The 121,956-nt window shown below is 38.0% G+C and overlaps 1 protein-coding gene across 1 annotated transcript; it reads left to right on the top strand.

Annotated features, from left to right (window-relative positions):
• The first annotated feature begins 4,505 nt into the window (after positions 1-4,505).
• On the top strand, positions 4,506-83,613 carry LOC149795395 (steroid 17-alpha-hydroxylase/17,20 lyase-like). The gene is made up of 11 exons (XM_089965178.1): positions 4,506-4,675; positions 39,927-40,084; positions 40,970-41,044; positions 42,738-42,836; positions 43,622-43,715; positions 45,145-45,300; positions 61,299-61,513; positions 69,427-69,555; positions 77,955-78,059; positions 79,561-79,695; positions 81,843-83,613. Exons 2-11 carry the CDS (start codon positions 39,931-39,933, stop codon positions 82,187-82,189), a joined length of 1,509 nt encoding a protein of 502 aa, XP_089821304.1. The 5' UTR covers positions 4,506-4,675; positions 39,927-39,930; the 3' UTR covers positions 82,190-83,613.
• The last annotated feature ends 38,343 nt before the right edge of the window (positions 83,614-121,956 follow it).

Genomic DNA, 121,956 nt, shown 5'->3' with positions numbered 1-121,956 from the left:
GGACCGTTCGCCTTGCCTGTCTCGAGGAACTTGATACGTGAAACGTGGCTGACTCTTGGCAACTTCTTTATCGCACAATTTTTACCTATGGGATGTTTCTACATGTGGAAAACGGCGTGATAACTTGTATATATCTCTTGCAGACTGACCAGGAATGGACTCTCCAATTTTATATAAAATTACGCCAAAACCCTACGCCAAGTTGCAAGACATGAATATAATTTGAACACATGCGTTTATCGTCAAGGTTGAATTCCACACATTAAAATATGATTATTCTGCCAAAATAGGTAATGGATAGATTAGAAAAGCACATACAGAATTTACCTTTACAATCACGAAAGCATATTTGCAAGTATTTTGCATAAATTCAAGTGACACGCAAATGACAAACGATTGAAATATTTTGAAACTGTTGCTATTTGAATAGTATAAGTTGGCTACTTCTCGGAAAATGCTTTGAAAAAGACAAAACTCTAAGTGGATATTGAGCTAACGACACGATGCCAATATTTCTGCAATTTGCGTGGCACCAATTTACATTTTTGGACATTTTAGACGAGCACATTCTGAGTTTGTATAGATTGAAGTAAAATGCAAATAAATGTTTTATCTGAAATAGCATACATTATTTAGTCAGTGGTATCTAAATAATGTAAAAAGACTGATTACTTCAATAGTTTTTAAAATGGTCAGAATTGATAAACTGTGAGTACGTTACAAGACTTCCCATACTATGGCTTCTGTCATGTGCTACACCCAATTTAGTGGAAGGAAATAGTGACAGCTTTCAAAATTTTACAGGTACTTTTAAACAGTGTTGTGGTGCTAAATAAAGATGGCAAGGTCCAGTTTCGTAAATTGGTCCCTGGCGAATTTCTTATCTTAAGGCTATGGTGTGACTTTTCAGCTATTATTATTTACTATTTAAAGATATTGATATATTTGTTAACTAGGTGTTTCGGGCTTGTGTTGTTCTTGAAATTGATGTCAGACTTGCACACCTTCCATAGTTACTCTGCAGTATGTTGACAGTGAAATACCAATAGTCGGCTAGGAAGAAAAGCTAACCTCCCATAGCAGTAAACACATGGGTTTGGGGCAAGTAGAATATCCGAAAAACAGCTTGTATGACGACTATTTTCAGCTGTATCAGCCTGTTTAGTGCACGCTGTTTTGCAGAACTGTCATCTTAGAAAAGGGCTTGTGTTTGCACTGTGAGCATCACATGGTGTCAAAAATGACCTTCGGACATGAAAATTGTAGGTAGAAATTTGGGGTTGGGGTGTATAAACTTCTTCTGCTATGAACTGCCATTGACTTCTTTGGTCAAGTTGATTATATTCGTATGCTTTGTTTTAATACAGGTATCCAAAACAATGGACCTTTTTGACCTCACTTGTGTATTTGATTTTTTTAAAATGATTTCTTTTATATACTAGGTTGCTGATTGCGACATAAAATTTGTACATTAAAACAGGCCCCTGCCCCCTAAAGAAGTAATGGATCGCATATTACTCAGATGCGGGTAGGAGTGACAATGGCGAGCGCAAAAAATAAATAAATAAGGAAACGCGCAAAATGTTGTTGTTGTTGTTATTGTGGGGTTTGACGCCATTTTTCAGCACACGATAGGCTATGCATGGCGGCCAGTATTAATGGTGGAGGAAGAACTCGGGGAAAACCCCAGGAAGAACCACCGACCCACGAGAAGCTACTGGCAAGCTTTCTCACATACCCACATTGGCTGAATCCTAGACTCGAACCCACGCAGACAGAGGTGAGATGGCAGTGATCCGTAACGGAGAACGCTTTAGACCACTCGCAAAAATGTAAGGGAACGCCGTTCCCATTCGTTCCCACAGCACTACAACCCTGCTTTTAAAAGAACTGATTATCAGGCAATATGGTTCCTTTGAATTTTGGATGACATGCTCAGTGTGTGTGTGTGTGTGTGTGTGTGTGTGTGTGTGTGATTACATTTCTGGGCTTGTTTTACCCGCAGACTCTTTGTGGTACATTTATGAACAGAACCCGCAAAGACAGACGGCGAAAATTGTATATAATCAGTCTGTTACGAATAGTAATCAATAAACTTCTGTATCACAGACGACATTTATTGCCCTTTGTTTACTCTTAATACATACCAAAAAAGTGCAAAGGTCGTTGGATACATGACAGTAAGGATGTACTTGAAAGGAATCGTCTTGAATTAGACACTTGTAGATAAGAGGTGACTGATTTTGCCCAAGACATTGTGTGTGATTGATTAGGCCAAAGACATTGTGTGTGATTGATTAGGTCAAAGACATTGTGTGTGATTGATTAGGCCAAAGACATTGTGTGTGATTGATTAGGCCAAAAACATTGTGTGGGACTGATTAGGTCAAAGACATTGTGTGATTGATTAGGCCAAAGACATTGTGTGTGATTGATTAGACCAAAAACATTGTGTGGGACTGATTAGATCAAAAAAATTGTGTGTGATTGATTAGGCCAGAGACATTGTGTGTGATTGATTAGGCCAAAAACATTGTGTGGGACTGATTAGGTCAAAGACATTGTGTGTGATTGATTAGGCCAAAAACATTGTGTGGGACTGATTAGACCAAATACATTGTGTGAATGATAAAATAAAGAAATCACGAACTTATTTTTCTCAATGTAAATTTGTGTTCAAAGAAAAAAACTTCAACAGTTATTTTTGAAAAGTAAATTTGTTGCATCATGAAAAAATGAACTTCTGATGTTAAACCTATGGACAAACTAATGCTAAATTTCATTTAGACCACACACAACCCCCAAATATTAACCATATCGACTAACTAATGCTAAATTCCAGTTACACCACATACAACCCCCAAATATTAACCATATCGACTAACTAATGCTAAATTTCAGTTAGACCCCATACAGGCCCAGAAATGTTAAACCTATGGACTAATGGTGAAGTATTAAATTCCCATTAGACCTCACGCAACCCTGTATTTTGTTGTTTCGTTCTGGTTTTTGTTGGATGGGGTAGCAGTGAAGCTTCGCCAGCCTCTTTAAAGTGTTTTATCCTTTACTTTACGAAGAAGTAAGAGTCAAAATTAAAACAAAAGTAAAAAATATCAAGTTGATCAGCATTCTCCATATGTATCTACTTTCACTGGATTGATGATCCAAAAATGGTGTTGAAATCTATTTTTGTGGATCCCCCCTCTGTCCGTCTAAGCAAGGTGATCATAGGAAGATAGTGGGATAGTAAAGTTAATTTTATTTATAAAGGATTTGAATTCTGCTGTTATACTTTTCTTTTATATCCAACCCTGTATGGTCAGTATATGAGTGGATGATGGTCATCTCGTTTGAAAAATGTAACTATTGACACTAAGCAGTCGTTTTTTTGTGTGAATACATTAGATCTACGCCTAGCTAAGAAAGAGTTAGTATCGAGATTTCACGAAAGGATCGGAATCGCCTGTAGATGTGATCTATTGTATGTTATCGTTTTAAAATTTCGTTGTAATTAACGGAACAATATAGCAAAACATTAGGTCTCTGTTCACTCATTGAAAGTTGAGACCGGCATATCGGGATAGAATTGAACTTAAAAGGTGCCATATTTTTCAATTAGTTTTTAAAAAATATTAAACACTTTCGAGCTAAATACGTATGAAACATGTTATTTATTTGTTGCGCGGTGTGATTCTGACTTCAACGAGAAAAAAGAAAAATGAAACGAAAGTTTGAAAAATATGTTTATATAATTACACATTATTACCAAGCTTTTGTAACAGATGGACAGGTTAATATCGCTTCATGTGACACAGAAAATTAGAATCATAACACTACCACTGAACAACATACGTATTCGTGAGTTCTTCTTGTATGCCTTCACACTTAAATTTTGTTCAGTCATTTTTTAATTAATTTTTTTTATATTTCTATTATCAATTATAATTATGCATAAACAGTGAAATTTAATTCTTGAATGGCATTTGAACTAACAAAAACGTATTCTACACAACCCATCCTCAAATATATTTTATTGTCACCATGATTTGTATTTTGCATCGAATCGTTTACTGTTATTTCGTCTCTTATGTTACTTTTCATATTCAATGTTTGCATAAAATTCCCAATAAGGTATTCGATGCGTAAGAGAAATAAATTAACTTGAACAGATACTTCGGACCCTGCATTGAGATGAATGAACCCTAGAGCAATCACCTCTTCCGTCCGTCAATCTGTCAAACAATACGAGCCACCTGTGCTTTTACCTAGACCACTGAAAATGTGGAGAAAAGTGTAATCTTTCACGAGACTTAACAAACGTTTGCCAACACTGCCAACAAGAACGACAGCGTACAAGCCACCAAATATTTAATTTCTCCCTGCAAAGACTGATTCTAAAGTCATTTTTGTCAGAATCACGTTATTTTGCAAGCACTCTGTAGGAAATATATTTTCAGCGTGCATTATCCCTCGTGTGAAATGTTATTCGACTACAAACACATTACTGTCATTCTATATTTTGACCACAAACATACGCATGATGGCTGCATTATTTACTTGCGTATTAAGCACATTACGTTGTTGATGAATGTGCGTTGCTTGAGTGCTTAATTCATTAAGGATACATTTCCACAGAGGGGCACTAATTGTGGTATCGACGTCTGATAACGCATTGGTAAGGTTTGTTGTATATCAAGACAGGACTATTATTCGAGCATTACTAAGTGTACATATAACATTAGAGTTACCTATGCGCAAAAACGGTATTCACTGATGATATTTATACCACGTCACGAATATGGACGGGGCTTGTAGTTTTGACTATTCTTGCGTGTTTGTCCTTCGTTTCGCCCGCCACAACTTCGCTTACGCTTAGAGTCAAGGTCAGGAAATTCATATATCAGTATTACGCAAGAGAATGTGAGGTGGTTGGTATTCGTATTGTATAAGCGCATTTCTAGTCGAAAATCATAAAATCGTGTATCAACCAAATGTAGGTAGACGATCCAACTTAAGAGTAGTTATGTAATTGTAACATTTGTATGTCCTTAATATATGCAGACCTGTTCCTACGCGAATTAAACAGTATGTATAATCTGGAAGAACATTAGAAGGGCATACGGGATTTATTTACGTAGCTTTATTATTATGACTTTACAGGCCTACCAACACTCTGGATAAAAGCCGGATTATCCGGCTTTTTAGCTTCGTCATAGGATCATCGAATTTGTATTAAATATTATCGGATTTCATGCTCCCAAATTGTGGGTAAATAATTTTGCGTAGATTACACATTAGATTAGATATCGAGGTCGCGAGCGCTTAGCTAGAGGCAGGAAACCAAATTTAGCGTGGGCTAATGATGGTAAATTTGATGGGATTATTTTCAGCAACGACAGTAGTGAATGGGGCCACCCTAGGGACAATGGGACTTTAATGTTAAAACAGGGTATATCAATTCTGGGGACAATGGGAATTTAACATGTTGGACTTGTCTAGGGACAATGGGACTTTAACGTTAGAAACGGTATATCAATTCTGGGGACAATGGGACTTTAACATGGTGGGCTTTGTCTAGGGACAGTGGGACTTTAACATGGGTGGGACTATAGAGGGACAAAAGGTATTGGGACTGTCTAGGGACAATAGGAAAAATGCATTGCAGTAGAGATAATACAGACAGAGATAACACAGACAAGAGACTAACACTTATACAACATGAAACAAAATAATTTTTTTTTGGGGGGGGAGGCAAGAAAGCAATTTCTTTTCGAAGCCTATGAGGGGCCCTGAAAAGGGCCTTTGGGTTTATGTTAACATAATTTCGTTAACACAGAGGGCATGACATTGGTCTTCTTTTTCTCAAACGTTGTCTGACTTCTGGTCCGTAGATCATAACTCTCTTTAAACAGCCTTGTCTCTCCACATAAATTCTTCTTTTCCAAACGCTTGTATCCGTCATCCTGACAATGGTCCACGATGATCTGACATACATGGGTAAGTCCGTACGGAATAACGTTGACGATACGAGAATAGAGGATTCTGCAACGGTCCACATGTTTATGACGAGAATAGGTGAAGGAATGCAGCGAACTGCGGTTATTTATAGAGGAAGGAAGGATCGAAACGGATTGAGTTTGTTGACCAATCCAAACACGCGTTACAAAATTCAGTCACCACATGGAGTCATTCGTCCAATCCGAAGAGAGCAGTATGTGACGTCACATCCCCTATATAGAGGCACTAGCGTCTGTGCGCAGTCAGTCCATGCGACACCGTTTTCAATCATGACGGAAACTAAGAAGACGATGAATTGGGGTGCACCGATCGTGGAGACGAGAAGCGATGAAATGTCAGCGACTACCCAAGTTAACACGGACCTACTTCCAGAAGAGGCTAATTTTAATTGGGATTTTGTGGATTGTCTTACCTCGCAAGAATTTGTTCCGGTACCAGTACCTTTGAAAGTACCTTCTCCTTCTTTACCACTCACTGATCATTTCAAACAGAAAGAAGAATTGGAGAAATTTATACAGCAGCAAAAGGAAGCAGAACAAGCTTTTCTTCAACAACAGCGAGAAGAAGATGTTAGATGGAAACGACAGGAAGAAGAAGCAGCGAAGAAACAAGGTAGTGAAAGTCAAACGGCCACGGTGCTTTTAGACATTTTAGCAGAGTTAAGAAGTCTGAAACAAATTTATCATACTTATTTATTACGACCGAAGAGAACAAGACCTTTCCGAGCTAAACAACCCAACCCTGTGACTACGCCTGTCGTACCATCCCCAGTAATTTCTACCCAATCATCATCGACAGGAGGCAAACCAGAAGTAGGCCTTTGTCGTGGCAAAGGCTTAAGGCAGTTAAAGTTGATTTAAACAAATACCCAAAGGCCCTTTTCAGGGCCACCCATTTCTCTCGAAAAGAGATAGTATTTCAATTGACAACATCAATTAAAAATTTTAAAAAAAATTATTTTTTTTACCCCTATTGTATGTGTGAATGTATGAGTGCGCGAGTGCGTGAGGTTCTTATTCTAAAAATCAAAACCAAGAGACACTTACGTTTTATGCCTGGTCTTTTCTGGTCCAAATTTTATAATTCAATTCACAGCACAACATAACATTTTAAAAAGTTCATAAGCTTCTTTTGTGTCTGTCTTCACTCTGTTTTTTAAATTTCTTTACTTTCACAGTTGTTTCCTCCACTTCTTCCTCACTTTCTCCTCGTCTTCTTTTCTTCTCCTGTTTCTCAATTTGCACGTGTCTGGGTTCTTCCTTGGTGACTTCTTCTTCTTCCTGTCCATAACCCCTCTCTTCTTCTTCTTCTTGTTCCTGTTACTTAGGGCAATCTGAAGACCAATGTCCTTTTTCTTGACAATGATAACAGGTATCTTGACTTTTGTCTCTTCTAGCCCCTGTTTTGCTTTATTGACGGTCTGGGCACTCTGAAGAATAATGCCCTTTCTTCTTACAGATATAGCAAGTATCTTGACTTTTATCTCGAAAGAAGGGTGAGTAGTGCGTCGGCTTGTCTGACGAAAATTTTCTGATGACATATGGCAAAGCTCTGATCAAAAGTTCGATCTGTGTAGGCTTTTCCATCGTTCTCCTCGGTTTTAGAGTGAAATGAATAGTGGAAGAGCAAGACACACACCCTTTATATATACGCTGGTCTGCCATGGATATAAAGTGACCCATGGTGTTTAACATGTAGTCATTTGACTTTTTGCAGTCAAGATGAAACGATCAATTCGTGAAGAAAGGAGAAGAAAGTAAGAGGCAGAAACGTGATGTATCGCCTCCTACAATAGCTGAAGTATTGGAACAAATTCATGCCAGTGATTTTGAAGATGACATGAGTGAACGAGAATCAAGACCCAGCGATTCTACACCTAACCAAAGTTCACCACCCTTGGTAAGCCCAGAAAAGTACTATCACATTCGAGAGACGGAAAAGCGCTCCTCTAGAAAATTTAGAACCACAGCTTACACGTACACGGTGAAGTTTAAAGATTTCAAGTCCGACGTACCGTTGGAGAAAGCAGAAGGGTTCATCGCCGAGTTATGGGATTCTTTTTTAACCACAATGAAACATCAATGTCAAGCCCAAGACGACGATCGCCTGAGACTTTCCATTCATCATGACAGCTTGAAATCCCCGGTTTGGATCGAGTTTAGCAGCCCAGCAGAGCTGACGCCTTCCAAAGTCATCGACAAGATTCAACACGTGCAACAATCCAATGATCAGTTTCACATCACCGATGGTAAAGCGACACTGTCCATGACCCACGTCTCTCTTCCCCAAAGGGACTGGACGCAAAAAGGTCTTATTGGTGGACGACCTTCTCAGCACCAAAACAAGCCTCGTCCAAATTAACAACCCTCAAGACAAAATGTGTTTAGCCAGGGCCATCGTGGTGGGATGAACCTATGCCAACAAGAACGACACGGTAGAATGGAAAAGATACTGGGAGAACATTCGAAAATCGAACCGAGCCAAACAATGATGTAAAGCAGAACTCCTGTTACAACAATCGGGCCTGTCCAAAGACACCCCCTGGGGTATTCCTGAAATGCAAAAATTGCAAGATGCCCTAGCTCCACGCTACACCTTGAAAGTGCACCCTCAAGAAGTGCGCGGACCTCTGTTGTTCCGAGGCAAAGATTTTAAAGATGGAAAATACATTCACGTCTATGATCACGATGAACATTTCGATGCCATTACCACTATCACCGGATTCCTGGGATACAGATATTACTGTGAGAAATGTGACTATGGCTATAACAATTGAGAGCAACACAAACATTGTAGATCGAAAAGCTCAGGATGTTTGGCCTCTCAACCCTGTCTGGACAAAGGACGAGAACGAGTGCATTGTTCAGCTTGTCAGCGCACTTTTGTCAGCCCTGCCTGTTACCAACAACATCTAAAGACGCAAGGTTCACAGCAGAAATGTGCTTGTCAACTACTGAGGTTGTGCCCTACGTGTGGACAAGGCATACGTAGCAGCAGGGGGGCGAATCGGACAACTTTTTCGACAATATTTGATTGAGGTTTTAAAACGACAAATAGAGCCTTCCTTCGAAATCTCACTTTTCGAACAAAAAAAAAAATAAAGTCTCCGTTTGGCAAATGGAGACTTAGCGTTTTTTGCTCGAAAACGCTATATTTCGCGACAACGTTTTCCCGTGGTAATCATCGGGCGTCCCGCGTCGATGTCATCGCCCCCCCTGCTGCTATGATCTTACAAACAGAGTGATCACTAACTCCTCCTCTTGCAGATCAATTAGGTTATTTGACTGATCGGTAAGTCTGAAATTAATTCTCGTTAAAAACCGATTATGGCATCGCATATAGACCGGATTAATCGGATTCTCAACGATTAAAAATCCCGGAGGGGTTGTTGGTGAAAACGAATAAAGGATATACCCCTGTTGAGCTTGATCTGATTGCTTGGTATCCACCTGGTAACTCCCTTCGATAACATCACACACTAGATTGATCGCTATCACCGATGCGATATTTACGTTGTACGGGGCAATATGCCTACCACCATCTCCGTTATCGTGTCTGAGGATATAAGTTGATGGACCGAGAAAATCATTAAGAGACTTTCTTAGTTCTGTCGCGTTGTATCCTGGAAACTTGAAATCGGGTAAATCGGCTTCTGTGATATTATAATCGGTTAGGAATCGTTGTTTATTATCATCGCTGTTATCGGATATCATTTTAACGATTCGTTCATTGATATATTCCATGTCTGATATAAGTTGATTTAACACCTCAACGTGTTTTCGTTCTTTTGTTTCCCGTAGCTGTTCTAGTTGTAATTGGTAATAATGATTAATCTCGGCAAACATATCAGTGATATTCCTTAAACTAATTACGAATGTGTTGCGCAATTCAGGAGTTTCCCCATACTGAAAATACCATTGCATGTTATTCCTGTCTTGAAATAAAAACCAACTGGGTGATAACGTGCTTTTCATAATAGATAATTTATCTCGATACCCGGGATTAATTTCATGATACGATTGCTCATTCGTGTGCAAATCCGCGGAGATTTCATTAGGTGGATTCTTGGGCCATCCTAGTATGGTTCTTATTGAACTACCATAAATATCAACCATATACCCCGGTGTGCTTATTTCAATCGTCGACGATAACGTCGGTTCATGAACCGTAATAGCTATTTTTGATTCCTTTCCTGTGATCGATTTTATCCTGCGCTGAAATTCTCCATTGATTTGTTCTATTTGGTATGACCCAGTTGGTATTGTAACCTCATTCCAGTCTGGGGTCCCATCGGGCTTATTTGTCCATGCAAAAACCAGCGAGTTATTAGGTTGTTGTCCGTTAAATGCGTCCGCTCGGATATTAGGCCAACTGTGATATACTCGCAATTTTGCCAGCGCTATTTCCTTCACTGGAACCGGTGATGGAAAGTTCACACTGAATTCGGGTTTCGTTGACGTTATCGATATCATATTTGTTTGTACCGGAGTGGTATTCTCCGCGATCCGCTGAAGTAATTGAGACCCTTCGGGGTTCAGCGACATTATTATTATTCGTTGTCTTTAGTGTCTAATTTCAACAACCAGGTGGTTCCGGCTTCCAGTTGAAAATCATCGATTTTTGACATCGCGGAGCTATACAACTGAACCATCGTGGAAAATTCGACATCGGATATGAACAAATTATCTATCGCCAACGAGATCAACCTGGATAATTTCGAGTACGCGTCGGATACTATTTGATGTTTTACTGTATACTCGTCGAGTTTTTTCTGAAAACACGATGATATCTTTTTAGTGATTGCGTTGGCGACTCCAGCAATTGTTGTCATCGCGGAGATAGCGATTGGAACAGCGATCGGGGCTATCGTGGTTACCGTGGATAAAATAACACCGGTACCGGCTACCATACCCGATACCGAGTACACGACCGCGTCGATGGTGGTTATTTTTCGGCGGTATTTTTTTATTTTTGCGCGGTATTGTTCGGAAAGCGTTTTCAAATTCGCGGAGAATTCTTTTGCGGTATCGAATCGATATTGATGTGACGTCGGTGATACCTCTGATTCAATTACCCTGGTGGTCATTTTTATTTTAAAAGAGCTAGTGTTTTTAATTAATCAGATTCGCTACAAATTCCACATACCATGTGATGTTTGTCCTAAATAGATTGCTATCAACGGCCTTAATTATAAACCGTTCAATTGTATTCTTGTCGATGATTGTTGACACTGTATTGTTAAACCCGGATGAACTCGACGATGATATACTAAACTGCATCGCCGAAATCAATGTCAATCGATAAATGCCCTTAACAGTTGCGGTGATATCTACTGTATTCTGTGTAGGAGTCCAATCGAATGATCCATGCCGAATTGTGTATACTGTGTTGATGATGTTCTCATGAGGGATTTTTATTTTTTCGAATTGCTCTGCTACTCTCGGTAGTCCGTCTTTAATCGCTTCAACATCAGTTCTGATTGTTCCTATTTCCCGCCAATTCGCGTCTATATTATTCTTGTTCGCTGTAACCTTAGTAATGAGTGTATTTATTTCCCCTGTATGCGCGTCTACATCTTTTTTGTTCGCTGCAATATCAGTTTTGATCGTTCCTATTTCCCCTGTATGCGCGTCTATGTTTCTTTTGTTCGCTACAATATCAGTTTTGATTGTTTTTATTTCCCCTGTATGCGCGTCTATATTCCCTTTGTTCGCTTTAACCTCGGTTTTGAGCGTTACTATTTCCCCTGCATGCGCGTCTATATTCTCTTTAATCGCTTCAGCATCAGCTTTGATTGTTTTTATTTCCTGTCCATTCGCGTCTACATTTTTTTTGTTCGCTTCAACCTCGATTCTGAGCGTTACTATTTCCCCTGCATGCGCGTCTATATTCTCTTTGTTCGCTTCAACCTCGGTTTTGAGCGTTACTATTTCCTGTCCATACGCAGTGATATCATTTATAGTTGTTGTAATCTCATCCAGCTTGACATTTTTTTTACCAAAGAATTTATCAAAGTTGTTATCGATCCTGTTAACATTTTTTCGTAACGTGTAAAATTGGCCCGACAGCGTTGTAAAACCGTCTCGGATTAATGTTATCGTCGATACATGTTCACCCGGTTTGAGTCGTCCGTCGCTGGTATACAACGCGATAGTGTCCTCGGCGGCATCACGCCGTCGTGTTAAAACATCATCCAGCGACACATTACTGGATTTCAATTTACCCTGGCGGTCTTGAAATACAACTATTTCACCTGGGTCAACACTGGTTAAGTTCAACGTATCAGCGATTTCATCCTCGATTAGTTTTTTTATATCATCGGTGGCGGGCGTTTCCGTGGGCTTTTTCAGCGCCGAAACCGGTCGTCCCCAAATATCAATCATCGTTATTGTAAAAAAAAACGGCGTTTCTAATTAACCCGCCGGGCCTCTACGACCCCACTAGTGTATTCGTTTACAACTACATGAGGTGGTTTCCGCGATGATGAAATCGCCGCGAGTACGTTCAATACCTCACGGCCACATATCGGTGGGTCACTTAATCGCTGTGTTGGCAGCGTGGAATAAAACGCCCGGGCTGAACACGCCCGGATATACCGCATGAACTCTTTCGGCGGAGCTAACCCGTATGAATCAAAATAGACGATCGCACGCGGATCAATCGCGTACGCAACCCAATGAGTTCCCGCTCCGGAGGACCCATCGAGGTTAATTATGCCGGTTTCAATATTCCTTGGTGCCGCCGGTAATTGATCCCTCATAAAAACACCTCTGAAGTTTTTTATCGCTAACGCGTCGGCGGCGTCTATTAAATCAAAATTAGACATGGGAGTCATTAAACGGTTCCCGGTAGTCTTAGACCCTTTCCCGAGTACCATGAATACGGGGTTCCCGGTAGTCTTAGACCCTTTCCGGCTACGGGTCGTTTTTTTTTATAGCCTTTCCCGGTTGCCTTCTTCAATGCCATCCCCGCCGCGGTACCAACGGCTCCTAACGCCGCCGCCTTAGCCACTGCTGGGGCCGCCGCGGCAATCAATGCCGGAATCGCGGCTAACAGCGGAAATATCCCACCGGTCTTTTCCATGTTTTTAATCGCTGCGGCCGAGAAATCTATTTGAACACCCTTTTTATTCTTCATCGCATTATTGAAATGTTTTATTTGACGCGCCGTCAACGATATCTTATGATTACCACCTGCCATCTGTGACGGCTTCAGCGTTATTGTGGTCCCGCATTGTTTAGCCGACTTTGATCGTAATTTCTTGACTTGACCATCAGTCAACTCTACACTGACGACACTATACGACATTTTATTGTAAACGTGTTTGTGCTTTCAATTACATGTTTTCTACTGGCGCATCAACGATTCTCATTCGTCCACCAACGCCTTCCAACAGCATTGATTTATCGCTGAGAATGACAGCAACCGCTCTATAATCAGCACCAGCCGGGGCTATACGAGCTCGGAAGTGTATATCAACGACGGATTGTCTCGTTAAATCAAGATGCTCCAACGAAAAATAATAAATCGGATACAGGTTTTTAAAATCATATTGTGATATTTGCAAACCGGTGTCGACGTTTTGATCACGACCCATATATGACAGCAATCGATGGTACACACGTGCGATATGGTTGTTGTCGTAATTAAGCTGTATATCCTCGGATGGTTCCTGTTGTCCGTTTATTCTCAGCGAAACGTCCTTGACTCCTAATTGATCAAATATCATATGGCTGCGTTCTTGATTACCCAATCGTTCCCTATTCTGTAACGCAACAAATATATGACGCGGGGCTGAAACACCATGTTTTGATGCCAGGTGCCATGTAAACGTATCGGCGACGTTATCCTCTTTAGCATCAGTTGTTACCGCTAGCCAACTCAACAACGATTTCCCTCCCTGTTCCATAAATGCTAACAATCGTGCTTCCGTGGTAACTGATGGAGTCAGCACCGGCATCCACAATGCTATTTTAGTTAAAACAACCTTACCGTCAGCGACGCCAGTAGCATGCCATATTGCATTGTTATCATCGCCCCTTCGCGTTAACGCGATTGTATGCTTGGCCCCATAGATAACCCTCCCGACATTTCTGCAGAATCCAAATATGTGATGGAATGGAATCGCGCATGAAAACTTTCGGCGTGGTCCTTGCAACATTCCTACTCGTGCTGCGAATCCCATATTGTAATTACCGTTAAGACTTTTTATAATATTGAAATTAGCGCCTGGTGCCGCTCTGCGGTCTGGGTTATTTGCTTCAACCTGTGGGTCAACTGCGGTATCTCTTCCCACCATCACGTTGATGTACTGAAGATGATCAGCGATATTAGAGGAGTCCTTTGCGAACATCATAGATGGGCCCGCCGATTTTGTATAATCATCCGAGTATCTCGCTAACCCAATTATCGTTGTTGCAACATCAACCTCGCGTTCTATTGATTCAATTTCTCGCCCGTCAATAAGATATCTGGCGCTCTCAAATAACGCCATGATACCGTTGTTGACGAAACCAACTCGAACACGATTGTCATCTGCGTATGGTGCATTATCGGCAGCATTTGTCACGAGTTCTCCCTCGATTTCGATAAACGCTTCACATGGCAGAAAGTATCTACTGGTATCTTGGACTTGAAGTTCAATTCGCGATCGTAGGTTAGGTTGCGCTGCATAATAAGAATAAAATTGATAATCACGGACAGAATCGTCCCTGCGCACTGGGGCATCCATATCAAACGCGGGATCAGCGGTTCGCGCAAACATTTTATTATTTATCATGTTGATGTTTTCAATTGCAATTTTTTCGTCGTAAAGTTAAGACCACTCTCCCGCTATTGTGTTTATGGGCGCGTTGGTGGATGACTGAGCCGCCAACGACTCTAATTTTTCTTCCACGGCGTCATTTATTACTTTACTGACATTTGCAGGCATCACTGTCGTTGATGGCATCACCGGTGGTTTCTGTTTTTTTCTCCTCACCAACGACATTAGTTTGTCCCGCGCGGCTGAAAGCGCCTTTCCGGCAACATCAATACCCTTATCACGAATAACTTCAGTAGCCTTCATTCCTAATTGTTTGGCTAACGGCGCTACTTTTGGAGCCATTCTTGTAAACAACCCCGCAATGGTGCTACCAAGACCATCTCCATAGTACGCGCGGTAAACAGGCAATCGCGAGTTTACCACGTAGACGAGTACTGGTTTATCGTGGTTGTAGTGTATGATCATCTTTATTATAAAAACACCGGTTTTTCAATTGGTGATTGTGATCACCACCGCCGTGTGGAAAACCGGAATAAATTTCCTTGGGTTTTTTGGTCAGAATTAATCCACGAGTTCGTGTATAAGCGTTCGATACACACTGATGTCCATGATACCGCCCGTGAATAAACGCTTGCAAATATCAGCGGCCTCATTGATTATTTCCGGAGAGTTATTTCCGGCTCGTTTTCCTCCGATTAGTACCTCTAGCCGTGATATATCACTGAGAACACTGTTAGGACAGGTAACGCCGTAGGATTCTTTGCCAACAGAGTATCCTTTTCCTTTTTTTAGTTTTACCCTTTTTTCAACTTCCTCGTGGAATGCGTCGTAATCGGGATCACCACGATGTGATAATGCATTCTCGTGTTTACTCGCTAAATACACCATTCTTGTCCAGTCCTTTAACGTCCTTATATTTTTCTCGTAATCGCTATTGACATGCTCCTTATCTCGTATGCTCTTGGCAAAATTAGAGGCAGTAAAATCAATTAATTCTTCCCCGCTGCTGAAGCCTCTAATTTGATCTATTGTGCTCTTCTTGAGTACATTACGGGGTATATTTCCCCTTTTCTCTTTTTCTTCCGGTATTTCTTCCGGTATTTCTTCCGGTATTTCTTCTTCTGGTTCTCTTGCGGTAGCACCTAGTTCTTCTTCGTCGGCCATTGTAACATAAGGTTCTTGTGGTTCCGTTACAGCGAGTGGTGGTTGCCTCAAAGACCTTTTTGCTTGTTCGGTCTGAGCCGCTATCTTTTCAAGCACGCCAAGCAGTGACGCCTTTTTCTTTCTTTCTTCGTCGGGAATATCCCCGTATATCGCTGTTTTCACGTCTTTGGTTGCACTCGTTATCGGAGCGAAGAGTTGTTCGCTTCCAGCGGTAAAATCGGTTTGCATTTGCTGCCGCGTTTGAAGTTGCTCTCGGACCCTGTCTCGTAACGGTATGAACCTTTTAAGCGCCGCTAGCCGCTCTCTGGCTAGCCGAGTAGTAAGTGATTCGCCTACCATTATTGCAATTGCGAAGCAATTTCTAATTTCTCGTCTATAATCCTTCTAATGTTTTTGATCTTACTAGAAATCTCCCGGCGTCGTTCATAAACACGTCCGAGTTTTTTTCGTATTATTTCAACGGCAGTAAATAGTCCAATGAATGCATTTGCGTCATTGTGGTACAAGTTTTCATTAATCGTATGTTGTAATCGTTTTATAAAAAAGTACTCGCGGGCCAGGGTAAAACGCCCCCGTTTCGATTGTTCGTTAATAATCTCATAATCGGATAATATTTTTTCACTGTCGAGACCATCAGATAATTCAATTCCTTGATTTTTTAATTTTGAAATCTCGGCTAATATATTATTGATGTCTTCGATATTCATTATTCCTATAAAACATCTTGTTTTTAAATAAAAAAAAAATGACCCCCCGCGTATCAATCCCGAGGTGTGTTAACCGTAGAATACCGTTCGCACTGTCATGGCGACTTCGTCACTCGCTGATTTCTGTTATATATGAAAATCGAATTCTGTGCCCAGTCTTTTTTGAGATCGCTGAATTCTGTATTCCTTCTGCAACAAATCATATCGAGGCTCCACAAATGTCAAAGTATCTACTGGCTTCATTCATCGACTGAAAAGTTTTTTCTTCGTGAGTTGTTGTATCAAATGACTTTACGGGTTTTGCTTTTTTTGAGTATTTACCAGTTCCGCCTTTTTTGACATTCTGACTTTGCGAGATAGCTTGTAGGTTTATAAGAGAATTATCAGTCTTATTATTATTAATATGATCAATCACAAGCCCATTCTCGATTAATCCGTTAAATACTTCAAATACCATCCTATGAACATAATACTTCTTCTTTCCGGCACCAAATGTCAAATACCCCTGATTATTTTTCCATCCAACCGGCTTCTTCAGTCTGCGGTTCCTAACAATGCCGTCGCGAGATGCCTCGTAATTGACGAGCAAGGGGTGAGGTCTGAACTCTTGGTCCATTTATATAATAATACTACTTGTCTAATTTATTATTTGGTTTAATTATGAATCTTTCAACGTAGTCTTGGGGGGTTTTGATGACGAAGTCGGCGGTGGGGTCAATGACGGCGTTTTTAATTCGCTTGTCATAATAGCGTTTTAGTTCCCTGTATCGCTTTCCGCCACAATTGATACACAACTGCGATTTTCCTCTTACACCGACGTGGCAAACCAAGCACGGGAGGGGGCCAAGAGAACCATTACGAACGCTTTGTAAATGATACCCGCAGAATTCACCTCTACATGATTTATTGCACGGGGTTGTCGACCCAATCATCAACCATTTGCAGTGATTCATTATACTATATTCTTTCATTTAAATACTTGTTTTAATTATATGGATGAGTTCGAGAGATTAGCAGCAATTAAGCCCTGGAAAAATATTAAGTTCAATCTCGATAGAGTCCTCAAGGACACACCAAAAGCGTTAATAAACGATAGAACCCTGTTGAGTAAAATACGCGATTGTATCAATGAATTCAAGCGTGATGGTGCATCTCATAGTTGGTCAACATTTCGAATTGATGGCGTTGTTGATGCTACCATGAACGACAACCGCGCAGCAACGATAATATCACAACTTGACGGTAAAAAGTATTTCTTCAGAGTAAAATTCATTGTCCGGGTGGAATCAGGTGATTGGATCATACGTGATAAATTTGAACCAGTTCTCAGCGACAAGAAAACAGTCATTGTTAGCCGCGACTCCAAGCCGGGGCTGTTAACCGGAAATGACAGACCATACTATGAACGAGCGTATCCTGAAACAGCAGTTGTTTATGGAATATACCCGTTAAATAAGAAACCTGATATCGGAAAACTAGCGCCGATGAGACAGTCAACGGGGATAAATTGTGTAGCAGAACGAGTAATAGAGCATTTTACAAATGCATGTCGAGGAAACAAATTGACTGATTTACGACGTAGCAAAATCAACCAGTGGGAGGAGACAGTGCGCGAGCGAGGAGCAACCATCAGCGACATAGCGAGATTAGAAACATCGCTGAGATTTCCAATAACCGTTACAACGATAACCGGTGAAGTATTACACGAATCAAAGTACAAATCGAAGGGAGCCCCAATCAAAATTATTCATCATAACGAACACGCGTGGACGCCCGCGATCACAGTGTTTCCACGGGATAGAACGGTAAAGTATATCCCGGGGGAATTCCTGGGAGAGGATGGTTTTCTCGCGGAGAGGAAACTATTTGATGCTATTGCCTGCTTGTGTAAAAACGACCCTGTATCAGTGTGGTTACTTCGCAGCGCTGATACCTTTGATCAGTTTGTAAGACCAAACGGTGAATTATATCGCACTGAAGCATTTCACAACAAGATGAAAAAAAACCGCCATGGAATTTGAGGAGCATGATGAACAACTGCTAACAAATTGTTTTACGATTCCATCGGTTGCGGCTCATGTTGCAGCGAGGAAAAATGCGTGGAGTCCAACGCGCAAGGAATTTCTACCGGATGTACAATCCAGTTGTTTGGAATACTATCACGGTGGACTGTGGAACACTGAATACAACCGCGACGCTATGATCTCGGTTGATATGGTTGCCTGTTATCCAGCGAGTTTTCTCGGGTATGGATCCGCCGCTGAGTACTTTAGACGATTTGGACACCCCAGACATGAAATGACTCGTGTTGCTATTAATGGACCACTGCCTGATTTTGATTTAACCGGATTCGCTCGCATAGTATCATTTGAGTTCGCGGCAGGACTTCATCGCTGTTGTTATATTTGGATCGGTAGACACATGACTGAAAAGAAGTGGCTGCCAATAGCGCTGCTACGGTATATGATTGATTGTAGCATGCTTGTATCGTTGATTGTCAGCGACGCGATTATATCATATCGAGCGCAGACTGAAGTCTGGTTACCAGAACCGGAGCGTCTAGATAGCATAATTGACGAGTCCAAAAAACACATCGATGCCGACGAGGAATATATCGTCGAATGGTCCAGGAGGATATTTAACCAACGAAACCACGAGGCAAAAGATCTCGGTAGAAAAATAATTGGTAAGTTCACACAAGGTGGAAAAAACTGCGATTACAAACGATATTGCTCACGGCTGATTATAGATGACGCAGAATATGATTTCGTAATCAAGGACGCAGTGGCGAAAAATAGATACGTGAACTGTGAAACAGCTTTCTTGTCCAATGGAACAAGGTTGGGTACAGTTGTTACCTACAGCGATGGAGACAGCCCGGCATACCCGCATTTGAGGGCATCTATGCTGGGTTATGCCGCTATCAATTTATTCTCGATGATAAATAGATTTCCCAACACCGCGGTTAGAGTAGCCGTTGATTCGTTTTATATTAACGCAGCGTATAAGGAAAACGTAGCCGAGTTTACTAGTCCGGACGAGAGTTGGGGTACATGGAGAATTAAAAATGAAATACGACGCGATTATTCCCCGTCAGCAGATGTTACCGTTGAGAACAACTACTTACGCGGTGATAAATTATCGGAATGGTCTAATGCACCACCGTGTTCTGATCCAATTTGTAGACACAAGACGGTTTATTTAAGCGGCTGTGGCGGGTCAGGAAAGACGACTCGGGCAATTGAATTATTCCGAACGTGGGCAAGTATGATCGTGCTTACACTGACCCATAGACTAGCGCGAGAGATAAAACAACGAAATGTTGACGCCGTTACTTATCACAGTTTTTTTCGATACAGCGGCGGTGAGTGGACTCCTGATCGAATGGGGGAAAAATTTATTCCTGAGGTTATCATTTGGGATGAGATATGTACTGTTTCGTTAGATGTTTTACAAATGTTTCTTGAGTGGTTGCTGCGCGCGAATACAGCGGTAATCATGTGTGGCGACCATGGCCAACCACCACCATTTGTCGGCGAGGGCCCACATGATTGGTTGAGCGGGTTTGTGGACTATTATGAAGAAACCGATACTGATTACCGGGCACTTGATGAACAACTGCGCAAGGTTAAAAAATTAATCAGATTACAGCCGGATAGAATTCAGTGTGAAATAATCCGCGAGGTGATTCCGGAAACACCGTTAAATGAATTCTGGGAAACATGGAGACCAAACGATTTGATTGTAGCGAGTAGAAAGATAGTCAGAGACACACTTCAGCGGAGGTTGTTTACGTTGCATAAGGAAAGGTTTCCAACGCGTCCAGTGCCGTTATGTTATAGACCCGCGGATACACGGCGGCAGAACATTGAAGTTGAAATCCCGGCCCCGACAGCGTCGGGGACAAAAAAACAAATTCTCGTGCTGAATGATATTGTGCTCGTTGATATCAGCGTCGTCGAGGACGCGCTACATGCTGATAAATCCCCGTGGACGCTAGGATAGGCAACGACAATACATTCCTCGCAGGGACTAACCATCACGGACACAATTGTTTGGATGGTTGATAATCGCATCGAATGGTCGAATCTAGTCTATCTGCAGTGTCCCGAGTACGGAGGATAAATCAGCTTCGAAGAATTGTTGCTGACGAAGCCGGTGACTTTGTCACCGACGGAGTCAGTGACGAAGTCAGTGACGGAGTCACCATCGATGCAAGCGTCATCGATAGAAAACTCTCGGGTTACCGCCAACAGGATAAAAAAAAACAACAGCGTTTTGATATTGATGCCGAATTAATAATTGCGTTACGACAACAACAGAATAATCACTGCGCGAGTTGCAATTGTATAATGAGTTGGCGTTATTCGGATAAAGACGCTCGCCAATTTACCGTGGACAGTCTCGGTCATGTCAAAAACAATGTGAGATTGACCTGTCTTGAGTGCAATAGACGCAACGGCGCTAGTTAAGACCACGTGGGGGCAATTGAGTATCGTCAGGTATCACTTGTAGTTGCTCGCGTGTAAATCCGCGCTGAGGAGCAGTTGAATCCAGTCTATAGATCGGTGGTCTACCAGTTGATCGTGTTATCGTTGATATGTTATGTGTGGTAACACTCCAAATAGGATCAGTAGCTCTTTTTTTACCGCCTTCAAGCTCTCCTGGTTCATACAGATATCTAACAGTGACATCGCCAAGAATCGGCTTGGAAACGCTATCTATTTTTGATCCTTTGGGTATATACTCGTATTTAATCGCGTCGCTGGGCTTTATGTTGATTGCTCGGGTAATCTCGTTATTTAACGCGGAAATTACGCCTGGCAGCCTTTTGACCCATTCACGAGATCGTTTTTCTTGGATGAATTCCTTCGCGTATTGATATCCAAATAACCGTTCAGCAAGAGTCCGATTGAATCGTTCAACAATTGCCTGATCACGATGTAGCACAGTATGACTTCGTCGTACCGCGACGCTATGATGTTTCAGCGTTGATAAAACAGCGCCGCGAAATTCACTACCGGGATCAACTTGTAGTAGATTTGGCCAGCGCAGAGGACCTCTTCGATAAATTCTTTCAAACGCAGCGGCTACTTCAGTTGCTGACTTTGTTTTTAATGGCTCCGCTTGTTTGTATCGACTCGCAACATCAACTACGGTTAGCGCGTATTTGTAACCGTTGTCATGCGGCAAAAATAGTATATCAGCCTGATGAACTTCATTGGGTACGCTGACATCAAAGCGCGAGAAGTTGATTTGTTTAGGCGGTGGTAGATAGATTTGCCATATAGCCTGTTTGGATAACCAATTAGCCGCAGTGGCCCTCGTTACTTTTGCAGCGCTTGCGAGTTTACCAATTGCGGCCCTCCCCTTCCAGTATCCTCTCGGAGAATAATAGATGGATTCCATGTTGTTATTATAAACGCTAGCGTTTTCAATTACCAGCGCGAGAAGCTCCGCTTCCAATCATTAATTTACCTTTCATAGCCGATTTTACCAACCATGAGGCCAATTTTTCCTTGAAGGATTTATCAGGAATAGCATTTAGCGCGTGAATTAATTTTACGTCCGCGATATGACGCTGTTGCAGATCGCTACTTTTGTAAGCAACATCATGAGCATGACACGCCTTATCGATAGCGTTTATTGGATACTCACCGGGTTTGGGCTGATTTTGATCATCGAGTCTGATATCTAATCGTGTTCCGGGGCCACAGTAGCTATATCCTGGGAGGTGTTTTTCTCCTGGATACTTTGCCCACGGGGGTCCGGGGAGTTTTGATAACTTGGCTGCAATGTCACCTCCTCGCTTTTTTTTAAAACATCCCCGGGTTCAATAGAAATAAATCTAAATTTCTTTGTACCGCATTGTACACACTTACCAGTAAGGGCCGATCTGTTATTTCTTGTTGTAACGGTTGTCATATCATTTGTGCCAGTACGCACTCTACACTTTACACAATATAGATCCATAATTTATGTATAGAGACATGAATATAATTGATTTTTCGGCGACTAAAACAAGAGAACCAGTTAAGCATGTTGCAGCGTTACCAAACTCGATCCGGATGATTATCATCGGACCATCTGGATCCGGCAAGACGCAATTGTTACTTAATTTAATAATGAGATGGATGAAATGGGATAAGTTGTATTTAATCGCCCCTAGCGTGGATGATCAACGATGCTACGAGGTGTTGAAAGATTTCAACGAGAATGCATCAGCGATCGCTAAAAAAAATGTCATCGAGTTTATTACGGATATCAATGATGCACCGGGTATCGATGATATTGATGGCGACGTTAACAATCTAGTCGTGTACGATGATGTTATGTTAGACAATCAAAAAAACCCAGCTAGGATATTTTCCAGAGGCAGGCATAAAAACACTGACGTGATATATGTCACTCAACGATACACTCAGATTCCAAAAGTAATCAGAGACAACTGTAATATTCTTGCTGTATTCAACGGCGTTGATACACACACGCTACGAAATATTTGGCAGACATGGTGCGGCGGTGACATGGACTTTAATGTTTTTCGAAACTTTTTTAGTCATGCTCAGTCGACCCCACATGGATTTTTAACGATAAATTTACATGACCCTCGGACACGATATCGTATCGGACTTGACCAAATATTCGGTTAAATTGCAAGCAGCAGGGGGGGCGATGACATCGACGCGGGACGCCCGATGATTACCACGGGAAAACGTTGTCGCGAAATATAGCGTTTTCGAGCAAAAAACGCTAAGTCTCCATTTGCCAAACGGAGACTTTATTTTTTTTTTGTTCGAAAAGTGAGATTTCGAAGGAAGGCTCTATTTGTCGTTTTAAAACCTCAATCAAATTTTGTCGAAAAAGTTGTCCGATTCGCCCCCCCCCCCCCCCCCGCTGCTTACGTACCAATAGTGCCAAGGCACACGTATGGTCAGGAAAGAAAAAATGTCACATTTGTCACCAAATCGTGGACTTGGAACATCAATGCTATATTCATACATACCAACCCCAACCAGAGGAAGATGATGACCACAAGAAGAAAGGGAATTTCATCTTTTTCGATTTCGAATGCATGCAAGAGACTGGCATTCACATTCCTAATTTCTGCGTGGCTCATCGAGCGTACGAAAAATGCATCCAAGAACCTACCTTTAGTCATTGCCCTCACTGCAGAAAGATTCCTGGAGGACGTGAAAAAATCTTTCGAGGACCGAACATGCTAGCCGAATTAGCCCAGTGGATCTTAGACCCCATCGACAAGACTTGGAGCCAAGAGGATATCGAACATTATGGAGATTGTCATCGCCATACCACAGTGATGGCTCACAATTTCTCCGGATACGATGGACAGTTTCTTTTGAGATACTATACGGAACAAGGCGCCGCACGTCCTAAAGTGACTTTGAACGGAGCCAAAATCATTTCCATGCAAGTGGTACAAGTACAGTTTAAAGATTCGATGAGATATTTGGCCATGCCTTTGAGTCGAATGCCTAAAACGTTTGGAATGACAGAAATGGCCAAAGGCTACTTTCCACACTTTTTCAATACCGATGCCAATCAACATGCCGTTCTACCCCATTTGCCTGAGGCTAAAGACTACGACCTCGACAACATGCGTACCGAACAAAGAAAAGCTTTCTACGCTTGGTACCAGGCATATGCCTCTGACCCTTTCGACTTTCATGAAGAAATGTTAAAGTATTGTCGTTCCGACGTGGATATTTGACGGCGTTGCTGTGAAAAATTTCGAGAACTGTTCATGGAACACGGAGGGGTCGATCCTTTGAAAGAAGCCTGTACCATTGCCAAAGCGTGTTCTTTAGTGTATCGCCAAAGATTTATGCCCGAAAACACCCTGGCTGTCATTAGTCCTCAAACAACCATCTTTGTCAAACGTCAATACTCGGTCAAAGCCCTACGCTGGTCACATTACTTGTGCGACAAGGAAGACAAATGGATTCAGCACGCACTCAACGGAGGGGGCGAAAAGACCATCGGAACGTATTCGGTAGATGGCTGGGACTTAGAAAACCCCAAGACCCTATACGAGTTTAACGGTTGCTTATTTCACGGATGTCCTGTCTGCTACCCTGAACGTGGCACTAAAAATCAGTTTTTACAACGAACCATGGAAGACTTTTACCAGGCCACTTGTCAGCGACGCTTGAAGTTAGGACAGCAATGATACCAAGTGGTGGAAATATGGGAACACGAATACGATCATCGCTTGAAAACCGATCCCGAATTTAAACGCATCGTGGAAAGTTGCAAGTTGATGGACACCCTGAACCCGAGGGATAATTTGTACGGAGGACGGACAAATGCCATTTGTTTGCTGTACTACACCGACGAAGAGAAAGGAGAAGAAATCAAATACTTGGACGTGTGTTCGCTGTATCCTTACGTGTGCAAATATTGTCGCTTTCCTGCAGGGCATCCGCAATTGTTGACGGAACACATTCACCTGAACCACATTCGACAATACGAAGGCTTGATCAAGTGCAAAGTTTTGCCTCCCACCAACTTGCACCATCCCGTGCTACCTCACCATTGCCAAGGAAAACTGATGTTTCCCTTGTGCCGTACTTGTGCCGAAATGTGTAACCAAGACCAGCCTTGTCAGCACACCCAGGAAGAACGCGCCTTAACGGGAACGTGGGTTAGCGTGGAATTGTTCAAAGCTCTGGACATGGGATACCAACTGTTAGAAGTGTACGAAATTTACCACTTTCCCAAGACACAACAATACCGCAAGGGTGACCCAACTCAGAAAGGCATTTTCGCAGACTACGTGGATGCCTTTTTGAAACTGAAAAAAGAAGCCAGCGGCTATCCTTCATGGTGTCACACTCCCGAAGACCAAAAGACATTCAAAGAGAAATACAGGGAGCAGGAAGGTATCACTTTAGACCACATCGAGAAAAATGAAGGCAAGCGATCGTTTGCCAAAGTGATGTTAAATTGCTTGTGGGGCAAAATGGCACAACGACCGTGCTTACCCAAGAAAGAATATTTGACAGAACCTTCTTGTTACTTCCAGATGATTCACGACAAAAACCAAATGCATGAAACACGTGGACGTCGTTCGTGAGGATTTGATCTTAGTCAATTACGAAGAAGATCTGGACTTTGTACAAGCCGACGAATTTGGAAATGTCATCATTGCGGCTTATGTGACAGCCCAAGCTCGCTTAAAATTGTACGAAGCTTTAGAACTGTTAGGGGATCGTGTCCTGTACTTTGACACGGACAGTTGCATCTACATCCATCGCTCAGGTCAACGTCACCCTGACATCGAAGGAGACCGTTTAGGTGCCTGGACGGACGAGAACCCCGACGAGAAGATTTTGAGTTTCGCTAGTGGCGGTCGTAAAAATTACGGCTACGAATACCCGGACAAACAAGGAGAAGTGCACACGGAATGTAAAGTGAAAGCATTGACTCTCAATTATCGCACCAGTCGAGTGGTGAACTTTGGCGTATTGAAAGAAGCCTTGCAGTCTGGAGAGGATGAAAACTTTAAAGTGACCACCTACCAACCGAACAAGATTGTACGTTTACCCACTCACCAAATCGTTAGTCGCCCCTTGGAAAAAGTCTATCAAATCGTGTACCAGAAGCGAGTGAGGCTTCCCAACCACTTCAATTTGCCGTACGGTCACGTCGATATTGGTCAGCATCTAAAAAGGGACAATGTCCAAGATCGATAGTTCATCCGGATTTTCCTACTTGGGCGAAGGGATATAGTCAAGATTCAGCCTACCTGGAACATGCTTGATGGTCTCCGAATTGTCATTTCCTACCTTTACTGGGACCAAGTCATTGAAGTGACCTACCATGTCGTTTGAAAAACCAGACATTACCCGATATAGTGACTATAAGGACATTACACCCTGTCCCTAGGAAATCTTGGTTACCCAAAACATGTTGTACAGAGAATTGTTTCTATTCCACTTTGATCGTTTTGATGTGGATTTTATCGTTGTACTTAACCCTTTGGCTTTTATGTATTTTAGTCTTTCGTGGTTTATTTTTAAAACTTCAATAAACGTGTCGTGAGAAAGTATATAAACTCTTGTCTTGTCTGTCTTCGTGTCAAAAGTGACATTCCTAGCACTAAGGCTACCTCTGCTGTCTCTGCTCCCTCTTCCTTCACTTTCAAAGTCATCGACGAACACTTAGATCGTGCCAGTTGGGAGGCTTCGTATCTTCGTCATCCCTTTAACATGCTCATTGCTGGACCTAGCGGTTCAGGGAACACCGAATTTGTCAAACGTTTGATTGAAAATAAACATCATTTGATCGATCGTCCACCTCAACGAATCGTGTGGTGTTACAAAGAGTGGCAATCGGCGTACAGTCTTTTGCGAGAAAGTCAAGGCGATTCCATCGTGTTTGTGGCAGGCATTCCTAACGAAGACGACGGAATCGTGTCTGACCCCCGTCAAACCCATCTGGTAATTTTCGACGACATGTTAGGAGTAGACGAAGAAGAAATTAAACTATGGTTTACGCACAAAGGGTATCATCGTAATGCCAGTGTCATTTACATCATTCAAAATTTGTTTCAACAAAGTAAAGCCCATCGCACGATCAGTCTCAATGCTCAGTACGTGGTCTTGTTTAAAAGCCCTCGAGATAAATCGCAATTGCAAGTCTTGGCCAAACAGTTAGGAACGCCTTGGGCAACTCAGGCGTACCACGATGCCACTCAAACTCCACACGCCTATTAACTCGTCGATTTGAAACCCACTACCCCCGATTATTTGCGATTTCGTACCCATTTGTTTTACCACTGGTGTCAAGACGAAGGGCCTGTCCTGTACATGTCTCCGTCCTCGACTTAACCCAAAAAATCTACAAAAACTTCGGACACTTTTCGGCTGTCTCACACAGCGTCAACATGACGTCCCTTCAGTCTCATCTTTCCGTCAAAGTGATTCGTGCCTTGTATGGCATCAGTCGAGAAAAAATGGTTTACAGTGACAGCACGTCAAATACTGCAAGGCATCATTCAGATTCCTCATCAAAACAAACGCTTTTTTGATAGAAACAAAGTAGCCTTGACACAACTGGCCGATCCCCGTATCGACAATCAAACCAAAAAGCAAATCATTTTGAAACCAGGAGGGAGCGGTACTTTAGGAGGTGTCATCATTCGCTCCCTCTTAAGATGGGATCCTAATGCCCCCAAAGTTCTCCCCAAGAAAAAAGCCACTCTCAAAAAGCCAAACGAAGCCCGAAGAAGAAAAAGAGCAACGGTGGCAAGACCAGGTCACAACCCCAGAAAAAGAAAAGCCCACAGAAAAAGAAAAAGAGAAGTCCCCACAAAAAGAAAAGCCCACAGAAAACACCTTCTACCCGCAAGAGAGGCACTTCGGCCAGGACGCAACCTTACATTCGCAAATCACGACCTGCAACGACTGTGACCGCGTCTCCGGTAGCCTCAGGTTCATCCACTTCTCCGTTGATGACACCATGGAAACCCATGTTTCAAAGAACTTCTTCTCCAGTGGTGACACCCTCCTCCTTTTTAGCAGCAGTGGAAGCAACTGACAAAGTACCTGCGCCCAAAATCAAAGTCCAAGACAGATCGGGCATGTTTCAGAGTTTAATGGATTTGTCCAAGCAAGAACTGACTCGATTTAGTCCGTTGCGAATCCCTCCACGACGCGTGATGCCTGTCATCAAGTTGATACGACGTAAAAACAATCAGTGGCGACGCGTTCCAGTATAAAACACGTCTGAAACAAAGCATGGGTGTCAGTGTTTTTGTGCTCCTGAAGACCCAAACATGTCACCCACCCACCCGAAAACATCCCTCTTCTAAACCCAACGGAAAGAAAAGGAAAGGACTGCCTCCTCGTTTAGTCAAACATGGGGACATGTTGTCTGTCCTGTCCAAAGCTTCTCCACTAATGCGAAATAAACTCATTCAAACGGCCTCCAAAGATGTCATCGATACCGTGTGCGAATGTTGTTTGAACGTCTTGAAAGGCACGATCCCTTTGTCCAAACACCAGAAACAATGCTTAGCCAAACATCGTCACGTTCTTCGCCAAATGGTTCAAAAGAAAATCCCTATTCGTCAAAAGAAGATGTTGGTCCAACGTGGAATAATTTTGCCTCTATTATTAGGACCTTTGCTGAAAGGAGTATTGGGAACCATGCTGGGAGGATTCGTGGGAGCAAGATAAAAAGGACCTCTAGAGTCCCAAGATCTCAGACGTGACCCTTGACATCGAATGGAAAGACGAAAACTAGCTTTAGTGCCTTACAAACGATGGATGGAATACCATCGTTTTCAAGAACAACGAACCCCACATTTGCCTCCCAATCCCAATTTGACCGAGATGTCCCAGTTAAAACACGAATTGCAGTCGTTGATGGATCGCCACAATTTGTCCGAAACAGAAAAATCGCAAAAGTACGGTCAACTCTTGCAACGACTGCAACTCTTTCACCAGAAAGCTTTAGACGAAATAGCTCTGCCCACTCTGAAAGATTTTAAGACCTTGATAAAAAGTCCATCCCCCACACCACCACCACCACCACCACTACCATCCCCAGTGGTCATGATAGACGCCACCCCAAGAAAGCCTGAGGAAGAAGAGATATGAGAAGTTTTTCAAACACCGTCAGCAGCTCCCATTTCTAGCAAAATTGCAGCGTCCTTGTTGACCCCTTCCCCCACACCCCAACGAGAAGAAATGAAAGCTTGGGTTAAAAAGATGATGTCCACTCCTCCTTCTACAGAAGTGAAAAAGAAAGAAGGCAAACCAGAAGTAAAAAAATAAAAGAACCCCAAAGCCATTCCATTACCACCTCCACCACTAGCTTTGACTTCTACTCACGTGGCCCATCGGACACGTAAATCCGTTTCCAAACCACCCATTCGCCCCGTCCAAAGTAGCATCAGCGAAGAGTGGGTGACTTATTAATAAAAATGGAAAAGGTGTTAGCCAACATTTACTACGATCCATTTCATCCTGCAGGTTACGGAGGAGTTCAGCAATTGTATCGTGCTGCCAAAACTCGACTGAAAAGTCTCCGTTTACCTCATGTGCAACGATGGTTACAAGAACAAGCTACCTACACTTTACACAAATCCATTCGACGCAAGTTTTCCAGAAGTCTCACCCAAGTGGAAGGCATCGATCATCAATGGCAAGTCGATTTAGCCGATGTCTCTCATTTGGCCAGCTGCAATCGTGGCTACAAATATTTGTTTTGTGTCATCGACTTCTTTTCCAAATTTGACTGGGTCGTGCCATTGACTTCCAAATCGATCAGCGAGTTAGTGCGAGCCCTGCAACGGGTGTTGAAACGAAGCGGTCGTCACCCTTTTCGATGGCAAACTGACAAAGGCACCGAATTTCTGAACCAAGCTTTCCAAAAAGAATTAAAGAAACGTAACATTCATTTTTTCACCACCGAGAATCCCGAAACCAAAGCCAGCATCGTGGAACGTTTTCAACGCACTTTGAAAGAACGCATGTGGAAATATGTTACGCATCACCGCACTCTCAAGTACATCGACATCTTACCGTACCTGGTTCAAGCGTACAACCAATCATACCATCGAAGCATTGGACGTGCCCCCCCCCCCCAAGATGTGACTCCCGATGTTTGGTATCTCCCCGACGGTGGCTGTCCCCAAGAAAAGTGGAGTTTTGGCCGTAGGAGACTGGGTGCGCATTGGCAAAACCAAACGCACTTTCGATATAAGTTACTTGCCCAACTGGACTACCGAATTGTTTCGTGTCACTGGACGAGTGCATGGCCGTCATCCGGCCGTCTATAAATTGGAAGACATGAACGGAGAAGTGTTAAAAGGAACGTTTTATTTTCCTGAGTTACAACGTGTCACCAAAAAAGAAGACGACGTGTACGACATCGAAAGCATTCTAGAACGCATAACCCGTAAAGTGGGAAAAAGGCCTGTCAAAGAAGTTAAAGTGCGTTGGAAAGGATATCCTCCCAGTTTTGATTCTTGGATCAACGCTTCGCAAGTCATCGACTATAAAAAGAAGTGACCATCATGCCTTTCAACACAGCCTCAACTACCGCTACCTCTGCAGCGACCACTCCTTCACCCAGTTCTTCTCTGCAAGATCTACAGAAACAACCATTGTGGGTGTGGTGTGGAGAACGTGTGCCTAAAACGCAAATGGTCTTTTTCTTCCAAACCTTTGTGGTATATTGTGTCATCGGTGCGGCCATCGCCAATTTGAGTTTGCAACAAGGAGACAAACAATTGTGGACCATTTTATTGAGCAGTTGCATCGGTTACCTGGTTCCCAATCATTCCCTGAAATTCTCGAACGGTAACAACGGAAATCTTGCGGCCAATGTCAGTCACCACTCCAACAACAACAACACTATTTTCAGCGGAGACACTCCACTGACTTCCAGTAACCCCTCGGACAGTCACAGAACTCTGGAATTATGAACAACCATAACCAATTTTACTTAACCTTACCCAGTGACAGTTCCATGGAGGTGTTTCCCAATAAAATTTTGTGCTGTTACACGGCCAAATTACGTCAGGCCATCCAATTAGATCACGAAGCCCATTGGGAAGTGGCTTTGGTGGAAATCATTCACCCGACAGAAATCAAAAACATCACTGAAAAGCAAAACACTTTCCAGGTGGAAATCCTGAATGCCCAATTGCAAGAAGAAATAAATAAAATCGGGGTTTTAGGGGACACAAGACCAGCAAGCAATCCATCCTTCAGTATCCACACATTGAACATTCCTTCAGGTTATTATTTTAGTGATGAACATTTGGTTGACACCATTGCGGACAGGTTCGACTTAGTCTTTGGCAAAGCCCTGAACAGAGCCAAAAGAAGTGTGAAGATTGAGTACCATAAAGTGGCTCATCGCTTCATGATCAAATTTCAGGATACGGAGAAATTGTCCCTCAGGTTTAATAGAAGTTTGTTTGAAATTTTAGGTGGACATGCACAAATGGTAACAAACAATTTGAGCCCCAAGATCAACAGTAATAGGGATTTTTACAGGGCTTTTGGAAGCCCGGTAGAACTGAACGAAGGACTGAATTTGATCTTTGTGTACTCCGATGTGGTGGAGTACAACGTGGTGGGACACACCTCCGTGCCGTTACTGCGTGTCATTCCTTTCAAAGTGGATAGTACCACGGCCAATGACCAGGAAGGTGCAAACACCTATCACATACACCGTGAATTTGTACATCCTCACTATTTGCCCGTCAGTAAGTCGTATTTTGACACTGTCAACTTTGCAATAAAAGGAGACCTGGGACAAAATATTTCATTCTCCAAAGGGAAAGTCACGGTGAAACTCCATTTTCGAAAACGATTCTCTAACGAATTGTAAGTCATGTATCCAGTGTACCGAGGCGTTGCTGGACAGCGAGGACATGGTTTAGGAGATATGTTAAAATCAGCCTTTCGTTCGGTGGCTCCGGTGTTGAAACCGATGGTGACACGAGGATTGCATGCCTTGAAAGATGCGGCATTGACACAAGGCAAAGAATTTCTCCAAAATGTCATCATTGACAAACAAAACTCTAAAGAAGCATTCTTGAGGACAGGTACAAATGTCTTGCTGCAAACGGGTAAAGACGTTTTGGGCCTTGCCATCGTGACTGACTTCGATTTTGTAGACTTTGTAGTGCTAAAACTGGAATGGAGTTTGATCGTGGGCTCCGTTGAGTGTTGCATTGCTCACGATGCCAACGGTTGAACAGGATGACGTTCACCGTCTGAGGTAGAGCTTCTGCAAACTGAATTTCCGCACGCAGGTGACCAGTCTTTATAGGGTGGAATGTCCTCGTCACTGCCTTGGTCTGGAGAGAAATCAATAGCCCACAAAGTGTAACCTCCTGAATAATCGTCGTACGAAATGCCGTGACTGGTGTTGGTTCCTAACTGCCCCGTGGCTTCGTACAGGGACATGTACGATCTCGAGTAATTCTTTTGGTTACAGTTAGGCTCGAAAGACCATCAAGCTTATGTGATCAACACGGACGACAGTCATCTCCCAGGAACCCACTGGGTAGCCGTCTATTTTCTTCAAAAAGGATGTGTGGAATATTTTGATTCGAATGGATTGCCCCCTTTGGAAGAAGATACTATTGACTTTATGAGAAAAAATGCACAGACAACACAATTCAATAATGTGAAATTACAAGGCACATATTCATTGGTGTGTGGACAATATTGTGTGTATATTCTGCATTAACGCAGTCTGAGATATTCTTTAGAACATTTAGTGACTTATTTTGATCGCCATTCTTCAAGAAACGATGAGAAAGTAGAACGATGGTTTTGTGGCCGTTATGGTTATCTTTTGTCCCTAGCTAGGAAACGTAGTGTACATCAATGGCCCAATGACTTCCAACAGTGGAAATCTCAATTTAATTCACAACGTTGTCAACCTTGTCCAAAATAGATGGTTTTTGAAAAAAATGTTTGTTATTGAATTGAATTGTTAATTTTTGTAAAAGAATTGTTAATTGTTAATAGTAAGTTATTTGAAGAAAAAAATGTGTTTTGAAAAAAAAAATGCGTATGTCGTTTGTTTTGCCATGGGTATCATGAACCATGCTCTTTGACTTCTCTCTATCCCTCACATCAAACTATTTTAGCGTTCCGACTCGAAACCGTGTAGGGATGTTTTCGTTAGCGTCCGCGCTTTTACCATAAAAGCGAGGTAATCTCCAGTCTGACCATCCATTGTCGACTCATCCTCCTACGAAGATGTGCTCAAGATTAGCCAAGCTGAACGAAGCTTACGTGAATTTGCATCGTGTCAGGCAAAGCCTGATACCGAAGCCTGAAGAGATAGAGAATGTCAGAATGTTACAAGTCACTGAAGACCTGATAGTAGAGCTCTTCAGAGAGGAAATAAACAGGGAAAAAGAAGAATGGACAGAGATGTACAGACTTCAGAAACAGCAGAGAGAGCAGAGAGGGCAGCAGCAACAGCAGCAGCAACAACAATAGCAACAGGAACCTGACAGAAGCAGATCCTATCCTGTGGGAAAGCCTGTCGCCAGACGAGACCGCAATCTTAGATCATAAAAGATTGCCATAGCTCCTCGTTCACAAAAAAACAGCCCTTTTCAGCTACCCCATACTCTAGAAAAGAAATAATCATTCCATTGCCAATGGTATATTAGTCAGTTAGAAAGAAAAAAAAAACAGAAGTGCGTCTATCAGCACATAATATCTTTATCTTGGTTAGAAAGTGTGACTCTAAGCCCTTCGTTTCCGTCGCTTGTCAAAAATGTTAAAATATTGATTGTCAGTAAAAAAAGTGAGTGAGTGTTTCGTTTAGATCCGCTTGTTTTTGGTGATAGTATGTATAATGTAAGTTTTGGTGACAGGGGATGTTTTCCTTCACATCCGTGCTTAACGTATTTATAGGAAACGGTCGTCAGTCTGGCTACCCATTGTCAACGAGACAACACTGAAAATGAGCAGTAGACTCGCAAACTGATGGAACTTCAGATGCACCTGGAGCATGCCAGGTGAATGAGCTGGCAGCGGATGCTTTTGTGGAAGAAGCCAGGATAGAGAAGGAGGAAGAGAAGAAAGAAAGAAGAGGAGGAAAAGAAAAGGCCTATCTTACCGCACTTAATCATGAGACAGACCAAAGAAGTCAAGCCTATGGTGAGGACACTGCCCCTGCGACAAAACCACAGCCACTACCACCTCCAAAACCCGTAGTTACCCAGACAGAAAACTGGGTTGTGGAATTGGAGAGGCAAAAACAAGAGTGGGAGCCTCAGCCACCGCAACATTCACGTGTGTATAATAGACGGAGACAAGAACAAGTCTTTACTATTCCTCAAACGGAGGAGTAGGATAGTGAAGCCACTCAAGCCCCGTCTACTCTTCCAATCACAACAATTAATTGGAACCATGATTGGAGTCGGCGTTGTGTCTGTGGTGTTCGACCTGGGATGTGTCACCATTAGTCAGGTGCATCTGAAATATATAAAAAATCCCAACCCTTCTCAGGGCCAACCAAATCTCTAGAAAAGAAACACTATTCAATTTGCGCATTTGTGTGAATGTTGAGTAGTGTGAATATAAACACTCACTCCTTTACTGATGTGATTGTGTGTTTGTGTGTGTGTGTGTGTTTGTATGAGCTCACGTACGTTTGTGTGGATAGTAGAATGTTGGGGTTTGTAAGCACTCACGTACGTTTGTGTGGATAGTAGATTATGGTTGATTTTGCTTCGCGTGTGTGGATAGTAAATTATGGTAATGATTTGGCTTCTTCGCGTGTGTGGATATTAGATTTTGGGTTCAATTTTGCTTCTTCGCGTGTATGGATGGTAGATTATGGTTATGATTTGGCTTCTTCGCGTGTGTGGATAGTAGATTTTAGTTATTTTTCTGCTTCTCCGCGTGTGTGGGTAGTAGATTTTGGTTATGGTTTTGCTTCTCCGCGTGTGTGGATAGTATAGTTTGGGTTTGATTTTGCTTCTCGGCATGTGTGGATAGTAGATTTTGGGGTTTGTAGGCGCTCACGTACGTTTGTGTGGATAGTAGAGTGTGTGGTTGTTTAACTCTCCTTCTGTGTGGATTGTAAATTGGGTTTTGTTTTTGCTTCTCCGCGTATGTGGATATTATAGTTTGGGGTTTGTTTTTGCTTCTCCGCGTGTGTGGATAGTATAGTTTGGATTTGTTTTGCTTCTTGGCGTATGTGGATAGTAGATTGTGGTTATGATTTTGTTTCTTCGCATGTGTGGATAGTATAGTTTGGGTTTGTTTCTGCTTCTTGACGTGTGTGGATAGTAGATTATGGTTATGATTTTGCTTCTTCGCATGTGTGGATAGTAGATTTTGGTTATGTTTTTGCTTCTTGGCATGTGTGGATAGTAGATTATGGTTATGATTTTGCTTCTTCGCGTGTGTGGATAGTATAGTTTGGGTTTGATTTGGCTTCTTTACATGTGTGGATAGTATATTTTGGGTTTGTTATGCTTCTCGGCGCATGTGGATAGTATAGCTTGGGTTTAATTTAGCTTCTTGGCGTGTGTGGATAGTAGATTATGGTTATGTTTTTGCTTCTTCCCGTGTGTGGATAGTAGATTTTTGTGGTTAGTTTTTGGCTCCTCACCTCTGCTTGGATAGCATATAATTTGAGAATTGACTGTAGGGGATGTTTTCCTTCACGTCCGTGCTTTAGAAATAAAAGTGAAAGCGTCCGTCGTTCGCGCCATTCAACGGAATAAGCAAAGAAGATGAGCATACAGCTGTTCAATGAACTAAAGCACTGTTGGTATTGGATAGTGGATGGGAAATACATAGTGGAAAGGCTTGAGAAGGAATGAAGGTCTCAAGTTACCAAGGATTTTGTGACAAGACAAGTGATTAGTCTCGAAGTAGCCTTTGATCTTCTCCAGGGCATGATAGAAAAGGAAGTAAAAAAGTTAAGAAGATTGATTGACCCTCCCTATGTGAGAGTAGGTAGCTTGAAGGAAGCCCTTGATCATGTCACGAGAGTCAGGTGCTTCCTAGAAGATATCTTGGAATGGAGTGAATGGTCCTTTGTGAAGTGGGGCTTAAACCAACTCATAAAAGCAGAGGAACTGATGAGAAAAGTGCTGACAGAAGAGGTAAAGAAGATTAAAGAAAAGTGGACAAAGGAGAGGAAAGAAGAAGAGAATATCAAGACAAAAGAAAGATATGAACAACTCAACAACAACTGGATGAAAGTCCAGGAGAAGTTTAGAGCGATAGGCCATCCTGACTGGATTCCAGAGTCGGAAAACAAGAAGAGAGGAATATTGGGAAAAATGAGGAGATGAATGAAGAATTGGAAAAAGTAGAAGAAGAAGAAGCCAAAGGCCCTTTTCAGGGCCACTCATAGGCCTCGGAAAGAATTGACTTTCTTGCCTCCCCCCCCCCCAACAAAATTTTTGTTCCATGTTGTATAAGTGTTAGTCTCTTGTCTGTGTTATCTCTGTCTGTATTATCTCTACTGTACTATATTTTTCCCATTGTCCCTAGACAGTCTCAATACCTTTTGTCCCTCTATAGTACCACCCATGTTAAAGTCCCATTGTCCCTAGACAAACCCACCATGTTAAATTTCCATTGTCCCTAGACAAGCCCACCATGTTAAAGTCCCATTGTCCCCAGAATTGATATACCCTTTTCTAACGTTAAAGTCCCATTGTCCCTAGACAAGCCCACCATGTTAAATTCCCATTGTCCCCAGAATTGATATACCCTGTTTTAACATTAAAGTCCCATTGTCCCTAGGGTGGCCACATTTACTACTAACGACGTTAGATATTTGGAGTCAATTTTGGATTTCCTGTACACACAATCGATCATTTTATTATTACTAACAATTAAAACAACAAATAGTTATGCTTCATTTATCGGCACTTCCTTCTTACAATGTTTATGTTACAGATCTATCAAATCTTCGGATAAAAGACGGGTACTAGATAAAAATCTCATGATTTCTGACCCAAAAAGTTTTGGCAGGTCTGATTCTAACTAGTATATTTATGTATGTAAATGGAAGTAGTTGGTTAAATAGGTTCTGGTAATCTACATGGATGAGAAGGTAGATAGGTAATTGGCATGTTTGCAAATGTTTGGTGCGTAAATATTGATGAATCTCTCCAATCAAGTATCATCAATGGCGTGTATGTTTATTTTTCTTAAATGTACTCATCGCTTCAAGTTTGTAAATATATATATATATATATATATATATATATATATATATATATATATATATATATATATATATTCTAGCAATCTTGAAAGGTAAAGGCTTTAGGGGATTATGTAGATATATAGGGTAGATAAAATATGAGGATATTCATTTCAGAAGGTAATTCAGCTATTATGATGTAAATATACCCGTATAACAAAGCACACATGAATGGCCGAAGAGGCACGCTGACACACGGGTACCATATTAAATTTACTGCCTCATATCGGCGTAGGTGGGGCATGTGGTACAGTGTTATAAGTTTCAATTTTCTTAGACTTTATCAATCTCAGAAAAGTGAAGAGCTGAATCGTTGAATCCAATTTTGGATATTATCCCTACGCCGAACAACTCTGATATTATCCCTACGCCGAACAACTCTGATGTCACGTCTATATGTTAAGAGCAACAAATTCGTTCCAAACACGTGGCTAATTTCATTCTTTTTAAAGTCAGTATTATACATCTCTTGTAAGTAAGTTTAAACTATGCACAATTATTTCCATAAAGTGTGATAATAATTGATTTTGCAAAGCGTAAAATTGCCGATGCTTATTGGAGCACTTCCGTTGTCAAATCTTTATTTTCGGAGGTGTGTAGTTTTCACGCTGTGAAGCTCTTCAGTTTCGTAAGTAAGTAAATCTAGCTTGTAGATCGCAATCCCATAATGCCTAAATAGGCGTGATCGTTTATCAAAAGAAACCGGAACATGTGAAATTTTGTAGTTTGATGCATTTGCAACTTGCCAGTAAATCCTTGTTTCGCAAATAGCCGTGGTTCTCCGAATGGCAGCTCTCGGCACTCGCCGACAACTGCGTCACGTGTTTGATGCTTACGAGACCATAGATAAGTGATATCTTTCACCATGATGAAGGTACCGAGGTGCCAGTGACAGTTTTAGGCAAAATTTGACTCCGCATCAACCTGCAAAAAGTTCTTCAAAATGGAGTAAACCAATAAGGTAAAAAATACCTTATTTTAGGATTGCTGTAATAAATGAAAACATACGAATGTCATTCATTGGCCCTAACCTGTTAATGGAAGTTCATAGCAAAAGACGTGTATGCAGCCCAGCCCCAAATTCACACATGCAGAAGGTCAATTTTGAAACAGTGATGGTCACAATGCAAACGCAGGGTCTATCTCTACTTGATAAAGCCTTACAATAGAAAATGTTTTCGTTGTGTACTGCAACAATATGTGTATGTTTTGTTCGATGTATGTATATATGACTTCTGACATGCTGAAATGAGTATACCTGTGTATAGTATATTGTTCATATATGTATATGTTGACCACAATAGGTACCAAGATTAATACATTTTAAATCTGAGTGAGTACGTGTGCGATGAATACTAGAGTTTTTGTAAGTGACATTTTAAACATAAATTATGACATAACCTGTTTTAAAAAATTCGAGGGTCACATGGCAGATGGTTCATTCATGACCAAATGTTTAATCGTTAAATATATTATTATTATTATTATTATTATTAACAGCCTGATGGAATTCAAAGTAGTTGTCATGCAGAGCGTGTTCAAGATATTCTACTTGCATCTAACCCAATTTTTCTACTGCAATGGGTGGTTACTTTTGTTTCCCTGCCGACTATTCGTATTTCGTAGATAATGTGAAATAGCCACTGGAGCTGTACATGCCTCACACGAATTTCAAGAACAACACAAGCACTTAATTGACAAATATATGAAAATCTTTAATTATTCGACAATAGCTGAAAACGTCACATGAAAGCCTTTAGTGAACAATTTTACAGGGGTTATTTTACGACTCTCCTGCTACCCGAATCTCGTACATTGTTTCCCATGATACACCATAACCATTATTCTGGTTCCCTCGTTGTACCTTTTCTTCTACGCACTCTTTTACACGACTAAGTAACTTTGTTTCCCATGATGAATCACGAGACTGGTTCCCAGATTGATATTCTCTCGCCAACTTACTCCGCTACACGACTAAGTACTAATCGGGAGATACAAATTTTAATATTTACTGGCCTATGCTATTTATTAAGTTGCAAATGTAGGTAGGATACTAGCGAACTATCGGCATATATTTTAGGTATGGTCAGTTGAATTGATCTCGAAGTTGAGAATGCGTCCTAGACATCCGATAATCTGCCTCTGAATTGGACAAATGTAGCTATAATCACGAAAGCATAAAATAAGGTCACGGTCTCCTCCTATTGAGGGCAATAAGTAGTATATCAAAAGAAACATTATACAGTTTCTCGACAGTTAGAAGAATATTGATGCCTTGAATAAATACCCTGACCTTTTTATCCTGCTTCCCTGCCACTGAATTAAAAAATGATATAAAAAAATAACAAATCTTTCTTTTCCTCATAAGTAAAGAATTAATTGCATTTATCTGAGACTTCGCACTTTTTGAAAGTTAATGTCTCTGGATTTATCATGTTCACACGCCCTTTGTCAATCCTGGAAGCATTTTGTTTGGAACAATATAAAACAACATCATTTAAAATAAACACTATTTTTGTTTGCAGGACGATGTCACAGTTAACATCAAGTTTCAGCCTACCCACTGTACAAGCCATCATATTCGGGCTTTTCGTGGGTATTGTCACTTACTGGTGGCTACAGAAAAGAAGATTCAAGCTACCTCCAGGACCGTTTGCCTTCCCTGTCGTGGGAAACATGATGCGTAAGTTCAAATCCCCCCCCCCCCCCAGCATTAAGATCTGTTTCTTTCTTTTTTGACAGTTGTACAGACTCTGTGTTTCAGGCCGTCTGTGTGTGTGTGTGTGTGTGTGTGTGTGTGATTTACGTGAGCTTAAAAACATAGGATTACATGTTGCAATCAATATATTACAACATGCAAATAAATAGTATGTTAATTACCCCCAGTGGACTACGTGAAGATGGGCAAAACAGGATGCAGACTACGTGCAAATGTATTGGACCAAGGGAAAGAAAATGACTAAAGGAATGAAGTGTAGATATGATTATCGGATATCCCATCCCTTTCAGTGCAGACATTCTAATTTAGTTGTTTTTCCTGATCGTGTCTCCTCAAAGTTGCAATGTCGACCCATGCGCGGCGATGCTAAAGAGTAGCAAACTGTTTTAATAAAGATGATCAGAAATGTATAACAAGAGGATTGTTGAGGACGCTGCCAAGCACTCAACAAACAGTAAGAGATCTTCAGCAATATTAAAACACACTGAACAAGACGCATGTGAGGGGGAAATACAGTCAAATACATGGATTTGTTACCTCGTCCGTACCAATACGTTTTTTTTTTTAAATCGGAAAATAATTGAGCTCAATAAATTTCAATTATATTCTATTCTTTTGTAAAGGGCTTTTCTTTTTAAGCAAAACACGATCACACAATCGCGGTCACTGCTCTGCCATTGTCTCAGCTAATATAGCACGACTGTCGGTTTCAACCATGAACAGTAAAAATATGAACATTACGAATTTAGGAGTGGATAAAAATGGGATAATTATATTTATCATTAGAACTAAATTAATGATTCATGATTTATTACTCTTCATCAAGTGTTTTATTTTAATCTTTTACAGAAATGTCATCAAATTTTCATGAAGATTTCTTTGAATGGTCTAAAATGTATGGACCTGTTCTGACTGTATACCTTGGTAAGCATTCTTTCCCAGATTTGTTAGCTTTACTGGTCATAGGCCAGAAAAAAACTTATTGAATGGTTCGTCGTTCGTGATCTATCCATCCGTTAGCACAAGTTCGTTATCGCTACTCCTCCTAAACTACTTGAAGGATTGCAATTAAACTTTACAGACACGTTCATTCCATCATCTAGTAGTTCTTAAATGAAAATGGTGCCGTGTGGACTCCAGTGTATGGGCGCAGCAATGGCCATATTAAAAACCTTCTTATCACTACTTCTCCTGAATGGTTGACTATATCAGCATGGGATTTTCACCCCACCCCCCAACTTTTAATGATTTCCAGCTGGGCAAAAATGAAAATTATACCAATCTAATACCCAGTATAGCCGTCACAGGGGCCATCATGAAAATCGTATATATATATATATATATATATATATATATATATATATATATATATATATATATATATATATATATATATATTTCACCTGCATGGATGGTCTTATCAACATGGGGTCCTCCCCTACGGATTTTTAATTTCATATTTCGGATGACAAATTCTTCGACATGCTTGTTTGCCTCTTGGGGTCAAGATCCCACTCCTATGAAATCTACGTTAAAGTTTTAGTTAAAGTTTGTTTTTAGTTGCTTATACCTTCTAAACAACTTTGTGTCTCTTTTCATACTTTGCATGAATCAGTATGAAGCTAATGCCATTCATTGCACGACATTCTCTCTCTCTCTCTCTCTTGTTTTTGACGTTGGGTCAAGGTCACATTTTGCAGCAATATGTCTGACACCAGGCCATGGCCGGTGTCTTCTTGTTTATTCTTTTAACATAGAAATACTGTAATTCTGCCACAGATTTTACATATTTACTTTTACTCCCAACCAACGATGCACCAACGAAACAAATATAGATAAGTAAGATTGTATTTACTCGCGATGCAGAGGTTGAAAATAAACGTATCATCGGTAATGCAAATACATTGTTTCATTAATGTCTAACAATTCATTCCATATAAAAGTCATCATAATGTAATAAATATGGAGTATGCACATTTTGTTATAGCGCCCGATTTTAAGGAATTCTTAGATTTGTGTGATTACTTGTGTGATTATTGGAATTCGGCGCAATGGAAATATTCCTAGCTCGAAATAATTAGCCAATTATTAGGAGCAAGCGTCACGGAGTGAAGTGTCAGTGAGTTTCCATGATGCCATGGTTCACTAGTAGTGAATTCAGGCCAAAACCGAATGAATGTCCCTGTAGTAAGATAGTCCATATTAAAATCTAGTGGTGTACATTGGTGGTGTGACTGCATTGGCAGTATTTACGGTAGGAAACCGGTAAATTACACAAGGGAATAAATAAGAAAGGACTTGGCAGATACCGTTTATGTCGCCATGGGGGCAAATGTGGTGCAGTTATATTGGCTAAATGTGCCTGGAAAGCATACATTGACTGGTCTAAGGTGGCGGAGTTAAAATAGTTCCCAGTGTTAGGGAATACTCGTATATTTCCTAAGGTGTGAACGTTTGGCGGTACGGAAACATGATAAAGAGAAATCATGCAGCTGTGCTGTTGATAGAGATTTGGCAGTTTGTTTTATCTGTGGTCTTGCATTAATTAGAGTAAAATTTAGGTATAGATGTGCAACATTCTCTAATAATTTGAAATAACTATTTTTGTTTGTGACAGGACATATTCGCACAGTGGTTGTTAACGACATAAAGAGTGTGAATGAAGTTTTGATGAAAAAGGGTGCAGATTTCGCTGATAGAATTTCGACCCACTCCAGTAAGTGAAAAATATTCATTACATCCCCCCCACCCAATTTGGTATTTTAAATCGTTTTCTAATGTTTTCATCATTATTGACAAACGAAGCTGCCCCAAAACTAAACATTACTACATAGCTGATTTTATTTTTGGGTCATATAAAAGACTATAACTAAAAGAATCAGTTGCACCACTTCAGCGTACTATTTCTACAAATCATGTTAAATTATTGTACGGTAATTTTTTAACATTCATCCAGTGCTGAAATATGCAGAATGCATCTGGCATAAATATATAGAAATATTTTATTTCATGCATTTTAAATGTATCAGTTCTTCTCGTCAGGGTTTTCTCAAGGTGCTTGATTTAGCGATATATTTGTCGAATCTGAAACGTAAACCGTGAAAGTGAGGTATGCAGTGTATTTTCATTATTTTGTTCTTTCAAACAAACAAAAAATTCACACTTGCACAGAATTTTAGTATTTCCTTTAAGCTGACACAAAAACAAATCGCTCTGTATACTTTGGATAGAAATAAATTAATATTTGAAAGGCATGGGAGAAATCCTACTTGTTTAATGAGAAGAGATGTCACGACAATCTTCTTTAATTACCTGGGATAAATCCAGTTTTTAATGATCGATAGTTATGTTTGACATAATACGTGACTTTTATTCAAAAAGTGTCTTACTAAAATGATTTTGTATAGTTTAAAAAGTACTATGACAAGCAAAACATAAATTACCGTTGATACAGTACGGTAAATACCAAAAGTTTGAAGAATTTATTTCATTTTATTTTAGTCGATGTTTTTACAAGCGGGGGCAAGGATATAATCTTTGGACAGTATGGTGCGACATGGCGGCTTCATCGAAAGATTTCCAGCAAGGCACTAAGGCAAATTTACTTTTATTACTGGCATTGTACATTTTATAGTATTCAAATTTTGAATGAAATCAGAAATCGATTGTCACTGACCTTGTATTAATACGTTCACTGACTAATATTATGGAGTTATGTATCTCTATTAATTGTGTAAATTTTATTCATCACTGTAAATTGTAATAATTGTTTTTAGTTAAATTTTGTTTACGGGTATATGTTTAAATTTAAGATATTGCGTTTGTAGATTGCTTAGAATCTACAAATAAGTGCCTAAATAAGTGTTTAGAATTATTGTTAATAATAATATCAATAATAAAACCTGTTTACGAATATGGGGTTGTTTCCCGTTGGACAGGTCGATCAAATAGGTTCTTGATAGAATTAAATTATTTCCTTTTGGATGGAATAGGTCATGTGGGTTCTTTTATGGTGTGGGCTATCTGCGAAAAGTCAGGTAGCTAGTAGTAGCAATATCCATTTCACCCCTTATGCTTGCATATAAGTATGTTGCGCTGAATAACATTTGTCATTCTTGTTTCATGTGTTTTTGTTGTAACATCAAGTCCGCAGACGTTTTCTATGTTGTGATTATATATTATTCGAGAGGAAACATTTGGTATAATTATACATTGGAATTAAAAAGTGCTTATTGGACTATAACAATATTCAGTACTATCATGAATTATTCTAAGAACTTCTTACATAACTTGTTGGTGTTGCTTCTTTCTGTACATTAGTTTTTGACGATGCTGTTGTAACACTTCTAGGAACTGTAGAAATTAAAAATAATAAAGTTATCTTTGTGAGACTGTTGAAAACAAAATGTTCAGTAATATGAACTGAGCTCAGCAGCATCTGAAGAAAGACATGGCTTTTAAGTTACAATGAAAGAGATATTATTACACAATAAATCCCAAGCCTTTGAAATCTCGTGAATTTATTCAGCTGTCTGCCTGCTCTTCGAGAATATGAGAATTAGTGGGTTAGTTTTTATTACTTTCCGGCACTCAGCTGCCCATATTATGCCCAGAAAGTGGGAGTCGTGTGCCGTTCCCACACAAGTAGTGTATTAAACCCACGAGCTTTCGATTACGAGTCCGACGCTTTACTAACTTTGGTACGACAGCCTTCTCGGTATTAGGCCTGTCATGTATTTATTGTTTAAACTATATCAACGTAGGCAGTACATAGTATAATGTGATTTTCTTCGTTTTTGCAACTGTAATGTTAGCAATATTCAGCCGTAAAAAAATTATGATTTCCGACGAATATTGCAGTGTAAACTATAGTCTATTTAATGCCTATATTTGAGTACGAATCTTGCATATTAGTCCGTAGTTCTACTGTTTTCATTAACCGTTTTATAGTTGCGTATGTAATGTATGTGTCTTAGAATATAATCCACTTACGGTAAAGGAACAATATTTCATCTTTATTGCAGGCGGTACATGCAAGGCGAAGAACTTGAAAAAAGAGTTCATGCAGCCGTTGACATGGTAACTGAGCTCTTCATAAAGGAGGTTGAGCCCTTTGATCCAAAATGGCATTTATCATCTATGCTTTTCAACATACTATGCGCAATATGCTTTGGAACAAGGTACATACATACATACATACATACATACATACATACATACATACATACATGCATACATACATGCATACATACATACATACATACATACATACATACATACATACATACATACATACATACATACATACATACATACATACATACATACATACAGCAGAAAGGATGGTGAACCCTGCAACATTTTAGGAGGGTCCGAACGCGAAAATAAAGCTTCCTACGAAAAATGAAAATACAAGGTCAATAACGCCAGACGAAGCCTCCAACCGACCGAGATTTCTCAGATTGGGTTAGTTCATTTTGTTACTTTATTTTTGATGCTTGTGTTTTCAAATTTGTATGTGTGTTTGTTTACCCACCTGCCCACTCAATATTTGTCGTCACCCTCCCTGCTGCTGTCCCTCAACCGAAAATTTTATCAAGACCTATGCGATATTGCGACCGAGAATCATGTAAATTTATCGTGATAAATCCCTGTGGGGTAGCTTGCACTCGTAAAAAGAAGTTTTTGAACTTAATCATACCCATATCCCCTGAACACCAAGTCTGATGAATGTTTCGCAGAGTATGTATATCAACTCCATTAAACAGAACTATAATATTGCTGTTATCTTCGATTACTTTAGGTATTTGTGTATATCGCTGAGTAACATAAATCACGTCTGTGTTTTTGTGTCTGCCTCGAGAAAATATCCGAGCTGGTTTTGATTGTTTGTCCAGTATCACATCTTCGTATACCACGAAATTATTATAAATCCATCGAGGTCATCTACAGATGGGGCTTCATCAATATCGGTGATAAAATCAATAATATCATTACCATCGTCGTTCAACAATTTTGTTTTCATTAAAATCTTCAAGCACATCGTGGCATTGCTGATCATCTCTGGATGGTGCTACTAAATATTACTTATCTCACTTGAGCCATATCATTATCGGATTAAATTATAATTTTGTCTTACCAGACCCAGATGGACCTATGATAATTGCTCTGATAGAATTTGGTAGAGCTGAATGATGTTTGACTGGCTCTTGCTTTCGTGTCGCTGAAAAATCAATGACATCCATGTTGTACAAATATAATAAATAATATGAATTTATATTGTGTTCTATGCACAACATCCACCTCTACAAGTGGATTAACAACAATAATAACAAAAACATAAAAAGCGTGTGCTTACAGGTAAGTGTGTAAAATGTGGTACAAGCAAATACAAATTTATCTCTAATAAAACACATGGAGATATCGCTGCTTCGTTAGGAAAATTACCAGGAGCTCCATGGGCTAAGTATCCAGGAGACAAATATCTTCCTGGGTATAATTATTGTGGTCCTGGAACCCGACTTGATATCCAACTTGACGAGCGAGATCAAACAAAACCTGGAAAGTATCAAATAAATGCGACTGATCAAGCATGTCACGTTCATGATATAGCGTATAAAGATAAAGATTTGCAACAACGACATATTGCAGATGTGAAGCTAATTCACTCGTTAAATTCCTTAAAAAATAAATCTCTTAGAGAAAAACTTGCTAGCATCCTAATAAAATCGGCGATGAAAGGTAAAGTAATGCTAGGGGCCGGTAATTGATAAACCGATTATTATTATTATTATTATTATTATACAATGGAATCGATTTATTATAACCCATGAGGATATTGGAGGGGTAGAACATTGATTAGTAACCTCGCTGAAGCAGCAAATGTCACACGTTTTGTTGCTGCAAATTGTTTAGCACGACAGGCAATATGGTAAATTTATTTACTACCACTTAAACAAATTCAGTACGCACATTTTGATGCCAGCGCTCCCAATGAAGTTAATCAAGCAGATATTTTGCTTTTACCACACAATACCATTAAAACTGGTAGACGTCAAGCATGTACACATACAAATACGCGCTGACTGTCGTTGACGTTGCAAGTAGGTATAAAGGAGCAGAATCAATATTAACTAAAACAGCAATTGAAGTTGCATCTGCTTTTGAACGAATTTATCAACGAGGACACTTGCAATAGCCACAGTTCTACAGGTTGATCCTGGCAGGGATTTTCTTGGTGCATTATCATCTCTGATGAAAAGAACCATAACGTCAAAATTAGACCAGGATATACCGCAATTCGTGGCGATCAGGAAATTGTTGAGCGATTTAATCGAACAATTGCTGCGCGTTTTTTTCGATATCAATATGCGCAATACATATCCCTCAACAAAGCTCAAAAAGATATGAGATCTCCTGAAGGGGTTGCTAGACTGCAAAGTATGATAGCTGCGTTAAATAATGAAATTACTGCAATATCTATGAAACCCATTAATGCGATCACAAAAATGCATATACCAATACAATGACATGGCTCTTTCTCAAAAGAACCAGTACTAGGTAATGTTACTGTAAGATATTTATATGAACCTGGTTAACGGAAGATGGTAAAACAGAGCAACTGATCCTAATTGGAGTGTGACGACACAAAATTTCCAACTTCGTAATATCCAAGGGTAGACCTTCAATCTACAGCTTAGATTCAACTGCTTCTCAACGTGGATTTATACCAGAACGATCACAAGTAATTTCTGAAGAAAAACAATTACCATCGCCTTCACTTTTGTGAACTGGCGCCTCGAAGTCGATTACATTAAAGACAAGTCAGCATCACATTTTCGCGTGTGTGACCAAGACTATTATAAATTAGATCGACAGTAAACTGTCTTGGATTCTTATTTGAATACTGCCACAACATTACTGTGCTACAGCTCGCACAATGATTATTCTGTCGTTGTTTTAAATTGTGATAAATTCAGCATCGGGATAAAAAAACGCACTTATTTGTCACACTGTTTAAAATTAATTTTGATTTCTTACTACAACATCGCCACCATCTTCGGTGTCGCCAGTAGTTTGACTATTTTCTGTGAAGTCTACGATAACCCTCCAGAGCTGAGATATTCTGCTGACTCGAGACACTGCGAGATAAACTAAATGTGACCATTCAAAACGAACATCAACAGTCCAAATATTAGTATCGAAATAGTTAATCCTTGTGACGAATGAATCGTTATAGCATATCCTAGCGTCCATGGAGTTTTGTCCATCGTTAAAGCGCTCTCAAGAACACTCACATAAACTAAAACAGTATCAGTTAACACAAGATTTTGTTTACTAACGCAACTGGAATTGCATCGTCGATATTTTGCCGTCGAGTATCTGCTGGACGATAACACAACGGTACAGGTAGATTTGAAATTTTTTCTTTTTGCAACAGAGATCATTGTTGTTGAAGTGTATCACGAACTATCTTTCTACTTGCAACTATCAAATCATCCGGTCTCCACATATTCCAAATATTATTCATAGGAGTTTCTGAAATTATCGCACGCATTATTTCACACTTAATTTTATCTGGATGTAGTCTGATTCATTTTTTAAGCTCTCTTAATTCTGGATCAAGCGCTCTATGAATATCAGTTATGCATTCATAAGAATCCACGAATTTTTTCAGCCATTCGTGCGAAGAAAATCCAACAAAAGACAGTGATTAACCATGATCGCCACACATTATCACAGCAGTATTTTTTGTCAACAACCAATCAAGAAAATTTTTTATGACTCCAGCGATATTGTACATATTTCATCCCAAACAATAATCAGTGGAATATATTTTTCACCCATTCGTTCAGGAGTTCATGTATCTCCCTTCCACTGGAAGTAGCTGTGATAAGTATGAGATTTAACTCCTCGTTCGTGCATTTATATGGCTAGTCAATGTGTGGGTGTCAAAACAACAATTTCCGAACAACTGTTCAGGAATAATTTAGTCGCATGTGTTGTTTTACCAAAACCACCCGGTCCATTGAGATAAACAGTCTTATGTCTGGTCACAGAATGATATACCGATGGTGCAAATGACAATTCTGATATTTGATTATATATCCTTGATTTCAACGTCGACAGATTCAGAATAACTATCTTCTCTTCTTTTATTTTCCATTCGCCCTATCCAGAGCCGATTTGCAATTGTTCTAGCAATCCTGTATTTTTTTATTGATATAAAATGAATCTGTGGCGACTCTTACAGCGGCATCAGGAAATCTGTTTATCATCGATAATAAATTTATCGAAACGTACGCGATCATCGAATATCTAAATGAGTAAACTGCGGTGACTCACCATCAATGTAACTCCAATTGTACCTAATTTAGTTCGGTCCGATAAGTTAATATTACTTCGACTTATAAACGTTATTCTCTCCGTTGTATCAGAAATTATAAAATCAAGTTCAGCATCATCTATGATTAATCCTGTTGAATGTCATTTATGATCACATGATCCTCCTTGAGTAAATTTACCGATTATTTTTCTGCCAAGATCTTTTGTGATTTTATTCCCCAAATCAGTTATATTAGGATGTTCATCATTACAATATTTTTTTGTTGTTGTGGTAACCAAACTTGTTTCTGCGGACGATATGATCTAATCGCTTCACTAGCAACCAACGATAACAATATTTTACATCAAGCATATATCGTAATAAAACTATTGGAGCCCGACCGCGTTTGCTAAAATGCTTTCCAAACCAAACACCGACAGTTGGATGAAGGTTTTTCGGTGCAAACTCGAATGACTTAATGCATGAAAATCCAGTCAGGTTAAAATCTGGTAAGGGTACGTTTATCCAAACTCTGGTGAACTCGTGTGTTGGGTGTCCAAATCTCTTAAAATATGCAGAACACTCTCACATTCCTAGACAATCTCCAGGAAGACATGCAGCCATATTAACCGAGGTAACATCCTTATAATCGTATTTGGTATTCTACAATCCGCCGTGTCCGTATTCCACACAAATGCATTGTATTCCTTCAAGAAATTCCAATAGTTTTGATTTCCATGAATTTTCCTTATGAACAAAATGAACAGCAACTGACGGAACGGTAAAACAATTACTCAGTAATTATTCAGCATCGTAATGGGTATATTTCAGCGTAAGATTTTTCATTTCTTCGCAGAGAGATTCTGTATGATAAATATCTACATTAGGTCGTACAAATTTCCATCATCGGAACTTTGAAACAACCACACGGATACATGATCACTTTTACTGATATTTCTGATAAAATTGAACATCCCAATTAAATTTAACAGTTCGATTTCGTGGAAATATTGGTATATCCGAAGTACATGCGTGCGCGTTGTCATCAACATCAAAATTGAAGCTCCATTTTTTTATATCTTTCGATTCGTACAAAATCTCTGCAGTTATTGTCTTCACTCTTATTGGAAATCTTAATATTTTTTTCTAGTTTGGCGACTTCTTTGATATACGCTCCGGTATCTTTAACTATTTCTGCCCACTCATTTATATTTTTGCATCTTAGATTCTTTAAACCATTTCCACGTATCGCGTTTGTGAAGTGTTCTGTAATTCGCTCAGCTAAACAATTTAGTCTTGACAGCTTTTTCGGTTTCAGATCAACGACACTAGGTTTATCATTCAGCGGATATATTGCATAAATAACTGCAGTCACAGGATACGCACGTTCAAAATACAGTTTGTCAATATCAGTCAACTTTCCTGCTTTGGAATTTTTACTTAACATGACAATATTTCTAGTGTGATGTAATCAAACAGGGTCACGTTTGTCATGGATAATCCATGTATCATTTACTTCCGCAATAAACTTTACTTTAAAAAATATCTTTGATTGTAGAGTTAATTAATAATCGTCGCCGCTTGTTGGTCATTCACTGTAGCCTCGATGATTTCGTCATTGCGCATAATTCTGAATGTTGATTACACATGAGCTGCACCATCGCCGCGAAATTCTTCCTTGGCGCCATGAATAATATTAATCAGAGTTTCTTTCGTCGGATACACCAGTGACCAGAGCTCTCATCAGCAAGTCAGAGGTTCTTCTGTCAAGATCGTATCTAGCTTTAGAGGGCTTAAATGCAGATAATCTCCCAAACTCCCACATATTGCAATTAAGGTAAATGTGTGTGTGTATATATATATATATATATATATATATATATATATATATATATATATATATATATATATATATATATATATATATATATATATATATATATAATATGATTCAAGCTAAGAATAACTGTAAATGGCTAATGATAGGCTTTACAACTTCTTGTAACACAGCCTGCGTAAATGAATTATGTAGACTTAATCTGCAAAGCGTGCGAAGAGGGAGAGTGAGTCCTGGGCACAAAACGTGATTAAAATTTGGTGTTGGCGTTAGATGAGAAACGCATTTGTGTGTGCAGTGTGGTGGTAAATAAATACAGAGAGCTAAAACGATATGTGATATATATATATATATATATATATATATATATATATATATATATATATATATATATATATATATATATATATATAATAACGCAGGTAATGACAAAGTCATACAAAATGCCGAAGACTATCTCGCCAGATTTTTACTCAAACAATAAAATGATTATTTTGACAAATATATATATTATTATATAAATGGAAGAAAATGAATTTATGAAACATCCCATCATCGATAATTATGAAGCATCTCGTGATGGTATCATCAAGAACTGTCGATTAAAAAAACAGGCGGTACTGTAAATAATGTTGGTTATCACAAATGTACTGTTGGGGAAGAAACATTATCTCTCATAAATCTATATATAAATGTTTTTATGAAGTAATCAATAAAAGTTATGTGATCGATCATATTAATGGCACAAGCTTAATAATTCTTTTAGTAATTTGCGGACTTTTCCGTAAAGTCAAAATAGCAAATTTGGTGGTACTGCTGTAAATGATAAGAACGCAAAATTACTTAAATCTGTGAATGTAGAGACATGGGAAGAAACAATATTTCGATCGACATAAGCAGCAGGCAAATATTTTAATATTTGCAGACATTCAATAAATTTTGTCGCAAATAATATAACCAAATCAGCGTATTCAAAGAAATATAAACATAAAATAAAATTCCACTATCTCCCGATTGTGTTAGATGCAAACATTCCGGATGAAGGGAGATAAATCTGTCAAGCAAAGCTCTCTCCGGTAGAGTAATTAAACAGCTGCCCTGCTTGTTACTGCGTATATATTACATGACTGCCAGGATTTTTTATGTGTCATCGTAATTATTATATTTATTAACTTGACTGCCTGTGTGGCCGTCGGTGGAGCAGCGTAATTTATAACAGTGCAAATTAGAAGGATATATACACCTTTGAACTTCATCCCTGATAAATTCTGAAAAACAGTTAAGTCACGCCTGAAATGCATATTTACAGTTAAGCTATTTTTAGATCTATAGGTAAGATGGCTGTATACAGACCTACATTTACTTTGACTCCCAATGACATCCGCCAGAAATGTATGTGTGATTATTTTATACGGTGTGTTTTGAAATTAAAGTAAATCCACGCTGCAGTTTACAACAATTATGCTTTATTCAGTATAATGATCATTTGTAGGAATCCAGTATAGGTAACTTCATAATAATTTCTGAAACATATATCGACAAGGATGGTACGTTTTGCAGTGTTAGCGTGGTGGTTTCTCATATTCGAGGTCTAGCGTTCCAATCCCGTGACTGACGAATGTCGCCGGTTGGGAACATTTCGCGATTTTTATTAATAATTGGGGGTCAGCCTTATTTGCTCGAAGCTCAACAGAAAAAATACACCTTCCCACCATGTCGCCACGTGGTGTGTGCTCTTTTTCACTCCCCGGGTTGATTATGGGGAACGGTATGCAGAAATCTGTAGAATTAATTTAGTGTTTATCCGTCCATCGCATAAGTTAGATAAGATTGTATGTTGTGTCGTCCTTATATCTAACGTTTTATATGTACCCTGCGAACCTGATAGATTATATATGCTGTAAATATGCGCTGTGTAAATATTTCATATCACGCTGTGGACCTGCTAGAAGATCGTTTTGTAATCAAGGGGTTCTCATGGGGTTGTGCCGTCCTTAGATCTAAGTTTATATAAAATGCTGTAAGTAGCTTAATATAATGCTGCAAATATACTACTATAGTTAAGCTTATCTTTTGTGTAAATATTTTTTTATTTTAAACATATATTTATTATATAATGAATTTCGAAAATATTAATGCTATTATTTCTGCAATTCAAAAATTACATCATCACGGGATAAAATTTTCTGAACAACTTGATCCTGAATGAATCATGAAATCTGACTGATAATTACGATTTTTAGTACCATTTACCCTAGCAAATTATTAAATCCGACTGATTTCAATTATTTTAGTACCATTTAACTCATCAATTATGAAATGTGGACGAGAATCAGTAAAAAAATCTGTTATAATATTTTTATTTATTATTTGTGAAATTATTATCGTCTATAATTTGTTATTATTTTGAGTACCATTTACCCCATTAATTTTATGAAATTGTCTCTGATAATCTGAACAATTATGGGCAATATACCCGTCAAATCTGTGAAATTATTTGAAAATCTGAAAAATTATGGGTAATTTACCCATCAATTTGATGAAATTATTTTATAATCAGAAAATTTATGGATAATATACCCATTAATCGGAATAAAATTATTCAGAATCAGATTTTATCAAAAGCTGATCAAATTCAAAGTTGATCAAATTCAATGCAAGAATGTGCATCATTCAGAATCTGATCTCTATCGCACACAATCGTAATAATATGCTCTCGCTGCAGTTCATTTAACTGTTCCTGCGTTAACAAAAATTCTTCATCGCCGTATTCATCAATAATTATATTAACACTCATTTTTTTCTGCCTTGACGAAGTCATTTGGGGACAGTGTCAATGTTGTTCTGACGGCACTTTCGAGTACATCCTTGTTGTATTAAAAAAAAACGCTCGCGTGTTGGTACATATACAATACCCCTTGATTCAATCATGAAATAATTGTTTGCAAGTTTGTAGACTCATAAACAGATTTTATAAAAATCCTCTACGAACGCACATACACATTTATATTTAAAAAATCTCCCTTTAAGTCAGGCAAGTGTCCGGTTTGGTCAGTAAGTTTGAAATGTATCCGTGATAATAGCGGATTATGACATCGAAGATAAACCGGATTAATGGGTTCTAATACAATAAAAAAATCCAGGTGGGGCTTGAGGGGTAAATGCATATAAAAATATGCCTACTGGGCATGACTGGATTTTTCAAGATCTACATACAAGATTGACTGCGATTGTTTGATGTTATTTTGACAATTCCTGGTGATATACGACGACCTCCATCGTATGGATCATTGTTGTGTCTGGGAATACCTGCCGGTGGGTTTATTTTGCTCCGTGCGGTTAATATTTGTGGGAAGTATTTATCGATAAGATCATTGACAGATTTCATTACCTCGTCGGCGATAAATCCTGGCATTCCAAATTTTAGTAATTCTGCTCCGGTTATTTTATAGTGTTCGAAAAATAGTTGCATATATGACATAATCTTTTGATAAGGAAACCACGCTTTATGTCCGTATAAAACTACTGTTTGAATGATTATTCTATTAACGTGAGATCTGACGCAACCTGGTTTAGATGTTGTATTGTTTCAATGATCTGTTGTTTTGCATTATCATTGTAATGTTGTGATATAGAAGAAAAGAGATTTAGTAGATCGCCGTGTACTCTGTTATATTCAGAATTAATTTCATTGGACAATGAGATAATATATTCTATATCTATGTAATAATTTTCCTCTTTTCTAAAACTGTATATAAATTCTGATAAATTAGGAACTCTTTCAGCATCAGCTGTAGTAAAATAATTTTCCTTGCCACCAGATTCAGTTTTCAATCATGGTTGTCATTTTTGATATTCGGAAAGTTTCAGAAATATTCTTGTCCGTGGTAAAAACAGCTCGTTTATGTTCTGGTAATCTTTCAGAAACAGGCGGTATTTCTAGCCATCCTATCACAGTGCTCATCAATGACTGATATATATCGATGGCGTATTCTAGCGAATTTATTTTTTATCGGGGCGATAATGTTGGCTTATCAACAATGATAGCTATTTTGGATTCTTTACCACTAACAGATTTAATTCTGCGTTGGAATTCATCTTTGATTTGTTCGATTTGATAACTGCCAGTAGGTATACTCAAAACATTCCAGTCTAGTGTTCCATCTGTTTTATTTTATACACAAATATCAGTGAATTATTTGCATCCAGCCCACCCATTGATTTTGATTTAATATTTGCCCATCTATGATTTATTCGTAATAGTGCTAGTGCTTTTTCTTTCTCTGTAATTGCAGTTGAAAAGCTAATGCTAAATTCAGGATAGGTTGAGCTTGCTGATATCATCGTGATTTTTGACAGTGTTGTATTAGCGACGATTTGTTGCAGTAATTCTTGCGATGACAAAAATATTATTATTTGTTAAATCGGAGGTCTAATGTCGTTCTTTTTTCTAGTTCTCCATCTTTAACGTCGATGATTTCATCGTTTCTACATCTAAATATTGAATGTGGTCTTTATATTTTCATCAAATGCCTCGTTTTAAATCCTAATTATTTCTGTGAACTCGCTATCTCATATTATTACATCACTGAGATATGATGAAATCAACAATGATTATTTGGAGTATGCTAACATCGCCGCGTGTAGTTTTATTGTATACTGATGCAATTTTGTATTTGTGCATGTAGATATTTTTGGCGATGATATTAAGAATACCAGCAATATTTTTGTTGCTGCTGAAACACAAATTGTTGCAACTTCTGGCGATGTCATTGCTATTGTTGATAGCAATACGCCGATTCAGCGATAACAGCGGACGCCAAATACACGGTTATGTCAACGACAACTACAGATTTGTGAAATTTTGTTTTACTTTTACTGTATACTCGTCAACGATATTTCCCGTTTGGTTTGCCGCTCACGCCTTGATTGTATTATTATATCTTAAGTAGGTGGTAGTTTAGCCACTATTTCCAGACACCAATAGTAAATCATGCCGAGATTTTTTTCTTCGGGTTCCACCACAAATGTTCCCTTGTCGTTTCGATCCAGCATTACTAACACACATCCAGTAAATTCGTTAACTGTATAACGCCGTGGAATTTTGGTGGATATTGTAAATGTTGTAAAACCAAGTACAGATAATCTTTATATGCAAGTAACCTCTGTGCGATGTTTGATAGATGTTTGATAGATTTATTGAGTAGTGTCCATAATGCTGATTTAGATGCTAGTATATATACTACACAATTGATAATATTTTTAATGTCAGAGAGTTTAATACGGATAACTGTTGGATTGCCAAAAAATCATCAACGATTCCATTTCTTTGTTTGCGAAACTTTGTGAACGCATTTAAATTATTTGAATATTCAGATCTAGATGTGGTCATTCGATCATTGATTGCCATTAACGAGTTCATCATCAGAATGTTGCTATCATCGACATATTTCTTCGCTGTAGCGTCACCGCTTGATTCTGGTTCTCCAGGACCAGTAATTTTATTATTAGTCATATTGAGAGAACCAGTCATTGTATCACCGGCGGTCATTGATATCAGTTATGATCGTGCTGTTGTTACTGTCTACGTATCTTTTTGCCACCACATCATCGTCTGATTATCGTTCTCTCACATTAATAATTGTATTTTTACTCATTGTTGAGATCGCCATACATAATATCTCAAATTCTTCTGCTGCGTCCAGTAATCTCTCCAGTGAGTGCTGGAACTGATTCCTCCAAGTTTTTAATTTTGCCGTGTTTTGCAAACACCACTAAGTTATCTTCGGTCGCATCTTGGACCTGCAGAATGATATCTGTCAACGGGATATTGCTCGTCTTTAATCGTCCTTGTTTATCGTTAAAAACAGTGACTTCATTTTGGTCCACATTTGCTAGACTCAAAAAATTAGCGAGTTCATCCTTGACCTCGTCAAGGGTTGCATATTTAGATAAGTCGCCTTGAGGTTTGCCCTGATTCTTAATCAGAGTAGATCTCCCGTAAATATCTACCATTATACTTTAAGATCTATTTAAAACGGCGGTGGACGGCTATACCCTCTACTCGTAAACTCTTGCACGACTTTATGGGGCGGTGTTGTTGATGATGACACAGCGTCGAGTACATTAAATACTTCACGGCCACATATTGGCAGTTCTGTTATTGTCTGTGTTGGTAATGTTGAATACCAGACGGGAGTGTTTTGAAGTCCGCCGACATATTCTAAACATTGTTTTGTTGGTGTCAGTCCATACGAATCGCAATCAACAATCCCACGTGGATCAATCGCGTATGCAACCTAATGGGTACCTGGACCAGAACTTACATCGAGATTAATGATACCGGTTTCAACACGGTTTGGTTGGTTTGCTAATTGATCACGCATAAAAACAACTCTGAAGTTTTTGATGTTTAATTTTTTAGCAGCATCAATTAAATCAAAATTGGATATAGAAAGGAGACGCTTTGCGTCTAACAAAGTGTTGTGGGAAGTTTCAGTACCAAGAATGGGGGTTCCTGGCAGTCTTTGACCCTTTCCCTGTTTTGGAAGTCTTTATTTCGTGACCTGTTGCTTTCTTTAATGCCACCCCAGCAGCAGTTCCAACAGCACCAAGAACAGCTGCTTTGGCAACAGCGGCTACCAACGCTGGTATAGCTACAAGAAGGGGTAATATACCATCCGTCTTGACTGCGTCTTTAATGGCACCCGCAGAAAGATTAAGTCTAACGCCAGTCTTTCATTGTTTGGGGTAATTTAAGTGCCTGAATTGATGTTCAGTCAGTGATAGTTTATTTGGACCTCTTGTGATCTGATCTTGTTTTAGTGGGGTTTTTTTGTACCGCATTTATTTGCTGATTTCGATTGAGGCTTTTTAATCTGACCAGGAGTAACACTAACATGATGATATGACATAATAATATCATGAGTTATTTAATTACTACTGGGATATCAATAACTCTAATTTGTCCACCAACACCTTCAAGCAGCATTGTTTTATCTGAGAGTATAACAGAGATTGCTCTATAACCACCAGCGGGTAGTCGAGCTACACGAGTTCGGAAGTGTATATCAACGACAGATTTCATGAATAGATCTAAATGTTCCAACCAAAAGTAATAGATTGGATACAACATTGTGAAATCCCGCTGAGTCATCTGCAAAGCAGAATCAACTTTCTGATCATGTCCCATAAATGTCATCAACTGTTGATAAGCACGTTCAACATGATTTTGATCAAAATTCAATATTATATCTTCAGAAGTTCTTGATGTCCATTTATACTTAAAGAAACTTCACTAACCCCATGCGTGTCAAACACCATTAGATTTCGTTCCTGAGAATTTACTCTGGCATTTTCCTGAAGTGCGATTAATATGTGTCGTGGTGATGACACACCCTGCTTTGATGCTATCTGCCATGTGAATATTTCAGCAGCATTACTTTAATACTGCCCGTGGTCATTGCCAACCATGATAATGTTGATTTACAACCTAGATTCATGAAAGAAAGCAACCGTTGTTCTTTGGCGAACGATGGCATTACTGGTATCCACAGCGAATTTCTTAAAAAGTATTTCTTTCCTTGCATCTATTGCGTTGGGTAGACATATTGCATCATTGTTGGTGGCTTTTCTGGCAAATACCACGAAGTGTTTAGTGTCAAAAAGAACTTTTCTAACATTTCTACAGAATCCAAATATATGTGATAGTGGAATCAGACATGAAAAATGTTCTTCTCCATTTAACATTGATCTACATGCGGAAAATCCTAAGTTGAAATCGTCATTCATTGATGCAACTGCGTCCCCATCTGTATTCAATCTCATGTTGCTGCTCTCGGGGTCATCAATGTTATCTTTAGCAAACATCAGTGACGGACCAGCTGATCTCGAGTAGTCATCGGAATATCTTGCCAGACCCAGTATCGCCGTAGCAACATGAACATTTTCGAGACACGGTTCATTTTTTTTCCGTCAGTCATGCATGTGGCACTGTTAAATAACGCCATAATGCCACTGTTAACAAAATCAGGTCGATCTAAAATTCCACATACTGTATCATCTGCTTTCAAACGTCTACCTTAGATCTCTATAAATGTCTCAGTCGGCAAGAAATATCTACATGTATCCTGAACCTGTAATTCGATTCTTTCTCGTACGTTAGGTGCACGTGCGTCATAAAAATAATATTGATAATCACGCACAGACTCATCCTTGAGAACTGGTACATTCATGTCAAATGTGGGATCAGATACACGTTTGAACATTTTATTATATTTGTTATCGTCTAACAGGAAAAACACTTCCTGCTATCAGACTAGCAGTTATAGTTTTTCTTTTTCTGACAGGGGTACACCAGCCAACTCTGCTAGTTTTTGATCTGTGGTTTGATTTATTTTTTTACTAACATTTGCAAGCATAACTTCAGTGCTGGACACATTTACGGGCTGCAGTTTTCGTCGTATTAATCGTGCTAGTCTGTCCTTGATAGCTGAGAATGCCTTGCTTGAAACATCACCAATAGCACCAATACCTTTAACACGAACAGTGTCAACAGCTTTTATTCCCAGTTGTTTTGCAATTGGTTGATCATTATGTATGATCATCTTATTTTATTGTCACTGATCTAATTACATACTCTCACTCACTGTGGTTATCATCAACGATTTCATCGATGAGAGACAGATAAACATTAATGTCCATGATACCGCCTGCAAATAATCGCTGACAAATAGCAGGTGATTCATTGATGATCTCTGGGGAATTATTACTGGCTCGTTTTCCGCCAATCAGAATATCTAGTTGTTCAGCATCGGTCAAGGACGTTGCTGAGACATGGAGTAATAAGACGGTTCCCCCTGGTACCTGAACCAATACCATTTCCAGTTGCGCCGGGTGTAGAACTTGCATCATACCATTATTCTTCTTCCTCGCTTGCTTGGACTGGTTGCTATGGTTGTTGTTTTTGTTGTCGTTGTCGTTGTTTTATGTGTTGTTGTGGTGATAGTTGTAATTGTTTAATATATGTTTTCTTCACTAATAAACGCAATATATCATCGATCATTAATTTGAACCCTATCAATTCCGTAGTGTATAGGAAATATCCATTTGTACCAGGTTTCACGACTTACATTATCATCAGAGTACTCGGGTTTTAGAAATGTTTCTCTTTGATCAAAGCTGTGCACGGCAAGTGCAGGTAATCTTACAATGTCAGCATTCTTATGAAGGAAATAATATCTTCGGTAACTTTATCATTCACTTCAGCTCTGACTCTTACTTGTTTTGGTTCTGATTCTGATTCTGGTTCTGGCATACATTCCTTTATATCACCTATTTCAGCACGAGCTTGGTCAATACCTTCAAGCATTTCTTCCATTGGTTGAGCAGCAGCTATTTCACCTGGAAGTTCTCGTAGAATCCGTTTTGTTTTTTAGTTCTTTCTGCTATTTTTCCCTTTGCTTTAGCGGTTTGCTCCAAGTGGGAAGAATGCCTTTGGTAGCCTTCGTAACCGGTTAAAATAAATGTCCTACACCCTCTGTAAATCTCACCTTAGACCCCTGACGCTCTTGTAGTTGTCGCTTGACAGAATCACGGACTGGAGATATTTATTGCCTCTAGTCGCTAAGATAGTTTTGTTAGATTCCATGGTTAGTTTTATTATTGATATATTAATGATTTAATTACACCACACTGGAGCAGCAGGGAGGGTGACGTTTCTTGCCTGATGTTTGTGTGTGTGTATGTGTGTGTGTGTGTGTGTTCACATATTTTGCAAATGTTAAATATCACCTTATGACGTCACACAAAGTACATTCCTGACAAGAGATGGTGCTTTAAAATATAATTAAATTTAAGCCATGTTAGTCTTGAAGAATAATGGAACAAAACGTTATAATATTTAGTTAAGATGTGAGCAGAATATATCGCTGATGCTCTTTTTATACATAAAATCTTTGATTAATTTCAGTAAAATATTTTATATTTTTGTTTACCTTGCCAGTTTTATGTTTCAGTTATGAGTTTGACGATCCTAAAATGCAGAAAGCTATGAAAGCGTTGGATGATATATCCTCTCTGAATGGTAGCCTTTTCTTTGTAGAGGATTTCATACCACCACTCAGAAAATGTCCCATGGGAGCGTACAAGAAATTCTTGCAATTGGTGAATGAATTGATACATGACTTTGTAGGCAAGGAGTTCTACAGGCATGTGGAAAGTTATGATCCAGGTATTGAAATATACTAGTGTACTAATATCAGTACCGGAAGTGATGTGTCGCTGAGTCTATCTATAATTAAAGGGCATGCTTTCTGACTTCGTTCTTTGCATGCAATATTAAAATTAAAACTCATAAATAATTTTGAACGAACCAATTAAATAACTCTTTAAAAAATTAATTAACTTAATCTCAGCTTTACAGTACAGATTAAACCTGTTGTTTTCTTGCAGCTGAGAGTTACAACAAAAAAGGATAAATAGGAAACACAAACAGCAACAAGAAAAGAATAACCATAAACAAAATCGTCAAATAATGATTAAGACGGTGTCTGGATGTTTCAGATATATCTCAACAATACTTATTGTTGTTCTTGTTGTTGTTGTTGGGTTTAACACCATTTTTTAGCACACGATAGGCTATACATAGCTGCCAGTATTAATGGTGGAGGTAGAAGAACCCGGGAAAACCATGGAAAGAACCACCGACCCACGAGAAGCTACTGGCAAGCTTTCTTACATACCCACATTGGCCGAACCCGAGACTCGAACCCACTCAACAAGAATTAATCCATTCGGCTGATGTTGGAGACTCGTCAGTACTACTGTCTTATTTTCTTTGTATTGTTGTTGTGGGTGTTTTGCGTACTTTTGGTGAGAGAGCGGTACATGAACGTTATGTAGCTATCTAAGCACGCAATGTAGAACCATCGTTTCAGATCGAGTGTAGCATCGGCTGCCTTTACTAAACATGAAAGTTTCGAATTCATCAAACTGTCATCTCGCGTCTGTTCAGTATGGTACATTTTAGAGAGGAATCTTTTACATTGTAGCTTCTTAACCAGCACTTCATGGGAAGATACTGTTCCGTCAAACTTATGAAAAGCGGTCACACATGTGGAAGAAGCCAAATTAGACTTTCCATCCATGTATGCAGGTTCATCTGTAAAACATGTTATTTAAGTAAATACCATGAACTGAATACCTATATCGTTATTTGGTATTCCTATTATTATTATTATTATTATTATTAGTAGTAGTAGTAGTAGTAGTAGTAGCATTAGTAATGTAGTTCCACTATTTAGCAAAGTCATGAAGTAGATGCACATGTTGTTTTCTCCCAAAGGCATGTTCCACAAGATCACTGTTTTTGCTCACCTATTTATCCCAAAAATTTAATCAACACTGTCACTTAAAACAAAAACAAACCAAAGACAAAAATCTGTGATCTTGTGTGTTGTGCGAAAACACAAATTATATTACTAACTGACATATGACATATGACTATGAAACAGAAGATTAACTCTTTCTTGAGCTAGCTTGGATAATTACTCTTAAAAACAGCTGTTCACGCTTCAAACAATATCTGGAATAACCAAATGTTCAGCTCGCCCAGATGAAAAGGGTAGTATATATGGTCTTAAACTAAGTAACAGAAAGATGGGAAACGAAAATGTTTTCTACAATGCAACAAAAGTGAATGTTAAAAAGCACAGTATTGATAATTAAATCTAAGATGATCATACATGTTCTATCATAAGTCCAGAATTATAGAATGTTTTGAACGAATTTTAATAACGTTGAACGTACTGATATACCAGTTTCTTGCATGTGCTAACGTACCAATAATATTGATGCATCACATGATATAATCCATAATGTGTTGAATGAATTCACAGTAATTCCAAAATGGTGTTTTAGTCCAAAACGTCAGTGAGCTTTGTTTTAATTCCAATGAATAATTTCAATAAATGATTCCTCTCAAATTATATCTGAACACATCTAAAATATAATAATATATTCCTAAAGACTGATATGAAACAAGAATGAATACATATTTACCTAGTTTCCATATATACAGTGTATCACCTTTCCCATGACACAACATTATTTTCTAGAAAACTAATCATTTTACTAATTTATAAACAAGGTAAGGCATTAAACGTAAATTTGAGCAATTGTAGTACTGTTTACCACTTATAGCCATAACACTATCACGTAGATATTACATGACAATAGTCATTTAGACTAAAGCTCTACCCTAAATCACAGACAAATATCAAGCACATAATATAAATTAGATTTGCATAACGGAAACGGATGACTTAAGTGAGAGGCATGTGATGAATAGAAAATTAAAGAAACATGATGTGTCTATTGTTATTAACACAGTAACCGAGTCTTTACTTGCCTTTTCAGACTTGTTTTGTAAAATTAAATGACCACTTACCTTAATGAGAAAGGATGAACAAGTGTCTCCTCATCGATTAACTTGTTTCATCAGATAAAGCTTTAATTGACAGGCAAATGAAATATACAAAACTAAAGCGTTTTAACACCGGCTATGATGTCATAAATGCCAACTCATTTCTGCTTTGACTATAGAACTGTTTTTCGCATCATCATGTCATGATGCTTCAATCATCTCCCTCTGACGGTCTGGCAATATTAGTTTTCGGGGAAGGGGATTTTATTTCAAATCGAGAATTTTTTAAAATTCTTATCTCTCAAAAACTCTTTTCCACTTACATGATAGTCGCAATATGTTGTTTTGACTAATAATCAGAGGAAACATATCTTTGTCATGTTTTTCAGGGCTGTTTTAAAACAAAGAGCTCCCCCCAAAGAAAATGTAATGTTTCTTTCTTTATAATGGAGATCGCCTCGCTTTGAAATTTGACATATTTTCACCTTTGAGTTGCTCTGACAGTAAAATTGGTGTACGATGCATACTAGTAAGATAAGAAGTTTACATGTTGATTCACGTGTTATTCCTTTATCTAAATAATGCATTCCTAGTCTAACAGATGTTTAATTTGTATGCATAGAGTTGTCGCCAGCTGGGTAAAGGTGACCGTTAAGACGGATTTGACTGTTTAAAATTTTAAGTGGATTTGACCAGAATAAGCAGGACCAAAACAAAAGTCGTCCCTGCAGTAAGGAGCGGCCATGATTGCAGGTTATGTATATTCGCTCGGTTCGGAAATCGTGCGTGGAATACGAGTGAACTGTCAATACTATATAAACAAACTATTTTGCCTCGATACGATAGAGTCAAACGCTACAGTCAGTCCGAATCGGTAGTAAGTGCAATATCCTCCATCATGTACTAACAAAATGGATTACATGAAAATAATTTAAAGCGTAGAGAGCGTTGCAGAGTTGTTTCATACGCTTGCATTGTGACATATACCCATGTAATGACGTATCCACTTTCTGCGACATATGCTTACGCTTTTATATATATAAGTTTTCTATTGCACCCTGCACTTCACGACCGGTGGCGCATTTGGCTGTAACTGGTCATCATATTGGTAATGATACACATTATTTTTTCCTTTAGACCATTTTAAAACTAATACAATTCAGTACGGCTGGCAAAATATTTCATTAACCAAAATAGTAAGGTTTCTTTAATATGTTAGGAAGTCACGGTTACCCTTTAGAGAATGTGTCTCATTGATGGACAACAACTTGTCTTGCACCACTATATTGTTTTCGGACAAAGAGAAAGAGACTGGAGTGTGCACAATATGACGCCTATGCTGAACCATCGCGTATACACTGTAGACTGTGTTGCTATGCTCATACTAGCGTGTACAAAGAACACACAAGAACTCCTAAGGATAAAATAAAAATCAAATTAAGAAGTCATGCCTCTAATTAGGATAGACGAGTGATTTATCAGCTAACAAGATAGTTGTGTAATTGCTTGTGCTAAAGTAACCACAATTTATTGTCGTAATTTGCACCATGTATTTCCGTATCCGGTATCAGCAAAATTAGAAATGTCCATTTGTGAAATGTTATGGACATTTATTGAGCCCTTGTTTATTCTCATTCAGGTGTAAATTAATATATTTTGCATTTCTGTCATTTGTCTCTTTTTCTCTTTTTGTTCGCTCTTCCATTTATTTATTCTTAAGTCTACTGTTAGTCTTACTTATAGGCACCTACCCTTGTTTGTTCGTCCGTTTCATTCTGCATTCCTTTTAATTCTGAGACTGACTGGAGTAATCGAAAACCAAATTAATTAGATTATCGTCTCAATAATAACTATTCACAAGAAAAAGAGTCAGCGGAAAAATCTTAAGCTACACGACTAATTATACTGAAACAGTCGTGGTGTACGTCTTGTGGGAGATTATTGTAACTTTGTTTCGAACGAAACAATATGCGCAAATGAACTTTTGTATGCATTTATGATTGTAGACAGTAAAAAGATTGTATTGGTAGGTAAAGGCAAGTAAGTAAAAAAAAAGGATATGTATCGTGACAATAACAATCAGTGTGGAATGTTGAGAAATATCTAATTATTATTAGGAATACTAGTCCCTGTGGAATGTTGAGAAATGTCTATGTATTATGAGGAACATAAGTCACTATGGAATGTTGAGAAATGTCTATGTATTCTGAGGAGCATAAATGAATATGGAATGTTGATAAATATCTATGGACTAAAGGAATATATGTCAGTGTGGGATGTTGAGAAATTTCTATGCATGCGATTGCCTTTATACGTTCCTCTTGACCTTTCGATATTTTGACGTTTTAACCTTAATCTTAATATAGTGAAATGTAAATATGAATGTGATATTGATTCAGAGCGTTTATTGTAACTTACGTTTCTGAAATAATTTAGATATCATGTTATTGATTTATAGTCTTTAGTTTGCTGGACATGTACAGTGGTTTAAACAAAAAAGCAAAGCCCCGCCCCTGAAAAGCACCCCCTCTAAAAAAAAAAAAAACAATCAAAACAAAACACAAAGGAAAGAAAGCTCTGATTGTAATTCAAAGACATATTTTAGTCATTATTATTTATGCATTTTCCCGTCCATTCACGAGATTGTTCGTATTTACAGATAAGAAAACTCGTTCTGTCCAAAAAATAATCATAAACAAACTTCTTGAGAAAATATTGTTTAACGCTTCTGATAAAATTCTAGAGAATTACAAGTAATACATTTTTTGCGATGTGTATTCCTCAAAAGCTGAAACCGGTGGCAAAGCTGACAACAAAGTTGCGACCAATTTTTAATTACACTCTGACCATGCCTAATACATTTTAGTGTATAATGTAGGCTATGTATGAGTGAAGTCATTTGCAAATGATTTTTACAACGTTGGTGATAAGTTTATTTTTATGAAGGACCGGCTGGCAGTCGCTCTTTGAAAATACGAGGGAATGTGTTATTTATTAACAAGGTATACTGAGACAAAATCATTAAGAATGTTATTAATAAAGATACTGGCAGAAAACTCTTCCCGCATTTCTAACAAGAAATAATATATATTTTTCCCTGGTTCATTCATTTTATTTTTTAATTATCATATACCATTTCAAATCAATAATAAAAATCTGTCATATGTCCTCCCAGTGTTGTCAACGATGATATCTGAAAAGGGATAAGTTCACCGTTTCACTTAGTTCGTCCTGAGGCGTATAATATGCATTTGTGGCCTCTGGTTCTAAGAATCGGATACCTCCTTCATACGGCACCGTGCTTTGAGTCCTGTATGGCCATTGATTCTAATAATTGGATACTTAATTAGTACGGAACCATGCTTGATGCCTTATGGCCTTTGATTCTGCGAATCGAATTCTTCTTCATACCGAAACCTGAATGAGGCCATAATAGCCTTTGATTCCAAGAAACGATGCTTCCTTCATATGGCACATTGCTTGAGGCCACAAGCATTTGATTCTGATATCTGATACTCCCTCATATCAAATATTTGTTCTCAATATGTTGCAATGGTATTCCTAATTGTGTGTGTGTGCGTGTGTCTGTGTGTGTGTGTCTGTGTGTATGTGAGAGAGAGAGAGAGAGAGAGAGAGAGAGCATGTAGTATATGCGTGGAAACTCACATATAAACACATATATTCCTTACTGAAAACATCGTCTCATAACTACTTTTCTGTAGGGACCCCGGGTGGCCACATGGTCTAAACCAATTGCCTTTTTTGATCACTGTCATCTCACTTCTGTCCACGTGCGTTCGAGTCTCGGACTCAGTCAATGTGGATTTGTGAGAAAGCAACCAGTAGCTTCCCGTAGGTCAGTGGTTCTTCCCTGGGTTTCCAAGGTTCTTCTTCCACCAGTTACACCCTCTGCCATGTATAGCCTATCCTGCTCTGAGAAATGGCGTTAAAGCCGAAAACAATAACAAATACTCCTGTGGTTCACCAAAAAGGTTGTCTGTGGCAATTTTCAATGATGACAACTGGTTGAAAAACAGACCTTTGGATGATCAGACCAGTATCCTCGAACTAGGCTAGCCCCAAGTTAGAGAATAATAGGGTGGTAGATCGATTAAATGCAACATAATAGTAATTCTGGGGGATATTATTGTATTTTTTCATCGCCTAAGATTCACCGCAAAAACTACAAATTTTAGAAAGGACAACCTAATGATATTATACCGGCAGCGTTGATCCAAATTAAGGCGCGGATTGTATTAGATTTGGGAACCATGACAGCCAATTTAAGTATTGGTATCCGAAATACATATAATAAAAACGCCTGACTGTACAGAGAGGCGAACTGACACACTTGTGGGAAATTAAATTATACGTAATCTCGTTCAAGTAGACTCTTGTGTGACTAAGAGAGATCTACGTCGACTGAGAATCTGGTAACGGTCATTACATTTGATTTTTACCGACACGTATAATCTATTTCTTTTCTGGTTTTTAGGGGATATGTTGGGCGGGGGTATACAATACATCATCGCTACCATAAAGGCCATCCACGTTATTTGTACAAAAGCTATAAACGTAAACATATTGGTGATGTACTTAATAGGTGGCGGCATAGATGTACAAGCGGGCGGCTTGTTTACCTTTGTATACCTAATGAGGTAATGAATCATTCTGGTGATTTTTAATATTTTCATGCTGAACTGTTCAATCCAAAACTTAAAGAAAAACATGATTGTGCATTTAGGGGATCATCGTTTTTATTAAGAACCTGATTAGTCTGTCGACTAATCAGCGACTTTACCAGATGTTTGGTATGACTTATTCTGATTTGATGGACATATTTATTTCAGATCCTCGAATAGCAAAGATCCCACAGTACTACGTGGTAGGTCTGATTATACGAGACTAAATTATTGTTGCATATCGGTCATTCGAATCTTCGAGATAAATGCTAAGGATCATATCTCGACTGAGTACCGATAACTGCCTTTAACGCCGTTCAGACCGCCTCTGTTAGTTACAAAACAAGGTCTGAACGAGAAGTTGCGAATGCATTCAACAAAATGTTTTCACTAGTAACTTCTGTGTCAATCCTGACATGCACAAAAACAATTGCATTACAATTTGAATTTATTATTAAAATGAAATCCTAAACTAACGGGACAGCACAATCAGTTTATAGGTTTGTCTGTCAAAAAAATAATATATTAATTGCACGAAACGGTTAGATCCAGGCAATGCTTGAAACAATCTGAATTCTTATTTTTACTGCCTTCTCACTTTTATTTGATTTTTCCATTCCGTGTCTCGCTTTTAATGTGTATTTTTCATATTTATTTTATGCATATCTCAGTCATCCTAATGTTTTGTATTATAAAGTATTCTTTGTGCGAGAAAGGCGATACTAAGTTCTTAGAACTTTTTTGCCAATCGAATTGCATTGTTTGAAATAAAAGCATGCATAAACCAGTAATCAACTGATACTGAATAATGACGTATGTACTTATTTATGTGCTTGTATTTTACTGCAAAACTGGACGCGTAAACGATCTCTAGTAAAAATTAGTTGCAGGTACAAATACTAATTTTTCTGTTAACTGAATGATTTGGTTCCCTGTATCACCAAAACAGGGAATGTTCCAAAACTTGGCGTCCTACTTGGAAACGAACAAATTAGCCATGCTTTGCTGATCTGTAATCATTATGCTTTATGAATATAGAAAACCTCCGGGATTTCACTGACCTCCTGATACAGGCCAGAAAAGCTGCAGAAGACGAGGATGACGAGTCAGTACTTGAATCTCTCACAGATGATCACCTGATTCATTCTTTGAATGATATATTTTTCGGTAAGTGTTTGTGCTGTCTCAGAGTTAGTGGTGAGTTTGGGGTGGTTTGGTGTTGTGCATCACATTAACGCAAGCAGGTTATCTAATGTCTAGGCAAATACGAGCAAAGTGCCTTTCCCAACTGCACACTACGGTTGCCGATCTAGGACTGATCCGCTTGTAGGATCTGACAGTTAACCGCATACACGCACATATGGTTTATTATTATATGCTAATTTTTGTCTCCGTTAACTTTATATTGTCAAAATAGTGCAGTATTTTACGATACTGAACACCTTCAGATTGCTCTCACGTTCCCAACACGTATGACCAACGATAGTATAGTGAATTAAGAACTAGTGTGTAAACAAACCATGTAGTAGTAGATGCGTTAGGTTTTGGTTGATTAGATTTATTTGTGCATGAATTAAAGCAGCTGTTTCGTCCACTTTAAACTATAGATGATAAAGCTAACGATGAGGACGAGTTCACTGTGTTACAAACGAAACTTTCAAACAATCATACGAATGAACGTGGTATACTTAATGTCAACAACAGATTTGAAAATACCGATCTTATCACTGAAACAGTTATTCAGGAGAATATTAATATCTTTTCACAAATAGAATGGTTAAGACCATATCGAGTTGTCTCTAGGGTCTAATTAAATATACCATAGAATAGCATATTGAGGCCAAGGGCTATCGTATATCTATCAGAGATGTACCATTTTACAAGTCTGTCAAACACTAGATTCGAAAGAAAAAAACACAGCTGAAGGTTTTGGTAGGAGACTAACGGCCTCAGAGCCAATAATCCAAAACGACGAAATGTACTACTTCCGTTGGGTAAATGGAATGTCACACAACAGCTGCATCTCAATTTTCCCCGTGTAACTATTTTGATACAATGTTAGGCTAGCAATAGAAGACACTGTATGATGTTACGTATATATGATTTAATTCATATTTATTTTAATTTAATTGTTTGTCAGTTTTAAATTGTTTATTATATGCAATTATAATGTAAATTTATTCACTAGAGATGATACTTTTTCAGAGAATTGTTTGACCTTGACTGTTAGTTTATAAACACCAGGTCTTGATCTAAATTATGACCTTGTTTCAGAATCTGTAGCTATTTTCATAACAAGTTCTATTTTATTTTCAAATGATTGGTTGTTTCCAAGGTCATGATGGAATTACATTTAAGATGTAAACAATTTTTTTATTTTTTATTTCTTGGAGGTAAATGATTGGTTGTCGTCAGGATCATTTTTGGTGCAAACACGATCACGTGACCCCCCCCCCCCCTTCGATTTCGCAATTCTGGTTTTTTCATAACTACGCATTTGTTAGTTTTAATAGAAATGTGTAGAGATAGATTTCTCATTTTTGGGTATTCCCTTAGATTTTTAAATCTTTAGTGAGATCGACAAGATTTTTCTAAAATATCGTCAAAGTATAGAATTCTTTTGAATTTTATTCAGGAGGGTTTGGAAAGTTTTGAAAATGGAAGTGCAACTAAAAAATTTGGAATTAGAGATAAGATAAGTTCAGTTTCAGATAGAAAAGAAACAAATGGAAAGAGAGATGGAAGTAAGACGAATGCTGTTTCAGAAATAGAGTGATGAAAGACGTGCAGTTTCAGAAAAAAGATGGAAGTAAGACGCATGGAATTGATGAAAGATAGTGAGGAGAGAGAAAGACAAATACAGTTACAAAAGGAAGAAAGAGAGAGACAGACAGACAGATGCAAAGAGAGAAGAATGAAAGGGAATTTCAAATTCAGTTGAAAGAATTAGAGCTGGCAAAGGGAAAACACTCCCCTGCCTTTTGATGTTTTAAAACATATCAAGTTAGTACCTCCTTTTCTGGACGAAGAAGTAGACAGATATGTTTTCGTTTTGAAAGAATTGCTGAGAGTTTCAAGTGGCCGAGAGAGTACTGTACTCTATTATTGCAATGTGTACTCACTAGTCGAGCTCGTGATATTTACATTTCACTGTCACTAGAATAGAGCGCTGACTATGATTTAGTTATGGACTATATTTTGATGGGTTACGAATTAGTACCTGAGGCTTATCGGCAAAAATTCAGAAACTATAAAAAAGAAGCTGACCAGACCTACGTCGAATTTGCAAGGGAAAAACACGACAATTTGATAGGTGGTGCTCTTCTAGAAAGGTTAATAAAGATTACGAAAGTCTCAGACAACTCATGTTGGTTGAAGAGTTTAAGAACTGTGTTCATTGTGACATTAGAGTCTATCTTGATGAGCATAAGATGGAAACCTTTGAAAATGCTCGTGCCGCTGACAACTATGCTTTAGCTCATAACGTTTCTTATGTAAATAAAACTTCTAAACAACAGTCTTCTGGCAGAAAAGTATTTCAGCCTAATACAAGCCCTTTTAAAATTCAGACTGGCATAACTTCTAAAAATCAAACTTCAGAGAAGCTTGATTCAAGATCCTTGTCTCTTCCTACGTGTACCTAATTCACGAAACAAAGACAAGATATTTCTGATTGCTACAAATTGAAAAATAGGCATCAGGATCAAGACAGACCTATTCCAAATGCTCTTATTTCTAAGAGGTCACGGTCAAGGTCATGTATTAAATGCAATACATTTGTTGGGTCTAACAAACCCCAGTCTGATTTGATTATGGAGAATTATGAACCATTCATATCGAAGGGTTCTATATCACTCTTGGGTGATTCGGCCAATCCTATCCCTAATAAAATTTAAGGAACACAGGAGCTTCTTAGAATCTTTTATTGTCGGGTACTTTGTCTTTTTCTGAGACGTCTTCTTCTAATGAGAGTGTTCTTATTCAGGGATTAGAGTGCGGCTTTGTTAATGTTCCTCTCCATTGTGTAAATTTGTCATCAGACTTAGTTTCAGGACCCGTGACAGTCCTAATGGTCTCTGTTTTACCCGTTGAGGGCATTCATTCATTACTAGGCAACGACCTAGCTGGAGACAAGGTTGTGGTTAATCCACTTGTAACTGGCAAGCCTTGCTTGGATCAGAAATTCGATCCAAATGAAAAAGAATTCCCTGATGTATTTACAGCTTGTGTAGTTACCAGAGCTATGGCAAAGAAAGCTCTTGAGAATGATGTTGATAAGGAAAGTATTCCTTTAGCTGACACATGTATTGTTCAGGCTTTTGATGGGGTCACTTTTACTCCTTGTTTGGATCAGTCAGAAGGTATTGATGACAGTGATCCTCTTTTAACGACTCATTCTCTGTATTCTAATCAGGGTGATAAACGACAATCAATTGTCGTCAAACAGGAAGAAGATACTGAGATCTGTTTGTTTCAGAAGGCCATTAGTGAAACTGAAGCTACTGAAGTTCCTGTCTGTTATTTCATTAAAAATGAAATTCTTATGAGAAATGGAGACATCCCGAGGTACCTGCTGATGACGAATGGTTAGTGAACTATCAGATTATAGTTCCAAAACCTTACAGACAGGAAATACTTAGTTTGGTCCATGAAACTCCATTGGCTGGTCATTTAGGGATCAATAAAACTTATCACAAGATCTTAACTCACTTTTATTGACCAAAAATCAAAAGTGATGTTGCCAAATACTGTAGATATTGTCATACTTGTCAAATGGTAGGAAAATCAAATCAGAAAATTCCCAAGGCTCACCTACAACCTATTCCTGTCTTTGACGAACCATTTAGTAGAATTATGGTAGATTGTGTTGGTCCTTTACCTAAGACCAAGTCAGGTAGCCAGCACCTGTTGACCATTATGTGTGCGTCAACAAGGTTTCCAGAAGCAATTCCCTTGACGAATATTAAATTTAAAACAACAGTAAAAGCTTTGATAAAGATTTTTTTACTCAATTTGGCCTTTCCAAGTCCGTGGAATCTGATCAAGGCTCAAATTTCATGTCTGGAACTTTCCAGCAACTTATGTAGCAATTAGGCATTCAACAATTTAAATATTCTGCCTATCACACCGAGAGCCAAGGTGCAGTCGAAAGATTCCTTCAGACTTTAAAAAATATGATTCGATCATATTGTTTAGATACGGGTAAAGATTGGGATGAATGGATTCGTTTACTATTGTTTCTTGTTAGGGAATCAGTTCAAGAATCTTTAGGTTTCAGTCCCTTTGAACTGGTTTTTGGACACACTGTGCGTGAACCATTGAAACTATTGAAAGAAAAACTTCTTTCTAATGAAGATTCTGAAATTAATCTTCTTGATTATGTTTCTAATTTTAAATACAAGTTGTCAAAGGCTTATACCGTCGCAAGAGCAAATCTGCACTCTACTCAATCCAAAATGAAGTTAAGATATGATAAAACTCGAAGGAAAGGAGTTTTCATCCTAGTGACAGAGTCCTGGCTCTCTTGCCAATACCACAAAATCCTCTTCAGGCCAAGTATTATGGTCCTTGCACAGTTGACAGGAAAATTTATGATTTAAACTACATCATAAATACTCCTGGGACGCGTAAACGAAAACAACTCTGCCACATTAACATGCTAAAAGAGTATATTGAAAGAGATAGCCAAGGTAAACATGCAATTAATATTTAAGTGAAGGAATATCATCAGATTCTACTGACATTGGAGTGACAAATGTTCGGAATTAAGAAATTTTGAAAGATCTGGACTAGAAACTTTCACATTTGCAAGAGCAAGAAAGAATGAACTTAAACAATTATTATTTGAATATGAGCACTTATTTCCAGATGTTCCTACAAGGACAAACAAACTTTTACATGACGTTGAAATTGTAAATTCCAAACCTGTTAAACAACACCCGTACAGGATGAATCCTCTCAAACAGGAATACTTGAAAAAGGAAATTCAATATTTGTTGGAGAATGATTTTATAGATCCCAGTAAAAGTGACTGAAGTTCACCATGCATACCTGTTCCAAAACCAGATAAAACTTTCCGTATGTGTACTGATTATAGGAAGGTGAATAGTGTGACAAAAAACAGCTTCATTCCCATTATCGATAACCGATGACTGTATTGAAAAGATTGGAAATGCCAAGTATGTCACCAAATTTGACCTTCTGAAGGGATTTTGGCAGATTCCAACAATGGAAAGAGCAAAGGAAATTTCGGCATTTGTGATTCCAGATTGACTTTACTAATATAAAGTAATGCCGTTAGGGATGAAAATGTCGCTAAGTACATTTCAACGCCTCATGAATATGATTACCTCTGGTCTAGACAATTGTGATGCTTACATCGATGATGTCATCATCTACAACGACACCTGGAAAGAACATTTAGCAACAATTCGGAAATTCTTTGACAGACTCACAGATGCATGTTTGATAATTAATTTATCTAAAAGTGAGTTCTGCCGTGCTAGTTATCTTTTCTAGGACATGCTGTGGAACATGGACAAGTTAAACCTATGGACGCTAAGGTCAAGGCTATCTCTGAATTTCCCGTGCCTGTTAATAAAAAGCAACTGATGCGATTTTTATGTATGGCCGGATACTAACGAAAATTTTGTTCGAATTTTTCTAACATTGCTGAACCCCTGACAAATTTATTGAGTAAGAAAAACAAATTCCTTTGGACTGAAAAATGTCAGGAGGCCTTTGCCAAGTTGAAAGCCATGCTTAAAAGCGCGCCAATTCTTAGAGCTCCAAATTTCAGCCAATCTTTTAAACTTTCTGTTGATGCAAGTGATGTTGGGGTTGGGGTAGGTTTGATTCACGAAGATGAAAGTGATATTGATCATCCAGTGTGCTATTTTTCCAAGGATATAAATAAGCACCAAAGGAATTATTCAGCAATCGAGAAGGAATTCTTGGCTTTGATATTGGCATTACAACATTTTGAGGTCTATCTTAGTTCAGCTCCTTCTTCGATTGTTGAATGTAGTGACCACAACCCCCTTACTTTCATCGGAAATATGATAAATAAAAATTAAAGACTACTAAGGTTGAGTTTGTTGTTGCAGGAATATGATCTTGACATCATGCACATAAAGGAAAAATATAATTTAATAGCAGATGCACTTTCCCGTCTATAGAAATGTATTTTTTTTTCATATACACTGTTTGTAATTCATAAGAGTAGTACTTATTTTTTCTTAAAACTCACGTATTAATCTATGGTAAAAAGAAAGCTTTATCATATAAGTCTTTCTTTTTTATTTTATGGGGGAAAGTTTTTACGTGTATATGATTTAATTCATATTTATTTTAATTTAATTATTTGTCAGTTTTAAATTTTTTATTATATGCTATTATAATGTAAATGTATACACTAGAGATGATATTTTTTCAGAAAATTGTTTGACCTTGACTTTTAGTTTATAAACACCAGGTGTTGATCTAAATTCTGACCTTGTTTCAGAACCTGTTGCTACTTTCCTAAACAAGTTCTGTTTTATTTTACAATGATTGGTTGTTTCCAAGGTCATGATGGGATTACATTTAAGATGTAAACAATATATTTATTTCATATTTCTTGGAGTAAAATGATTGGTTGACGTCAGGGTCATTTTTGGTGTAAACACGATCACGTAAACCCCCACCACCCTTTCGATTTTGCAATTCTGGTTTTTCCATAACTACGCATTTGTTAGTTTTAATAGAGATGTGTAGAGAGAGATTTCTCATTTTTGGGTATTTCACACTGATGTCGTCGAGTTAATTTGTTGTAGCCAGATTTTGAGTTAATTATTTTTAGATCATTTGGATTTCAAAAGGATTAATTCTTTATTCTCTGGAAATATTTTGAAGGGTGCTCACACATACATTTTGGAAAAACATTGCTTAGAAATTTAATTTGGATTTCCAACATCGGAGTTCCATTTTTTGTATTTCTACAAGGAACTGTAGATAAGCACAGTACTGACTACAGCATACGTCATCGTCGTCCATCTTGGATTTTGCATCAGGATTCGAACTTGAAATTATTAGAACATTTATTACTAGGACTTTTGCAATCTAATTCGTGGATTATTCTTAGATTATTTTTGGATTTGATTCTTGAAACCGTAAGTTCTTCTCTTTTTTTCTTTCTTCATTTTTACAGAATTTTCCAGGAAAGTAAATTATTTGTTAAATTTTATGAAGCTTGTTGTTTTCACTCTTTCTGTGTTACTGTTTATTCGAGCCTAAACAGGTAACAATGATACAGGTCATAGCTGGGGTCCCTTTAACAGCGAGATGCAAGTGACACATAAGCTTGTATTCTTATGCTGGTAATAAGATTGGTAATAAATATGCTTACATTTATGCGTCTTGAATTTCCTCAAAATGTACTTACTTGGTTGTTCAAATCCGACCGACCTGTCCTGCAAAACCTGATACAAACCGTAGTTGTACTGGAATTTCGAGTAGCCTAAATTTCAAGCTGAAATCCATTCCCCTTACTGCAGTGAATGGACAGAGTAATCCAGTTCCTCTTAATCCGAAAGCAGAACTGAGTTGGATCAATAGAGAAACAAATCCCATGTGCATTCATTCACAATATGACTCTAAATTTAAATTTTCTTTGAAACGATGTATAACGCGCGACTAAGTTGAAAGGTTGGTGGGCGGAGCTATGTGCACATGAATACTGTTATTGTGTATTGATGAATATACGGTTGTGAATTTATTTTATAATAAATCATAAATTCAGTTTGATTGTTTCTTGTAATGTCTTTTATTACTGAGCTTAAGTAGCTAAACAAAATGAGCATAAAATGAAAAGGTTACTGCATTTGTTTGGGAAAATATAAACTCGTTTTTTTTTCTTCTGAAAAATACTGTATTTTTTTAAAGAAAAATATCGTTCATATTTTCCCATACAAATGCAGTATCCTATAATAATGCTGCTGGAGTAAGTATCGTTCTGGTAGACAAAATATTTAAGTTTACAAGGGCGTTATTCATAATTCTGGTTGAAAATTGCATATATCTATACTTATAATTAAATCATCTGACGGACATCGGTGCGATGGTCATGTTTCGTTGTCCATTTTGGTTTTACCAATCAATTTGGTTTTCACATTTATGAAAGAGGAAAACATTTTCAGAACATATGACTACTAATGACAACACGAATACAACGCTTTGTTTGATAGGTTACTAAAATTATCGGGACCAGAAATTTAAAAATGCACCAGAACATGAACTTTTATCGGTGACTGTCAGATCTCCATTATGACGGAAATCTTTCATGTAGCACATATTTCTAAAAACAAAAGGCAACGTTTCAGGTTTGTCATAATCATTGAATGTAATGGGTGTTTGCGGTAAATTTTGAGCAAATTACATCTTCAGATTCAACGCATCTTTTGCTCTGAACGTTTCACAATTACAATGAGGCTGATGATAAAATTAATGATTAAAACGTGTTATACTATGTGCTTAGAAAGATTAGTTTTTAATACAAATCCTTTTACAACATCGAATTGTCGTTACAGCGGGTATTGACACTACAAGAGCAACACTTCGCTGGGTCTTTCTTTACTTAGCGGCCTATCCTGACATGCAAGAAAAGATACAAAAGGAAGTTGATGGAGTTGTTGGTATGTTTTATATTATCATATTTTTACATTTGCTGTTCACTGAAAAAATAAAAGAGCTACACCAACAAAATGTACATGTCAATAATGTCAAGCTTAATTAGGATTCGCAGTTCACCGCTGGTCATTCCTAAAACTGGTCCTGTTCGATTCCTCGCGTAATCTCAGATCGTTGAGATATTTCTTGGACCGAATTCCGGAGTCGATGTCAGTCGTGTGCCTGTAGGTAGTTTATGTTTATGGCCCTTTATAAAAATTAAAATTGCAATAAGGAATTTTATTTTAATATAGTGATATGAAAGTTTCGTCATAATTTTAAAATGCATGCCTAACTGTAAAAGTACCTCTCGAAAGAAATAGTCCCCAAACAAATGAGCAAATATGACAACTTTCTTATACGTTTTTTCAAGTTGATGAGTACACAGAGAGAGAGAGAGAGGGAGAGAGAGAGAGAGAGAGAGAGAGAATCTGAATTAAGGGAGAGAGTTACTCATTAAAACTATCAGAATACAAAACGGTATATTTGATTATTAACCAGATCAGATGATAATAATACAATTTAAATCATTTAGGCTGGTTCGTATCAGGCAATTTGTTTTTAAAACATGTAATAATTATTCTCACACACATATATAAACACTCATTGGCCTCAAAGTAATAAAAGAGCGAAAACCAACAAGTTTTTTTAAAATTTAAAAAAAAAATATTTTCGTAGAATGCAAAGTAAAATGTCAAAAAAATCTTATAACTAACAGTATTGCGAATTAAATCCTAAATAATCTTAGAATTTCTATCACGTGTCCTAAAACAATCTGAAAGACACGATTATCACTAAGAAAGTCCAACAAGTATTCACAAATGTTCTTTATTGCATTTCATTCCATCAAATTATAATAATTAAAATATAATTTGGAAGATTATTAAACATTGGAGTTTTAAGCCTTAAGCATGTAATTTATGTGCTGAAAATTTTCTCAATTAATGCTCACAATATGAATTACAAATGATAATAAAAACAATTCTGCAGTTCGGACGCAAGTTTGTAATAAATCAGTCTCTTGGTCAAGGGATCATATTTGCACTATTCAATGGCTATTTGCCACTACTGACACTTTGTTTAATTACACCACGTTGTTTATTTTCGATGCAGCAGACATATCAGCTTTTCTGTTCTATCAATTCTTAGGTCTGACTACTCTAAATTGGTTTATACCAAAATGGACGTAATTAATATAAAATGTCAGGGTAATCATCCCTGATGGAACGTCAAACAATCGTGTACTGTCTTCTTCATTTTTATTCATTATTAAAATCGAGCAATCTAACGATTTTCAGTAGGCTTTATCCCTCACTGACTGTTTCAAGGAGGTTACCTATAGATCGTTCATTCCTTTCGTATTAGTATCTAATAAGAGACAAAACTAAATAAGAATAAACGAGGTGGTCTTCTTTTTATTGCTATATGTAAACTAGAGGACCTAACTGTATGTATGCCAATTTTCAGGTCGTGACCGTTTGCCAAGGCTGTATGATCGACCCAACCTGCCATACACTGAGGCTTTTCTCTATGAGGCCCTGAGGCTGTCTACAGTAGCACCGATAGGTGTCCCACATCAGGCCGTATGCGACACGAAAATAGGTGAAAACTCTAAAAACGATTATGCACGGTTTTGGCTGTAACTTCTGTCTGTAGTCTGTTCAGGACGGCTAATGTCAGCTTCTCAAAAGGCCCCAGCTTAATAAATTGTAAATGTACATGCTTATCAGATAACAGTTTTACCTAATTCACCATTTTCTCTGAAACATTAAGTTCGTAGCCACACTCAGTATGTACTGTTTATGAATAAATTAAGATAGATTAATCCCACTTGACCTTTACATTTGATTGTATGGTTATTTTTTCTCGAACTATCAATGAATCCATTTACTAATTTCTTTATTTCTGGCATAGTAGCTCGTTTTAGTCTGCGACATACGACTGAATTCTTTCACAATCTGGAAACACTGTGATGAGAAGAAATGTAGTTTTTGCTTTGTCTATTTTCTCAAATAAAACTTATTTCTGAAACATTTCCGTGCTCCCGCTGTTTTGAAATAGTACACTAAAAGACAACATTACTTTATATTAGCATGCAAAACCTGGCCACACGCATTCTTTATTGTGATAATGTTTTCACTGGCAGTCATGTCACGAGCAATATAATTCAATACAAAAATAATTTTATATTATGTTATTTTATATGACATATGTTCCACGAGGTTTAACGACATTGCGAAAATGTCCAAATATACAAATGGTTTATCCAAGTAGCGCTGTAAGTTTACGTTCTGTCAGGATATAATCTCTATTAGAAGTTGTTAGTAGTCGTCCTAAGCATACTTTGTCCCTGTCATTTTTCTGTCACCTAAAAATGTGCAAAACCAGGTAGAGCAGATCTTAAATACTAAATAATTTTGCGGGATATGACTCTATATCTCGAAGGTTAAAAAAAATTTGTTCAACTACAGGCCCACTGGCCAATTGTAGCATACAGGCTTTTTTGCGGCCCGTGCTCAGACGAGTCGGTTTTTTAATTATGTTTTAATTACTTTAATATGTATCATGTATGGCCTACGATATATACATTTTAGGGTCCAAATTGCCCAAGGTGTTGAATATGGCATTTTATCGTTTACTTTCTTTTATAATCAAAATTTGAAATAAATTACTCGGGCGAGCCCTACTTTCTAAGGGAGTACGTGCTAGCTCAGTATCAGTCTGAATTCAACTAAAATGTAGGGGAACTACTTATTGTGGGGATCTGATTAGCTGCGTGGCCTAGATATCTACGTCATGGAGTAAATGACAAGGTGAAGCTTAACACCAGATTGATGAACAATCAAAGTTAATTTCCTGTGGAGGTGATAATTAGCATTTACGCCCTGCACCATGATATCAAGAAATAGAGTCGAAGGCTTCACACTTCGATTGATATAGGCAGATAACAATCTCCACAAGTTTGATTGATCTCATGTAAACTATGGATATAAATTTTCCATTATTGAAGTGTGTAAGATAAAAGCAACAATAAAAAGACAGTTCCATACCATTGTTTTGTATTTGCTTACACATGCTATATCATCAGCCTCTGTCATTGTTTGTCCTGCATTTTCACTTTTGTGTATCACGTGATATGCATAACACATTTACATGACGCGTCGCCGATCTCTCATATCCACCATTTCTAGCCCGCCGAATAAATTTAAAACTCTGCTTCAGAGATTAGAGGGAAAAACAATGGGAATGGCTGTTCATATGCTGTAGTTTTTGGTATTGCTTAATATATCATTAATGTAGTCAAATCATCAAAAAGTAAATAAAACGATTTAATTACCATTACACTGATATAGTCACATGATATAAAATCAAAGAATACAGATTAAATTAGCATTACAAGTGAATTCTTCACCTTGGTCCGTAATGATCGAGATGGACGTACTAATATATGGTTCATATACTTTATCTTGTCATTATTTAGAAACAAAAATTGTTCTTTCAGTTTAAAATTCTTTACAATTTTGTGACATTATCTGATAATTTCGATACACTCAAATTCGATAATAAACTGACAACAGTAAATGTAGACACTAGTGAACAAATGGTTTGAATTCATGAGTTTTAAGGTTAAAACAAGAAACATTTTCATCCATTTTGCTGGACCCTGACTTCAAAAGTCAATTAGACTCGATAATGGGCAATTTAATTTCGTGCATTTCTAAGTATATTTGCATAACGTCCATTTCCAGGAGAATACGACGTCCCTAAAGGTACCATGGTCGTCATAAATCACTGGGCACTGCATCACGATCCGAAAAATTGGGAAGATGTCAACACATTCAAGCCAGATAGATACTTGACGAACGATGGAGGACTGGGACCAACGCCGGACTATTGGCTTCCATTTTCTGCCGGACCCCGAGTATGTCTCGGGGAGTCCGTCGCTAAACCGGAACTACATCTTCTTCTCGCTTCACTAATGCAAAGATTTATCGTGAGGCTTCCAGAGGGCGCTCAAGCAGACTTTGCGCCATTAAATGGTATTAACGTAAATTATCCTAAAGATCAAAAGCTTGTGATAAAGCCTAGAAGCTAGGACATTAATGTTGCAATATAACCATATTTGTATGCTGCAGATATTAATCACATTGTAAATATGTTCACACTAATTTCCTTATTGAAAACTAAGAGTGTTTGTTGAATACTAATGGAAATCGGGCAATGTGAGGTAGAATCATTCACCTCTTTTACGTATGACCTCTGCAAGTGCGTTTGTTAGCATGTATGTAGAACAGGACATATTAATGGTAGTTTAAGTTTAATACCGTATGTACTCGCTTATAAGATTTGTTCAGCTATAAACAACATATACACTGATCTGCCGTATCATACTATGTGGTGCCAGATCAAATTATATGTTGTTTGTTCTACTAATTGCTCCAAACAAAATGATTGGACTCAGATCTGCAGACGCATTATGCGACAGTATATTTCGGTCTTTGATGTTTGGAGGCGACTTATACGTGAGTTTATACCATTATTCGTGAGATCTTGATGAATATTAATGTATCGCGAAAACGAGGCTAAGCTAGGCAAATTGAGAGACAATATGGCGTCCTACTGCACATCGAGTAACGATCTGAAGGGATTCTCTGACATTAACGTTCTACAATGATAGAATTTGAATGACCTGTGATTTCCCTTACATTTAGACACAACAATATGTTTTATCAACAATTTCATTAATTCTCATCCAGTCTCTCTGTCTCTCGTATTTTCATTCAACTTGTCCTCTCATAATTTTCATTGTACCGGTGCTATCTCTCTTCTCTAACGTGGTCATTTTCGTTCTGCTGTTTCTGTTTATTTTTTCAACGAAATAATAAAGTTCACTTTTTCTGTAATTACTACTCGTACGTCAATTCATAATCAAAATGTGCTGCATGGACGGGCGCCCAGATTTTGATGACCCCGTTTTGTGGAATGGGACTAGGGTAACACTTTTAGAAACCTACCATTATAAAACACACATACATACACTCATTTGCTTCATCGACAAAACGTATTTTGCGTTTGGATTCATCTTTATTACATCATTCCGTTGCAAGAAAATACATACACACCAACAATCATCCAGTTTCTTACCGTAAAATTCGGCCCCTCATCACCATATTGCAACAATCCATTTTCTACGAAGCTCCATCTTCTTCACTGATGGAATATGATGGAAGCTTAAATCTATATGAATTATAGCATTGCCATTGCACAATGGAACACAACAATATTCGTAACGATTTTTTTTCCATTGCCAGTATCAGTTGTAGTAGCCATGGTTGCGAGGTAAAATGAAGCTGGTGCCTAGCTTAGTCTCGTTTTGGATACGTTGACCCAGGGTCACATGAATACATGAATACATTCTGAGAATGATCTATATAAACTAAATACATTAATGAGGAGGCAGGTATGCATTTCTTGTACAATACTAATAAACATAGTTGAATAAAAATAAATATTCGTTTAGACTGAGAAATTTCCATTAATTTATTTCGTTAATCAAAACTTTTTTGACCGTACAGCTTAGCTGAATTTATTGAAAGAACTGTTTTTCGCTTTTAAAAAAATATCAATGTCGAATTATGCGATGACAAAATTACTGAATATGTGTAAATTTATGTGACTACCCGGCTTGATATTTCTTCTTCAAAATTCGTCCTCCAATCATAATATCTTAGTAGCAACGTTCCCTCTAAGCTGCGCGCGCGGCCGCGCAACTGCTCAGACGTCCCCGCGCATCGCAATCGACGAAGATCTAAATATTTTTCTCAAGTTACCGTAATGCTTGCACAATGCAGCGCGCATAGAGCGCACATCTACCATTCGCTTAGAGGGAACGTTGCTTAGGAGAACTACTACTACGTGTAAATCCGGCCCTCCCAGGCTGAACATTTGTAGCTGAAAAGCTTAAACGTATCTGCCGACATACGTTGAAGGTTAGACAGAGTGATCTCCCCTTGATACTAGGATTGGCGCCAGCTGTGACATGTTACCGATTTTACCTATGTAGAACGTAATTGGGCCTTTTCCTACAGGTAAACTTGTCGCATAATAGATAGTGCAGTGTCTACTTCGTAAGTATCAATAATTTATGGTTTAGTTCTTATTTTCTTTGTCTGTTCAAGTTTTTGTGTGCAATATGGAAAGCTCGTTTATAATGCATTATAGCAAACGCTATGGTCGGTTAGGGTGGCGCTCTATAGTTTCGTATTTTGCATATTATTAAATACAAAAGGAAAAGAATTTTCCCCGTTTTCCTAGCTGGTTATTCTGGCTATATAAAAAAAGGACCTTCTATGACTTAGGTATTGTTCTAAGAACTTATAATTCACATTATTTTGATGTATGATTGACATGTAATATGGCTTATAGTGTATACTGCTTGGCATTCTTCAGAAGTGTACCTTTCAAAAAACTGCTAGCTCCGTTTTGTCATTTTTACTTCCTGAACTTCAGAGGTAAATTGTATGTATATTTTAATACATTCATTATACTTTCAGAAGCTAGTATTTTCTAGTCAGGCAAACATCATTTGCCTGTTTTAATTACTGCTAAAAATATTGTACTTGAGATTAATTCAGGCTGATTATTTGAGCACTAGGGAGCAGTCATTTTAGTTAGCTGTGAGCTTAGATCTTGTCTAATTTCCACATGTAGAATATCCAAAGAATTTTCAGTCAGAGTACATGAACGTAAAGTAGAGGTATACCATCACTCTCTCCATTGTGCATGTTGCAAATGTGAATAACTTCACCTTACACCCGCCACTCTCTCAGAAGTTCGTAATATCAGTAGAGAGTCCCTGTAATTACAACCATGTTTTGTATATATGGTTTATTTATTAGCGTCTAGCTCATAAATGTTACTATATACGACGCTACAATGATTTTGCCTGTAAGGGGAATACAAAAAATGGCCTTTCTACGGTCAGGCACTTCGAAAATTTAATAACTATTTGCAACGCTCAAGTGATTTTACCTGTATAGGCAGACAAACTGACGTTCCGACAGGTTATTTGTGAATAGAATTAATTATTTAGTGTCCACTTTCTAACTATTTATAGCGATGTCCTAATTCTCTATCCGTACAGGCCACCTGTGCCCCTTTGCATGGATTTATTATAGTGGGTCATTACGCACGGATACTCACAAATGCAAAATGCAGGACACTGACTGCATGACGTGTATATAGTTCCTGCCCTATTGTCTTACAGATTTAGACCGCTGACGAGCCCATTTTGACAAACATTCAACATGAGTAATTTTCTCTGGTTTTCATTCCTCCAATGCATGTCGAAATGGCATGTTACAGAGTCTGTCATGGCTTGAGGGTAGAAAGTATCAGCTTGCACGCAACTATATGATTTACTAGGCAGCGAGTTCGAGAGCAACAAAAGCATTAGTTACAGTCTCCCACATAATAATTACTGACACGATACGTGGATCAATATCCCATGCTCTAACTCAACTTAAAAAATTGGACAACGGCCATATTACTTGGATCGCAATAGGCTACGACCACAATCGATCATACAGTGTCAGCCACCCGAGAAGAACTTGTCCAGGTCCACGATCCACATAGTGCTGATAAGCACTTCCTACTTAACATGCCCAATTTAGTGCCGTAAAACCCAATAACCCACTTCAGGAAACCAGTTATACACGAGACTAACCCTCATAGTGATGCAAAGCATTTCCAGCGGACGACGTCAAGTCTATAGAGGCAAAATCATGGATCAATTTAACCCGCAGATTGCTGACAGGCACTTTCTGTACCTCAAGACGCTAATGGCGTATCATGTCTATCTTGGGACGTCATTATTCAAGAGCTGTTTCTTCATTTGCCCTCAAGTCTCTGCCAGCCAAAAGACGCTACATAGTGACACTTTAGAAGTAACGGGATCTGACTCTCGAATACTGCACGTGTGATAGGCCGCCATCCTCGACATTCTTCTCCAACTACTTCGCAAATACCATTGGAGCCATCGACTTCACTAACCTTATTCATAAACAACGAAAGCTGGCATTCATAATCCCTCGTCCTTATTAGATCGTACCTTGATCTGGCTTGGACTGAAGTTTTCCACTCAATCCCATCAGAGTTCTGTCCTCATCGTTCATCTACATTACCTACCGGGTCTACATTTCTGACATCAGGTGATCATTGCCTACGGACGAATTTACTTTCAATCGCTTCATAAATCTAACACGTTACTGATACTTTGTAACTATTTGCAACGTCAGTTACAAGTCCCAAGCGTCTATGGATTTTTTTTCTCACACATGACTTCTCTGTTTTCGATTTGGAAACCCATGAGTTGATTTGTAACGTAGTGACCGTCGAATCAACGTTGCGTATAATATCTATGATGTTCTTCAACAAAGCTTACATTATCCCATCCCGAATCTCACCGGAATACGTACTTTATATATATATATATATATATATATATATATATATATATATATATATATATATATATATATATATATATATATATCAAAGGGCGTGTATCATTTCCATCAGCATTCCACGAGACCCTCACTATCTCAGAGGACACACAAACATGTCTTACCGCCATCACAGATCCCCGTAGGAGGCTTCGATCTTTTGTTGCTGAATGGGGAAGATTTACCTTGACGGCATGGTTATCCTACATTAGTTTCCAGCCGACTAAGTATCACGTTCAGCGCACCTACTAAGCTTTTGTCCAGAGTTCTTTCAGCTACAACGCAGCATTTATCGCTTGGTCGTCAGCCTAAGAGCATTTAATCAACTGTTTAATGCTATTGATTTCGCGGTGGAATTCAAAAACGGGTTTTATGCCGTTCATTGTGAAGACTACGCAATCAATGTGGACTAGCAACAGGGTTGATTTCAAGTCCCCGTCAAACGACTTCCAGAACTTCTGTGATTCGCCTACAACAGGTTACAAAGCAGCAGACTAGTTACCGTTTAGAGCAAAATATGACTTCAGTTTTACCCTCCTGTCATTCTCCTTGTCAAGAAGGACATCTTTCTTGTCAAGAAGGACTTCTTCGACCTCGTACCTTTTCAAGATTCGGTCGAATATGTCTGGAATCAATGTTCAAGCAAAAATAATATTTCTCTTAGGAACGAGAATTGAATTCAAGCAATGATAGGATCCATGTTATTATGGAGCAATCCATCTGCAAGAGAATATTTCGACTGCCGTATTTTGCTCAATGCGTCAGTTGACGTCTTAGTTCTTGGTCGCTTTAATGGGCTTCAATAACAATGTTTACGTAGTCCAAATGGAGACCTAGCTTTCACTATTGGACCTTTTCTCAACATATGCAACAATACAAGGTTGCATCTCGAAGGCAGGGTAACTACTTTGGATTCTCGTTGGGGATACCTCTACAAGCACAGCCTCCGGCAATCAGGACTGCTATGGATGCGAACAAAGAGGACTGAGGGTGCATATCTTTTACCATTTTGGAATGCCATAGGGGTGTGTCCCCTTCACGGTCATGCCGACTCCCTCGAGATGGAAACCGTTTTGAAAGCTCTTCATTGGTGGCTGAAGAACTGACATGGGAATAGTTCTCATTCTGTCAGACAGCTTTACCTCGGTGACTTATCTCAAACAGCAAAGCAGGAACTCAGACCTTTATATTATAGTAGGGAGTTTATAAAGTGGTGTCATGAACAACAATCTAGGTTTACGTTCGATATATCATAGGCTGGCTAATATATTGGCAACCTCATTGTTCTGCAAGAAGTAACTAAAACAAAAACAGATTGCTCTCTTTAGGAGTCAGTTTTCACTCAAGAGATGATCGATGGGACCGACCTATGGTCGACCTGTTGGTGACTAGGTGGAATACCAAACTCCCCAGCCTTTCGGACCTGTTCTGGACACAAAAGACCTGGAGAACTGATGCTTTTTTATAGATTGGAATGACCGAATATATATACACTTCCCCAACACGTCAGATTCTGAACGAATTTGAGCGTCTCCTTGTCCTGATTACTCCAATCAAACAGGAAATATTGGGCAAAACTCATCAGTCTCGCAACAGGATCACCAGAAATCGATTTATTCTCTCGTCTGTGCTAAGCAGCTAAGATGCAGGTATTTCACCCCTATCCAGAGTTTAAAACCTGCACGACGGGATCAGTATAAATACGCTCTTACGAACAAACAATTCACACAAGTGGTGGAGAATCCCTCTTGTGAGATTACCATTCACCTTAGAGGCGAAAAAAGGCAATGGAATATAATCTCACTGGAGCGTACAATAGCACTTTATACCAATGTAGGCATCCATAAATCACTAGCTAACATTCTGCGGGTCTCTTATGTAAATTTTCTCTGTTTTTATGAGACACAGATAGCACCAATCACAATTCAATCTACAGTTCCACGATCACTGGCACGCTGTGCAATTAGGGAAGAGAAGATATCAGACAAACTATAGATCTATATGATCTTCGAGTCATTTTGGATTTCGCCAGACGAATGTAACTGAACTCTTGCCTAAGTGGAATTTGTCATAGGTATTAATCTTGGTGAACAAGACACTGCTCTCGAGAGCTTAATTAGTTCACCTATCCTATAAATCCTGCCACCGCATTAATTTAGTGTTCGGCAAGTTAGTTCATGGGTAATCTGATATTGTTAATGATTCCTGTATATTCTGGACTCTTCATCTCAAAGTAATATACATAACCCAGTGAGAGCTCTAAAGCAGAATTTCAAGAATATCGAGCAGTTACTTCGAAGGACATCACTCCTAATTTTATCTTCAAAAGAGAGGAACGGCGATATATTAATATGGACACTTTTGTCCTGAATAAAATTGGCTATTTGTTCGGCATTTCGGACTCGCATGTCAGTTCACTAACTGCCCGTGGTGCAAAAAGTTACCTTTGTACATAAGTGCAAAATTGTGGGGTTTCTCAGTTCAATGGAGAAATTGCATGGCATATAATGTGATGAAACGTTGATTATACCTGGTTTTATTGGAGCCCAACGATGTTTAGGACCAATATCTTTCAAGATTCAGTATTATTCAGATAATTTGGCATATGGAATATATTGCACGTAACGTCTAATATTTTCTTTAAATAGCGTGCAGCTATCTCACTAAATACCAAATTATCTCATAATTGTGACTTGTATATCGCTGGTAGCTTTTTGTATTTGATTGTCCAGTGGTATTTTAGTTAGTGTTTTCTCTGTACTATCCAGTTGATTGTTCATCCACGTTTGATCATTTGTTTGTACAGCATGCCTGTTGCCCAAAAACTCCATAGAATTGTTAGAGGTTTCATACTTCTCACACTCTGAACTTCCTTTGGTAGTCCCCTGCTCTGTATGTCAGTGTCATCTATTTATGTCAATTGTTGCATCACGCAGTTGGGTTTTTTATTTGTCCCCACAAAACAGAATCTAATATCAAACTAATGTTCGTTAAGCCTGTCCTACGATGCAGATTTGGAGGTCAAAAAGGCCTGCGGAGATTGGCTTTTGGAAGCGAATGCACAGGTATAACCTGGGAACGTAGGAATGAGGATGCCAATGTCCAAAATCCAGATGGAGACGGCATTGTCATTTTATGACAGTTTTGATATAAGGAATACTTGCGGTACTTGGTGAAAAAGATGATCGGGAGTCAGAAAGACCAGCAGGGTTCACACTTTGCTGAGTCCTTTTCGGGCGTGATTTCGGATTGGAGGACGACATTGCTGTTTTGTTTTGGATACACGTGGGTACCGCTCTCGCCAGATTAGTTTTTCGATTTCTTATATTTTTTTGGTTTTCCAGAAGCTACTTTTAAGCTACCTGAGAGTGACCATAACAATACATGTGTTAGCTGTGTTTTATTATCCAATAATCAAGGTTATCACTGTGCCCAAGGCCTAAGAAAACACCATGCTACTAAAATGTGCATACACAAAGGGTCATAGTCATGTCATTGTCAATAGTTTAATTAAGTACCTAAGGTCTACAAGAACCTTATCCCGTCCCTGTTGGTTGACTACATTTTTTATTTGTAAACAAAAGTTCACTACAAGGTCGATCACTGTGATTTGTTTGAGAGTTTAAATACTCCATTAAGGAAACTTTTCACAGAGGACACTAACAGTGGTATCGACGTCTGATTAATGTGCGTTGCAGAAGACACACAGGTAAGGTTTATATTGTACCAAATCTTCACATGAGCATTATTAGAGTAATAATAAGTATATATGGGAGTCTATAGAGTTTGCCGTTCGAAATGACGGTAATCCGAGCTCAGTGTGGTTATTTAATTGCAAGTTGTATGTGTCATTAATATACACATAACCGTTCCTACGCGGATCAAACGCCAACCTGGAAGCGCAGTTAAATGTATTAGAAGGGAAACGATATATCTTTATACATCTTTACTATTTTGAGTTTACTTTTATTGCGCTGTAATCCTTTTATAATATTCTAGATAATGTGTCTTTAAGTGCAAGTTGTTGGATCGGTAAGTTGTTTTCCAAACATACAGATATGTAAGACTGCTGCTAATCTATATTGACGAGAAGATAAAAAGGTAATTAGCGTGTTTGTAAGTCTTTGGTGCGTAATTATGTATGTATCTATCCAAGCAAGCACATCTAACTTGGCGCGTATGTTTGTCTGTCTGAAATATATATATATATATATATATATATATATATATATATATATATATATATATATATATATATATATATATATAATTGCAATGTTGAAAGGTAAAGGCTAAGATGATTAGGTAGATATATAGTTCGATGGATAGATAGATAGATAGATGATAGATAGATAGATAGATAGATAAATAGATAGATAGATAGACAGATAGATAGAAATTAAAGTTAGAAGGTATTACAGCCATCTTGACATAGATGTACCCATATAGAAAAACACATGATTAGATGGCATGCCCACACGGGTACCATACAAAATTTACAGTTTCATATCGGTGTAAGGTCTTAGACGTTATCAAGCGCCGACCGATGTAAAACTGAACTGTTACTCGTGCAATATTACATACACCAATATGTCTTCTAAATGTGTTGGGGTAGGTAATATGCAATTGCACTAACCTGTTGGCTAGTTATACGGAACAAAACTATGCCTCGAATGTATGTTGCACAACCCAAATTTACAAAAGCATTGTACATTTGTTTTCCACAAATATCATTGTAATATATTCTTACCACCTCAGCTATTTGTACATGGGTATGACTGTTGGACTAACCGAAAAGATGCGAATAAAAGAATAGTTCGATGGCAACTGCCTGGTAAATCCATGTTTCTTATATAGCCGAGGTGCTCCGACTGACAGCTATCGGTATCCGGCGACTACTCCGTCCAACGTCGATACTCATGAGACCACAAAGAATTAACATCACTCATCCGTGTGAAATTACCAAGAGTGCAGTTGACAGTTTTTGGCATAAATTTGATTCCGCATCAAACTGCATAAAACGTTCATAAAAATAGAGTACTTTTGTGAGGTAAACAAAATCCATATTTTTTTAGTATTTATTATAAATCAAAACATTCATTTGCCCTAACCTCTCAATGGAAGTTCATAGCAAAGAAATGTATGCAACCCACACCAAATATATATAGTTAAGAAATTGGACAAGGGCCAATTTACGACTCTATCCCATGCTACCTGAATGTGTTTGGTTTCCCATGATGAACCACGCCCATAAGACTGGTTCTCTGGTTGATATTCTCTCGCCAACGCACTCCAGCTGATCGAGGGATACAGATTTTACTAGTTACTGGCCTATCATGTTTTGTAATTTGCAAATATAGGCAGGATACCAGCGAACTATCGGCAGCAGCATAGAGGGCGAACAGACCTTTTGCTGAAACGTCATTTTGAAAACTAAGACCTCGTACGTAAACAAATAAAAAAATAAGGTCACTAACGCTAAACCGAAGCCTCTAACTTTACCGAGTTTTTCTAATTGGGTTAGTGTTTATTTTACTTTGTCTTTGTCGTTTTTGTTTTTCTAAATTTGTATACGCGTTTTCGTTTACCCAACGGACGTTTCATTGAGGTGGCGCTATCTCTGCTGCTATAATTAGATCATTATTATATCAATAATTGCACCTGGTACTGAATCTTACACAGCTAAATTAGCTCGAGAAAGATTAGAAGCAATAAAGAAATTTCTTCCCATCCGTGATTCTGTCCGGCGAAAATTACAAGAACGACAAGAAGCTCAAGTTGAATTTGAAGAAGGTACAGAAAAGTTATTTAAACCAGTTACAAAAGTTACTGAAAGAGTTGCAGAAGCTACTGATGTCATTCTTCCAGCAGTAAAACAAACTGCTGAGCAAACTGAAAAGATTGCAAGAAGAACTAAACAGACAAAAAAGATTTTACGAGATCTTCCAACTGAAATAGCTGCTGCTCAGCCTCCACTTGTAGGTGAAGAAATAATTGAATGTAATGGTCAAATAAAAAAAAGATTTTGCACCTAAACCTAAAGTAAAACAAGAAAATACAGAATTAATTAAAAAATTTAGAGAAGGTGTTGTTGAAGAACTAGAAAATATTAAAGAGAAAGATTTACCTCGTGTGACATTGAAAGCTATTTTTAAAAAGACTGAATATTTAAAATCTGATCAAGATACTGTGAGTAATAATAATTTCATCAGGTGGGTATATCGCATATATTGTAACAAAAAACAAGCCAGAAATAATGATCCAAAATATGAAAGTTTTGTAAGTGAAATAAAAAGACTTTATAATGAGGAACTGAAACAATCAAAACCACAACCTCCCCAGCAAGAGCCTTCATATCAACTTCCTGCACCGCAGCAACAAATAGAAGAACAATTTACTTCACCGCAGCATAAGTCGATATTGGAGCTTGAAAAGTCTAAAGAGCCACTTATAAAAGTAATAGTAGAAAGATCACCCTTAAGACCATTTAAGACAAAAGCGGAAACAACAAGTGAGGAGGAAGGAGCAACTGGAAGTGGTTTATCTACTCAAGGAAGTGGTCTTATTGCTTGTCCTAACAATATTCTTTCTGACGTAGATTAGAAATTCTGATTGGAGGAAAACGCTCAGGAAATAAGTCGCCGGAAATCATTAACGAAAAATCTGATATTTGTCGAAGATTATTTACTGGCGGTATTATGGATATCAATGTTTATCGTTCTCTCAGTGATGAAATTGCTGATGATTATCACATTGATTAGATAAATAAGTAATAAATAAAATGATTATACATCATGCTCAACGTGAACAAATCACGGTTAGAGTAGTAAATTCGCAATTACCAACCTATAAAGCAACTTACGGAGATGGAATCGGTGTTGTTCAAGGTCTATTTAGAAGGAGAGAATCAAAAGCAATACTGATTGCAAAACAACTAGGAATGAAAGCTATTGATTTTGTTCGTGAAATAAAATTCATAGCGCAGTTAGTAATCTTGCCGGTAAAGCGTTCTCGACAATCAAGGATAGACTAGCACGGTTAATTAGACGAAAACCTCAGCGAGTAAAATTACCCAGTACTGAAGTTATGCCTGTAAATGTCAGTAAAATAATAAATCAAGCCGCAAATCAAAATCTATCGGAGTTGGTTGGTGAAGCAGAAAAAATATAAATACAAGTCTGATAGCATGAAGTGGTCTTCATTTTAGACGATATTAAATATAATAAAATGTTTAAACGTATAGCCGATCCAGCGTTCGATATGGACGCACCGATTCTCAAAGATGAATCGATACGCGATTATCAATTTTATTCTTATGAAGCACGACAACCAAATCAGCGTGGAGGAATCGAATTACATGTTCAAGATACAAATAGATATTTCTTACCCGCTGAAGCGTTGGTTTTGTTAATAATGGCATCATGGTGTTATTCAGAAGTGATGTATACATGCTTGATGGAAGAGAAATTGAAACAGTTCAGGATAATGTTGACGTTGCTACAACAATATTAGGTCTAGTAAGATATTCAGATGATTATACTAGATCAGTTGGTCCGTCAATCATGTTTATCAAGGATAATGCTGACCACCCTGATGGCAGACCGTATAATATAAGGCGACCAAGAAACGATGACGACACTGCTGATGCTGCTGTGTGGCCGGTGGTTCATGGTGTTAATCCAAATTACAATTTAGGTCTTGGAGCACGTCAATTAATGTTAAAAGGTAATCGTAGAAGATTTTCATGTGCAATTCCACTGTCCCACATCTTTGGATTTTGCAGAAATGACAGAAAGGTCATTTTCGTAGCCAAGCATACAATTGTACTTCTAAGAAAGGGTGATGATAACGATACTATCTGGCGAGAAGGTGGCGCTAGTGCTGCTGTTAAAGTAATATTATTTAAGCTTTCGTTGTGGATGCCGGTAATGACCCCTTCGCTCGCTGAAGAACAAAAGTTACTTTCTTTTATGGATTCAGGTGGTAAATCATTGTTATCATGGTTGACAGTAACTACAGATAGTGTTCAAAGTGCTGTCGATGGTATATTTACATGGCACATAGCATCACAGCAAGGTGTTTCTGCACCAAGGAATATTTTCATTGCTCTTCAAAATGTTGCACGATTAAACTCGCAAGACCGTAGTCCAATTATATTTGATAAACTTGATGTTTCTGAAGTGTCTTTAAGAATAAATGGACATCAAGAACCATCCGAAGATATATTGATAAATTTTGATCAAAATTGTGTAGCGCGTGCATATCATCGGTTAGTGACATTTATGGAACGTGATCAAAATATAGATGCTGGTTTGCAAATATCACAGTTAGATGTTATAACACTGTATCCGATCTAATACGTTTCGTTGGAACATATTGATTTAGTTAGACAGTCTGTCGTTGACATACATTTTCAAGCTCGCGTAAATCCAGGTGGTGATGATAATTACATAGCAATTGCAATTATTCTTTCATATAAATCAATATTACTTGAAGTTGCTGGTGAAAGAATGAGAGTTGTTGACGCTTCAGTAGAAAACATGTAATTAAATCACTTATCATATTATAAAAATGTCGTATAGTCACATTAATGTCACTCTGACTCCCGGTCAGGCGAAAAATTTATGATCAAAATTTGCAAGTAAATGCGGAACAAAAATATCACTAAAAAGGATCAAATTTCTGGTGGGGATCCAAACAAATTATCATTAACCAAGACTCAACTTAAACACTTTAATAAGGATTTAGAATCAAAAACCGGAGTTCAACTTCATCTTTCTCCGAGCGCTATTAAAGATATATTTAAAGTTGGTAGAATATTTCCACTTTTTGCAGCTTTACCGGCGTTAATAGCCGCTGCAGCTCCAACTATTGCAAAAACAGCTGCACTTGGTGTTTTGAGCGGTACTGCCGGAAAGGTTGGAGTATGCTTGTTGATAAAATAACAGGAAAAGGATATAAAAAAGGGAAAGGGTCTAAGATTATCAGGAACCCCTCATCGGTACGGAAAGGGTCTGAGATTTCTAGGAACACGTCGCTAATTCTGCCTATGTAAAAATTTTGATTTAATTGATGCTGCTAAAAAATTAAATATCAAAAATGTTAGAGGTGTTTTTTATGCGTGACCAATTACCAAAACAACCAAATATTTTTTGAAACAGGCATTATTAATCTCGATAACAGTTCTGGTCCAGGAAGTCACTGGGTTGCATACGCAATTGATCCACATGGATTTGTTTATTTTGATTCGTATGTGTTGGCACCACCAATTGAATGTCTAAAATATACAAACACACTAAAAATATTCATGTCTGGTATTCAACATTATCAACACAAAATGACAGATCCAACGATACGTGGCCGTGACGTAATTAATGTACTCAATGCTAAATCTTCATCAACATTACCACCTCATAAAGTCGTGCACGAGTATACAAGCAACCGCTCGTTTTAAACAGATCTTAAAATTTAATGGTTGATATTTACGGAAGATCTTCTCTTAGTGGTACCACTAAGGGCAAGAAAAAAACGATGGCATTGTTTTGTTGAATTACGCAACTAAAGATGAACTTGCCGATAGTATGAACCTCTCTGGAGTTGACCGAGACGAGGTCGTTATTTTTCAGGATAAATACGGTGTTTTAAAGACGCGCAACATCAAATGGAATGACACAGTTCTTGGTGCTACTACGGACAACATTTCGGTATTTACTAATGACGGTAAAATCTGAGACTCAGGTATATCAATCGCAACTATTAAAAACGAAATTACAAAAAGTGTTGCTAATCGTTTAAAATCAACCGGTGATGCAATGACGGGCGAACTCAGCATGAACGGAAATAAAATAGTTGTTTTAAGGGCTCCAATGAAGATGCCGCAACAATAAAATAGATAGACGTTGGCTATAATACAGTAGACACTAAATCCACGCTACGAACTGAGTATGACGTTCACGTCAATATGTTTTTAAATACTTGTAGAAGTTTTCAACAACTTAATAAAATCTCCGATGATTTCTTTGGTACCCCGCTGACTGCTGACGCAAAACTCGGCGATTTTAAAACGGCTATATCAGAAATTGAAACGATTAGAAAAAAACTAGAAGAGGTTTTAAGTGGGATTCCTGATATCGTTAAAAAAATTTAACTGATTAAAATCCCCCACGGGCAGATTACCAGCATAGTAAATATTCAGTAGCGTCTGACCAAGCGTTATGGTCACCAGCCAATAAATCCATTAAACATCGCGCGGAGGTTACTGGCATATACAGGTTCTCATTACTTGGTTTTGTAACATTTAAAATATCTACCACGATTTTACGGCATTATCAACTGACTGGATCTCATGGCTCTATGTTAGTGATGTTAGATCAAACCGACGAGGTAACATTATCTGTGGAACCTGACGGAAAAAATACTCGGCTTGATTTATTATTGGTGCCTTGAATTAGTAGCTAAATTTCCACCTAATTAAAATAGAATGAGTATTCTGATTAACGTTCAACGTGATGTAGCAGCGCAACATTATATATATAATCAAGCACGTGAATGGCAAACAAAATGAAAATATATCGTTGACGAGTATATAGTGAAAGTAAAGAAATATTGCAGAGGTGTAGTTATTGTTGATAAACTTATTTATTCAGCGTCTGCTCTTATTGCTGGAACCAGCGTATTATTATCAACAGTAACAATGATTACACCAGTAGTTGTAACAATTTGTGTTTCAGCTGCAACAACAATAACCGGTATTCTTAATATCGTTAAAAAAAATTATGCACGTGCACAAATGCAAAATTGCATGATTATGTAATAAAATTACACACATCGACGTTAGCATACTCCAAATTATCCTCGTTATTATCAACAAGTCTTAGTGATGGAAAAATATCAGATTTTGAGTTCACGGATATGATCAAAATCTAAAAAGAAGCAATGACTGTGATTAATTTAGAAAATCAGGATTTAAATAATAATGTCAAAGCCACTGACGTCGTCAAACGAGCTACTTTAACAAATCGTAACGAACACAACTCCGACAAAACCTACGATGATATCAGTGACCTCAACAAATCCAGAATTTAGTGTTAACTCTCCAACGGCAATTCCAGTGAAAGAAATAGCGCTTGCACAATGACGAGTATATTACAGTTGGCCAAATATCAGATCAAAATAATTTGGTGGATTACAGGCGAATAATTCACTTGTATTTGCAAATAAAAATAAATCAGATGGAAACCCCGACTGGTTAGTTGTCGCTATTCCTACAGGAAATTATCAGATCGAACAAATCAATGATGATTTTCAGCGCAGAATCAAATTTATGAACGGAAAAGAAGCAAAGATAGCTATAACAGTTCACGAACCGACGTTATCAGCTGCAATTTAAATATATTCTCCAGATTACGTTGTAGATATTTATCAATCATCAGTTAGATCTTTTTATGTTGGACAGAAAGTTAACCAGCGTATCATGAACCATCAGAACCAAAACGAGATGATTTTTCCACTAACGACAAAAAATTTTATAACAACTCCAAAATATCGAAATGTTTTCCCGTGGAAGGGAACTGATGGTATATATAATATGTATGCTTTTAGTGGCGAAATAAGAGACTTGGACGCTTATAAAATGTTTTCCGGCCCCATTAATTCTGAAGTCAAACAATCAATCGACAAAATACAAAATCTGTTTTTGTCGTTGTCACAACATTATAATGATGATATAAAACAACAAAATCAATCAAACAATACAACATCTAAATCAATTAGAATCAGATTATAATCATGTTAATGACACTTTCATTAAGGAAGTATTTAACCACGCTATTTCTTTCCCCCGCCCTAGAAAACCATTTATCAATCATTATAAAATAACAGAAAAAGAATATGAAGGACCAAGTGATTTTACATTTGTAGTACCAAAATTTAATAAGGATGAACTGAACAAAATTATCAACGAAAACTTTCCTAAAATTGTTGAGTCATGGAGCAAAATAGCCCCACCAGTATCTCTTCTAAGACATATCAATAATCCGTACGGTGAAGGTCGTCATATTTCACCAGGAATTGTAAATATAACCTCAATGATTGTAGTCAATCTTGTATGCAATGTAACTGATGGCAGCTATCAAATAGATATTGAAAAATCAATTCCGGCTCAGCATGGATATATTTTACATACATTTACTCTGCAACTACCTCCTGGATATTTGATTGTACACGAACCTATTAATCCTGTTTATATACGTTGTCATAATCCGATATTATCAATAATACATTTCAAATTTACTGACCAATCCGGACACTTAATTGACCTGCGTGGAGATTTTCTTAATATAAATCTTAACGATTTTCAACCTCAGCGTGAAATAAGATTTATTTTATTCTGATTACAAAATTAGTTTTTTGTATAAAATTGTCGAGGAAGATCTATCAGATTTTGTAATTCTTGAGGGTGAAAACCCCAGCGATTCTCTTTCATTTATCGATAAATCAATAATTTTTCGATAAATGCTTGTGTAACACACCTAAAAATAAAGTTTTTCATGCGATTTTGTCAGTTTTTTGACTGATTTGCGAGTAAAAACAGAGAATTTATCGAAAAATGGTCAAAAACAATTAGTTGTTGTTGTTGTAGGGTTTAACGCCATTTTTCAGCACACGATAGGCTATACATGGCGGCCAGTAATAATAGTAGAGGAAGAGCCCAGGAAAACCCCGGAAAGAACCACCGACCCACGAGAAGCTACTGGCAAGCTTTCTCACATACCCACATTGGCTGAATCCGAGACTCGAAGCGGCGCAGACAAAGGTGAGATGGCAGTGATCCGTAACGAATAGCGCTTTAGACCACTCGACCACTCGGGGCCCCCAAAACCAATTAGAGAATCGCTGTGATTTTTACCCTCAAGAATTACGAATTTTGATAGATTTTCCTTGACAAAAATGACTGAAATAGGTGAAAAAACGATGAATTTTGACTAATTTTCATTATAATTTTTTTTAAACAAAATTCAGAAAAAATAAAATATTTCAGAAAAAAAATTATTATAATAAAAATATTGTCCGTAGATTTTTTGATCATGAAGATATTTTTGCAGAGTGATTTACAATTAATTAAAATCAGGAGGTATACTATATGATGTACCAGCATGTGAGAGTTTTCATACACGACAAGAAGAATGTACTTGAAAAACGCCATCAGAACAATAATGACACAGTCATCAGTCAACACAGAACAATTTAGTGTAAATATAGTTATTTATGAATACGGCAACGAAGATTTTTTGTTGACGCAGGAACAATTAGATGAACTGCGGCGAGAACATATTTCTATGATCACGTGTGATAGAGATCAGATTTTGAATTATGCACATTCCTCTATTAAATTTGATCAGCTTAAAAAAATATTGTCTAATTCTGAATAAAAAATCTAATTTGGTATATTCTAAAAAATAATAAAAAAATTACAAAATATATTATAACAGAATATTTTTTAAACTGATTCTCGCTCAGATTTCAGATAAATCAGTTAGATTTTATAATTTGATTGGGTATATGGTACTAAAAAACGTTAAAAAAAATCAGTCAGATTTTATAATTTGATTGGGTGAAAACCTCAGCGATTCTCTAAAGATTTATCGATAAATCGTTAAATTTTCCTTTTTTCTGCTAAAAAAGAATCAAAATCAGATATATTTCAGTAAAATAAAAACATTACTTTGGACTGTGTTTCATGACAATTTAACGATTTATCGATAAAACATTTAGAGAATCGCTGGGGTTTTCACCTTCAATAATCTGCAATTTCACTGAGTTTTTGACTGACAAATCGACTAAAATCTGTGAAAAAACTATGAATTTTGGCTAAATTTCACTAGAATCTCATAAAATCATCATTAAAAAAATTAAAAAATATATTATAACAATAATTTTTTACTGATTCTCGCTAATCACTCACTAGTGACATTATTACAATTACTTTCATATGTGACAGCGTTTTCGTTTTCACGATCTGATATATCTTTGTCAGTTGTCTTACGCGTGTATTGATGATTTTTTGTTTCGTATTCGTTACATAATGTTGATCTAATGTTCTCAATTGCGATCAAAAGAGGGACGAATTTTTCAACTTCTGTATCTTTCACTGTTGATAAAGATTGTAACATAATTTGATGAATGGTTTTAATCAATCGATACTCGGCTGATAGTGTATATCCACCTTCAAATTTACGACTTTGTAATGATTTAAAATCAGAAATAATTTCTCTGGATCAAGTTGAATTCTTATACCATCATGTTCTAATTTTTTAATTGCAGTAATAATAGCATTAGTATTTTCAAAATTCATTTTATTCTATATATATTATAAAATATATATGTAAAATAAAATATATTAGGTCATCATTGACCCTTTTTGAGGAAGCATTGTATACAAGCATTTATTTACAGCACTGTATAAGCATATTTACAGCGTATATATACTTAAGCTTTAAAGACGTCAAACTGACTTCTTAGATATATACAATCTTAATTCTAAGGACGGCATAACATATACGGGAGCCTTCTCTACGTTCAACATATTTTTGCACACACACCCCACATAATCGACCCTGGGAGAGTGCACCATATCACCCACCACGTGGTGATATGGTGGGGAGGGTGTTTTTTTTTTCTTCAATGTATGATACCGTAGCTAGACATAAAACAGTTTATCTCAATAGGCCTGGAGATTCTGGTAAAACAACTCATGTGATTGAACTATTTCGGTATTTTGATATGATCCTTTTAACCCCCACACACAGACTCGTTTTGTTTAATGGAGTTGATACACATACTCTGCGAAATATTCACCAGACTTGGTGTAGTGGGGATATGGACATGATTAAGTTCAAAAACTTTTTGCAAAAGCAGTCTACTCCACACGGATTTATAACAATAAATTTTCAAGATCCTAGAACAAAATATCGTGTAGGACTTGATAAAATATTTGGTTGATCTAATCATAACAGCAGAGAGGGCGCGACCTCAATGAAACGTCCGGTGGGTAAACGAAAACGCGTATACAGATTTAGAAAAACACAAACGACAAAGACAAAGTAACAAAAAAAAAAAACTAACCCAATTAGAGAAACTCTCGGTAAAGTTAGAGGCTTCGGTTTAGCGTTAGTGACCACATTTTGATATATAAAAAAATTCGTATGAGGTCTTAGTTTTCAAAATGACGTTTAAGCAAAAGGTCTGTTCGCCCTCTCTGCTGCTTCGGCATACATTTAAGGTATGATCTGTTGGATTGATCTCAAAGTTGAAAATACGTCGTAGACATACCTCTGAATCTGACAAATGTAGCTATAATCACATCAGCATAAAACACGGGTCATTGTCGTCTCCTCTCGACAGCAGCAAGTAGTCTTACTAAAGAAAAATTCACAATTTCTCGCTAGTTACTAGAATAATGTGTATTCATACCGTAAGTTGATTACCTGACTTATGTATCCTGCCTCCCCTACCAGTAAATTTAAAAGATAAATATACTTTCTATCTTTCGTAACAAAATACTTGAATTTAGCAGTGTGTGTGTGTGTGTCTGTGTGTGTGTGTCTGTGTGTGTGTGTCTGCGTGTGTGTGTGCGTTTGTGTGATACTTGTAATTTTAATATAGCTATAACAACAATTTTCCAGTCATGTAGCTACGATCTCTGCAGTGTGGCAGTTTATAGTAATGTCTATAACTGCGGCGTCTATCCGTAGAAAGTAGCATCATGTCCGGGGCTCCGAGTGGCCGAGTGGTCTAAAGCGCTCACCGTTCTGGATCACTGCCACCTCACCTTTGTCTGCGTGGGTTCGAGTCCAAGGCTCGGCTAGCATGGGTACGTGGGAAAACCTGCCAGTAGCTTCTCGTGGGTCGGTGGTTCTTCCCTGGGTTTTCCAGGGTTTTTCCTCCACCAGTTATACTGGCCGCCATGTATAGCCTATCTTGTGCTTAAAAATGGCGTTAAACCCTAGAACAACAACAACAACAGCATCATGTCCCATCTAATCACATTATCATGACACCAGGCCGACCAGTCCTAACACTAGTCTCGAAATGCTGAGAACCAATCAAGGCATCTGTTAGTACAATTTTTATAAGTCATTGGTATGACTCGACCGGGATTCGAGGCGGATGCTACCGGAGCGGTCGAACTTAGCGGAGTTTTCACACTCTTTTAAAAGTTATGCTTGTGGAATTATGTTCACTGGTTTTTCATGACTGGAAACATTTTCTTTGTGACAATATGAAACAAAATCATTTAAAGTAACTGCATTTTTCCGCAGGACGATGTCATTCTTCAGCCAACCTACTGTACAAGCCATCTTATTTGGGCTTGTTGTATGTCTCGCCACCTATTTTTGGTTACAGAAAAGGAGATTCAAGCTACCTCCAGGACCGTTTGCCTTCCCTATCATGGGAAACATTTTACGAAAGTTAAATCTGTCTGTCTGTCAAAATTAAGATATGTTTCATTTTCGAAGATTGTATAGACTCGGTGTTTCAAGCCGTCTGTTTGTGTGTGTGTGTGTGTGTGTGTGTTTTACTTGCACGAGTTTAGAGATGGAGGTTGAAAACTTGGGATTAAGGGCTGCCATCGATATATAATGCTTGGAACATACTGACAAATATTCCAGTAATTACCCTTAGTGGACGAAGTAGAAATGGTCAAAAATTGTTTGATCCCAGGAAAGCAAATGACCCAAGGAAAGAAGTGTGGATGACATGATTATAGGATATCCCATCCCTCTCTGTGCAAGCTTACTAGTTACGATGCATTAAGTTGTATTTCTGGTAGTGCCTCATAAATGTTTCAATATCGAATCATGCACGGCGAAACTAAAGTGCAACGACCAGCTTTCATTAAAATGTTGATAAGTTTTTAACAAAATGGTTTTGGTTGACGCTGCCAAAGACTCAGTATATATAATAAAATAGTTTCTACCATGTTAAAATTACTTGAACAAGATATATATATATATATATATATATATATATATATATATATATATATATATATATATAATGGCAGTTACAGTCAAATGCCTGGATTTGTTTCATATCTGAGCTAAATTAACTTTCTGTACTTTTTTCTGTCCATTTTATACATGGCGTTTTCCTTTAAGCAAAACATGGAGGACACAATCACGATCACGTATCTTCAGTGGGCTTAGCTAATATAGTACGAATGTGGGTTTCATCCACGAACAAGGCAAACTTGAACATTTAAATTTATCAGAGGATAAGGATGGGGTGATTAAAATTATCACCTTTGATAGAATCAGAATTACTGATTTTATGATTTAATCTCTTCATTATTTGTCTTAATCTTTTACAGAAATGTCACCAAATTTTCATGAAGATTTCTTTGAATGGTCTAAAAAGTATGGACCAATTCTGACTGTATACCTTGGTATGTATTCTTTCCCAGATTTTTAGCTCTGCTAGCACAAGTTTTGCTATCGCTACTTCTCCTAAAGTATTTGGAGGATTGCCATGAAACTTGACAGACACATTCATCCAAACATCTAGCCGGTCCTGGCTGAAATTGGTACCGCTTGAACATGCAATATATGGCTGTTATATCGCCATCTTGTAAACGTTGTGTTTGCTATTCTTCCTGAACTGATGGCCATGTTAGCATGGAGTTTTCACTATAAACATACTGCACGACTTCCAGTTGGGCCTAAACGAAAATGATGCCAATCTTTATCCAATAGCCGCCACAGGGACCATCTTGAAAATGTTGTTTACTCTTCCTGCATGGATGGTCATATCAATATGGGATTTCAACCAGAATGTTGTTATGATGTTTATTTAGTACTAAATGAAAATGGGTCCAATCTGTTGTTCGATGTAGCTGCTGCAGTCACCCTTTTTAAAATTTTACTTTTGCTAATCCTCCTGAATATAAAGCAATATTGCCATGTTGTTTTCTTTCTTATCGAGCTTAGTGTAAATCGAGACACGTCACCTATTCTGAGGTTACAGCGGTGCTAATATGCGGTTTTGGTTATGAAAAAATGTTTAATGCATACATTTCCTAAACCCCGTCAGAGATTCTAATTATACATGGCTTGAGTCGTTATGCAGTTGAGGTAATTCTTTCTACGCCACGGTCGCCACATTTACATTGGGGTCAAGGTGCTAGTCACAGAAACTTTGCGTTAAGGATATGGGTAAAAGTTTTTCGTTTTTCGTATATTGCTAAAAAAGGTTGCTAGAATCGCATCAAACTTGGTATAAATCGTTACGAATCATTGATAATTTACTTTGGGTTACGGTAAACGTCATAGTACAATTGCACTGAGGCTGTGGTTAAAACTTGTGTGAAGGTTTTTGTTATTTGTTTTAGTTTTTAAGTACTTATATTTCCTTAGCAACTGCACCCACCCACCCCCCACGAATGATTTTACTTATTTATTTGTCATCTCTACTAAACTGCACTAACGAGCGTGTGTGTGTGTGTGTGTGTGTGTGTGTGTGTGTGTGTGTGTCTGTGCAATTTGGATTTCAGTCACATCGCTACGATATCTGCCGTATGGCCCGGCTGGAGTTCAAACCCGCGACGTCCCGCATCTGCTTAAGCAATGTCGTTTACGTACCTAACGCCAGACGCACGTTACGCATAGCTTCCGCACTCTAAAAAAAAAAATGGGCCCCAGGGGCTGATGCTCTAACTATTTAGGCCAACGGAGCGGCCCTGTACCAATGAAACAAAATAGTCTGGTATGACTGTAGTTCATCACAATGTAGACGTGGAAAAAATATCAAAGGCAAGGCGAGTACATTAGTTTTACTAATGTCGTATAATTAATTCTGCATAAAAATCATCTTAAGTTATAATTACAAAATTTTACAAAAAGATTAATCGTATTTAAAAAAAACAGAAGATTTTTTAAAATGTTTGATGTGTTACACATAATTATAATCACAAGAACTTGCGTTGTCGAAGAAGTAAACTCCTCGTCATCAAAACCATACAGTAGTTTCAATACTGCAAAGAAGACAGGAAATCACCACTTCAAACGAGCAAATGACTTCAAATAAGACTTCCTGTGATTGGTTAATTTCATAGTTGACGTAATGATTTAAATTATGGACAAATACGCGTCAGGCGTGCAAGGTAAGATCCAAAGCATCTTAAATTAATTCTGAACGTCTGACAACGGTTATAAAGGTTTTCAGACCCGCCGGGATATTTAAAAAAAATGAAATGTTAAAATTTACTAGGTTAGTGGGCTTGAAGATATTTAAGTTATCAAGTGTTATGTATGCGTGGATATACTAATTTTAAGAGCGTCTTTAAGAATAATATTTTAGTCAGAAAAGCTGAAATAATAGTTACGTCCATCCATTCTGACCATCACCAGATTTTTTTATAATACGTAACAAATTTAGCAATAATTGCATTTCTAGGAATTATGCATTTGTGTTTCATTTTGAAGACCACACAAATATCAACATTTTAGGTCGCGTGGATAAAGGCTAAGAATTTCCTCTAGCAAGTCTAATTTGACCTATATGTCACGTATTTGAATTCTCAGAATAACATGATGTGATAGGATGCTAATTTCTTTGATACCCTAGGTCTGGCAATTAAAAGAATGCTGATTTAACAAATCCTTCAGTATGCAGCCTTTTTTAATAGTCTCAAATAACCTTTTTTTTATTGTGACAGGACATATGAGCATAGTGGTTGTTGATGACAAAGAGAGTGCGAATGAAGTGTTGATAAAAAGGGGCGTTGAATTCGCTGATAAATTTACGATTCATTCCGATAAGTACAATATATTAATTACCTTTTTTATACGGAATTTTGTATTTTATATCGTTTTCCAATATTTTCATCATATCGGCATATGAAGCTGCCCTAAAGCTAGACATTTCTACATAGTTGATTATTGGGAGGGGGGCGGTCATAAGAAAGGGCCAGAACTCAGAAATCAATCAACCCATTTCAGCATACTATTTCTACAAATCGTGTTTAGTATATAGTCATTTTTAACATTCGTCTAATGATAAAATATGCAGAGGACAATGACAAATCATAGATCTAGATATTTTATTTGATTCGTTTTAGATGTTTCAATTCTTCACGTCGCGACTTTCTCATAGTTCGTGATTCAGCGATATATTTTCATAATCTGAACATGAAAAGTTAAAGTAAGGTATCAGAGTGCATTTTCATTTCTTTTTCGTCTTTTCTCCCACAAAATAAAAATCTTTCTCAAAGTGTTTTCATTTCTTTAGGTTGACACAAAACGATTCCCGTTGTGTGTGTGTGTGTGTATGTGCGTGTGCGTGTGCGTGTGTGTGTGTGTGTGTGTGTAATTTGGATTTTTAACGTAGCTTTAACAATTTTTCAGTCATATAGCTACGATGTCTTCAGTGTGGCAGTTTATAGTGATGTCTAGCACTGGGGCATCGTGCCGCAGACACGTAGCATGATGTCCCACCCAGTAACATTATCCTGACACAAGGATGACCAGTCCTAACGCTAACCTCTTAATGCTGAGCCCCAAGCGAGGCAGCTGTTAGTACCATTTTTGTAAGTCTTTGGTATGACTTGGCCGGGAATCGAATCCACGACCTACCGCATCCGAGGCGGACGCTCTAACCACTGGGCCACCGGAGCGGTCCTTTATTTTTGTAATATATAACTGTGTATAAATTCAATTTGTTTAATTGATAAATAGTTATCTTTGACTTGATACATGCTTTTTAGACAAGTGTTTCGCTAAAATGCTTCTGCTATAGTTTAGAGGAAGAAATATTATGAAAAGCAAAGCATAAATTTACCATCCATAGAGTACGAAAATATTAAACAGTTTGAAAAATTTAAATTTATTTTATTTTAGTCGATGTTTTAACAAGCGGGGGCATGGATATAATCTTTGGACAGTATGGTGCAACATGGCGGCTTCATCGAAAGATTGCATTAAGGTGAATCTTTTTTTAGTATTGGCATTGTACATTTCATATTATTCAAATTTTGACTGAAATCAGATTTTTTTTGTCATTGACCTTATAATGATGTGTACTCTGGCTACCAGACAATGAAAAATATATTATTACACGAAGCAACCCAAGTTTTTGTAGATCTGGTGAATGGGTTCATTTGCCTATCCGCACCTTTGCTTTATAATAGTTAGTTGGTTCGTTTATGATGGCTTTTGCAGCACTTGGATGGCTACATAATACTCAGAAAAGACAAGCCGAGGCAACTAATTCTGGTTGGCCTGTGTGGGTATTGAACCCATGACGTTACGATTACGAGTCCGACCCTCTCTCGATATTGTGCCTGTGTCACGCATTTATTGTTCTAACCGTTTCCCCGTAGGCTGTATATGGTTTAATACAAATTTCTCGTTTTTGCACATGTAATTTCTGCTTTATTCAGCCATAAAAGAAAAGGGATTCCCATCGAATATTACACCGAAGACCAGAATATGTGTATTTTATTGAATGCATTTATCCGAGTACAAATAGTGTCTGTTAGTTAGTATTTCTACTTTTGTCCCTTAAAGTGTTTTTTTAATTTAAAAAATATACATTAACAATGAAGACGAAGAAGAGCATTATTTGCATTTAGCTGATTGGCCGTCATGAAGTATATGCATATATGGTGACATGTTTAATGCACAATGAAAACTGATCTTCTCTACATTACAAACATTAAATAAATACTAAAGATATATACTTATTTATACATACACAAACTCCAAGCACACTCATTAATACATATATGTACGTGTACATTATATTTGTACATGTATCTACCCGTACACATGCTTACACAGACCTACATACGTAGTAGCAGAGAGGGCGAACAGACTCTAATTGGTTCACCCGTATTTTCGCAAAATGAGCCTTCCAGGAAAATCGCAACAAAAAAAACCCACAAAAAATCACGATATCCAGTGTAAGACAACCCTGTCAACGACAAATTGGCTTACCCGTCTATCGCTGATAGGTTTTTCTAATCGCGATACATCGAAGGAAAATACGCGATCGTGTCGGTGTCAAGTTGGAGGCGCGCCCTCCCTGCTGCTATTATCCAAAAACTGTATCAAGACCGACTCGATATCGTGCTCGAGGATCGTGTAAATTTATTGTTATAAATCCATGCGGGGTTGACTGAGCCTGACTAAATAAATTTCTAAACTTAATTATGTCCGTATCACCGCTACACCAGGTCTGACGAATATTTCGTGACGTGTGAGTATCAACTCCGTTAAACACAGCAAGAATATTACAATTATCTCTGATCACTTTTGGTATTTGTGTATACCGCTGGGTTACATAAATCACATCTGTGTTTTTGTGTCTGCCTCTGGAAAATATTCTAGCAGGGTTTGATTGTTTATCAAGCATTACATCATCGTACACAACTAAATTGTTAATAGATCCATCAATATCATCTACAGACGGTGCTTCACTAATATCAGTGATAAACTCGATAACATCATCACCGCGCTCATTTAACGATCTTGCGTTTTCATTAAAATCTTTAAGTACATCATAACATCGTTGCTCGTCAACTGATGGTGCTACCAAATACAACTTATCCCATTTTAACCATCTCGTTATCAAATTAAGTAACAGTTGTGTTTTACCACTTCCAGATGGTCCTATAATAATCGTACGGACAGAATTTGGTAGCGCTGCATGATGCTTGACTGGTTCTTGTTTTCGTGTTGCAGAAAAATCAATTACATTCATGGTATATAAAAAGAATATGGATTTATATTGTGTGAAATGCAGGACACGTACCCCAACAGGTGATCAAACAATCATTACAACAAAAAATAACAGATCAGCGGTTACGGGTAAGTGTGAATGATGAGGTACAAAGAAATTTAAATTTATTCCCGCTGACAAGTCAGTGCAGTCGGGTTTTTAAAAAAAACGAGGAGGTGATATTGCAGCAAAATTAACAAAATTAACAGGGACTCCGTGGGCTAAATACTCAGGAGAAAAAAAGCATCTTCCAGGATATAATTACTCTGGTCCTGGAACCCTACTTGATATCAGACTTGACAACCAAGACCAACCAAAACCAGGTGAGTATCCGATAAATGCTATTGATAAAGCGTGTTATGCTCATGATTTAGCTTATCGAGTAAAGGATTTGCAGCATAGGCATATCGCAGATGTAAAATTAATTCACGCGCTAAATTCCATCACGAATAAATCTTTCAAGGAATCACTGGCTAATTGGTTAGTAAGATCCGCAATGAAAGGTAAATTAGCGCTAGGTGCTGGTAATTAATTATAATGGAATCGATTTATTATTCCCCAAGAGGATATTGGAAAGGTAACGCAGCGATTAGTAAACTCGCTGAAGCAGCAAAAGTCACACGTGTTACTGCTAAAAAATGGTTATCCCGACAGGCAATATGGCAAATTTTATCTACCGCCACCTAAGCAAATTCACTTTGCACATTTTGATGTTAGTGCTCCTAATGAAGTTCATCAAGCTGATATATTATTTCTACCAAATGATACCGTTAAAATCCAAAGACGTCAAATAACATATAAATACCAGCTAACTGTCGTTGACGTTGCAAGTAGATACAAAGAAGCAGAACCGTTGTCAACAAAGACAGCTGCTGAAATTGCTGCTGCGTTTAAACGAATTTATCAACGAGGACCCTTGCAATAGCCACAGCTGTTACAAGTTGATCCTGGCAAAGAATTTCAGGGTGCAGTATCATCGCTTATGAAGCAACATAACGTCACCATCAGACGAGGACATACTGCAATTCATCGTGAACAGGCAATTGTTGAACGATTTAATCGAACACTTGCTGAGCGGTTATTTGAATATCAATACGCGAAGGAATTCATTCAAGACAAGAGATCTCTCGAATGGATTGCAAGATTACCAAATGTGATAACGGTGTTAAATAATGAGATTACTCGAACAACCAACATGAAACCCATTAGCGCAGTCACAAAAAAAAACAAACATACCCTTACAACGACGTGATTTTTCAACACAGCCAGTGCTGGGCAATGACACTGTAAGACATTTATATGAGCCCGGTGAACATGAAGGCGATAAAAAAGAGGGACTGATCCTTTTTGGAATATTACCACACACAAGATATCTAACATAATAAGATCCACGGGTAGACCAGCAATCTACAGACTGGATTCAACTGCTCCTCAACGTGGATTTACACGTGAACAATTACAAGTAATTCCCGAAGACACACAATTACCACCGCGATCACTTAACTAGCGCCGTTACGTTGATTACATTCAAGACAGGTCAGCATCACATTTTCTCGTGTATGACCGCGGCTGTTATCTTTTCTATCTACGGTAAATTGTCTTGGATTATTACTCGAGTACTGCCATAACATTATACAATTACAACTTGCACAGTGATTATTCTGCCGTTGTTTCAGCGCGTTGATAAATTCAACGTCGAGATCAAAGTCGTGTTTGTTTTGTTTTGTCACTTTGTTTATAACCAGCCAATTTTTTCTTATTACATCGTTGTCAGTATCATCACTAATGGTTTCTGACGAGTCCAAGACGATTCTCCGTAGTTGAAATATTTTTCTAACTCGAGACACTGCAAGATAAACCAAGTTCGAACATTCGATACGATCATCAACGATCCAAACAACTATATCATTAATAGTTAATCCTTGAGATGAGCGAATCGTCATTGCGTATCCTAGCGTCCACGGAGATCGGTCAACGTGTAGAGCATCCTCAACAACACTGACATCAACTGCAACAATATCATTCAACACAAGATTATGTTTCCTTGATTCGGTCTGTCCTGGTATATCAACGTCAATATTATGGAGTCGCGTATCAGCTGGTCAATAACACAGGGGCACTGTCAATGTTGGAAATTTTTCTTTCTGTAACTGAAACAACCGCTGTTGAAGTGTGTCTCTGACTATCTTTCTACTTGCCACTATTAAATCGTTTGGTCTCCATGTTTCCCAAAAGTCGTTCATAGAAGTTTCTGAAATTATTTTACGCGTTATTTAACATTGAATTTTGTTATGTTGCAGTCTGATTAATTTTTTTAATTCCTTTAATTCTGCATCAAGAGATCTGTGATCATCAGTTATCTCCGAGTAATAATCAACACAATTCTTCAACCAATCATGTGGAGATGGCCCAACAAACGGAGGTGGTTGACCGTGATCGCCGCAGATTATCACAGCTGTATTTTTCAATAACAACCAATCGAGAAATGTTTTTAATATTTCCAACGACACTGTGCACACTTCATCCCAAATGATGATCTTTGGAATATATTTCTCTCCCATTCGATCTGGAGTCCATGTGCCACCGCTGTATTTGAAAAATCCGTGACAAGTACACGAATTAACTCCTCGTTGTTTCATCTCCCTGGCGAGTCTGTGTGTTGGTGTTAGCACAATCATATCATCGCGTTTCTGTCGAAATAATTAAAATAAACCGTTTTGTGTCTGGATACTGGATATACACGGATGGCTTCGGCGATAATTCTGATATCTGATCGCGATAATAATTATCTTTAACCGCAACATCCGCAGATTTACAATAGCAATGTAACATTTCCTTTTTCATTCTCCACGAACCCCATGATTCATCAGTGCTTGTGAAACGAGCCAGTAATTCTGAATATTTTTTATTCAAGTAAAATGAATCCGTTGCAACTCTAACTGCAGTGTCAGGAAATCTATTTATCATCGATAGCAAATTTTGAAACATAAGCGAGCATTGAAGATCTTAAATGTGTATACTGAGGAGATTCTCCATCAGTGTAACTAACAATTGTGCCCAACTTTTTCCCGTCAGACAAGTAAGCGTCTACCCGATTACAAAATATATTTCTCGCAGCGACATCATCCATAATCAATCGTGCGTGATGCCGTTTATGATCAATGCTCCACCCTGTGTAAATTTACCGATTATTCTTCTACTGAGATCTTTTGCGGTTTTTTCACTGTTGCTGAGATTAATCCTCAGAATATTAGGAGCATCATCGACGATTACATCAATAGGAGTATTTGGACATTCCCGATTATATTCTTCGATGACCTCATCTACACTGATACGCTCCGGTGTTGGTAACCAAACTGAGGTTTGCTTCCGATATGATATAATTGCTTCACTGACAACCAACGATATTAATACGCGGTTGTCAAGCATATATCGTAATAACACTATTGGTGCCCAGCGTCGCTCCGAGAAGTGTCTACCAAACCAAACATAACAACACGGATAAAGATTCTTAGCGAATTCAAACGACATTACACGAGCAAATCATGTCAGGTCAAAATCAGGTAATGGACCATTAATCGCCACTCGTGTCATCTCGTTTGTAGGATGTCCAAACTGCGCAAAATATCCAGCACACTCGACGGATAACACGCGACCATGTCCACGGAAATGACATCCTTGTGGTTATATTCCGTATTCCACAAACCGCCATGTCCATATTCGATACAACTTAACTGAACATCTTCGAGGAACTCAGTGCGTGTTGGTCTCATGAATTTCTCTCTCTCTCGCGGCGTGGGGCCCCGAGTGGCCGAGTGGTCTAAAGCGCTCACCGTTCCGGATCACTGCCATCTCACCTCTGTCTGCGTGTGTTCGAGTCCAAGGCTCGGCTAGCGTGGGTACGTGGGAAAGCCTGCCAGTAGCTTCTCGTGTGTCGGTGGTTCTTCCCTGGGTTTTCCAGGGTTCTTCCTCCACCAGTTATACTGGCCGCCATGTATAGCCTATCTTGTGCTGAAAAATGGCGTTAAACCCTAGAACAACAACAACTCTCGCGGCGTGGGCAGCAACTAACGGGACTCTAAAACAATTTTTTAATAATTGCTCAGTATTTTCTGATTATCTTTCCGCGAGTTTTCTCATTGCGAGTTGGAGAGATTCTTTACGATATAAATCGTCGTTGGGTCTTACAAATTGATCATATTCTTCATCTTCGGAACTTTTAAACAACCATACTGACACGGGATCGTTTTTACTTATCTGTTTAATAAAATCAAACATACCTTCTGACGAGTAGTACCTCACGAGACGATCTCGTGGAAATATTGTTACCGCGGAGGTCACGCGTGAGCGTTATGATCAATAATTTCAATTGGTGCCCCTCTCGATTTATTAGGTGATTCATATAAAACCTTTCCCGTTAACGTTTTTACTACCATTGGAAATTTTAATTTACTTGATAACTCAGAGACATCGTTTATTGACGCTCTTGTATCCTTGACCGATTCAGCCCACTTCGCTATTTTTTCACGTCGTAGATCGGTTAAACCGTTTCCACGTTTCGCATTTCTAAAATGTTCCATTACTCGTTCGGCTACACAATTCAATGATGAAAATCTCATCGGGGCAAGATCATTAATGTTAGGTCTATCATTTAGTTGATAAATTCCATAAATAACCACGGTCACAGGATACGATCGAGCGTAATATGGTCTGTCAATCCCAGTTAACATTCCTGGTTTGGAATCTTTACTTAACACAGCAGTTTTTTTCCATTAGAAAGGACAGGATCACATTTGTCACGGATAATCCACGTATCGGAATCTGCTTACACAATAAACTTTAGTCTGAGAAGATATTTCTGATTGGGGTAATCGATAATCGGTTTCGCTCGTGCACCGTTCATTGTAGCATCAATGACATCGTCGACAGCTTCGGTGTTGCGTATAATTTTGAATGTAGACCACACGTGAGATGGTCCATCATCACGAAATTCTTTTTTGGCACCTCTAATAATATCAATCAGATCAGTGAGGGCTCGCCTTCGCGAGTCAGGGGTTAGTCTGTCAAGATCGAATCTGGAAGCTTTCCAGGGCTTGATTCTGGATAATCTCTCAAACTCATCCATATATAATTAAGACAAACATTTAAATAAAAAATATATATACAATGTCTCAAACAAGAAATAAATGTAAAGGGTTTATGGTAGGATCTGTAACTCCATGTGGCAAATCCTGTATAAAAGAATTCTGCTGACAGCATTCACAATGTGTTCGTAATGGAAGCTTAGGACCAATACCATGTCTCCGATGTGGTGTCGGAGTCAGGGGAAAGACGCAGTTATGTGCTCGTAGCGGTGGTAAACGGTATAGGGAGTTAAAACGTTATTATGATAAAAAATAATGACAGTGACAGAGTTATAAAACGTGAAGAGGATTATTTAAATAAGTTCTCAGACAAATTATGATTTAGACAAATAATATTATATATAAATGAACCAAACATTTGTTAGACATTCCACCATTAAGAATTATGAAGCGTCTCGTGATGACGTAGTTAGAAATTGTAGGTTGAATGAACCAGTTGGTGTTGTCGATAATGCTGGTTATCTTAGATTCACCGTTGGGAAAAAGACGTATCACATTCACAGGTTTGTAGTCGAATGTTTCTTTGGAGAGATCAAAGACGGTCTTGTGATCGATCACATCAACAATATAAAAACTGATAATTCATTATCCAATCTGAGAGCTGTCACACAAAGCCAGAATTGTAAGTCTGGTAATACTGGCTGTAGTGATAAGAGCGCCAAAGCAGTTGTATCCATAAATTTAGATACGGATGAAGAAATAATATTTCAATCGATGTATGCAGCTGGCAAATATTTAGGCATTTGCATACCTTCAGTCCAAAACGTCGCAGAAAATATATATAAATCCGCATTCTCAAAGAAATATAACCAAAAAATTATTTTCAAATATCATTAAGAGAGATAACCGTATAGTATTTACTAACTACTTATTTAATTTTTTTTGGTCAGAAATTCCTATTTGCATACTACTTCTTTTTCGACCTGAAACAAGGGAGATAATTACGTAACGTAGCTTTCTCCGTAGTTGTAGTCGCAATTAACTATCTACGTCTAATTAATTAATTAACTATCTACGTCGTAATTAATTAATTAACTATATACGTCGTAAATTAAGGATATTTATGGTTTCTAACTTACAAACAGAAAAAATAACTACAGTTACACAGTGCACAACAGTGAGTTATTTTTAGATCCGTTCTAGAAATATACAGTGTAATTTTTCGGTTATTTTTAGATCCGTTACAGAAATATACAACGTATTTTTTCGGAAACAGTCCGGGTATGGACTAATGTTATTTTATCAGAGTGATTTTACTCAGTGTTGTCTGTATTGCACTTCTCAAGGGGTAACTACATAATAATTTTTTAAATTCTATATCAGTAGATTAGAGCCATGGCGCAGTGGCAGAGCAGCTGACTCTGTCAAGGCGAGCAGCGGTTCGAATCTCGTAACAGGCATATTGTCGAAGGTACCGATTTATAGCGTTTTCTATATAATTGGGGGCGCCAGCAGCCCATGCACACACCTCTCGTCACGTCAAACAACGTGATGAGTACATTTTACTCACCTCCGGGTTTGATCCTGGGGTAGGTGTACATAAAATTGAAGTGCACAAACAGCCTTCTGAATATTCTAACGTTTCGTTTCGCTTAGAAAATTCGCTGGAGGTATGTTTGTGACGCCCCCAAAATAAACAGTAGCGTGGATGTATAAGCTCTAAGTCACATGGGTACCCCACAGAAAAACATTCAGAAAGAATGTGGCCCTTGACAGAGTCAAGGAAGAAACGGTCATGGGGTGCAAGAAAGGTCTCAAAAAAAGGCAAAAATAGTATCAAGAAACAAAAGTCTCAAACCCCCCATGAAAGACACACAGGCCAACGCAGGGACCCATGAATGATAACCGCTCATCATAGCTACTGTTTATTTTTGGTCTTAAATATTTTTCTTTTAAGTATATAATATTCGGTATAATATATATATAGATAGATATATATATATATATATATATATATATATATATATATATATATATATATATATATATATATATATATATATATATATATATATATAAAATAATGAATTACGAAAATATGAATGGTATAATTGTTGCTATTAAAAAATTAGAACATGACGGGATAAATATATCCGATGAACTAAATCCTGAAAAAATCATTTCTGATTTTGAAATACTGCAGGAGGCTAAACATGAAGGAAGATATATTCTGCCATCACAATATAGATTTATAAAGCAAATTCAGACGGCTATGTGTCAATCACTAGCCACAGTAGAAGAAACGCGAATAAAGGAATTTGTTTCGTTCTCTCGTGCAATTGAAAAAAATTAGGTCGGAATTATCTCACGAATATGATTGTTGTTGTTGTTGTTGTAGGGTTTAACGCCATTTTTCACACACGATAGGCTATACATGGCGGCCAGTATTACTGGTGGAGGAAGAACCCGGGAAAACCCCGGAAAGAACCACCGACCCACGAGAAGCTACTGGCAAGCTTTCTCACATACCCACATTAGCCGAATCCGAGACTCGAACCCACGCAGACAGAGGTGAGATGGCAGTGATCCGTAACGGAGAGCGCTTTAGACCACTCGGCCACTCGGGGCCCCTCTCACGAATATGAAGCAAAGAAGATAATTAATATTCGTGTGAGGCAATTAAGAAAAATTATGTCAGATCGTGAAGCGATCGAAAACGAAAGTTGATTTTACCAAGCAAGTACGTGGAAATCAAGTAAGTACGTGGAAATGAAATCGAAAGTAAAAAATAAATTTCTGATTACACTGCAGATTTCATATTATTTTTGTTTTTCGCTGACAATATTATATTTATTTTATTTTTTTCACTGAAAATTGCTGGATTTACACGATTTTTACCAGCTAAATACTTTCCGAGTTAGCAAATCCGACGATTTCCATGATGTTTACTAGCTAAATACTTTCCGAATTAGCAAATCCGACGATTTCCATGATGTTTACTAGCTAAATACTTTCCGAATTAACAAATCAGTGGAGTGCTTTGCACTCTGTGTACAAAATATAATAAATAAAATATTTTTACTGTTGCCTGTGCAAAAAAAAAAAAATTATTATACTTGCTTGTGAATTTCAGTCGATTTACACGATTTTTTACCAGCTAAATACTTTCCGAATTAACAAATCTGCCGATTTCCATGATATTTACTAGCTAAATACTTTCCGAATTAGCAAATCCGACGAGTTGCACGATTTTTGCTGGCTAAATACTTTCCGAATTGAGAAATTCGACAGATTTTCAGTAAAAAAAAATAAATTTATTATAATTCTGAGTGACAGTCAATATAAAAATATCCACTTGACTGCCAGGAGAATTTTTCTTGAATCTGTTAACAGTTTCACGATTGAAGATCTTAAGATGGAAATCCTTACGATGGAAATCCTCAGGATTTCACAAGTAAATTAATATTTACCGTTTTATTTCTCAAATCCAACACGTGGCCTAACTGGTCTGTTAGTTTGAAATTTATTCTTGATAACAGTGGATTATGGCATCGTAGATAGACCTGATTGATCGGCTCTTGCACAATCAAAAATCCAGGTGGATCTCTTGGCGTGAATGAATAAAGAATAAATCCTTGCTGGGCTTGATTTGATATTGTTGTGTCTTTGATGTAGCTGTTATCGATTACATCACATATAAGATTGACCGCGACCACTTGGGTTCTATTTACGATTTCCGGGGATACATGTCGTCCTTGCCCCTGTGGATCATTGTTGTACTGGAGAATGGTTGCTGGTGGTAGTGTTTCTTTGTACCGTGCAAGTATGTCAGAAAAGGACTCATCGATTACATCATTGACTGATTTTCTTAATTCGGGTGCGTTATACCCGGGAAATTTAAAATTTGGCAGCGACGCTTCTGTTATTTTGTATTCAGTTAAAAATCGTTGTTTGTGGCGATGTGTGCTGTCAGTGTGATCAATTGTTGCCTTGATTACTCGCTGGTTAATGTATTCCATGTCGGATACGAGCTGGTTTAATATTTCTACGTGTTTGATGATTTCGCTGCGTAAAGTTATATCAAAAAGATGTTCTTGGAAACTTTGCCGCAGTTGCTCTAGTTGTGAATTATCTTCTTGATTAATGATTTTAAAATATTTAATAATTTTATCTAGGCGAATATAAAAAGATGTAGTTTCTTCTCCTCTGGAATTTCGTTCATGAATAAAAAAAAAGCTTAAATGGTCCTTACCGTAGTTATGAAGATAACTGCCCAAAGTCGAGCTTTTTATGATAAGTAGACGTTGTTTGTATGACATGGTAACATCGTGGTATGATTGCTTGTCCGTGACATAGTCAGACTTTTGGGTTCGGGTGGTATCGGTTTCTTCGGCGGTGGAATTTCAGGCCATCCTAACACTGTTCTGATCGAACTCTGATATATGTCTACGGCGGAGTCGGGAGAGTTTATCTCAATTGCAAAAGACAGCGTTGGTTCATGAGCTGTTATTGTTATTTTGAATTCTTTTCCTGTGATATTTTTTATTCGACGTTGTAATTCCTCATTGGTTCATCGATTTGATAGCTCCCGGTTGGTATTCCAACAACATTCCAGTCGGGTGTACTAACTTGTTTATTTTTGTTTGCAAACACAAACGAATTATTTGCTGGTAATCCACCAAATGATTTTGATCTGATATTTGGTCAACTGTGATATACTCGCAACTGCGCTAACGCGATCTCGCTTACCGGAATCGCAGTTGGAAAATTAATACTGAATTCAGGTTTGGTTGAGCTCACTTTTATCATTGTGGTCCTTACTGGAGTTGTATTTGCGGCTATCTACTGAAGTAATTCTGTCATTATTTATTTTATTTTCCTTCAAAGCGTGAACTTGTTTGTATGTCCTTGTCATCATCGTGAATTCGGAATCTGATATTGTTTCGTCGTTGAGGCTTGATATCAGCGACGATAATTTTGAGTATGCTGCTGCTGCTGTGTTTAATCGTGTAACAGCGTCGTGTAGTTTTGTGTTCGTGCACGTTGATATCTTTTTCGCGATTATATTAAAAACACCTGCAATTGCCGCTGATGATGAAACGCATATTGTTACTGCAATTGCAGTTGTTACTGGCGTTAGCGCTGATAATACTATTCCGGTGGATGCAACTAACGCAGATACCGAGTATGCTGCAACTTCAAGAATAACTGCTCGTCGCTTGGATTTTTCTACTTTTGTTGTGCATTTGTCGATGATGGTTTTTAACTCTGATTGCCATTCGCGTACTTGATCGTATCTATATTGCTGGACATTTAGTGTTGTCGTTGACTCCGTTTTTGTCAATGCCATTTATTATTTTACGCAGTGACCAATTAAGGCGTTTCAGCTACAAATTTCAAACACCACCAGTAAGATGTTGCGGTTAATTTTTTTGTCGGCGGATTCGAGTATAAATGTTTCTTCGGTTCCGCTATTTAATATGATAGTCACAACCCCGGAAAACTTATCGGTGGAATGTCGCCAATATCTAAAATTTTGCAGCACTGAACACAGACCGTCTATACACACCAGTGACTGTTGCGGTATATTTGATAGCATTATTTTGTTTTGACCATGTTGCAAATCCAGATGATACAGTGTATACGATATTGGTAATATGCCCGGGAGTAACTCCAGGTGGGATTTTAATCAGACTAATTCTGTTAACGATATCAGGAATTCCAATTACGATATCTTCTTGTGTTTTCTTGATTGTGTCAATGTTAGTTTTGATATCGGAAAGTTTTGCGTCAACAGTGAGCGGAGTGCCGAAGAATTCCTCTGCGGTTTCACTAATTTTTCTCAAGTTTCTACGGAGATTTGTAAACGCGTTTATGTGAACGTCATACTCGGCCCGCAACGTGGATAATTTACCGTCAACGGTGCTGTAGTTAATGTCAACATACTTTTTCGTCGCGGCATCTTCGTCGGATGTTGGATCTCTTAAAACCACTATTTTATTTCCATTCATGTTGAGTTCACCTGTCATTATGTCACCGGTATTTTTTAAACGAGTAGCGAATATGGTTCCGACGGTTGTAAATAGCGCGTCAACATATTTTTTCGTTGCGGCATCTTCCGGGGATGTTGGATCTCTTAAAACCACTATTTTATTTCCATTCATGCTGAATTCACCCGTCATTGTGTCACCGCTATTTTTTAAGCGATTAGCAACATTTTTTGCAATTTCATCTTTGATGCCGACAATTGACATACTTGAGTCTCTGATTTTTCCGCCGTCAGTGAACACAAGGATGTTACCCGGAGTAGCTCCAATAACCTAACAAATTATTTCATGCCATTTTATATCACTGGTTTTTAACTTGCCATGCCGGTCCTGAAAAATAACGACCTCATCTGGGTCTATGCCGGAGAAAGATAAAAGATTGTCAACGTCATCTTTAGTTGCGTATTTTGATAAATCTACATCGTCGAGGTTTTTACTTTTACTCGTGCTGAGAGATCTTCCGTAAATATCAACCATTATTCTTTAGGGATTGTTTAATTTATCCGTGGTATACTCGTGCACGACTTTGTGAGGTGGTTTGGTTGAGTTTGATAACGCTGCAAACACATTAATTACTTCACGGCCACATATTGGTGGACCGGTTAATGTTTGTGTTGGTAACGTTGAATACCAGACTGGAATGGGAGTGCTTTGCATGTATTTTAGGAATTCAACTGGCGGTGCTAACCCATACGAATCGAAATAAACAATTCCATGTGGATGTATCGCGTAAGCAACCCAATGAGTTCCTGGACCATCGCTGTTATCGAGATTAATAATTCCAGTTTCTGGATTATTTAGTTCATAAAAACACCTCTGAAATTTTGTGCATTTAATTGTTTAGCGGCATCGAGTAAATCAAAATATGACATCGGTGGAACACTCTGTCTTTTCAACGGTGTTTGGGGTACCATGAGGGCGGAGTTCCTGGAAGTCTTAGACCCTTTCCGTACCATGAGGGCGGAGTTCCTGGAAGTCTTAGAAACGCTCCCTTTTTTATATCCCTTTCCAGTTGCTTTCTTTAATGCCATTCCAGCAGCGGTTCCAACAGCACCTAACGCGGCTGCTTTTGCGACAGCTAGTGCAGCAGCAGCTATCAGCGCTGGTATTGCTGCGAGAAGTGGAAATATACCACCGGTTTTAATCATGTCGCTGATAGCTTTTGGAGCAAAATCAAGTTGAACTCTGGTTTTTGCTTGCTTTGCTTTATTGAAATGTTTTAGTTGAGTTTTAGTCAATGATAACTTGTTTGGACCACCATTAGCAATTTGATCCCGCGCTAGTGTTATCGTTGCCCCGGTTGCGCTCGCGTTTTTCGATTGTAATTTTTTCGCTTGACCAGGAGTCAGAGTGACATTAACGTGACTATATGAAATTTTTATAATTAACGCGATTGATCTAATTGTCTACATGTTTTCCACTGGGGCATCAATGACTCTCATTCGCCCACCA

The sequence above is a fragment of the Sinohyriopsis cumingii genome, chromosome 7 (assembly GCF_028554795.1).
Source record: "Sinohyriopsis cumingii isolate HCF-2022 chromosome 7, ASM2855479v2, whole genome shotgun sequence".
NCBI lineage: Eukaryota > Metazoa > Mollusca > Bivalvia > Unionida > Unionidae > Sinohyriopsis > Sinohyriopsis cumingii.
Note: the sequence above shows the minus strand (reverse complement) of the source record. Positions and strands in the feature narration are given on the sequence as shown.

Bases quoted from the DNA above. Each gene is read 5' to 3' on its own strand.
- LOC149795395 (XM_089965178.1), top strand. From the start codon at position 39,931: ATGTCACAGTTAACATCAAGTTTCAGCCTACCCACTGTACAAGCCATC. The intron at 40,085-40,969 runs GTAAGTTCAAAT...AATCTTTTACAG, and splicing joins TGTCGTGGGAAACATGATGC to AAATGTCATCAAATTTTCAT. The intron at 45,301-61,298 runs GTACATACATAC...TTTATGTTTCAG, and splicing joins GCAATATGCTTTGGAACAAG to TTATGAGTTTGACGATCCTA.